The sequence below is a fragment of the Phacochoerus africanus genome, chromosome 6, assembly GCF_016906955.1.
Source record: "Phacochoerus africanus isolate WHEZ1 chromosome 6, ROS_Pafr_v1, whole genome shotgun sequence".
In the NCBI taxonomy this organism is placed as follows: Eukaryota; Metazoa; Chordata; class Mammalia; order Artiodactyla; family Suidae; genus Phacochoerus; species Phacochoerus africanus.
The window spans coordinates 109,523,188-109,667,366 of NC_062549.1; the positions used below are offsets into that span (position 1 = coordinate 109,523,188).

Consider the following 144,179-nt stretch of genomic DNA (forward strand, 5'->3'; position numbering starts at 1 on the left):
AAACTTCTCCTTGTATCTCAGTGGGTCATGTAGCCAATCTTAGGAGAAGGAGATTACGATGTGTGGCCTACAAATTGCAATTCACTCCAGAGTAAGGCATCATCTCTCCCTAAAATCAAAGGGTTTCTACTAGTAGCTGAACACACTGAGGTTCTATTAGCAGAGTGAAGGGGCATGCTGCAGGAAGAATGTGTGATTGGTGATGGACAATTTCTATCATAGGTTGCTTTTTGAAATTTTGTTACAACCCCATCCCTCCACAGTGTTTGGCAGATGTATATAATAAATCTGTGCTGCTCTGATGTTGGCAAGAGAGCAGAGAGATTTTTGGAAGACTACTTAAATAAGCTGAGTGAAAGAAAGACACAGGAGAGAGACGAAGGGGAAAGGGTGGTCATGTTTGATTTTAGTTTATTTAAAAAAAAAATGGCCTGTGAGAAGAGAAAGGACTTGTTGAATTAATATGTCTCTCCTGCCAGAATTTTTTTGTTTGTTTGTTTTGTTTTTTAGGGCTGCACCCTCAGCATACGGAGGTTCCCAAGCTAGGGGTCGAGTTGGAGCTGTAGCTGTGGGCCTACACCACAGCCATGCAGGATCCAAGTCACGTCTGGGACCTACACACAGCTCATGGCCACACCGGATCCTTAACCCTCTGAGCAAGGCCAGGGATCAAACCTGCATCCTCATGGATGCTAGTCAGTTCGTTAACCACTGAGCCGTAATGGGAACTCCATCCTCAGCCAGAAATTTAAAGTGTTGAAGAAGTGAGTCATTTTAAATTACCAAATGCGGAGTTCCCATCCTGGCTCAGCAGTAAGCAACCCAACTAATATCCACGAGGATGTGGGTGCCATCCCTGGCCTCACTCGGTGGGTTAAGGATCCATTGTAGCTGTGAGCTGTGGTGTAGGCTGCAGATGCAGCTTGGATCCTGCGTTGCTGCAGCTTTGATTCGTCAACCTCCCTAGCCCAGGAACTCCCATATGCTGCTGGTACGGGCCTAAAAAGACCAAAAAAAAAAAAAAGAAACCTAAACATAGAAATATCTAAGGCTGTTCAATGAATTACAAAGCCATGCATGGTCTTCAGCGCAAAGTGTGTAGAGACGGTAGGCCGGGTTGGCCATCTCCTTCATTTTAGGTTATCTGCAGAATAAGGGAGGCAGGGAAGTACGGAGTGAAGAACCAATATGGTAGCCATGAGGGGAAAATGCATATTATATTAAAGCCTGAGGCAGAATTCCTTTCGGAGAATTTATTGTTGTTAGCAGACCACTCGCATAGTCCTTCAATTCCTAAACATGAAGTCTCAGATTTTGGTGTAGAGAGCCAAAAATGAAAGACAACGCAATTGTTTTGCAAAATAAAGTAGGGAGAATTCCGAGTTTTGATTGCTGACACAAGAGCAGAGACAAAGGGATCCTGGGAAGTGGGAAAGAAAAGGGGGGAAATGCAAATGAATCAGAGACACTTATGTAACCCTCATAGCCACTGGGGTTTTATAGCCTCTCCCTACACAGCTTTGAAAGGGTAGAGCCAGGGTTGAAAAGCAGGAATTCAGGGACTCAAAAACCTGGTGCTTTTTCTGCCTGCACCCCCCCCACCCCACCCCCACCCCACCCGATCAGGAGGAAGCGGTCAAGTTTGAGCCGAGAGGCAGTCTGTTGGTCATTCACAAACCCTTCCATCTCATCTATAGAAAGACTTTGAGGTGGAGGCCCACCTCGGTCGTGAAGTGTCAGGTGCTCTGACAGGAAGCCCCATGATGACCTTGGGGAACTGGCAGTTTCCTCTGGTTAGTGCTGTGGGTGAGGGTTCCACCTCCTTCCCCAGAACAAGCTAGTAAACAACCTGAGCCCCTCCTCCCATGAGCCCCCCGCCAGGCCTCTTGCAACTGGGACTCTGTTGCTACGGGCAACTGATACTCTGTCTCTATTTCCTGATAAGCAGGGGACTGGATCTGGGACCCTATAGAATAAGTACCGATTTGCATTTGGGTTCTTTTGTGTATTACAACAAAAGAAAGAAAACAAAAACAAAACAATGCGCGTTTTAATTGCACAGCCCCATTCACCTTGGACTTGAGGCTCACAGTTTCTCATACATTCACAATTTGATTGCCGCTCAGATCTCACACTCTTCATGTGGTCCATGAACGCGCTGAGTACTGATACTTTCTGCTTCCGTCAGCTGCAAGGACACTTGTGAGCTCTGCTATATATACCTTGGAAGGCTATGGCCATGATATTAGCTCGATATTCCAATTACTGCAAGTATTGTCATAAGTGAAAATCTCCCTTGATCCTCACAAGAAGCCCACAATTTCTGATGGGTGTGGAAATTTCTCTGAGCACTAAGATGCCACCTTATTGGAGCTGGGTTCAGGTTTGTGTGGTTCAATTCACAGGACCCAGCAGTCACCGGGGTTTTATAGCCACTGGGGTTCTATAGCCTCTCCCTACCCAGCCTTCAAAGGGCAGAGCCAAGGACACTGGCGATGCTCAGAAAATGAGAGCTGCATGAAGCGGCGTTCGAGAAGTAAAGCAAGGAGAGACGTGGAGAAGGGAGAAGTTGGCTGCAGCTTTCTTCAGCTCTTAGAAAAGCCTGATTTGAGCATCCACCAAGGCGGAAGCTGGCCTTAGCCTTGAGTCTTTGTGTCATTCCAAGCTCGCAACCTCCCTGAGGGCACGGAGTTTGAGTGGCTCTATGCAGTAGAGGCCAGTGTGGGGACAGGTGTCAATTCGGTAGGTAAATAGACACATAGGCACCTAGGCGAGTTTACATATACACACCTATGTGTATCTGTCTCTTTAAATATGACCCAGACATAAGACAAAAATTATTTCCTGTAGGAGCCACAGGGAAGGAGAAGAGAGCAGTGTCTGAGACCCAAGTGGGCAGCTTGAGTGCCAGGCTGCCCCCAGTCTCTCTCCTCAACCACCTCGCTCTCTTCCCTGCAAGTCTCTGCCCAACGTGACCTTCCCCCTTTCTTTACATACTTGCCTTTCGAAGCCTTTCGTCATTTCCTCAGCTTCCCCTGCAGGATGACCATGGTCAAGGTTGTTCAACACAGCTCCTTTCTGAGCCCGGCAGAGGCAGAGGGGAAAGGAAGAGACTCATGGAGTGTGGGGCTCACACCTTCCTGGGCTCTGTTGTTAAGGTGGAGGTGGACCGTTGGGGTCAATGGCATTAATTAGTCAATGAGCAAGTATTTACTGAGCTCTGTGTTCTAGGGCCGTGCTGAGTGCTCACTGCTCTCTACGGTATCTGCTCATTGATGGGAAAAAAAGGTGGGAAATTAAAGACCGTTATCCACCAGATCCCTTCATAGGGCTGAAGACAGGGGCTTGGACAGAGCCATGTCCTGGGTTGGGGGTCCTGACCGCCACTAACTAAGCTGTGTGATGACAAGGCTTCACACATGTGCACACACACACACCACACACACACACATGCGCACCCATATGCATGAGCATGCACACATCCACGTGGACTCGGAGGCCCTGGACTGGCAGACTCTGGGTTCTCAGGGTGGAAATTTTCCTATTGCTGAGACTATGCCTGCAGAGGTGGCAGCCCTTGACAGGGACAGTCTGGGGCATAGGAATGCCACTGATCCTCTCCCTTCTGACTGGCCATTTACAGTTCTAGGTTCTTTCGGTCAATAAATGGCCAGAATATGCTTAAGGAAATGAATGAGACACAGAGAAACAAAGAGGGTGTGAAATAAAGAGATTTCACTGTAGGCAACGAAGACATCGCACTGCAATTTAGGCAAGGAGGAGAGAATTTCAAATTAGTCAATCAAAATTCACGTGGAAGACATTTCAGTACAAGTGTTATAAGAGGAGTTCCTGCTGTGGCTCAGTGGTAATGAACCCGACAAGTATGCATGAAGATGTGAGTTCTATCCCGGGCCTCGCTCAGTTGGCTAAGGATCCAGCATTGCTGTGAGCCGTGGTGTAGGTCACAGATGCAACTCAGATCCTGCATTGCTTGTGGCTGTGGTGTAGGCTGGCAGCTCTAGCTCCGATTCAACCCCTAGCCAGGGAACTTCCACAGGCCATAGGTGCGGCCTTAAAAAAAAAAAAAAAAAAAGTGTTAGGTTACTCTTCAAAATATCAAAAAATTGATAGAAAATGCACTGCATTGTAAGATAAGGTATAAGATTGAGGAGACTTTATAAGAAGAGTTCAGCTTATTTAATGTAAGGCTCATCTAGAATGAGCTTAGAATTACTGTGCAAGACTTGTGCAGCCATCCAGAGTCTCAGACCAAACTCTGATTCTGAAATGTCAGTGACTGTAGTCATGGGACTTAGATGGTTTTTACGGTTTCCTTGGTTGATGAGAAAAATATGTAGTTCTGGGGAAATGTACAAATAAACAAGAAGAGAGTAAATAGATAGATGTGGGATCAGTACTTTTGGTAAATTGTGCTCATTCAGGTAAAGTGATTTACTTTCATGGTGCAACTCTCATTATGCGCTGTCTGCTTACCACGTTTAGGAGGTCCGTATGTTTGATTTGTAAGACATATTTACATATTTAAGAGATTCGTTTGTTGGAGTAATATGTCTTCACTGCCAAAAGTTTGAAGTGTTGGAGCACATAGATATTTTAAATTTCTAGGTGTAGAAACATCTAAGGATTTTTGATGAATCACAAAGCCCTACATAATCTTCAAGTTCCCTTCTTTCCTCTTACAGTGGTGAATGGAGGGCTTATTTTCCTAACATTTCAGCAGAACTATCTGTCTGCCTTCTCTCTAGGGGGTCACTTACATCTCTGAGGGCTTCTAGTAGGTGTGACACCAGTTATGATGGACTTCTGTCCCTACAGGAAAAAGAAACGCCACCTCCACCAAAACCCACAGAGACTTTGGGAAACTTCTAGGTGTGGAACGTAGGGCATCTAGGAGCATTGAGCGGACTGACCTGACCGCAATTACACAGGATATCCGACTGAAGACCTCAGAGGAGGCTGTCAGGACCAGACCACTGGTCAGCTCCGTTGAAGACTCCACAGCAACTGCTAGTGGAGCCTGGAGATAAAGTTCCCACCTGAGTGTGAATGAAAGGTTCACTTTACCTGCTGTGTGACCTTGGGCAAGTTTCTTAACATCTCTGTTTCTTCATCTATAAAGCAGAGAAAGTAACACACAGCTCAAAGGCTTATTATCAATGCTGATTTGAAATAATATTTGTAAAATGCATAGTGTAGTTCCCAGAACATAGAAAGAGCTCAAACCATGAGAATTGTCTGTTCCTATTAAGTGAATGGCCTAGGAGAACTGGGAGACTCCCAAGTTATAATCAAGGTATTAGGACGCCGGTTCAGTTCAACAAATACGTACTAATCATGGTTGCATGTTGTAGTCATAGCTCTGGGGATTTATTCATATTTGTTCAGCAAATATTCCGCAGATGCTGGTTAAGGATACTGGTTATGCCCGCTGGGTGCTCACAGCCCTGGACAGTGCTGAAAGATACTTCCAAATTCTTACTCTTTGTCCTTTTTCTTCCGAATGTATTCCGTTATTGAGAGAGATGTTTTAAAAGTAAGTTGATATTGTTAAGTGAAAGAAGCTAATCTGAAAATGTTGTATGCTGTATGATTCCAGTTCTAGAACATTCAAGAAAAGGCAAAACTATGGAGACAGTACAGGGACCAGTGGTTGCCAGGGATTCCAGGGAGGAAAAGAGCATGGAACCCCGGGGAGATTTAGGGCTGTGAAACTATTCCATAGGATAGTGTAATGGTGCAGACACATCATTATACATTTATCAAAACTCACAGAATTTGCAAGACCAAGAGTCAACCCTAATATAAACTACAGGATTTAATTAACATTGCTGTGTTGCTATTGGCTCATCAGTTGCAACTCAGGTACCACATTAGTGCAAGATGTTAATAATAGGGAATACTGTGTGCGAGGGTGGGAGTGCAAGATAAACATAAGCATTCTCTGTACTTTGCACTCAATTTTTCTATAAGCCTAAAATTGCTCTAAAAATTAGACTATTCATTTTTTTTAAGTAAGTGGAATGTTCACAACTCTTTTTATCTCCCAGTCCTACCTACTGGAGATTAGATTCAATTCCACAGCTGGAATGCACATTTCTCCTTCACTTTCCTGGACTGCTCTGTATTTCTTTTAATCCCAGCACCTGCCCCTCGTAATATCTTTCCCACAAGGATGTACACTTGATGAGTACAGGGACCATGGCTTATTCATCCTTATCACATCATGTCAGTCTTCCGTTCAGGACCCAATGGCTTCCCATTCCAATGGCTTTGTGCATATTAACCCATTTGATCCTTAAAACAACCCTAGTTACGATTCCTGTCCCCATCAAATACAAGAAAGTGGAATCCCAGAGGGGTTAAGAAACTTGTCTAATGTAACAAAGCTAGTAATTGGCAGAGCTGGGGTACCAGCCCAGGTAGTCTGACTCCAGAGTTTGCAGAAAAATATACCAGAAAACCCCAGAGTGTTTTGAACTGCAGGTCACACATATTTGGGGGTGATGAAATCATTTCAGAATGCCTTAAATAAGCATATTTTTAATGCAATAATAGAATGGAAGAAAAAAAGTGAAAATACATCGTACACAGGAGTGGTATCGCTTTGTGCAACTTTTTTGCGATTTGGGGGCATTACCTGTGTGTGTATTGGTGCCGGGTAAAATGTACTTAGAAAACTCATTTCCAGAGTTCCCATTGTGGCTCAGAGGTAACAAGCCCTACTAGATCCATGAGGACTCAGATTCGATTCCTGACCTTGCTCAGTGGGTTAGGGATATGGTGTTGCCGTGAGCTGTGGTGTAGGTTGCAGACACGGCTCGGATCCTTTGTTGCTGTGGTGTAGACTGGCAGCTGCAGCCCTGATTCAACTCCTAGCCTGGGAACTTCCATATGTTGCAGGTGCAGCCTTGAAAGAAGGAAAGAAAGAGAGAGAGAGAGAAAGAGAGAAAGAGAGAAAGAGAGAAAGAGAGAAAGAAAGAAAGAAAGAAAGAAAGAAAGAAAGAAAGAAAGAAAGAAAGAAAGAAAGAAAGAAAGAAAGAAAGAAAGAAAGAAAGAAAGAGAGAGAGAGAAAGAAAAGAAGGAAGGAAGGAAGGGAAGGAAAGAGGAGAAAGAAAGAAAGAAGGGGAGAAAGAAAGAAAGAGAGGGAGTGAGGGAGGGAAAGAGGAGAAAGAAAGAAAGAAGGGGAGAAAGAAGGAAAGAGAGAAAGAGAAAGAGTAAAAGAAAGAAGGAAAGAAAGAAAGAGAAAAAGAAAGAAAGAAGGAAAGAAAGAAAGAAAGAAGGAAAGAAAGAAAGAAAGACAGACAGACAGACAGACAGACAGACAGACAAAAAGAAAGAAAGAAAGAAAGAAAAGAAAGAAAGAAAGAAAGAAAGAAAGAAAAACTCATTGCCTTAATCCATAAGGAGACCTGTTACCTCAAGTAACAGGCAGTGCAGAGCTGCTCTGCCAGCCCAGCTGTACCTGGTCCCGCCCTCTAACTCTGATCGCTGGTTGGCCTTGTTCCAGTATTATGTGGGGCTGCAACTCAGCATTTCCTGTCATCATATGTCCAGAGGCAGAAAAACACCATCCCTTCTAGAGAAACCTATACCAGAAGTCCCCAGCAGATTTCCCCTTGACTACGACAGACACCGCCACCTCTCACTGGGCCAGCACTGACTCACATGCCCACTCACTCTAAATCAGATGCACCTCTGCTCAAAGTCTCTTCCAGCAAAGATTAAAGTCGGAATGGGGGTTAAGCCATCTCAGTGTTGGTCCTGCTAGAACTCAGAAGACCAAAATGTTTCAAGTAATTTTCTGTCTCCTTCGAGGTGGAAGCTCAGGGCAGACTCCCCGTCTAGTCATTCACCCATTCATCCAATGGAGAAATGTTTACTGGCTCCTAGTATGTGTCCTGCACTGTGCTAGGCACGGGGGACACAGAGGTGAGCAAAAGAGACACACTCCATGCCTTCTGGAGATGAGTCTAAAAAAGGAAAGAATAGTTGAACAACTAATCTCAGAAATATATGTGTAACTGTAAATCATTTTGTGCTTTTAAGAAGACAAAGGAAGGAGTTTCATTGTGGTTCAGTGGAAACGAATTTGACTAGTAACCATGAGGTTGCGGGTTTGATTCCTGGTCTCGCTCAGAAGGTCAGGGATTCGGCGTTGCTGTAAGATGTGGTGTAGGTCACAGATGTGGCTCAGATCCTGCACTGCTGTGGCTGTGGTGCAGGCCAGTGGCTATAGCTCAGATTTGACTCCTAGCCTGGGAATCTTCATATGCTGTGGGTATGGCCCTAAAAAGAAGAAAAAAAAAAAAAAGACCAAGGAAACACTGTTGTAGCCGGAACATTATTTAAGGTTGTAATTGGAAGGTCTGACTTAATTGGGGAGGAGGGGGTTAAGATTTGGTCAAGCTTATCCAAATATAAAGCAGATACCTTTGTCAAGAAGGCAGATTCGAGAGGTGTGGCTCCAGGAGATTGTTGTGGGAATGGAAAGGGTGGTCTTTGTTGACAACATTCAGATGGCTTTTCCTAATCCTAGCTCTCATTGATTATTCCTGGTGGACGTATGGGTCACTGATCAAGTCGCATCTCACAGGAGGTCAGACACCAAGACTCCAAGGTGGCTTGAAGGACAGATAGTGGAGTTTCTGTGCCCCTGAGGCTGGGAAGAAGAACTGTATAGACCATTATGGACAATGCTATTCGGTTCTTGTTTTTGTTGTGGTTGTTGTTGTTGCCAAAGGACAGGATCGCAGCCTGTGTTTTGGGGCAGGGTTCCCCCGAATACAACAAACCTTGCCACTGTTGATCATTCTGGAATATGTGCCTACTGAGGCAGGGCTGGATTCAAGGGCATTTCCATTGCCGTGAGGTCAGCTGGTCCCTGCAACATGTCAGCAAGTCTAGGGGCAGTCAGAGAAGGGCAGGGAGAGGACCCCTCTGCAAACCCCAAGAGCAGTGATACTTTGTTTTTAAGTTCTTTGTATTGTAATATTCTCTTACCACAAAGCCTTCAGCAAAGTCCTAATAATCCTTTTTATCCTTATCTCAGCTATGGCTGTCCTGACTGGTCAATGTCCAAGTTGGGCGAAATGCACAGGGAGGGGCAATGGTTGTCTTGAGACAAACATGCATACTGTAGAAGGAGAAATTAATGGTTTGGATTCCTACTGCCGACTCTGATGATAAGCAACTACCAGAATTGGTCTGTGGAACATGGAAACACTTCTTAAGCATTTCCCAGAAATACCCGGGAGCAGGAGCCTGGTAATAGCACTTCTGTGATAAAAAGAGATGGAGTTGAGACCACAGGGATGTGGGCATCAAGGGATATATGAAGTTTGGACATTTGGATTACAAACCTATTCCTTCTAGTTGTCACAGCCACCCAGGTGATTTTGTTCTTTTAGGAGTGTGAGGCACAGGAAATGCCCAACCCCAGGCTGCAGGGCAGGTAAGCAGCAGCCTGGGGTCAAATCCATGCACAAAGTTCATTCTCATGTGCCAGGCTGCCTTCCCTAAACAGAACTTACCTGTGGGCTTCTTTCGAGATCTTCCAGAAAAGAAGCCTGCCTCATTTTTTCTACTCCACTGCCACACTCTGGGAGACAGGCAGAGGGACAGAATGGGAGACAGCAAAGACAGGAAGAAAAGGGGGGAAAAAAAACTTTTGGCAGAAACTGAGGGCTCTTATTTTACCCTTTAACTTCCCACTTCCTTATCTACAGTTTACCCAGCTATACCCATTCCCTCCAAATAAAGCTCTTTCCCCCTTTAAAGCCAGTCTTCTGCCAAAGCCCCTCACTCCCTCTTTCTCCCATTCTCTCAGATCTTGTTCCACCTGCCACGCTCTTGTCTTCTACATCATGGCCCTCCTGGTGCCTGCTCCTATGCCCTCTATGCCCATAAATATGTCCTTATCCTTCCCATCTTAACCCACCACTTTAAACTCAAATCTCCCTCTAACTGTGGACCAATTAACTTTTTCCTATCCTCACCCACATTCCTCAAAAGTGTAGATTTATATTTGTTGACTCCACTTCCGTACAACCCAATCATTTCTCAATTCATTCTCAACTAGCTCAGGCCTCCATTTATGTCATCCTAACATCCCGATGAGTGGTTTTTTTTAAAAAACTTTTTAAAGTTTCACATACATATAAGGAGACATACAGTGCAAAGAATGATCATGTAGTGAAGACACCTCTGTAACTGCCCCCAGGTAAGGAAATAGGACATTGCTGGCAGGTCAGAAGCCCTGTGATGGTCTCCTAAGCATCACTTTCTCCTTCTTCCCTAAACAACACCATCCTGACTTCTCATTCCATATTAGTTTTGCTTGTTTTTAACTTTATGTAAATGGAAACTTACGTTGTGTCCTCTTTTGCGTCTGGCTGTTTGGCGCAACCTTATGTTTGTATGATGTAGCCATGCCATGCACGCATGCAGCTGCAGTTTATTCATTCTCACTGCTGTATAGCATTTCATCATAAGAATATGCTGCAACTCAAGCATGCCTCTGTTTACGGACATTCGAAATTATTTCCAGTTTGAGGCTATTTCGAATAAGATTTGACACGAACATTTTGGCACCCATCTCTTCATCTGTTTTTAAAAGAAGGAAGCAGTTTGGTTGGGACCCCCATAAAACAGGTTGAGAAAATTAAGGCACAATTATGTTCAACCAAGTATGTTCAAAATTAAGGCGCAATGATGTTCAACCAATTGGACAAGTTTATAACGAACAACTGCTATCGTCGTACAGAGATGCATAAGACACTAATGCAGCCAAAAGAAGATACGCAGGGAAAAGATGTGCCCTTGTGTGGGAAGTCAGAGAGAATAGGGAACAGAAACAGACTGTGTAATTAAATACGAAATTGCATAGGCCCAGAGTAGAGGCAACTTTTAGAACCTCTGGCCTAAGACTAGACAGTTTAATACCAGGGCTGGATTCCTCACTCCTGCTCATCCATCCTCTGGGACAGGAGAGTCACCTGGGAGCCACGCAAGGGAGAAGAAGGGGGCTGTAGGTCTAGCGGTCATATCTATAGATTCCAGACATATTTCCGCTGTAATGTCCTCTTCCCTGCACCTCTCACACCTCAAACTGAGGCTAAAATCTCTGCGAATGGAGACATTTCAAATGGACTCTGCACTCTCTCTACCCTTTCCACTCTACACAGGCGGTCCCGGGAGGGACAGGGGAGCCAAGGCAGATCCTCAAGGATCAAGTGGGGCTTATGAAATGCCTGACCCTGAAGCTTGGAATCTGGGCAGCTATGGACGCCAGTGAAAATGGGAAGGGCAGAGGAGGCCCTGAAAGGCTGTTTGGGGATGTGGGTAACTGCAACAATTTGTCGTCATTATTGTCACCAACCCTCGCATTTGCATCACACAAGAGTTTACCAAGAGCTTAATGAACAAGCTAGATGGAAGACTGGGTCAAGACCCTACTGCCAGCTCCAGTCTCTCTTCAAGCACCCACGCGGATCCCGCCGGTTCCCCGGGAAATGGAATAGGGAAAAGGGCAACGCAGGGACAGGTGCCCCATGGAGGAGAAGCACAAATCCGACAAGAGACCTAGAAATGGCCCGAGGCTAAAGCAGTTGCAGGGGGAGAGATGGAGGGGTTGGAAAGGTGTGCCGACTCCGAAAACTTTGTCCCTTTCTGGGAGAAGTGCCGGAGCCACCTGGAAGGTGCAGGGGTGCCCACCGGACGAGCACTCCCCTGCTTGCTGCGGAGATAGAGGGTGACTTCGTGGCGACCCCGCGCGTTTGGGGACCTCAGGGCTCGGAAAGTCAAGCTTCCCGGGGCGCCCCAAGGAGGGTGGGAGCGAGGTGGCGCCGCCCCTCCCGGACGCGCGTCGAGCGCCCTCTGTCACCCCGCGCCGCCCTGCCCGGGGCCCAGGGAAGAGCGGGACCGCCCAGGTGCGCCGGGGGTTGGGCCGGAGTCCGGAAGGTGCGCTGCCCCGCCCCGGGCCTGTCCCCTCGTCCTCCCCCCGCGTGAAAGTGAAAGTGTCCAGCCCGCGGAGGTCGCGCACTGGGGGGCGGGGCTGGTGCCGACCTGGGAGCGGGCGCCGGGCACTCCAGGGGCCATGGATGGGCTCGGCCGCCGCCTCCGAGCCAGCCTGCGACTGAAGCGCGGCCGTGGGGGTTAGTGCCGGGCCGGGGCGCGCCGGGGTGAGGGTGCGGGGGCAGCGGGGAGCCCGCGGTGGGGGTTGGGGGGCAGGACAGGAGGTGACGGGGACCCGGGGCCAGGGAGGGGAGGGGGGGCCCGGAGGGCCGCGATCCTGAAGCAGTCGGAAGGGCACGGGGAAGGTGGGGAGGGCAGGGCAGGGATCAGGTGAGCTGGAGAGAGGGTGCAGGTAGAGGTGGAAACCGGCTGGTGGGGACCGGGTGGGAGGTCCGAGGAGAAGCCACGCCAGCGGGGCTGAGGGGAAGGCTGCTGGCAGAGGAAACGGTTGTGGGGCCCCGGGGCCACGTGTCTTCCAGCCAGGAAGCCTGTGGGGCAACCGCAGCGTGCCTGCAGCGCCCCTGCCGCGGCTCCCTCCGGGGAGACCCCGCCTCGGCCCCCAGCCGCCCGGCGCCCCGCCCCGCCTCGCCGCCCCGCGACTCCCCTGGTGGCAGCCGCGACCCTGCCCCCCGGAGAGCCGCCCGCCGCAAAGCTGGTCTTCCCCGACGACGTTACCCTCCACCCCCACCCAAGGGCGGCGAGGATCCCTGGCGAGTGTGGCCGCGGGCAGAGCTGCGACACCTCCTGCTCAGCCGCTTCCTCCGCGTGCGAATCAGACACGTCAAGTTTCCCAATCCCTTGAGTTCCCCATCGTCGAAGCCAGAGCGATGCCTCCCTTCCAGGATTGTGGGGGTTAGAAGTCAATATTCATTTTCTTCTCAGCAAGGACGCCGGGCTTGGGAAGGCAGGGCATTAGGAATTCATTTGTTGTTGTTGTTGTTGTTGTTTTTTCATTCATTCAAACATTTGTTGCTGCTGCCACAACCCTGAGATACTTTGCCCAGAGGTCCCACCTTCTGAGAAGGAAGGAGCAGGTGTCCTTCCCAGAAATCCATCCCTTCTGACATTGGCAGTCAAAAGGTTGCGCGAGACCCCCTGCACCCACTCCTCCCAGAGCTGTGGAGACCTAGAGGGGAGATCCCTGCTACTCCTGCCCCTACCCCTGCCCTGCCCCCCTTCTCCCTGGAAGCCTGGTGTCCAGGCTACCAGTATCAATCTGGTTGTTCCACGTGTAGCAAGGCAGAGAGGTCAGAGACCATGGGTGGGGACAGAGGCCTGGATGTATGCAGTGCCAGGAGCAGGTGCAGAATGGAGCTGGAGGCCTCCCTTCTCTGAATGTCCCTGGCCTGGTCTTCTTTGGTTTTCCTCAACCCTCAGAAGCCTGTGTGAAGGGAAGAAGTCAGTTCTCTCAGCCTAGAGGAGACATTCGATTGTTCCACCCATGTGGTCCCAAAACAGGGCTGATGCTTGTGCCTGGGGGGAGCTTCCTGGACATGGAGGAACTGTAAGACATACAGCCAGGGTTCCCTGTTTCAGGTACCTGTCTGAGGTGCCTGAGGTCTGGTACCCGTCCCGCCAGGAGAGTGTACCTGTTCATCTTCCATACTGTCCTCTCTCTTCCTAGGGAGTTCCCCCTCCCTCCTTTGCTGTTTTGGCCCCAAGGCAATTACGTGGTAGGTGTGTGTGTGTGTGTGTGTGTGTGTGTGTACACATAGGTGCAGATGTAACTCAACCTCGTGGGGAGGAGGGGCAGTGCTGGTGGTCCCGGGTTGAGAGCAGCTGAGCCAGAAGAAGAAGGGCCAGCTTGCCAGATCAAAGTTACAGAAAGTCCCCTCACCTATATTCTAGCTGGTTCTGGGACTTTTCGTCAGAGGGCTGTGGGAGGGGCTTCCTGGTGGAGAAACTAGTGTAACCAGACTCCTGACTTCCCTAGAAAGGGTGGCTCCCTCCTCAACTGAAAACTCAGGATAAAAATTCCTTTCTAGGGCACTGGAGATTAAAGAGATGACCTGTATTAAACGTGCGTTTGATGGGTGTTTTCTCGTCTGTTGATAATTCCCTTTGAAAGAGGAGAAGAAAGCTGTGCTTTTCTGGATTTCTTGAACCTCAGCCCCAACGTCCAGTAACTTCTTTTGTTTGAGTTTGTGAATTTTGCTGTTCTCTTGGCTCTCCTGATAAAGCCGGAAAAAAATGGGCTGAAAATGCAACCCAAAGGATTTAGGGAAAGGAATCATTTCCTGAGGTTCTGGAATAATCAGTGAAAAGATTTTGGCTCTCAGAATTCCCATCGTGGCTTAGTGGTTAACAAACCCGAGCAGTATCCATGAGGACACGGGTTCGATCCCTGGCCCCGCTCGGTGGGTTAAGAATCTGGCGTTGCCCTGAGCTGTGGTGTAGGTTGCAGACACGGCTTGGATCCTAAGTTGCTGTGGCTGTGGTGTAGGCTGGCAGCTGCAGCTCCATATGTTGCGGGTGCAACCCAAAAAAGACAGAAGACAAAAAAAAAAAAAAAGATTGGTTCTCAAGTTCTTTGGCAAACTGGAGGCATCCCACGTTTGTAGGATGTTTGGTGTGTGCTGCATCCAGAAGGCAGGAGCCTGCACTTGAAACTCTCACAATTCCCACCCCAACCGATTCTATCGTAGTCCCCAAATAGTCCCTGAATCGCTCTGTGCCTCAGTTTCCCCATGTGTATCAGGAGATGCTTGTTCCTCAGACCAGTGGCGAGGATTGTACAGCCAGTCTGTGCAGGTTGCCAGGCAGCTCTTGTGACAGATCTGAACATTCCAGGTCACTGTTCTCACCATTACAGCATTCGTAACATCCTTATTTACTGTGATTGGCGTTCTCCCCAGGAGTCATGGCTGGGTCACTGAGTGCTGGCTTTTATGTCCACAGAAGCCAGGTCTGGAGCTGTTAAGAGCAAGCAGCCGCTGGCCCTATTTTGGCACCCCGCTTTCTTCCAGAGGGCTACTAATTCTTTGCAAGAGTGGCAGACACTGGCACCCAATGCTTTTGCTTCCTGGTTCCTCTTAGGGGCAGCCGTCTGGGGAAAGTCCTTCTCTCTTACCACGTGCATTTACACACTCAAGGGTTTAAGTGAGACTCCCAGGCGATTTCTTGCTATTCTTTCCCTCTCCCCCAGCACCACTGGCGCCCCAGGGGTCAGCTGCTGTGCTCTTAGCTTGGCCAGAACTGCTGACCTAAGCAGGAGCGGGCTGGGATGGAGAGGGTGGGATGGAGATCACCCAGATGCTTTCTGCTGCCACCGAGTGACCCTCAGGCTGCTGATGCAACCAGTCCCCTGCTATAGGCTGGGGAGAAAGTCCTGAGTCAGTGCTTCCCATGTGGGAGGAGGGAGTCTTTGCTGGAGCCCTGGAACGGGTCCCAGTGAGACATGTCTGCCTGGGGACATATTGCAGGGGTGAGAGATGTGCCATCGTAGATGTCCTGAGATGGCAGGAGCTCTCCAGCCCAGAGATAGACTTTGCTATTTCATCCCCGAGAGAGGAGGTTCATACTGATATCCAGGAATTCCTCTTGCTAGAACAATTTCTCCACTTAGATAATGAATGAGGCCAAGTCTATTGATTTGAATCAGGGGAGGCAGTGGCATCCTTGCTGTGAGGAGCCATGGGTCCTGTGCTCTTGCTTGCAGCCTTAAAGTTCTGAAAGTCCCAGGGTGCAGCAGGCAACCTGGCTGGGGTTATCTGCCGCTGTTGACCAAGTTAAGAAGCGAAAAGTCGGCAATCAATTATGGAGATAGAAGATCCCTTTCCTGGTGCTATCGAGGTCCAGTGCTCACAGTCTGATGTTATCAGGCATTCGTCATTGTCCTGAGGTTGTAAATAAACCCATTGCACAACCTGCAGCCAGGAATTGACAGCCCGTAGCCCAGAAGCAGCTGGGCTTTTGGAGGTGTTTGCCTATGACCTTTTCTCTCACCACACCCTGGGGCTCTTGGGAGGAGCTGAGGTCTGAGTTGCAGTGCCAGGATGCTGCCTCTGTCAGTGCAGGCGTTCTGCTGCCTTCCTGGGTCCCGTCAGCCTTCTTGCTCAACCACTGGGTGCACAGGATGGAAACTGCTCTCCCCTGTCTGGAAGACCATGCGCGGCTTGAGTTCATAGCGTTGTGGTTGGAGACAGAGACGGCAGCCGCTTTCTCAGGCTTTCTGTAGCCAGTCTGTGTCGGAGGAAAGCGCAGCCCTCCATGCCTTATGCGCCCCAGAAGATGGACAGACAAGCGGTAGCCAGGCTACTCGGGCGCTTCGGACAGTGGCTGCCTCGACACGGAGCAGGTCTGGACTGGATGGCCCACTTCCTTTTTTTCCAGGGTGGCTCTTGCTTCCATGAAAGGCTTCTTTTTCTTCCTTTTATAGCTCGTCCTCCACCTGCTTCCCCATGTGACTGGGCTGGGAGGTTTCCTCTCTTGGTTTTCAGAGCCGGTCATGCCCTCTCTGGGGGTTGGTGTGGTCACAGCCACGTGGCCCTTGGCCTGTTCGGATGTCTTGAGTCCAAGTGCACTCAGAGCATGCCGTTTCAAGTGGACAGAGTCCCTGCTACCCCCGGGCCTCTGGCCTCCCATGGTAGCCTCCCTGGTATGTTGCCTTGGCTTCCGGATTACTGGTTTCTTTCCTCCTCTTGGCTCCTGGTGGTTCCTAATCTCCCAGGCCAGGCTCGGAAAGGGCCCACTTGGTTCTGAGCCCAGGACCTGAGGCAAGGGGCCGGCTCCGGGGACCTCCGCGTTGGCAGGGCGGCCTAGAGGTGCGGAAGTTGCCGGGAGCCTCCCAGCCTGCACTCAGGGCCGGCATCAGTGAGATACCCGTGGGCCCTGGTCTCTCGGTTTCAGGATCTCCCCAGGACCATCTAGGGGAAGGAGTAAAGGAACCAGAAAGGACCCAGGAGCACTGTCTACCTAACTTTGCTGGAGGGCAGCACTTCTTTGAATACCTCCTCGTGGTTTCCCTCAAAAAAAAGCACTCGGGGCCAGATTACGAGCCCACGATCACCTACCAGTTTCCCAAGGTAAGGACTGGAGGAAGAAGCAGTGGGGGATGGAGGACCTGGGAGTTTGAGAGGCAGTGGGGGGAGGGGCCCTCCCTGACTCTCCCCCTCCCCCACCCGCCCTGGGAGGACTTGAGCCGGGAGCTGCCCTGAGCCCACTGCTCCTGGTTCCTTCAGGCCCAGCTTTGTTTTCTGGTATCACCCACAGCATCTCGGTCTGGCCTTTATGGGAGGAACCGACCTGGGCTCCCTCGCTGGGAGACTGGGCTAGTCCTGTGCCCCTCGGGGGACCTCCTCGGCCTTTCAGATTCCATCCTCAGCCACCCTTCTCTGTAGAGAAGCTTACCTTCTTCCAGAGGTCCTCGCAGGGATGCAGGGTAGGCGGGAAGGAGGGGAGGGGCAGGCACAGAGCTGGGGGGCAAGCTCAGCCCCATGGCCACAGCCCAAGCGTCAGGCTCCTTCTTGTCTGGCCCCACAGTGGGTAAAGGGGGGGGGCGAGGGCATCCTTTTCATTCACCCTGACAGTGCGGCCACTGAGCCAGCTGCTTCTCCTGTCTGATGTGGTGTCTCTCTGATGTGGTCCTCCCAGAAGCCGGGCACTCAATCTCTGGGCCTTTGTGTATTCAGCGTGGTCCTGGCCCCCTTCCTGACGATGTAGAGCCTTAGGATCTTGAAGTCCAACCCGGGTTCATGTAGACTTGGCCCAGGAGGGGCTGTTTCAGCCTTGGGGTTGTTCCAGCCAGACCCAGAATGCCGTCTCTGGGCAGGGACGGGCAGAGGCATGCTTCGCATGCTACCCTGGTGGAAACACTGATTCTCAGACTGCTTTAGAGCCTCTCAAGAAGCCCGCCAGCCCCCAAGCCCGCTCCACCTGCTCCAACCTCCACAGTCCATCTGCCTCTTTCCCTTTCCTTCTAGCGGGAGAACTTGCTTCGGGGCCAGCAGGAGGAGGAGGAGCGGCTGCTGGGAGCCATCCCCTTGTTCTGCTTCCCAGATGGCAATGAGTGGGCCCCCCTCACTGAGTATCCCAGGTAATCTCTCGGCCCGGGGTCAGGGGATTCTGGGATTGGAGGAGAGGGACACGTATGAGTCACGTGGCTCCTGCGCCCCCTCAGTTGGAGTGTGTGCTGATGTCTCGCCAGCTTCCTCCCTGATGGGGAGGGACTGGGGTTGGTTCATTTATAAACATTTCACCTGGGGTCCATTGAGGCAAGAGATCTAAGCTAACCAGATTGGCCAGTCCCTTCTGTCTGAAGAAGGGCCAGGTTCGTCACCGGTCCTAGGCATGAAAATCACCGTGTTTTGACTGCCTCTGGCAGAAAATGGACCTAGACGCGTCCTGGGATTTGCCTGAGCTTGAATTTTGGCTTTACCATTTATGCGCTGAATGACCTTGGGTTAGAATTTCCCTTCATGGCTCAGCAGTTAACGAACCCGACTAGGATTTCATGAGGATGCGGGCTTGATCCCTGGCCTCGCTCAATGGGTGAAGGACCTGGCATTGCCCTGAGCTGTGGTGTAGGTCACAGATGCGGCTCAGATCTGGCATTGCTCTGGCTGTGCTGTAGGCCGTCAGCTGCAGCTCTGATTCAACCCCTAGCCTGGGAACTTCCATATGCCGTGAGTGCAGCCCTAAAAAGCAAAAAAACAAAGCAATACAAACAAACAAACAAACAAACAAACAAAACCCACTCCATCAGAGTCTCAGTTCCTTCATCTTTAAAGTGGGGATAGTAATTGAGAAGTACTACTGCAAAGGGTTGTTTTGAGAATTAAATGAGATGATGCAATTAGACTCTGACACCAAGAAGCGCTTTTAAATAAATTCCTGCTGTTACTCTTACTCTCAGGGTTGATCCGCAGCTCCCCTGGGTCCTCCTCAGCCCCACTGACCCTCTGAGGCTGACAGCCTTCTTGTTTTAGAATCTAGTGAGCAGGTGCCAACTAGGCCTTGTCTGCTTTTCCTCAGGGAGACCTTCTCATTTGTTCTGACCAATGTGGATGGGAGCAGGAAGATCGGATACTGCAGACGCCTCTTGGTCTGTGCAGCTCAGAACCACCCCCTCCTCTCTGCAGCCTGCTCTGCTCCACAGCTGGGTTTGCTCAAGCCTCGGCTGCAAAAGCCAAGGCTCCCTGCCGTGCTGGTTGTAGCAAGAGCACAGCCCAGCTCTGCTGCCATGTCAGTGTTCTCCGCAGCCTCATGAGAACCGGGACACAGGCCCCCATCTCACCTCCCTGGGGGACCTTTGAGGCCATGCTTTGGTTTTTCCTGTCCCAGGCTTTCACCTGTTCCTCCATGTGGGAGGCTCCATCCTAACCCGCTCTCTGCCGCCTCTATCCGGGCCTCGTCACCCTCCCCCCCGATTCCCCCCCTCCCCCCCCCCCCCCCCCCCGACCCAGGGCCTCCCAGAGCCTCCCTGGGGATTTGGAAGATGAGGTTCATTCCTTTGGTCTCTCCAAGACGCTTTTACAGTGCTCCCCTCCCACCCAAGCCACTTCTGCATCTCTACACCACTCCTGCTCCCTCTCTGCCCACCCGACGGGGTGGATGGCGGCAGTGCTTGCCCAGGAGCCAATCAGGGCCCCTCAGGGTCTTACGATTTCAGTGCCCATTCATGCCTTCCTGCTGCCTGTCCCATGAATGGGATCTCTGCACAGCCAGGCCTTCCTCCCTCCGGCCCACCATTGGCCATGAATCCCCCCAGCCCCAGCCCCAGCCCCCAGCCCCCATCCCCATGCCCCATCCGCCTCAGCCTGGCTGAGGCCCTGGGGAGGCTGCAGCCCTGAAGGAGCCTCTCCGTCCCCTGTCCCCAGCCCGCCGGCCGCGGCCCTCGCCTCCCGGAGGTGTACTGCATCATCAGCTGCATTGGCTGCTTCGGCTTGTTCTCCAAGGTAGGGGTGGAACGGGATTCCTCGGGGGCCTGTTGGGCCTGTTCAGCTTCCAGGCCTGCCTGGCCGCCTGCCCGGCCTGTGCTCCCTGCGCTCCACCCCCGCAGCCGGGGGTCAGGCGAGGCACCCCGAGGAAAGGGGCAGAGAGGGGCCTGGGCTTGACTCAGCTTTAGGGAAAAGTAGGAACTGACCCTGGAGGACGGTGTCCCCTGCAGGGAGTCCGCTGCTCCTGCTCTAGGCAGGAAAGAAAGCAGCTGGAGTGGATGGGGAAGCGCTCCAGGTGAGCAATTGGGAGTTGCTGTTTCCTTGTTTGTCAAACACATGTAATGATCCCTCACCTTCCTGTGTCATGGGCTGGTGTGAGGCTCAGAGGACATGATATATGCAAAGGGCAGAACGGATCTTCTGCTGGCACTAAGTGGAGCGCCAACCTGAGTTGGGATCAGAAAGGAGTGCTTCAGAATGGAAGGGGCATGGCTTCGTGGCCAGGAAAGGGCGTCAGCCAAGGGCCCAGCCGGGCCCCCTTGGAGGATGAAGGCAGTAAACGCTGGCAGCCTTCGCTTGGGCAGAAGGTTCATCTGTGCAGGGCCTGAGGATGGAGGCCGTGCCTGGTCCAGGGGAGCCTCCAGTGGAAGCTGAAGGGCAGAGTGGCACCCAAGAGGCCCAGCCTTCCAGGCTCCCCCTCTCACCCACACACGAGAACATGGTACCATCACGGTTGATGCGTTTGTCTAGGATGGCTTCCTGCGGAAGCTAGTTCACGTGGATGTTAGAAGGGAGGAATGTGGATCAACAGAGAGAGGATGAAAAGAAGGCCAGGAAAAAGTGGATCTGATGCAGGAGATAAACAGCAGACGGCCTTCTGCCAGGGAGGAAAGAGAACCAGTTGAGGACTGGCGGGACCAGCGTAGGAGCCTCACACACGAGGTCTCTGCCACCCTCCAAGGAGCATCCTTCTGAGTCCCGTCTCCTGTGGTCTCTGCCGCCCAGATCCTGGATGAAGTGGAGAAGAGGCATCAGATCTCCGTGGCCGTCATCTACCCATTCATGCAGGGCCTCCGAGAGGCGGCCTTCCCGGCTCCTGGGAAGACTGTCACCCTCAAGAGCTTCATCCCCGACTCGGGCACGGAGGTGGGTGAGCAAAACGGGCCAGACCCTCCCTCCCTGGCTGGAGGGGGGTGGGGGGCGGGTTTCTGTGGCTCCTTTCATCACAGATGCTTCCATTCGCGCGTGGCTAACATTCAGAAAAACGGAGCCAGGGAGGGACCAGGACGTGGCTGGAATTATTGGCAGAGCCGGACATCAAACCCAAGTCTTCCGTCCCCCCTCCCCCAGCCTGATACTCACAAGGACCTAGTCACTGTTTAAGCCACCAAGACTTTTATTTATAATAAGCAAACCGTGGAAGCTGAGGCTCCTGGTGCTAGAATGGACTTTGCTCCCAGCCCCCAAACCGCCACTTTCCCCCCCTTACCTCCCTTATCTCCCCGTGTCTGTCCCATATCTCTACCTTATGGCCTCCACCTGACTTTTTCTTATCATCCATCCCCACCCCGAGTCCCCACCCACGCCACAATGAGGATGCTGCTGTTTTAAGGCATTAAGCAGACAAAGCAGCAAGTAAAAGATTTTTAAGAATTCCAGTCTAGATAACCTCGGCGTCCCTCTGAACTTGGCTTCCCCATGTGTAAGAATAAGGGGGAGGGTCTTATGTGTGGAAGTCTTGGAAGTCTTGCTGTGTGCGAGCTATACTATTTTCTGCACATAAAGTGCTAAATAAAATGAATACTGTCCCTGACACTACGGAGTCTTGTGGGAGAGACAGATTTAAGTAAGTCAACACACAGGAGTTCCCGCTGTGGCTCGGGGGTTAAGGGGTTAAGGATCCGGCCTTGTCTCTGTGATGGTGTGGATTTGATCCCTGGCCTGGTGCAGTGGGTTAGGGATTTGGCATTGCCGAGTAGGTCGCAACTGTGACTTGGATTTGATCCCTAGCCTGGCAACTTCCGTATGCCGCCGGTGCAGCCAGAAAAGAAAAAAGAAGTAAATACACAAATAAATAGATGCTTAAAAATTGTGTGATTGTGGTGAAAGGAAAACAGGATGCGACATGAGAAAATGATGAGAAACACATCGGCGACCAAGGCAGGTCTTTGAGACATAAATGCGGATAAGAATGGAGGGGCTGAGCAGCCCAGAGGAGGGGAGAACGCAGGCAGGAAAGAGCATGATATGCTTGAGGGACAGAAAGGAATCGAGGAGGCACAGTGAGGTGAGGGCATGGAGAGCCCCCGGTGAGGCTGGCGCGGGAAGCACGGCCTTGTGAGCCAAGCAGGGACATCAGCGTTGTCCTCAGAGCGGAGGGAAACCATTAGCGGGTTTTTAGCAGAGGGAAGGCAGGTTCAGATGGATTCCTTTGTGGGGTGCGGGGTGGAGGGCAGTAGCGACCCCGCTTTCTGGGGTTTGCGTGATTTTTCAGTGACACCCCTCTCTCTCTGGTTTCCCCACAGTTTATCTCACTGACGCGGCCCCTGGACTCCCACCTAGAGCATGTGGATTTCAGTTCTCTATTGCACTGTCTCAGTTTTGAGCAGATCCTTCAGATCTTTGCCTCTGCAGTGCTGGAGAGAAGAATCATCTTCCTGGCAGAAGGTCTCAGGTGGGTCCAGCCATGGAACCGACGGCCATCGCCAAATTCCAGGGAGCACACCGCAGGGTTCTCGAAGGAAATCAGGCTATAGGACCTGTGGGCTTATCTTCTCACCTCCCAGTCTTGATCTGCTCTAAACCTGGAGAGACAGCTCTTGCAGTCCCCCTGTTTCTGCCTCCAAACTTGACTGCTGCCTAAGCCTGAAGGAGGTCCCTGACTTCGCTCTGAGAAGGGTGTCAAGTGTTCCAGTAACAGCCCAGGTGGAGACCAGTGAGCGTGGTTGTGGATAGGCTTCTGCTTTTGAAAGGCTGGGGGAGGGAAGGGGTGGAGGCCAGAGGCATCTGGTCATGGTATGGAGGTCAAGCATCATCCCTAAGGGCAAACATCTCATCTGTCCACTTAGTCACTCATTCAACAAACACGCACTGTGTGTCAACTGTTTACCAGATGCCAGGCCTCAGGAAGATACAAACAAGACATGGGCCTTGACCTTGAGGGGATGTAGAAGTCTGTAGTGATTGAGAGCATAGGTGTTGAAATCAGTAGACCAAGGTGCAAGTCGTTTTCTTTGACCTTCAGCTACATGGTTTTCCTTGGGTGCATTTCTTCCCTTCTTGAAGTCATGATCTCTTTATCTGTAAAAGGGAGGTATTGACTGTACCAGCCTCATAAGGGTGTGGTGAGGATTCAATGAAATAAGGCACATTAGGTAACTAGCACCCTACCAGGCACACACGGGTAAATGCCAGCTGCTCTTCTTAATAATAGGCTCAAACATAGCCCTGTGTATAATCAAAACAAAACACTGTCCTGTCTTGGTCTCTACCTCTTAGGGGCTTCAAGTCTGAGAAAGCCTTGGGCAGATGTGACAGAATGGACAAGGGAGGAGTTCCCATTGTGACTCAGTGGGTTAAGAACTTGACAGTATCATGAGGATGTGGGTTTGATCCCTGGCCTCACTCAGAGGATTAAGGATCTGGTGTTGCTGCAAATTGTGGCGTAGGTCACAGATGCGGCTCCGATCCCACGTGACTGTGGCTGTGGCTGTGGCATAGGCCTCAGCAGCAACTCCGATTTGATCCCAAGCCTGGGAACTTCCGCATGTGGCAGATGTGGCCCTAAAAAGACAAAACAAACAAACAAACAAACAAACAAAAAAAACAAAAAACAAACCCAGAATGGAGATGTGAGAAAACTCATAAAACAGTAGAAAGTTGACCTCTTTGTGTCTGGGGATGGAAAAGACTGATGATATTAGGCTAATAACCCTGGTTTTATCTTTTAGGGAAGAAGAAGAAAAAGGATTAACATTAGGGCCTCAACTGCTAGGCCAGAGGGTCAGGCGAATGTCATGAGTTTTAGAAGAAAGGAAGCTCATACAGGGAACGGGGTTTGTGGGGAGAAATTTCTGCAAAAATCAGTGGTAACCAAAAAGCACCAGCTATAGGCTAATTCTCCAGGGAAGTGGTGTAATCTTTCACTTTGGAAATAGCTCTTCCACCCTTGCCCTGTAGGGAAATTACATGTTTCTGACATGGTTGGAGCTGGGATTTGGGCCTTTTCCCCCTAAGATCAGTGTTTCGGGAGGGCAGGTGACTCCGGGTGTCAGCTGGCCTGGAGGTGGGCAAAGGCTGGCAGGATTCACCCCTCAGGCGTGACCCCACCACTCCCCACTTCCTTCCCACACCGAGAGTTCGAGATCTCTGCAGTTCAGGCAGGAAGGGGACTTCCAGTCAGCCTAAACCTTGGCTAGACTCTCAGAGATTCCATCTTTCTAACTCAGGAAGTGCTAGCTTGATACCAAGAACTGAAACACGGTTTCCGCATCTGTGTTTTTATTGGCCTTGGCTTTGGGGCAATTTGGAGACATGAAGAGCCATGAAAGCTAGTGGAGAATAGAGAAGACAGAGTGTGGGGTTGTGTGCATGTGCTGGGTAGGTTTGGGGGGTGGGGTGGGGGGGGAGTTGGGCAATCATTACACGGGGAAGACTTCATTAGAAAGGGTGGGGGAGCCACCTCGGTGGGACTTTCCGGGTAGGAATTGCTGGTCAGAGGTTCCTGGAATCTAGGAATTTCCCCAGCAAACGCAGGCACCAACCTGGTAACGTTAAATAACCTCAAGTGGCCAGAGGGAGCCGTGAGAGTTAAAGACTGGGGGCGAGGCCAAAGGAGGAAATAAGGCTTGACTTCTCTGCTGCACCCCAATGTTTACATGCTTGTCTCCTTAACTACACTGTGAGGTCTTTAAAAGCAGGCTGGCTCTTAGCTTCCTGGTAGCTCAGTGGTGAGAAGAGAGAAGGGGCCTGATCAGTGAACTGTGGGAGTGGGGGCGTTTCTTCCCTTCTCTCTTTAGAGCAACAGTCTCCCCCCAGTAGTGAGTTGAGACGACTAACTGGGAAAAGAAGGATCAAGTAGCACCCTGCATTTTAAAATTATAGCTGATTTATAATGTTTTGTCAATTTCTGCTGCACAGCAAAGTGGCCCAGTCAGACATATATATATACACTCTTTATCTCATGTTATTGTCCATCACGTTCCTGTCACAAGTGATAGGATCCAGTTCCCCGTGCTATACAGCAGGACCTCATTGCTTATCCACTCTAAATGTCATAGGTTGCATCTACTAACCCTGATGCAATAGTTTGCATCTATATACTCGCTGATGGGAGGAGCCCCAGTCTCTCCTGGTTTCTGGCCCTCCCCTCCCAGCTACAAGCAGTCACAAGCTCTGTGACCAGCATGGCTCCCAGACTTGTTCGTGGGTCGGCACAGGCAGCATCAGCAGCTGCCGGCAGTGGTGGGCTGGGTGGGGGTGCGCGAGGGTGGAGGTGCAGGGAGGCCCCTCTGACTCTCACTCCCTGTGCCCTGTCCCCAGCACCCTGTCTCAGTGCATCCATGCTGCTGCCGCGCTGCTCTACCCCTTCAGCTGGGCCCACACCTACATCCCCGTCGTCCCCGAGAGCCTTCTGGACACTGTCTGCTGCCCCACTCCCTTCATGGTTGGAGTACAAATGCGCTTCCGGGAGAAGGTTATGGAGAGCCCCATGGAAGAGGTATGGTGCGGCCAGAAGAGGGCATGATTTGGAACCAGGCAGACCTGGATCCGGATCCTTGCTCTACTACTAACAGCTGACTGATCAGGGGCAAAGTCTCTTCACCTCTTTAAGCCTGAGTGGCCTCATCTGTAGAAGTGGAACGACGGTGTTCGATTCCTAGGGACCCTCGGGGAAATAATCTGCACAGAGCACCTCGCCTGGTGCCTGACATGTACCTCACACTCCAAAAAAGTGTCTGCTCCCTCTTCCTGAATGACTTCCCTTTGGGCTTAAGGGGCAGCATGTAACTTATTCGGGGGACATCCAACTCTCCCAGGCCAGCTAGTCCCAGGGAGCAGGCCCCGGGTGTCCCATTTTTCTTCTGCACGGATGAGCACAGCTGGTCTATACAACATACACCCCACTGGAATTTATTCACATGGCTTGGAAGGAAACTAACATAGCTTTCCTTCCTGCAAACAATGAGTCTTGAAAATGCAGATTTTTTTTTTAAATTTTTTTGTAGCAAGGGTCATCTTTCTGCTTAGCTCAGAGCTCAGCTGGCTAATGAGGATATAGGTCCAAATCCCCTTTGATTGTCAGCTTATTTCTTGGCACTGTCCCAGTTACACCAGAGGGAGCTCGGTGGTGCAAATGAGCATTAGTAACATCAATCTGTTTCCAGCGTGGGAAGAGCAACTCCGTGCTTTGCTTGAGTTGCCATTAGGATCTTTCTAGAGATAGCATGTGACTATAATCTCAAGCCAGAAGAGCTGCTTAGGTATGTCTGCACTGGCTAACTCTTGACCCCCTCTGTGCGGACGAAGGGTCTACCGGGGGCAGGGGGACAGGCAGGGTCTAGAAATAAGCTACTGAAGGCATGCCACCAGCCCTAGTGGGAGGATTTCCTCCATTTACATAAGAAAGAACTGAGGTCCATGGAAGCCAAGTGACTTCTCTGAGGCTGCACAGGCAAGAGCAAGATCCGGCAAAGGTAGAACCAAAGCCCTTCTTGCACAAAGCGCTGCTGGGAGGTAAAGAAGCAGGCTCCCTTCCTGGCTTCCCCAGACCGCGCAGCCCTCCTTAGAACTGCTGAGTACACATGCCTTTTGCGCCAGCCTTTGCCTGTGACTAACTGGGACAGAGTATCAACCTCATGTTTAGCAATAAGACTTAAAATGTCTCAACCCCAGAAGTTATGAAACTTCCTGATGCTGCAGCTCCAGCTCCTCAGAAGCTGCGGCTCCTCCTCCAGTGGCCTGGCGGGAAGACACCCGAAGGCTAGTCAGACTGCAGCTCCTGGTATCTAAGACTCTTGGCCTATTTTACTGCTCTGCAGCTTCTTTGTGAGGTGGGTAGGGAATGAGGAAGAGAAAGGGCTAGCAGGGGTCCCCTGATGCCTCACGTCAGCTCTCTCGAAGGGACCACCTGACAGACAGCAATATACCCAAGTGCTGGAGAGATTTCTGGAAACAACTTCACGAGAAAATTCTTCACACACTCTTGCCTCCTACCGCCTGAAATGAACAGCCTGCCCTGCAGGGCATCTGAGCCCATGTGTGCAAGTGGTTTCAGGCCTGAACTAGTTCAATTTTTCTCCCCTGACGACGGAAAATAACAGAGCCTGCCCTGTCTCTTGACACACTTTGCAGGTGCTCGCTTTATTTTTATTTGGGAGAAGGGAGCATGGAGGGATCATTCACCCTTCTGTTGAGACCAAGGGTCACAAACTGAAAAGAGGGACCCCACAGGCATTTAAATAGCCAATATTGGCTTTGGGGGATTATGATAAACTGTTGAGCACATGCCTTGCCTAAAGGAGGCAGCTGTGCTCAGTTTCATCTAAAGGTGGACCAGTGTTGGAACTCCTGACTTTTCAGAAGAAGCCCTAAATCCAAATTTTATGTGAAATTTTCCAGTTTAAATCTTGGATTCAAGTACTTAAATATACTGACACTCAAAGAGACAGACCTGTAGGTTGGAATTCAACCAGTGGGATGCCTACTCGTCATCTCTAGTCTAGACTGAAGTCCCCTCAGGCAATGATGGAGCTGGCTCTAGAACTCAGGTCCCCCAAGTTCCAGCCCTGGGCTTGTCCCACTAGCAGCCCCTAGACATAAGATTGCTGCTTTTCCTTTTCTCTTCCTGTTGATCCTGGGCTCATTCTCTTGTTCCTGCTGGAAGGCCCAAAGCTCTGTGGAGTTTTTAAAATGGAAGTCAAGACAATTGTACATAACATTGTTGTAAGCATTAAAAAAATCAAAAAGATGCCCATCCCTGTCCTAAAGCTGACCACAGGGAAGGCAGTTGAAAGGGAGTTGTAGGACATGATGGAAGATAATGAGAAAGAGAATGTATGTATCTATGTATGACTGGGTCACTCTGCTATACAGCGGGGATTAGCACAACATTGTCAACCAACTATAATAAATAAAAATAATAAAGCAAGCAAAAAAACCCAAAACCCAAAAACAAAGCCAAAACAACAACAAAAAAAAACACCAAGAGAGTTGGAGGGAGAAGGATGCAATCCCAAGAACGGCCCAGTGTAGGCTTGGAAACTGGTTCTACTCTTTGTTAGCAGTTATCACCTCAGGCAACTTCATTTCTTTGAGTCTGATTCCTCACCTGCCAAACAGGCACAGGACTTGCCTCTACAGGAGTGTTGGGAAGATTAAATGAGATAAAATGTGCAAAGCACTTGTGGTGTGTGCCGTGTACTAAATGTTCCATGTCTAGAAGCCATGACTGTGATCAAGGGTTTATTAAGGGAGTGATTGGCTCTGATATACCCATATTGTATCCCTTCTTCCTAGCTCTCTCCCCTACTCCTCACTTCCTACACCTTCATACCCTTTTCCCCGGAAAGGAGAAAGGAGAGAGAGTAAGGAAAGGAGAGTATCAGACAGGAAATGAGAATTGAAGATGCTGATTTTGTTGCTACTTGGGTTGAAAGGTACGGCCATAGGCAAAAATGGAGAAAGAGGAAGAGATAAAGCTATGCTGTGTCTATTTCAGGTCCTGTTGGTGGATCTTTGTGAAGGAACCTTCTTAATGTCAGTAAGTGTCTGTGTTCAGATGCCCCGCAGGCCCACCGCCAATTCAGTTGCTCTAGTCTTTACGATGCTCCACTTGCTTTGGCAAACTTTAAGTACTTTTGTTGACTGAGAACCCAGGTTAATAAGATCTCTTTTCTCCCATGACAAAGACAGATGACTTTACAAGGCAATTGCTGTTAGTACCTTTGGAGCATGGATATAAACCAAGTATCACAGGGATAGAGAGACTTGCTCATGTTCAGAGTCAAACTGATGACCAAGAAACAACTTGTTTCTCTTCTATGTGGCCAATTATTGGGGGGTGGAGTGGTTATAGAATTCATGCCTTCCTCACACTCGCTGCAATACTTCACTCCATGCTTGCTCCCTGACTGCTTGACCTCTGAGCTTTGTCCTCTCCTAGGTTGGTGATGAAAAGCACATCCTACCACCCAAGCTTCAGGATGACATCTTAGACTCTCTTGGCCAGAAGATCAAGGAGTTACAGAGTAAGTCCTAAGCCCCCCTTATTTTGGCATGATTCCCTTATTCTGACAATTCCCTTCCAGAATAAAATAAACTCACTCAGCTGTCCTGGGCTAGTTCCAGAGGCCTTGTTCTAGGGCACATATGCATATGAGATTTTATGCTTCCTAAGCAGTGGTGAACCCGCAGCTCGTCCCCCACTTTAAACAGTAATTATGAACCCTACTCCACCCCTTCCCTGAGAGCTTTCGGCTTGCAATGGTCTCTACATGTCCCCTGCAGCTTCAGAACAAATCAACGAGCATGTTTCAGGACCTTTTGTGCAGTTCTTTGTCAAGACTGTGGGCCACTATGCTTCCTACATCAAGCGGGAGGCAAATGGGCAAGGCCACTTCCAAGAACGGGCCTTCTACAAGGCTCTGCCCTCCAAGGCCAACCGTCGATTTGTGAAGAAGTTTGTGAAGACACAGCTCTTTTCCCTTTTCATCCAGGAAGCTGAGAAGAGCAAGAACCCACCTGCAGGTATACAGTTACAGCGCCCTTTCAATCTCAGCCTGGAGGGGTCACTGCCTCCAAGTTGGGTGTGGCCCTACAATGACCAGGAGGGGAGGAAAGAGCATCTCTCTTGGGAGGCCCACACCATAGCTGCAGTCTTATCAAGTGGGCTTGGAAAGAGATAACCTGAGGCCCGAGAGAATGCCTCCTGGGCTGACATTTTGCAGAAGTGGCTCTATTCATCAACCAGCAGGAGGCCCTATGTTCTTTGTTTTAGTCTGGAGCTCATTCCTACTAATTATTGTTTTAGGCCCCTTTTTGGGTCCTATCAAATACCAGGATCTCCAAAGGCAGGTATGTGGGTGCAGGGGGCAGCAAGGGCAGCAGACAGACCATGTTTCTGACCCTCGCTCCCAAGCTCATCTTAGTCTGCCTGGCCAGATGAGATGCCTCTGACACCTGTGTCTGAACCCACAGGCTATTTCCAGCAGAAAATACTTGAATACGAGGAACAGAAGAAACAGAAGAAATCAAAGGAAAAGACTGTGAAATAAGAGCTGTGGAGAAGAGGAGTGACTAGACCTCCAGGCCAGTTGTGGACTTTGGGCCCTGCCATGATGGTAGGCTCAGTGAAGCTCTCAGCCCCCAGAATTCACAGCCTTCTTCCAAGTCCTGGTAACCAGGTCTTGCTTCAAGTGGGTGTCTTGAGTTCAGGATGCCTGGAATCAACTTTCTTAGGACTCTGGAAGGCTCTGACCTCTGTGCTCACAGAGCTGGGTGCAAAGCTGCCTTTTCTGCAGAGGTGACAGAGGGCAGGAAACAGCAGTAGAGGTGCTACAGTCTTAGAAGTTGCTGTAACCGCCCTCTTCCAGGAACCACTATTACAAGATCCTCCACAGAGAAAGCTCAGTTTCTCCACATTAAAAAAAAAAAGACGTCTATGGACATGTGAGGATAAGAATAAAGATGAAAATCTTTTCGTTCTTTAAATGTGTTATCTCTAGCTTCCGCTAGGGAGAGAGGACCAGACAAACAAGGCAATAGATGTGAGAATAAACTGGACTAGAAGTGGAAGACCTGGTAATAGTGCCCAGAACTCTGGGGCTGTGTGCGGAGTGGCAGAACTGTAGAGGTCAGCAGACCTTCTCATCAGAAGGATAAGGGATACCGGTAAAAGCAGCAACAGCACTGGGGACATGGCAGCAGCTCTTGGTTCTAGTCAGGTGTGCTTTCCAGAATCCTGGGAGAAAAGTGAAACATATGCAGTCTAAGGTAACTTGAGGGTAAGCATTTCGGTTGACAGAAGCCAGTGAAGAACACTTCCAGAAATAGGTCTGTCTGTCTATCATTTCCAGTTTGGAGCTTTCTCCATTAGACATCCTGCTTCCTACTTCACTATCCTGAGAAGCCCAGTTCAGCTCTTTAGCTCAAGGTAGAGGGATCCCCACATTGACATGTTTTCCTTTGGAGAGAAGAGAGTCATAATCTGAAACAGCCGAAGGAATTTAGTGTCACCTGGTCCATATTCCCTCTATACCTCTACTGGCAGCTTCTGTTTAAACACTGTGAAGGGATGGGAAACTTATAGAAGCATCTTATCTTTTACAAATTCCATCTTTTTAATGGGTGTATACGAATATGGTCCTCAGAGGCCCCTGAATTCTGTACAAAGAACACAAATGTTGTTAGAGGGTGGGACTGGGGACTGGGGCTAGCAAATTGAAGTTAAAGCCAACATCATTTTATTTGAGGGGTACAGAGACCTACTGCAGGTGGCAGATGTTCCATCATCCGCATGCCACCCCTAACTATGCTACTACTCTTCACAGCTTCGAAGTTACTGCACCTTTTAAAGTCATTTATGGCAGCGATTCCTAAGCCTAGTTGTGCCTCACTTGGTTACAAGAACTAGAATCCTAGGGAGCTTATGAACATATGAGGCCCCATATCATACCTACTGAATCATCTCTAGAGACAGGACATGGAAACCTGTATTTTTTAAACTTCTTCAGATGATTCTGACACCTAATGAGATATAAAATCCTAAGGAGATTCAGGACCAACTGCAGTTTACTATAAATGTACCCTTAATCTGATGCTGATGGTGTCTGGAGTTGAAGGAACCACACACCAAAAACCTGAACGTCTTCCCTTTATGCTGAGAAAGATTCTAGCATCTCAAGTTGTAGTTTCAGCCCACCATAGATAGCTTCCACCACAGCTCCGACGGTGCGGGAGAGAACACCTGACCACAATTCAGAAGTTCTGGATTCTAGCTCCCGTTCGGAAAAGGAGCAATTGTTGTGACATTGCTGTGCCATCTAGCCTCTCCAGATGTCAATGTCCGCTGTAGGTAATTAACATCTGCTATGTCTACCTAACAAGACAGTGATGCAAAACTCTGCTAAACAAGTTAATTATTCTTCCTTCTTTTTCCTCTGTACTAACCTACAAAATTTGATCTGCTCTAGCGTTTTCCTATGTGCACCTCTCTACCCCAGATGCCTGAGGAGTTGTTAGGGAGCAAAGGTAGTGAGAAATTTCCCTTTCCTGCTACATTCTAGCAAAGAAACAGAAGGTTTCACTGTCACTGCTAACCATGATTACATGGAACTGATGGAACTATTAAAAGTGCAGGAAAGAGTTCTGGCTATTAGGCAAGGCAGCACCGCTGTTTATCCATGATTATGGAAACAAGGTGTAAATAAAACTCAATAATAAAGACACCTCGTTTTAGTCAATAGTTGAAATCTTCTTGTCTGCCTCTTCATTCAAGCAACGGAACTATCTATATACCAAGGAAACAGATCTGGTTTATAGATACTGAGGACACTTGGTTTTCATCTCAAACTGTTGTACAGATACTGAGCAGCCAGAAAAGGAGAGTGCAGATTGTCAATAATAGCCCAGAGAGGCCTGAGCCTCTTACTGAAAATCTGGGGAAGGGTTTGAGATTCCTAAAACACTTGTAATCTCAACGGTGACAACTACAACCAAAAAAACCTACTGAGAGGGAAAAGGAGCATAGAGCACTCCTGTGTTTTAAGTTAAACAGTTTCATACAAAATAGAAAGGTCACAGGACACATAATAACTCAACTGACTGAATTTCCTTATTTATTAAAGAACAGAAATAAATTTTGTTAAAAAATGTTAAAAATGACATTAAAACTTAGTTTACCTTTCCACTGAACAAAACTGAGAAAAAGACTGGCTTTCAGATCATATATTTATTTAAAAAAATAAAATGGATCGACAAAGTTACCACATTATTATGCATGCTAACAGGATTTCCCAAGCCCATGAGATACCATTTCTTGAGCAATAAAAAAAAAAAAAAAAAAAAGACTTCCTCAACAGTGTAAAGATAGGAAACTTCTCAATCCAAATTCAAGATCTTTATCACTCGTGCCACCCCACAAGCTAGTGGGATAAATCTGTGCCACAAGCTGAATGCCTTAGTAAAGAAAGCTTGAGAAGACATGAAACAAGGATGTCACTAAAAGATGATGATTTGTTAAAATTATAAAGCAACCATTTTTGGCCCACAAATATTCTACAGTAGAAATCTCCACCACTGGGGATCTGCTCCCCACGACAATTTTACTCTGAATTCAGGATAATGACAAACACATGGCATTTTTTTCCTGCATGCTTTCTTGGGCCAAATGCTGTATGACGACACGCACAATATACAAGATGGAACTTGAAATTCCCATTCTTACACAGCATAGTTAAGGAGTGTTACCAATAACAAAGAATAAAAGTTATACAACATTGATTATTATAAATTATATTTATTCTTAACCGCCCCTTTCTTAGTATGTTCAGATTCTTTCCTGCAGAAAACATGAGTTTCCTATATAATAACATCAACTGCATCACTAATGATGATTAGAATGAGCTGTAGAGACCTTGATTCTGAAGACATGTATGTGCAGGTGAGATGCAATCTGATTGCAAACACTGACACAGTAGCGAATCAAATCAAAGAAAGAGAAGACCTGGAAAAAAAAGAGACTATTAGGTTTTTCAGGACCTGCTTAGGCTATCCCTATGCTTCCTAAAGGCCAAGGAGTGGCTTCTGACTTTCTTCAAAGTCATTTCCATTCCACACAATAACTCAATCTCCTCACGATTTTTCCTTTACATCAAGGAACAACAAACTGGCTTTGTCACAACTGCTCGACTCTGCCATGGTAGCAAAAAAGCAGACATAGACAAAACATAAATGAATGGCCATGAATGTGTTCCAATAAAACTTTATTTACAAAAACTGGCCACTAGCCCACAGGGTGTATTTTGTCAACTCCTGCAAAGTCAGAAACACAGAATTTATGAGCCATGATGTAGACAGGACTAATAAGAATAATGCAAAAAAAAAAAAAAGACTCAAAGATGAAGCCACAAGGAACTCTCATGAAGTCCCATAAATGTGGTCTTCTGGTATTTCAAATTATTACACTTATCCATCTCTCAGGACTGGCCCAATGAAATAAGAAAACAAGTAGCCTCCAAATCATGAAACAGAATATAGTACAAAACTTACCAGAGCAATCCAAAGAACAATATATTCATCAATAAAGCTGTTAAAATATTGGTCCAGAAACAAAAGTGCTGGACCTATGAATGCTGTGTCATGCAAATGCATTTCACTTTTAGTCATATGTGCCACCTACGAATAGAAGAAAATCAGTGATGGAGGCATTTTCATATCAGAGCAGTTGTGAGCTACATAGTAAATCAATATTGTGATCAAATATCAAGCTTCAAGAGCTTCTTTAGCAATACCTGTTGAATTTCCAAAACTAAAATTACAACACAAAGTGGGTATGAGAGCTACCCATCAAAATGATATACCATGTCAACTAAGTCCCCCTACATACACTTTCCACAAGAGCCTTAAATTGATGTACAGATTGAGAGTGAAGAAGGCAAACTAAATAACCAAATGAATTATTGGTTAATTATTAATTAATAAACAAATTATAATTTGATCCATATTATTACATTATAATTTAATGAATAATTATAACAAATAAATATATAAATTATTAATCTATTTTTGTGGATAGAAAGAAGAGTTGTAGAAGTTCAAGTAGTTTCTGGTAATCTCAAACTGTAGCTTCACATAAGAGTAAAAACAGCTCCCAACTGATGTCAAGATATTTGACCGGAGGAGGGCAAACTCTAGGACTGCCTAGGAAGCTATGAAATGAAAACTATGGCCATAAAAATAAAATATGATAAAAGTGAAAAGCAAAACAAACCAAAACCTTGGTGCTTACCACAAGCTTATTGGTGATTTTGGCAGATACAAAACCAAATGTCAATATATAAAGACAGGGGTGCTTTTCAAAAAGCTGAACTGCTGATTTCTTGTAGATCATTGCAGCTAATGTAATTACTGATCCAATATGGAGAAAAGGAGAAAGGACGCTTGTTCCCTGTACAAAGTAAAGAGAAATGAGGAGTTAGTGGTACTCTATACCCATCAGATACTGTATGGATCTGATTGCTGTAAGAGAGAGAAATTTCAGCTTCTAAGAACCTCATGGTATCTGACAAGGCCATAGTTTTACAACTGAACACAAGAACACCTAAGGAAAAGCAGGAGCATGGATTGGGCGGGGATAAACTGGGGATTTGACTTAAGAGACCAGATTCATTTCACAAAGCAGGTCACACTTTTAAAAAAATTTTATGTATATAAAAGTGTGTGTGTGCGAGTGTGCGCGCGCGCGCAGGCACAAAAATATGCAAATATAAGCATGTAAATGTATACACATGTAAATAAAACATAAGTTTCAGAGACTACTTTTTTCTTTAAGTGGAAACTCTCAATTAACAAGTGATTTTAATTAACAATTCAAATGAAAAAGCAACTACAAAACTACCTCCTAGCACAGACAATCACTGGAAATCTTAAGACGTACTTACTGCTATGGTTGATCCATTTTTTCCAACACCACCTGTGAAGATTACACGGAAGTAATTTGTACAGGAAAATATGGTCCCTGCTACAGTACAAAGTGCAGGAAAAATTTTCATTTGAATATTCAGCACTGGAATCTTTAATGGGTAGAGAGAGAGAACAATTAATATCTACACAAATTAATAAGAAAACAAAAAATATGTGATTCATATTCTGATACAGTCACTCCTTGTAGTTTAAGTTAAATTAATGGGAGTCTCCCTATTCCTTCCATTATATGCAATACAACAAGTCTTCAAGAGATGAGGTACTATATGAAAATTAATCTAACTTCTGACACCAACTTTGTTAAAAAGCCAACTGATCCAATTTTATGAATTTGTGTCATAACTAAGTAAAGCTCACCTAATGCATCCCACAAGTATGGCCACAGTGAACAAGGCTATCTTCTGGCCTTGTCATAAAAAAGTGTACTTGCTTTTTACTTTGTGCATTTTTGGACTCTACCTCTAAATCTGTATTTTGTTACTAAGTTTATGGGAGAGAAAGCATGAAACATTAAAGCACTAGAATATTTGCAACAAGATTAACAAATCTGCAAACTAGCAAATGAAAGACAGAAGTTCTACTCAGAAGAGTTCCCAACTCCAAACTGTTGGGATATAGGCAGCTAGTAAAAGTAGGGAGCAGTAGAGAGCAACTGAGAAGGCATTCGTATTTAAGGAGCTTCTGGAAATCTCAAATGGTAAAAACACCTCCAATGTTGCTGTCAAGAGATTCTGATAGGAGGAGAGCAAACTCAGAGGCAGGTGGGGGGTGTGAAGCATATGAAGCACACCCAAGCAGATACCGCTCTATAACCGAGTATCCAAAATTGTAACATATAAGCTTACTTCCAAAAGAAGTAAATAATAACTTTTTATAGTATACTGAAAATATGAATTGATTTACCTAAAGTAAGGGGGTGCTAAGTGGATTAAGATCACGTATCTAATCCTTTTCTTTTTTTTTAGGGCTATGCATGTGGCATTTGGAAGTTCCCAGGCTAAGGGGGGAATTGGAGCTGAAGCTCCCAGCCTATACCACAGCCATGGCAACGCCCAGATCCAAGTCACATCTGCAACCTACACTGCAGCTTGCGGCAATGCCAGATCCTTGACCCACTGAAGGAGGCCAGGGATCAAACCCACATCTTCACGGAGACCACATCGGGTTCTTAACCTCCTGAGCCACAATGGGAACTCCTCATGTATCTAATCTACAAGCACAATATCCATCATTTGAAATGAAATACACTTATTCTAAATCTAAAAAATAACTTAAGGAGTTCCCACTATGGCACAGCAGATTAAGAATCTGACTTCAGTGGCTTGGGTCACTAAGGAGGTGCAAGTTCGATCCCCAGCCTGACACAGTGGGTTAAAGGATCCAGCATGGCTGCAACTGCAGTGCAGGCTGCGGCTGTGGCTTGGATTCAGTCCCCAGCCTGGGAACTTTCATATGCTGTGGGTGTCGCCGTTAAAAAAAAAAAATCATTTAAGATTTTCTTCCTTTTGCACCTCTCTTTTTTAGCCTTTTTAAAGTTGCCAATTTTGTCCAATATGGATTGAAAAGAAAGCAACAGTAAAATGATATAGTCTATTAATAAAAACAAATGCCTCCAAGAATAAGATTCCAAAAGCCCATAATAGTTTAATAGGCAATGAATTCTTTCAATAAAGACATTTCAATTAGGGCAGTGTATGATTTTTAGGGCTGTCATCTGCCTATGCTTTTTAGGTCAAACAAGCAATGTGAAATTTCCTATTTTTTGTCTGTATAAAACTAATAAAATTGATATAAAATTAATGTTTAGATACTCTATTTCTTTGAAACTCTCAAGAACTGAGTTTATATAACTCTGTGACCTCTTGGAAAACTGTAGTCTTAAATAAAAAAAGGGAAAGCAACTTATTCAAATTTCAAGTTGTACTATGGCAGTGTTGAATTTTCTAGAATGAAATAGGTCCACTTAAAAATTAAACCCAGAACTTTATGGAGCATCTTAAATGGTCTCCTTCCTTCCCTAACTGATCTCTAAATTCTAGAACCCAAATCCAAAGCTTGTTTTTCATAATGGAGAAAATCGACGCCATGGTTGCTCTGAACTCCAAGAGAATTTTTTTAGTTCAGGAAACGAAGGATATTACAATCTAAATCTGATGCACCTGGTTGAAATTTAATACTCTGGCTAGCTTCCTTTTCCCTCTAGAGACAAAGGACCTGTCTTGGCAAAGGAGGAAATACTACACTCCCTCAGATTTTGAAAGAAGCAAAGTGTTAATCTATCACAGGGGCCTGCCTATTTTAGGGCCAGGGAACTAAGTAAGTGCCAACTCTGGTACAGTAGGAATCTGTGCCACAACTGAACTGAACAATGTCACACCTGTATTTAAAATCTGGTGAAAATGCTTTAGGCTCATGGAAACTGTTGTTCTTTGAAAAAAGAAAGAATAAACAACAACATTAGAAAAGCCAGTCAAATTACTAAATGGCTTGGATCACGAACTAAGGAAGCTACAGACTCAGGAGCAAAGAGTCATAAACACTTCTAGGGCCCTCTTCACTTGATAGCTATATACCCCAAACCAAAAGCTCCCGAGTGCAGGGTTATGTCTGAATTGATTTTATGTCCTCTCTAGACCATGGATATTGCAGGTGCTCCACATAAACTTGTCAAATGAAGGTTAAGACGTTCTCTGTTTCTATCACTCTACAGAGAATGACCTTTTTTTTTTTTTTTCTTGAGATACTATGAAGACATATCTTGCCTCCACATGAAGAAGGAAAAAGGAAGTTAGCTATAAGAAAATCTGACACAACATACGGGGAAAGCTGAAGTCAGAGGAATCCCAAGTTTCACCAGGTGGTCCCTTAAAAATCAGCATCAACTGAACACCTATAAAAAGTACTACAAGTGTTGCCATTTTCATCTCACACTCAAGATCAAGGAAGATGTGCACATTCTGTTTTTCCCAATCTTTCTCTTTCTATCCTCATCCTCCTGCAAATTATCTGAGATGATCAAAGTGCCTTCTACTCCACAGAAACAGCCAGAAAGCTGTACTGAAAACACCTTTATGTCAAGCAGACTCAGTGTCCGTAGCCTTTGGGACTGGAAAGAGTAAGAACTCCCTCGGGTCATGGTGTCTGCTCTACAGGTAGGGTAAAACCCTCTGGATTCATGCCATACAATTATGCAGTCAGATAATATCAATCTAAGGTGGTTCATTTTTGAGATAAACAAATTCTCAGATTTATCAGATTAAAATGGACACAGGTTTTGGTTCAATTGTTTAGATTAATGCACAGTATCATTTTCTACACTGTTAAGACTAGTTTTCCTATGAGCATAATAAAAAGTTCTTACAGGCTTTGTAAGTTTCAGCAGGAATAAAAAGTATAATTTTGAGATCAGATACTTCCTTCCAAATAATGCAGGAATGCCTACTTGTAATGTCTGAATTACTTGAGTATAATGGCACTCCTTAAGTCTTTCAGTTTAAGAGCGAGATAAAAATTATACCTACGGAGTTCCCATTGTGGCTCAGAGGTAACAAACCAAACTAGCATCCATGAGGATGCAGGTTCAATCCCTAGCCCCGCTCAGTGGGTTAAGGATCCAGTGTTGCCCAGAGCTTCCACGTAGGTCAGAGATGCGGCTTGGATCTGGTGTTGCAGTGGCTGTGGTGTAGGCTGGCAGCTGCAGCTCCAATTAGACCCCTAGCCTGGGAACTTCCATATGCCACAAGTGTGGCCTTAAAAAGATAAAAATAAATAAATGAACATGTCTCTTGATCTAACACACCTTTAATCAACTACTACTTTTAAAAGAATCAAATGTCGTGATAAAAGTAACCATGAGGGGATTACATGTGAATCCCTTCCAAAGTGATTATGCTTTTTTTTAAGAGTGATATTATATACGATAGAAGATAGTTCCAAGACATCCCCAAAAGGATATATTCTTTTGGGGAAGCAATACACACACAAAAAAATGTCTTGTTGCTTGCAATGTGTAAACCATGCACTAACTGTTATGCATGAAAATAATTTCTTACTTTAAAAAGATGGGGAGGGAGTTCCCGTCGTGGCACAGTGGAAACAAATTCGACTAAGAACCATGAGGTTGCACGTTCAATCCCTGGCCTCGCTCAGTGGGTTAAGAATCCAGCATTGCTGTGAGCTGTGGTATAGGTTGTAGACGCAGCTCAGATTTGGTGTTGCTGTGGCTGTGGCCGGCAGCGTAGCTCCATTTCGACCCCTGGCCTGGGAACCTCCACGTGCCACTAGTGCGGCCCTAAAAAGCAAAAATAAATAAATAAATAGATAAATAAAAATAAAAAATTAAAAAATGGGGGGAAAAACCCCACCATGAACCACACACACACCCACCCCCAAACCAACCAAAAACTATAACCTTTAGGTAAAAAACCATCTCTTTGAAGGAAAAAAGAAAATAAGCAAGGCAATGAGAGGAGTTTCTCTTATGGTGCAGAGGGTTAAGGATCCAGCGTTATCACTGGAGTGCCTTGGGTCACTGCTGTGGTGGCAGGTTTGATCCTTGGCCCAGGAACCTCACTTACCTTTGCAAAATAGTTGATTTTTTAAAATCAGCTTTATGAAGACATCTGCACTATTTTTGTTTTTACCATAAAGTTGCTTTCTTAAATATCAGTAAAAGGATTTGGAAGGTAATTTTTTTTTTTTTTTGGCCACGCCCGCAGCACTTGTAAGTTCCCAGGCCACAGCTGCAGCACTGCCAGATCTGTAACCCACTGCGCTGAGCCAGGGATTGAACCCACAATGCCTGCAGAGACAATGTGGGATCTTGAACTCACTGCACCATAGTGAGAACTCCAGCAATTTCCGTTTTATGTTCTCAATCTCAAAAGAGGTAAAAATTTCACACCTGGGCCCTAAATAAATATCTTCTCTCCATTCTGGCATACAAATAAATTGGAGCACTGCATGTAGTAGTCTTTCCTGAACCAATACAATGCGACTCAAAACAGCATATTCAGCATGAGTGCATAGGGCCGGGTTAAAAAAAAAAGAAATGCAATGGTCTGAAGTCAGTTATAGGAATCTGTACTGGAAACTGGTCAAAGAACACAGACTATTCCTCTAAGCCTCCAAATATTACCAGAGAAGTCAAGTCCTTTCCTATAGTTTAATGATGGTTAAGAGTGGAACCAGTGATGCTAATAATAAAACAGGGGCCTGGGAATCTGTTTCCCTGCTGCAACCTAACCTCGCTAATCCTGGCACTGGATTGCTGGGTCTGGAACCTCCTTTTCAGTCTTGGATCTGAGAATTTCTCAGATTACTTTTCTAAACATATAATAAAAAAGTGATTATATTATCTTAATTATCGGTAAAGACAGAACAAAATTCTTTATATTTTTAAAAGAAAAAAAATTACATCTGTGATGTATGTGTGCAGATTATGTGTATAAATCCTAATAAAAAAGTGACAAGTTTACCTGAAGCAAAAAAGCCAGACACCATCTAAAAAAATAAGGGTTTGTGTATAACCTACATGAATACATAACTACACTGACAACAATGCTTTATGTATTCCTATATTGATAAGGATAGTTAGGTAAACACACCTGATGCTGACTTGTTTGGGGATGATCAAACGAGAAATTCCACTTTTTTTTCTTTGTTATTGATGTGCTGAAACATTACAGGTAATTTATATATGTGTGAGATATATAAAATAATTTTGGGGGGGAAGAGATTTTGGTATGAAACATGAAGCCTATGAAAATAATAATTAATATAGTTAAGTGATACAAAAAATTTAAGTGGGAGGTAGGCTTTAGACTTTATAATCTAGTTTCAGGAAAAGAAAATCTTTTCTTTCCTCCACAGCCAAATTGTTTAAAACCATTAACTATTTAGTAGTTTTATAATTATTTTAAAAATGTTAATTATTTAACCTACAGGGGAGCGAAAGTAGTAATACTTTTTAGTGAAATCTGAGATGTACAGAGATACATAGATACCTATCTATGCATCTCAGACTGCACTAGAGATTGTTTTGGCTTTTGAGACTAATGTGCAGGAAAAAATGATTTTGATAATATTATGTACATGCATAAACAGTTTTGGAATTTTCCTGGTTGACTATGGATTATTTCTATTCCTTTATTTCCTCCCTCCTCACAACCCTACGCACCAAAAAAGGCATTAAACAATTTCTGGTAATAAATACTTAGGGAGGAGTGTTAATTACACTTCCTCAAGTATCTGATTCACCAATATAAAGCGAATTAGGTAAGGGCAAAGTTTTGCTCAGTAAATTTCCATTATACCTTAGAATGAATCTGATTTTTAAAAACTGTGTTCGTTAAGCAGTAATAAACATTCCAACTGTAAGAACAGCAACAGCTTTTATTGAGGGCTTATGATTTGATAGGCACTATTCTGAATGCTTTACACATATTCATTTAATCCACAAAATCACCTTCTAAGACAGGTATTATTTTCCTCATTTTACTGAGGAGAAAACTAAGCCAGAGAGGGTTGGATAACAGATGAAGTTCACATAGAAGGCAGTGAGGCCAGGCCCAAACTCAGGCAGTCTGGTTCCTGAGCCTGTGGTTCTTGGCCCCTGTATTATACATACTATATTCCCTCTTTCAGAAAAGAACTTATATTTGTAGGGTGACTATATTTCAGGTCAGGTTGAAAACCAAGGTCCTGGCTTGTTAAAACAATACTATGACATTGATTTCAAGAAGCATTTATTCTGTTCTGGGGCCAGAGTTAATGTACTATCAAAATTTGTTATTCAGCTTTAAGCATATGAGAGAGAAAACTAGTAGAACCATGTAGTTCAGAAAGAGAATAAAAAATCTGATTTAATCTTGTCATTGGTTAACTTGATACACTACCCACTGGTTCTTCAACTGTAAAAAAAAGGATGACAAATGATAATTCTGATAGCCTTCAAAAAGAGCCCCGAAATGGACCTACTACTGAATACCACGTTAACCCCAAGTAGCAAAATTCACTGTGCCCTAAAGGGATGTTTGTGTCCTACCATTGCTGTGACTTTTCATTTTCAGAAAGAGTAAAATAATTTTACACATCACCCTTTAATTAGATTATCCTATATTAGAAAAACACAAGCTGAAGACAACATGCATCACATGGGTTATACAATGTGAAGAGTTACCATAGATTGCCAAAAAGGTGGTCCTCCAATCACTGCCAGCAAATGCATGATTATTATGAAGATTTGCACTTCAGTCACATCAATTCTGATTAGGTACAAAAAGCCAAAAAAAGCAGAATTACTCAAAACAATTTCAAGTTAATTACTTGCAAGCTTAGCAGCATTCCTCTATCATGCACAATAGAAAAAAATCTCAAATACTGAGGAAAGGGGAAAAGGAGGTGTCAAAAATTTGTTATGAGCAAAATCAAATAAAATCCAGAGCCTTTTATAATTTAATTTGAATTTCACAGAGCAATAAAAACCCCTCCTTTCTAAAGGAAATTTCTGATTTAATTGAAATTGGGCTGAAACTATAGCTTAACCTTTCTCACCAAAAAAAAAAAAAGAAAAGTGTGTGGGTGTATTAAATTGTGAGTGCCAGAGGACTGCACTGTGCACTGAGATCTTGAAATAAGTGCTTTGTAGTATCAAATGGCAGAAATGGTAAGCTTTTCCTAAAGTAACATATATCACCGATAACTTGCAAAACTTACTGCCCTTTAGATATATTCATTTAACGCCTTCCACAGCATGGGTGTGGAAAAAAAAAAATCCACCCAATTCTCAATCAAATTCTTCTGCTTATCAGGTCTACTACCCTAAGACATCTGTAAAGAAGATACTGAAAGCAGCCAAGAATTAGCTTTGAGGTTGCTAAAAATCTTAAGAGTCAAGAAAAGACAAACCTGGTACAAAAAAGGGCAGTAGAAATTAGAAGTCTGAGAGTCTGAAAAAAGAATATGGGCAAAAAGACTGAGGAGCAAAGCATAAAGGGGTGTTCTTTTCCCTCTGCAAGATAGCACTTTATAAAATTTTGAGATTGTCATTCTCAGATTACTGGATCTGAAATGCCTTGTAACTGTGATGATTTAGCCTACACATGTGCCTGCACAAAGTGTCTGTACAGGGTAATTCATTACATCACTTATAGTAACAGAATTTTTAAAATATCCCTCAATGAGGGAGTAGTTCTAGAAATTACGGTACTTCCATACAATGGACAATTGGGTAGCTTTATAAAGGAGTTGGGCAGCTCTCTACGTGCTATGGAAAAATATCAAAGTTATATTAGGTGAAAAAGATGTTGCAGAATGTGTATATGCCACTTTTTGTGTAAAAAAAAAGAAAAATAATACTCCACTTTAATATTTGCCAATAATTACATAACAAATTTCTGGAAGGATACATTACAAACTAAGAACGGTGGGTACCTACTGGAGAGGACAGCGTGGGAACTGAAGAGCTGGGAGATGAGGATGAGGAGACTGTTCACTGCATACCTTTTTCATAATGTTAGTATTTAAACAAGGTGAGTAACTTATCTATTATGAAGGTAAACTGAAAAAAAAAATCAGTCTAAGAAAATTGATAGCAACAATAGCAAAGGGGTTCTACTCCCAGAGCAGAATAAAGCCCCCATTTCTAAAACTGATACTTCAAGCAGACAATCTATAATGTGAGCTTAAGCTATGTAAGCTCTCATGCTCGTTAAGTAACTAGATTGAAACTAGTCTCTCACAACTAAAAAACTGATCTTTGCTCAAGAATGTTTTTAAAACAGAAGCGCATTAAGCTACAAACATACAGTGATGTAGTTATTTTGATATAACACATTTATTGGAAAAAAAGATGGACTGAATCAGGCTAAAAAGAATCTATAGAGCTGACCTGGTGAGTGGTGTTGCCAATAAGGGGAATTACTCAGTAGCAGACTCAGGAGACTAAGCAGGTGTCAAAGATGTTCGACTCTGTCTTGGGTGGAGGAGGGCAGACATCTTACAACATTTTGCTGGATATATGAAGTAGCCTTCTGGGAGGGGAAGGGCCAGAAGTATAGAATTACAAAATAAAAATGGAGGGAACCTCATGCAATTAATCTTTGTACCTTGGATGAATGTAAAAGAGAATAGGAAATACGAAAAATCTTTACAGAGCCCCAAATTGGGACTCCTCGGGAAAGTTTTATGGATTAGCCTGTTTGGAAATTTTGGGAGACAGAATTTTCTAAACCATTCAGATATTACCATTGTATTTAGATCAACAGTGCCTTCATGTTAAGAGGGATAGTCAGGGAAAACTTACTTACCAGTTTTAATTAGTTAAGAATATTTTTTCTTGTGTGATTATCTGATTTGGAGGAACATTCTGTACTCCAGAATAAAGCCCTCCTACTCTGAGTCATGAGAACTGTCTATCCCCACTCCTGGACATGTGGCTCTAATGGCGACTGTCAATGAAAAAGGGTGCAGTGCGAGGCCATCCACACAGGCGGAAACTAAGCAAGCTAAGAGGGAGAGGTGGGAGAAATGATTAACAGCGAGCAAGAGTTCATGATTCTGTTCAGCAGAGAAGTGGTTATGGGACAGTCCATTTTTCCACCCTTCCTCTAAGAAGTCTCTGAGGATGGGCTGAATTTACTCTAACATATGAGGAGGGGGCTCATCTTACTCTTTTTTGGCTATGCAGGAAAGACATACTTGTCTGGAGGCAGAACACTATATAAAGGCAGGAATTTGGCATTCTGTGGTCCCTTGCTCATCCTTATTATCTTCAAAATAATAACATGGGTGACAATATTTTCAACTGTTGGAACTACTTCTCAAAAACAAAAGCAAACAAACAAACAAAAAATCAATGTCCGCAACTATACCAAAAATAAGCCCTTCAAGGAACAAGAGCTATGTGGTCAAAAACCACCTGAGACACCAGAGTGATTTTTTTAAAAAGACACGGGAAAGCAAATTTCATATCTTTATCATTAGACTTCCACATCCTAAAGGTTTCAGGGGAGAAACCAGATGATGATAAACAATTTTCTGTAACCATGAAACTATTGAAATATCTTGACTGTTGTTGCTTAAATAATTTCTTCTTTCTACTTTATTTTAGTATAGATTGCCAAAGGACAAAAAGAACGTCCCCGATTGCTGTGGATAATCCACAAGTACTCTGGTCAGAACACACTTAAATTACTACAGCAAGCCAGCAACAAACAACATTCTGATGGCTCTCACAGAAGAAAAATGGAAAAAAGCAAACCAGTGGTGGAAATTAAGCTCTCCCATGTTTCTGATGGGGAGGCTGTAAGTGCGGCAGTCCACAGTCAAAATAACCTCCAACACTCATAACTAACTCCTTGGGCCCATCACTAACTTACAACATCCTGTCTATTGATTGAGAGGTAAAGATACAAAGGTGTCCTAAATAAATATGAGCAATTTTAACTTCTGAACAAGAAACAGAATCTTCCTAGTTGGAGGGAGAGGCCTAGGGAGCTTCATAACCAGGGAAGGGCAACTCAGAAAGCTCCCTGATCAGGATGTTACTACATAAGAAGTACAGCTTTTAAAAGTGAAAAAGGGTGTAAAAACTCCAAACCATCTAAGCTAGCTAACTATAAAGAAAATTTCCATTTCAAATGTTTCATTTTTATTTCTTAGTGTTCAGAGAGATTCCTAACAAATGCATTTGGTCTGAATTCCAACAAGAATCAGTATTAACTGAGGGATGAGAAGGGATTTATTTAACTGACATCCTGTGGGAGTTGATAAGCATGTTAATCGTGATTTCCTAGCATTTTTCATGTGTCTTTTCCTTCTAATATCAGAAATAAGACAATTTAATTTAGTTTTCTTCTATATAGGACACATGCATTTCAAAGATACACATGAAGTTAATTTGTAAATATATATATATAGTAAATATAAATATATATATATATATAAATATATATACATTTGGCCGTGCCTGCGGCACGCACAAGTTCCTGGGCCAGGGAACAAAACTGAGCCACAGCAGTGACAAGGCCAGACCTTAACCAATATGCCCCCAGGGAACGCCAATAAACACAGTTTTTTTGGTTAAAATTAGTGAACATAATTAGTAAACATAATTTTGTTGTACTTTAAGGGGTTGGCTACTACATTGGTTATCACAAAATATATGCTAGACCTCAATTCATAATGTCATAGTAATTCTGATTTGTACAGTCTGACTTGAAAGTTATTTAAAAAGCAGCATTTTGTTTACAAAGTCATTGAAGGTGGCTAGAATCCTAGTCAAGGACTGGACTGCTTTAACTACAGAGTCACAATTATTTGTAAATAGATCTGATGTTCTAGGGAACTTATATATAATCATATACTTTACCAGAAGTACCATGGGTGGGTGAAGTATTGGCAGACTGGAATGAGGTCTGACCTAGAAATTCAACATACTACCTTCCAATATTTTACTTTCTATCCTTGATAAGGGGCAAACTGGGGATGACAAGCTTAATGTTAAATAACATTAGCCATGCAGCTAAGTGATAACTATTGAGTATTTTAAAGTCAAGGGTTACATACAGAGAAAGTCTAAGCATCTATTTTTTGAGATAAGCTTAATTATTTAAAACAGTATTATCTACCGCGAGTGACTATATGGATCTTTAGATTATCTGAGAAGACTGAAACAAAACAATCACCCATCCAGTGATTCTGAGTAAGAGAAAAGTAGGCAAAGGCTAGAAAAAAATAAGTCCTCTAAGAGGAAGTCAAGTTTAGGTCCCAAATTTAAGGGGCATCCTGTCCTCCCACCTTTGGAAAAAGAAGAATTAGAAGAGTCCTCTCACCTCATTCAGTGATAACCTTGGAGCTAAATAAAGGGCTCATGTCTTCCCCTCAAACTAGCACAATCAATTTTGGAAGAAATCTGGAAGTTATTAGAAGTTACTAACAGGTGTTAAACATAATAACAATAATAAATACTTATATGACAAGCACTGCAGCTAGCACATAACATGCTTTACTCTTTTAATCTTCACAACTATTTTAGGCGGTAGGAAATATCACTACTGCATAGATGAAGAAACTTAGACAGGGTAAGTGACTTTTCTAAGCAGAGAGAAATGATAAGTGGCAGAGCCTTGAAAGAAATTAGAATGTTGTTCCTACTCAGTGCTAACATTTAGTAGGCTAAAATTTTTAGCCTACTAATCAACTAAGACAGACATTTGTCATGTTTTTTTTAATTTGTTATCACTAAGATGTCCATACATTTCAAGATGAAGTTTCTTATATTCGAACAGTTTTTCCTAAAGTGGCAGCATACAATAGGCAATAAATAGCTAATACAGAAAGTTTAGATGCTAATAAATTAAAAAATACTTTGGGAAGAAATGAGAAAAAACAACTCTTTCTGAAGTTTGTATTTTCCTCTGAGCTTTGTAAAGAAAAAAGAAAGCACATCTGACAATTTCATTTCAATGATCAAATCAGTTAAAGCAACACATATTTTAAAAGCAAAGGAAAAATCTCTGCAAGTTAGCAACTGATAAAAGTGAAGACACTATATCTGGAGGAAAAAAAATGTATTTCCAAAAACATTTTCATTGTGTTAAAATTAAAGTACATCAGTTCTAGAAAAATTTTAATAGGAAGGGCTCTGTAAATAGAGGGTACTTTGTTAACACAGACAGAAAAGATGAAGGTTAATGAAATAGTCAATATCCTATTAATTTCATCAAGAACATTGGTGGGTAAAAAACCTTTGGTTAGTATAATTAATATTAATAATAAATGAACTATCGAATTTTATAAATGCAGTGAGCATAAAGCTTCAGGTCTTTGGTGAAAGTACCAGCAACAGATTAAGGATATAAGAGTGCTAAAGAATGCCATCCTGGACTATGCACATTATTCTATTCTAGGAGGAAATCACACAAATAATGATGCCAATACATTATAGAGTCAATTGAAAATGGCTTTAGTTTTGCTCCTAAAACATGCCTATAGTACTTCTAAGTATACACTATATTCCAAGTTTATTTGAAAAAAAAATGATGTAGGATATCCCTCACTGTTGATTTGTCCCCAAAGCCATCACTGCAACCACTAAGTAACTGCATTGACAAGGATGCAAGATACCTTTCGGAAAGAAAGCTGCTATCAGAGACTATTTCCCTCATGTTACTGAAGCATTTGGGGGGTACGGGTAGCTTTGCAGTGCTGGAATGATGGGTCAGGTGTTCATGCGAACAGTTCCCCAACACCCCCGAACTGAAAAATAAAGAGAATCTATTTTTCTTGTAAATAAACATTTTCATACTAAAGTGTGAGGGATTCTGGACTATTCTACTGGGAAACCATTTCCTAATAAATCTTTCTGAACTTTTAAAAGTCATAAGGTCAAAATTATAATTCTAATGAGAGAAAAAAGATATATTACTCTCAGCATTAAGGAAATAGGTATTTACTAAAGCAAAATGGAAAAAGGAGGGTATTCAAAGAATGGCTATAGTGACATGAAATGCCAAGAATACTTAGTTTTAAAAGCACAACTGAGAGAGGAAAACAGCACACAAAACAAACAGAAGTGAGAATAGCTTCTAGCACTAAATTTTTTAAAAAAATCAAGATCATTTCGTAGAAGCACAAGAACTAGTACCAGGTTTCTAAAAAATATTACCAGAATTAACAGAATCTTTCCTACCTTACTATAAAGAATCCTTTCAACTTACCTACCTAAGGAAAACTCTGCTGCTTTATTGTTTTCAAAATATAAATACCAAGAAAACCTCCTTTTAATGGTGGAAAGGTATTTGTATTAAAAATATTATACAGCAAAAAGGATACTGGGTATAGTAGGTAAATGGGAGAGAGGGCTGTTTTTTTAACATTAAATCACCAGTAATAATACTGTATTTCAAAAAATTTTGTTTAATAGGGTGGATTTTTATTGCCCTATTATACATTAAAATTATTCATTGTCTAATAACCTGTTTCTCTGTGAAATATCACCAGAAAGACTTTTGAATTTTTGTTTTTTAATTACTCTGTGCATGACAAAGGTGCTGTCTTTATTGAGTTCACGCCACTGTTTATTGGACAGCATGAATATTCTAGCGGTTACCGTGAAGTTCCAGAACCAAGGTCCCAGGGTTCCTGTGAGAAGCTGGCATATTATAATTATGATCTGGGACTCTGTAACATCGAATCTATGCATAAGGAAACAAACATTTCAAAATAACTTTACTCAGCTTTTGCTAAAGAGCCCTACTAAATCAGGTAGCAAAAAACATATTTAAAATGTAGCATTTTCCTTATAAAGACATTTAAAGATTCAACAACACAATGTATACAGTTCTATTACTATCCTTATGCATACAGGTATATTTCTTAACCAAATCAAAGTAATACAAAAGTTTAAAAACGGAAACTGTTATACGCGGAACAAATGACTTAATAATAGGCAGTTGAAACAACTAGAACCCAAAACACAGTCAATTCTCAATTACCTAGGAACAGTGACTGCTGCTTGTGATTACACTGTCTGTGACATAGGTCCCCTTCAGTGCCAGAACCTATCCAGACCTCCTTGTGGATAGGAACGCTTCCCTCAAGCCCTGGTGCATAATTATCTATGTGTCTGAAAAATCACTAATCATCTCACACCCCTTCCCTGCCCCACATCTCATCACACTCCTACCTCTGCTGTCTCAGAAAAATGACTACATAGATGCGAAAAGGGCGAGTGAGAAAGTGAAAGTGTGACTTCTTTCAATATGACTAGAGTAAAAATCAAATTGGCCATCTCCTTATCCTGATAATCTCTAGTCCAGAATCCTAATTCTTTTTCCTTTCTCTTTCCTTAATTCCCCACCAGCATTATAACTCTGCTACATGGGATTAGTTTATTAGTGGTAAAAATAAGTAAAATATCCAATTCAACCACTAAATAAGTTTCAAAACACAGATGGTGACAAAAAAAAGAATAGCAGTATAAAATAGGCTTAGAGTTCCCGTCATGGCTCATTGGTTGACGAGCCCGACTGGTGCTCATGGGGACGCAGGTTCGATCTTCAGCCTTGCTCAGTGGGTTAAGGGTCTGGTATTGCCGTGAGATGTGGTGTAGGTCGCAGACAGGGCTCGGATTCCCTGTTGCTGTGGCTGTGGTGTAGGCTGGAGGCTATCGCTTCAATTCGAGCCCTAGCTTGGGAACCTCCATATGCTGCATGTGGGGTCCTAAAAAGACAAAAGACAAAAAAAAAAAAAAAAAGCCTCAAGTAAAAACTACACAATGAGGAGTTCCTGTTATAGCTCAGAGAGTTAAGGACCCGACGTCTCTGTGAGGATGCGGGTTCGATCCCTGGTGTCCTCAGTAGGTTAAGTATCCGGTGTTGCGGCAAGGTGCAGCATAGGTCACAGGAGTGGCTCAGATCTGGTGTTGATGTGGCTGTGCTACAGGCCTCAGCTGCAGCTCCAATTAGGCCTCTAGCCCGGGAACTTCCATAAACCACAGGAACAGCCTTAAAAAGAAAAAACAAATGAACAACAAAAAAAAACCACGACAAAAACAAAACTACACAATGAAAATTAAAAACTGAAGAATGGTAATGAGCTAGAAAGAATGGTAATGATTTATGATTTTACCTGATGATCTGTGAGACCAAACTACAATCTAGGTTCTACATTTATTAATTTGATAAAATTTAAATGGGCAGAGTCCAAATGAATGAATCACTGCTGAAGAAAAAAAAAATTAGGGAAACTAGAAACTAAAAGGAAAATCTCTAGTATTTAATAATTCATGTGATAAATCTTATTAAACATTTAAAGACAGGAAGATCCTATACGGGCACTGAATAAGAAATTTCCTAATTCTTTTTTTTTTTTTTAAGTGAAGTATAGTTGATTTACAATATTGTGTTAGTTTCTGGTGTACAGCAAAGTGATGCCGTTGAATATAGCTCCCTGTGCTATACAGTAGGACCCTGCTGTTTATCTTTTATATATGTAGGAAATCTCCTAATTCCTAATCCACATAAAAGTGGATTATATTTAACAGACAACAGTCTTTAAATACTTATTCTTTAGAGATTATTTGGATAAAAGGATGAACTAGATTTGTCAGTTGACTACATAGCTCATTAACTTTTTCACTGAACTACAGAAAAAGTCAGAAGTTATTTACTTACATAGGAATAAATGTTGGTGGCAGGGTTTTTAGCTAGTGTAAATGTGAAACCCTAGATGCATGAATAGAAAAATGTCACAAAGTGAAGATAAATACTCTGCCTGCTGTAATGATAAACAATAAGCACACTAGAAATCTGTACAAGTAGTAGACTCACAGAAGGAATCTTAGCTATCATGTAACCCAAAACTCTTATTTTACAAGTTGGGAAATACGGCCCACAGAAGTTGTGGGCCTTGCCCATGCTGATATACAGATATGATAATTTGCAGATAATACCTGAGGCAAGACATAATGGCCTGAGTTCAATCTGTTATAATGTCTTTCTTTTTTTCTCTCCTGAAAAGATAACAGTATTTTTTTTCGAAATGGTAATTTAAGAGTTCTACCTGTCAGTGTGTAAGATTGTTTTCCAGGCCCATGTTTTGCATATATTAAAGACTGTTCAGGGTTTCTAGCATTTAATTTAGAAAAATGATTCTATACATACATCTATCTACAAGTTACATATTTAAAATATCTAGATATAGAGGAGTTTAGGCCTTAAGGAAGGCAAACTCTTCCATTTAATAGAATTCAAAACATTTAAAAGAATATTTCACAAGTGTCTGCAAATGAGCTTCAACTCATAGTTCTTCTCTTCTTCCACTAACCCAATCCCTCTAAGCCCATATTCCTCCTCAGTTTTTCACATCCAGACTAGCAAAAACTCTAAAGGTCTAAGCTGGGTCTGGAAGGGTCCCGATGAGCAGCACTCCTTCCCATCAGATCTCTACTTGCTCAGTCCAGAAGCACTGTCAGGAGAGAGGTCTGTCCAGATGTGACAGGCACTGATATTCTCTGTGCAAGACATCTTTGAGCGAAGTGCTGGAAGATACAGCACTCACGGGTTCGTGGGAGATGCACCCAAATCACACTGGTTTTCTCGTAATACTTGACTGTGAATGAAAATTATTTAATTTGTGGATGGATTAAATTACTATGGCTATTTTTGTTCAAGATACCATGAGCAGGTTTAAAAACTAAGAACAGTGACATTAGGAGACTAATGAAAATAAATAAAATTCCTTATCTGTAAACTTACTACTTTATAAGGTTATTGAACATAGAACAACCTGGATTTATTTTATATATACCTCATGATTTTTTTTTCTCTTGTGTATAAATATGAAAATAAAACAATTAAAATAAAAATATTTTAAATAAAATGTCTAAAGTACTTAAGGCTGCTTTCACTTTCCCCTAAGGAGGAAGAAAAAGCAAGTGATTTTTAAAAATTCCTTTTCTCAAATTATATTTGAGAACTGGCCTTTCCTAATCAAGTAAAATAAAATTTGGACTTTCTCTTCCACATGTATGAACTTGACTTCAATATTTAAGCTATTATAATCTGCCTATTATATCTGCTCTAGAAAAAATATGTGAACTCTAAAATGGTATTTCTAAGACTACTTTAGGAATAACTATATTATTCCCTATGCTTCTATTACCTTGGTATTTTGATAAATATCTCTTCAAATGTAAAGCACCTGCCATGTATCTGTTAGTGTAGCCTGCTTTTAATCTTAAAAATAAGTTCAGTCTTGCTTTAATGTAAACGCAAGATTTCAGAAAACTGCAATTTTCCCAAACAAAACCAATCTCTTAATACAAATATTTAATTTAAAGTGAGATATTAAATTCAAACTGGCCTCAATATTTCTAGTTTCTTTCTCACACCAGTATAAGGAAGCACTACATTCTCAGGGGCAGAGTGTCCTCCTATCTGGTCCCTCCTGCTTGATACTCCTCTGGGTCCTGCGTTCTCAGCAGTCTAAGCTCCAAAAATCATCCCCCATGCCCCTTTCCCCAGATATCTTCAATCTCTTTTCTAAGTCAGTTTCTTCTGTATGCTCCAAACTTTCCCATTAAAAACACAAAACCCTCCTTCCTCTGAGTCCATGTTCTCTCCTCTGATGCCTCGCTTCTTCCCATCACAGCCATACATTTTGTAAGTAACCTGCACTCATTGTGCGCTTGTTTATTCCATTCACTTCCATCCCCTATAGTCTGGCTTCTACATCATTACTACTCCGATGGCCTCGCACTGCCAAATTCAATGTACAATTTTCTGTCCTCATTTGGAGTCTTGGCAGCATTTAGCATTGTTCTCTTTAGAAATTCATCCTCATTCTGGAATGCCTCCTCCTCCTCTGGCTGTTCAATAACTTTCACGAGCTTCTTTCTAGACTTGCTCTTTTTTTTATGTTTTCTGCTACTCTCATTCTATATGCATGTCTAAAAGCCCTCCCATACATGTTCTAGATAAAACTGTCCTTCAAACAGGTCCCTCTCCCTGCAGGGCCTTTCTCCATCTTTCATCCAACAACCCAAATCAGGGAAATGGGAGTCATTCTAGTCTCTGCTCTTTCATTTACTCTCCATATCCACATAAAGACTATGTCCTGTACTTGTGACCTCTTAAGTCTCTCTCCAACCTATGCCTTTCTCTCCAGTAGCACCATCACTGTGCTTGTTCAGATTTCATCGTTCCTCATGTGAATTCTGCTTATGCCACCTAAGGGCTCTCCTTACTTCTGTCACAGCCCACTCCAATTCACCCTCCAAAATGTTGCCAGATTGATCTTTCCAGAAGGTACTTTTGTCATTTCCCTGCTTTAGTCATGCAAAGGATCCCCAGAGATTCAGGATAAAAGCCCACAGTTCTTGGCAGGACATAGATTTTCTGGATCTTCTCCAGCCTTATCTTCTGCCACACCCCTAGAGGCATCTTATGATCTAACAATATACGAAGTGCTTGCAGTTTTCCAAGTACATATTTCATCAAAGGAAAACACAAGGGAAATTTTAAGACTGCAAATAGAAAGCTGTGATATCGAATCACTCTTAAAAACACTGTCTATTTAACTTCCCCTGCTTCCATGGTTCATTTTCTTTCCTTCCTTCAGTTCCCACACTATACGGTTGGTGCTGCTTTACTTGAAAGCGAAAGAAAATAAATCAAGTCTAGATGACAAGTAAGCCATCAAAATAAGGACCTGAAAGTTAACTATGAGATAATAACCAATGAAACATAGATTATGTGAAATCTGGATACTATAAATTCTGCTATCTTTGAAAACATTAAGATCCTAACAATTAAAACTGAATTAGAGCAAACCAAGTGGTCTTAAATTCTATTACATTTTGTGGTTTTACCGAATACAGAAAAAGACTATGAAAACATTACTGACATAATATAAAGGCTATGAAAACAATACTGAGACAAAAAAATCTACATATATTTTTGATAACTGCTTTTTTTTTTTTTGTCTTTTTGCTATCTCTTTGGGCCACTCCCACGGCATATGGAGGTTCCCAGGCTAGGGGTCTAATCGGAGCTGTAGCCACCGGCCTACACCAGAGCCACAGCAACGTGGGATCCGAGCCGTGTCTGCGACCTACACCACAGCTCACGGCAACGCTGGATCGTTAACCCACTGAGCAAGGGCAGGGACCGAACCCGCAACCTCATGGTTCCTAGCTGGATTCGCTAACCACTGTGCCACGACGGGAACTCCTGATAACTGCTTTTTTATAATATCAGACATCTTCAATATTTTCTGAGCATAGATCATTTTATAAACTGTTGGTGAATGCACAGGCATACAGCTTTCAATTGGACACTCATGTTCACTACTGTCACTTAAAATAAGGCAATCATCTCAAGATATGCCTTAAACACATTCTCTAAATCTCTTTATTTTGAAATTATTCTGAGACACGTCTTTTCGTTAATATCTAAAACTTTAACAATTATTCACTTACTGTCTTAAGAACATCTTAAATTCTATTTAAATATGGGTTTAACAAAAATCACCTGACATGAACTTGTAGTGAACAGCTAAATTTCTATTCATTCTGGTGAAAACTAAATTTATTAGTGATCTAAAATTTAAAAATCCATTAATGCTTCATCTTAATTAGAGACTAGGTTAAGATGTTCTCCTATTATTTGCCATCAGATTTTTATTTTGAAATTTCATGAAGTATTCAGAATCTTTTCTCAAGTTCTTTTCCTCTTAATACTACACCATGGGAGTTCCCGTCGTGACTCAGTGGTTAATGAATCTGACTAGGAACCATGAGGTTGCAGGTTCGATCCCTGGCCTTGCTCAGTGGGTTAAGGATCTGGCGTTGCAGTGAGCTGTGGTGTAGGTCACAGACGTGGCTCGGATCCTGCATTGCTGTGGCTTTGGTGTAGGCCGGCAGCTACAGCTCCGATTGGAACCCTAGCCTGGGAACCTCCATATGCTTCGGGTGCGGCCCTAGAAAAGACAGAAAGACAAAAAAAAAAAACAAAACCCAAAACAAAAACACTACACCATGAAAAAAAATCAAAGACTAATTTGATCAGTGTAAATAGGATCTGCGATACTTAATTAAACAGCAGTTGGTGAATTCCATCCTTAACCTTGTTCCAAAACTGGTTTACTCATTAATATTTATGGAAAAGTACTGGTCACCAGGTAGGAACTTTTCCTTTGGAGTTTAAAAAGTTTCTATTTTATTTTTTAAAATTTGGGCATTTTGTTGCAGTAATAAAAATCTACATGGTGTGCTCATATCCAATGAATTATCAAGAGCTTAGGTATTTACAGATTCAGAAATAAAATAATGTGAGAAGAAGAAAATCTAATTAAACTGTGATTATTTTAGAGATGAGAGTTGCTTCTTTGCTTTCAGAAACTATCCTATGTCAAAATAAAACAGAGACTTAAGGTGAATAATAGTGGGGACAAAGAAAAATGAATTTGTCTGAGAAAATACACTGGATGTGAGTGAAGGGGATAGTTTTACATGTTACTTTAAAATACTGGTTGAGAGGTTCTAATACTTCCTTTCAAGAAGTGTGACAGAAGGACACATGATAGAGACCATTACATAAAACTAAAATAATGAAGGTTTTAAACATCTTTTATTTAGTCATGATTTGATCAACTTCCAATAGTTAAATACCTAGAAGCAACATTCCTCAAATTTGAAAGAGAAAAGAAAATCACCGTGAAATGCTACTTACATTCCAAATCGCAATGTTCCAGAAACATAGGTTTGCCAGTGTGCACAATAGAACATGAATGTCCCAGCAAAGCAACAAAAAAACATCCAATCAGGGTTTGTCCCCAGTTGCACTGCAATACATGTTCCAAGAACCACAAAAACTGCAAAAAGAAAGATCACAATGCAGACTGAAAAATAACAGTTAAAATAACAAATAACAGATATTAACTGAGCTGGAAATGATTTTAGATGAAGCAAAAAGAAGATATGCCATCAATGTACGAACTTCTCCCAGTTACCTATGCCAACAGCAAAGTAGGACACAGTTTCTCTTTACATCATCATTTACCTTGAAATTTCAATCTCTTCTTTCACTACACCACTTACTAGAAAAGTAAAAGCAACTAAAATACTTGAGCTTTTTTTGGACTACAGGCATACCTCATTTTATTGCACTTCACAGACACTGTGCTTCTAGATATTGTGCTTTTTACCAATTAAAAGTTTGTGGCAACTCTGCATTGAGCAAGCCTATCAGTGCCATTTTTTCCCCCACAGCATTTGTTCACTTTGTATCTCAGTGTCACATTTTGGTAATTTTTGAAATATTTTACACTTTTTTTCATTATTATTATATTTGCCATGGTGATGTCTCTGATCAGTGATGACTGATGTTACTACCGCAAAAAGATTACGACCTGCTGAAGGCTCAGATGATAGTGTTTTTTAGCAATAAAGTGGGGTTTTTTTGGCTGCTCATATGACCAGGGACTGAACCCGTACCACAGGAGTAACCTGAGACACAGCAGTGAAAACGCCAGATCTTTAACCTGCTGAGCCACCCGGGAATTCCAATAAAGTTTTTTTTTGAAGTATGTACATTGTTTTTTGAGACACAATTAAGAGACTAAAGTTGAGTGTAGATGTAGCTTTTATATATACCGGGAAACCAAAAAATGTGTCTTGCTTCATTTCAATGTTCGATTTGTTGCGGTGGTCTGGAACCAAACTTACAATATTTTTGAGGTATAACTGTATTCTCCCAACTCAGGGATAGAGTACTAATGAGTAGTAAAAAATTACAAGGTAGGAGTTCTCTTGTGACAGTGGATTAAGGATCTGGCATTGTCGCTGCAGTGGCCTGGGTTGCTGCTGCAGCATGGATTCCCTGGCGTGGGGAACTTCCACGTGCCATGGGTACAGCCAAAAAAGAAAAAAAAAGTTACAAGGTAGAAAGAAAAAAAGAAGAAAAACAAAGGGATCTATTGGCTTTAGACAGAAAGCTATCCTTTGTTTTTTTTTGCTATTTCTTGGGCCGCTCCCACGGCATATGGAGGTTCCCAGGCTAGGGGTCGAATCGGAGCTGTAGCCACCGCCCTACGCCAGAGACACAGCAACGCAGGATCCGAGCCGCATCTGCAACCTACACCACAGCTCACGGCAACGCCGGATCGTTAACCCACTGAGCAAGGGCAGGGACGGAACCCACAACCTCATGGTTCCTAGTCAGATTCGTTAACCACTGCGCCACGACGGGAACCTTTTTTTTTTTTTTTGTCTTTTTTAGAAAGCTATCTTTTCTTATTTAGCAGATTTCATTTTGGGTAATACACATTTTAAAAAGGACTCCCTATAAAAGTTAGCAACTCAAACTACAGCACAAAAATTACCATCTCTTAAGATAAAAAAGAGGGCATGTTATTCTGTTGTCACCCAATTAAATATAAAAGTCTTTCGAGACACCCGACTATCCTTTATTCAGTGGAAGTTTTGAGTTTTTCTTGAGTCTTAGAAGTTATAAGAGCTTAGCTGTTCCTTCCCCTCTACTAAGCAAGCTGCTGTCAGGATACACTGAAACAATTTTAACATACACCTACCTCTGTGAATCTGAGTTCACAAGGTTAAAACCAAAAGGGGTTTTGTTTGTTTCTTTTAAAATATTGTAAATGCTATGCCAAATGACAAGAAACCAACCGAAGAACTAAATAAAAATAATTGTGTGGGTTTGAGGGGGGAGCAGGGTGTGTGGTGGCAGGGTGGGAAGTCAAGAGCAGGGGAGTTCCTGAAAGGAAGCCTAATTAGAAACTGTCATTTAATTTCTACTTTTCTTTTTTCTCTCTAAAAAAGCACTGAAATATTATTTTTAAATGGTGCAAATACATATCATATATAATCTAATTACAATAACTCATCTATTGCTAGCACCTTAATGTATTGTTTGCTAGTCTTTTTATCCGAGCCCATTATCACCATTATACTCCAAGTCTACCACATAGTTTTAAATGTCTACATAATATCCATTTCAACATAAAGACTATGAATTTCTTAGTCTTCCACTACTGAATTCTCATCTTTAATTTATTTTTAATAACAATTATGCCCTAAGATTTTTAAAACCAACAGGTGCCAAAACAATAATATTTAGGGTTAAAAATAACAAGTATTAATTATTTTCTAAATTTCCCACTACCACCAAACAATGAATAAATATTAACCAGATTCACATTTTTTCAAAAATACCAAAAGTTAATACAAAATTACTTATTCTGAGAACTATATTAACACCATGAACTTCTTATTTATTCTAACAGTTTATCATATTCCTTTTATCACTATTAACCATTAATTTAAAAAAAATCAACAATACCTGTTGATAGTGAATCACAACCATGATCAAAAAGTTCCCCCAAAGGAGAACTACTATTGGTTCTTCTTGCCTGTTTCCCATCTATAGCATCCAAAGACTGGTAAATGAAAAGGCCACATGCACAAGCAATATATGCCCACAGAGGTGCCTGTGAAATAAAATAAGAAAAGCAAGAGTAATAAGACATATTCCTATTATGTTTTTACTTGCAGGTATTTTGTCTTCATTCTCCAGAGAAGTACTACTGGTTGGAAGCCATGGAAGAGAATATCCAAGTGCTACATAATGAAAAACTTTTGGGAACCATCAGAATTATAAGAGAATTAAATTCCCTGCTTTGTAGGAGTATTCAAGCAGATGCTAGATAACTAGTTCACGAGGATACGACAAAATCCCACGAGAGATTAGACGAGTAACTTCCATTAGATTCCTCCTAACATTTAGATTCTAAGAATCAACTAATAAACAACCTAGCATAGTTTTTCCCAAATTTCATTTTTCAAGATGTTTATAGGTATTACATGAAAAGAAAATATCCATGCTAAACACATGGGAAACACTGGGTTAAACAATGTCAAACAGACTTCTCTACTGCAGGACTTCTTCCAGCCCTTCAGATTGCTAATGCAGTTTGTGACAATTCAAAGGTGATAAAACATGTTGCTATTTTCCAAATTTATTTGAGCATGTAACTAATTTTTAAACACACCTCTTCAATGTTCCAAGACAACAACATGAGGGAAATAACGATTTACTAGCTAGAGCCCTTACATTACTTTTCAAATATTTATGGTCACTTTTTCAAGAACTGGTTCCTCTTTTCCCAGACAGAAATTGAACCACTAATACTGAATTTCAATGTTATGCTTTAAAAAAGGAGAGCCTTTTTTTGATTTGTTCTCTGTAAGAATGTAAAAAGAGTGTTTTGTATCACTTTTTACTATTTCTCCATGCTCAGGCCGTAAAAAAATTTTTATAACCACAGAATATTTTGTCAAATATTGGTTATCAAGTTATACTGGGGATACTAAATTCTCTGAGCTGCAAATAAAAACCACTCAGATCTTCAAACAATATTCAGTATAATCTGTGCTGCAAAGAGGTATCTCTCTGAAAGCAATCTATTTAGATTTTAGTCATTAAAAAGTAAAGCTCTTCTTATAAATGTTTTCTTGGTGTCTCATATTTAAAAATACTGAGGCTGCGAAAAGGACCATTGTATACACCTCCCCGGAGCTCGAGTTGCAAACCCAGAAAGCAGTAACTGTGGTTACATGCCAGCACACTGGACTAAGTCATTCATCTTGTGTGACTAAGAGCCCTACCTTCTAGACTTTGGGTCTATTGCTTCTAGTAGCCATTACCCATCTGTTTATTTTACTCTAAATTCACTAAAATTAAACTAAAAATTCAGTTTCTCACTTGCTAGGTATACTTCAAATACTCAATAGTTCCAAGTGTCTATGGCCTCCAGGTCAGACTACAGAGATGCAGAACGCTGTGCTATCATCACAGAAATTTCTATAATTTCTACTGAACAGTACTGCTTTTGGAGACTAGAAAACAAGGAACATCTTGAGGGGTCTTAACTTAGGATTTTAATGGGGAAAAGTGTTACTCTGGAACAAAGACACCTCAGCTATTAGTAGACATGTAATCTTAGAACACAGCGTGATGATAATTATACACATAAGAGAGAGAAAAGCCTCCTTGTCTTTGGATTTTTCTTTTGTCCTGTGAAGCTGTAGAACACTAAACTAATGTTTATATATTTTTTCCTTGTTTCCATTATTTCACAACTCTCAGAGGTGTCTTAGGAAAAAAGAGTGTTCTTTTTCAGGAGGAGCAAGTATGGTCTCAGTTGGGTTAAGAGCATAATACACCAAATGTATCCATCAAGGAAACCATCACACCCTGACAGGTGGGTGGGGAAGAAGTGGTATTAGCAAATAGTCTTTTCACAAACTGGCAATTAACCAATTTGCAAAATTTTAAAAAGATGTTCTTATTATGAGTCAACTCAGGTTGATTAAGAAACAAAAGGTTTCACTGAGCTACTGAAACAGAACTGAGAGACTGAAGATTTATATACACAGAAATATATATATACACATGCTGGTGCAATAGTGATTCTCCCTCCAACTCCAGAATTCAACAATAAATTATACGTATGAGGGGAAGAATTGGAAGTAGGGGTGGGAAGGAAAGTCAGATTAAAAAAGGGAAGATTTTACTTTTGTTTTATGCCTGTTTGAACTTTTCTAACTATGTAATTTCCCCTTTCTATTTTAATGTCAATAGAAGTTAACCAGACATGGGCAATGTGCCATTTTAATTATCTTTCCATTTTTCTACATTAAAAATTCTAAGAGTTCCCATTGTGACTCTGGTTAAGGACCCAATGTTGTCTCTGTGAGGATGCAGATTCAATCCTTGGCCTCACTCAGTGGGTTAGGCATCTGGCATTGCTGCAAGGTGCAGCATGGGTCATAGCTGTGGCTTGGATCCGGGGTTGCTGTGGCTGTGGTGTAGGCCTCAGCCGCAGTTCCAGTTCAACCCCTAGCCTGGGAACTGACACGTGCTGAAGGTGCTGCTATAAAAAGAAAAAAGATATATCTGGGAGTTCCCACTGTGGCTCAGCAATAAAAACCTGACTACGATCCATGAGGATGTGGGTTTGATCCCTGGCCTCATTCGGTGAGTTAGGGATCCGGCATTGCTGTGAGCTATGGTGTAGGTCGCAGATGCAGCTCAGATCTTGCACTGCTGTGGCTCTGGTGTAGGCTGGCGGCTATGGCTCCGATTCACCCCCTAGCCTGGGAACCTCCATATGCCGCGGGAGCGGCCCAAGAAATGGCAAAAAGACCAAAAAATAAAAAAATAAATGGTGTATGATTATTGTTTCATCAGTCAAATATCCTATTCTTCCCCATAACCCTTTTCTCATTCCCAGTTTCTTCTAATAATACATTATTTATGAAACACCAATTCCTCTAGGAACTTATCGCATTTCTTTTATTTTTTTTTCTTTATCAGTATTTTGCAGAGAGTTCCATAAACTTATCACCTAAGGAAATTCTTATTCACTATAGTTCTAATTCTTTTGGTATAGTTTAATGCCTTATACCAATGGGTGAGCATTAAATTTCATGTCTACAGGTATTAAGAACTTTCCATATATTTTTTTATATTACTGACTTTTTTGAACACATTAGAGTTTCAGCTACCAATCTTTCCAGTATAAAAGAATGTCACTGGAGTTCCCATTGTGGCTCAGTGGTAACGAACCCAATTAATATCTGTGAGGACACAAGTTCGATCTCTGGCCTCGATCAGTAGGTTAAGGATCCGGCATTGCCATGAGCTGTGGTGTAGGTCACAGATGCGGCTCAAATCTGGCGTTGCTGTGGCTGTGGTGTAGCCCAGCAGCTGCAGCTCCAGTTAGACCCCTAGCCTGGGAACTTCCATATGCTGTGAGTGCGGCCCTAAAAAAAAAAAAAGAAAAAGAAAGAAAAGAATGTCACTATTGTAATGTTTTCTCCCATTTGCCTTTTTTGTTAGAAAAAACAGACTTTCTAGTAGATAAGAAAAGAAAATCTGTCGATATTTTTCAAACTCCTAAGGTAGAAAGGTGGACTTCTTTATCTTAAAAAAAATAAGATTTAAAAGGATAAACTGTGACATAAAGAATTTACATAACTTACTGAAGATGAGAAAGATAATAACAGCATACCGTGGAAGACAGCCATGACCCATTTTAATGCGTTCTGATCTCAGCCAAACAGGGATTTCCACCATACCGTTACAAATGCACACAGCACAGCCCTTGTTGGACACTGCTTTCCCTTACAGAGCACCAAATGGTAGCTCAGTCATATTTCACCTTGATTCTTCCCAGTAGCAACTCTGAAAAGTTCTCTGTGATTAGCGTAGTTCCTATTCTGGAAGTTTTCCCAAAGATTTAACTACTTTTAGGGAATAATTTCCAATAATTCCAAATCACTTAAGAACGAAAGCTGAGGAAAAGTATCCTAAGGAACACGGTGCCTGGTATACTGTGGGCATGCAGTAAACAACTATTAGTAGCCAAGCTACCTTGCAACCTGCTCTCATTCCCTGATCCCCATCCTGGACCTAATTTAGCATTCAGAAGGCTTCAACTAAAACCAACCCACTTCCCTGGTTTTTTCTTCTGCACCTCTAAGGATGTGTGTGATCTGGACCAGAGTCCTCTGAAAGTACATGTCAGGTCTTCAGGTAAGCCACAAGTAAAAGAGCTGAAGGACATGTGACAAAGAATCCCAGGACATATTTAAATAATTGTACAGGTGTTTATTTATTTATTTATTTTTAGTTTCCTGAGAGATGTAAAGCAAAACAGTTAAAAAAATGAGAGGAAACCAGAAATATATCCATACAACCTATATAAACCGTATTCATAGAATAAAAGAGGAATTAAAGGTATTCAAGGGTAGGGAGAAAAGAAGCACCTGGAAAAAGACAAAAAACAAAAACAGATTATGTTCGCAGGTACTTGTGACCCTCAATAGCTATTTACTTCAAGAGCTGTAGGTGGAAACAAATGAACTAATAAAAACAGGAAGGGATAAAGGATTGAATGGTATAATTTTATCTCAAAAAAACCGAATCACTTGAAAAGACTATGCTTTCAAAAAATTATTTCAAGACGAGGAATGTTGTAGCCTTTATGATTCATACGGTTCAGTCACTTTTAACTGTTTTAGTTGAGGATCACCTTCTATCTTCTTGGGTTACCTATGGCCGATCATTCTGATTAAGCAGAGACCGGAGCCACAGCAGTGACAATGCCATATCCCTAACCCAATGAGCCACCAGGGAACTACAACAAGGAAATTTTACAACCAAATAAACATCAATTTACATATTCAGATAAAGGGCTCTAGTTTCAGTTTTGGTTTTAAGTAATGAGCAGAGGAGGTGAAAAAGGGAACTGCAGTGGAGAGACATATTTGAGAAGGCCCAGGGACAGAGTCTTTGTATACCATGCTTCCTTTTATTTATTTATTTTTTCTTTTCTTTTTCTTTTTACTGTTGCACTTGCAGCATATGGAAGTTACTGGGCCAGGGGTCGAATCAGAGCTGCAGCTTCGGCCTATGCCACAGCCACAGCAACACCAGACCCAAGGCACATCTGTGACCTATGCTGCAGCTTGTGGCAACATCACATCCTTAACCCACTGAGCAAGGCCAGGGATTGAAGCTGCATCCTCACAGAGACAACATCAGGTCCTTAACCCACTGAGCCACAACGGGAACTCCTTACATGGTTCCCTTTTTAATGGCAGTCATAGCAAGGTACAAAGTAGAAGACACATTATATTGTCTCTTTCTTACACTTCTTTCACCTTGTTAGAATAGTAAAGATATACCTGAGGCTAGGCTATCGGCCACATATGTTTACAGGAAGAGAAAAAGAACACTCAACAACTTTCAGTGGACTGGAGTGGGTGAGTGAAAAGACTGATTTATGGCTGTGCTATCTTACTGCCAGAGACTTTCCTCTCTGATCATTTTAAGCTTGTTAAAATTCTATTAGCCATTTTTAAACAATAGGATAAAACTCTTTTGAAAAGAATTGAGATTTGCCCATTTTAAAGAAATATTTTACATGTCGATACCAACTAACATTAATTTACCTACTGGGATCAGACTTCACACTTTGATGAACCAGAGTTCTGGTTTCTCATAAGCACAGCATATAAAGTAGTTTGTTGTTACGAGATTTAACAGCTTTTACCTTTAGCTAAAACGACCTAAAAATCCCAAATACAGTGTTTCTGCTATGTAATACATGATGTTTATATCTGTTATTAAAGAAATTCCTCTTACCTGCTCTGTAGCTGTAGGGCAGTAGAAGACTAATAAAACAGTTGTACAGATGTTTATTGACAATCCAATGATCGTGATGAGATTTGGGGCAATCCAGGAGGGAACTCTTCCAACTAGCCATTCCCAATACCCTTGCATTAAGGGCTCAAGCAGGGACCGTCCAGCACTCTGATATCTGTGTTCCTCTAGTCGCTTAAGTTGGTGTCTTGACAGTGGTGGTGTAGGCAACTGAAACAATTTATTTAATACACACCCTGGAGTACTCATGTGCCCGAAGCCCAGAGGGGACTCCGGGTGAGAATCTCCACATCGTTTCCTTGCTGACCGATGCCCACTCATGGATCTCGGCTTTCTTTTATTCGGAAAGAATAATTTATCTTCCTTTAGAGCTTTTTGTGGATGGTCTGTACCTGGGGGGGAAAAAAAAAGATACATGTGTCAGCCTCTATTTACATCAATGTCAGTACTTTTAAAAAACAAAAAATCAAACTGGTAATAGAGTAATCCGTATTAAACAGGGATCAGAAAACCAGGGATCTGGTTTTAGTTCTAATCCTTACTGACAGTAGAGGTCAAAAGAAGTCATCTCATCTCACCTTTAAGTGAAAAATGTTAAGAAATGTTAACAATAATATGCTTCTGGTTACCTCAGAGTTTGTCTGACTTCAAAGCTCATGTTCTTTTTTTTCTATCTCCTAACACTTTCATAGTATAAACTGAACAAATCATTTCATCATTTCACACATATAGAAACTGAGGCCCAAAGGCAGCCAGCACATTAGTCTCAATATCTAAGGAATGAAGTGAATAGAATGAATCAAACTCGATTTTTATTTAATGCTAATAGCTAATAGTTACTGAGCAGTTACTACATACTAACACTTTCAGCAAGTTTTGTATATTAACTCATTTAATTCTCACAAAAACCACTGAAGGTAAGGACTACTAATTATGCCCGTTTTTATAGAAAATGAAACTAAGGCACAGAGAGGCTAATTAACTTGTTGAAGTTCATATAGCTGGTTAGTGATGTTCAAATAAACACACAGATTCAGTTTAAATTAAAAAATAAAACCTATTAGTAGAAAGGGATATAGATGATATTCCAGGAGGGAAAAAACAACAATGAAAACAATTCACTTTAAGAGGACCGTATTTATGTGTTAGCAGAGTGACCTGATGAACTGAGGTAGCAAGAAGAAAATTATAAGTGCATTAAATGATGCATGTTCATAAAGAGCCCCGAAGTATTTGCACTTGAATTACAGAAGATTAGAAATAACAATCATTGTAAGTTATTAACCAATTAAGAAAACATCAACGGTTTGAGAACCCTTCAAAGTTAGTATGGTGCCTCAAAACCTGGAAGTGGTAAAGGCCTAGGGTAGGGTGGTAAAAATGTAAATATGACAGTCAACTCTGTAAGTAATTTCTACTTAGAAGGAAGAATCAAGAATAAGTACTTAGGAATTAGACATGAAGGGTCTAATGCAGAAGAAAAAAGAAATCAACAGTCAGAAACTAGTGGTATTACTCTCAAAAGGAGAGTTTGGAAGGAAAATCAGTTTGTTTTTTTTCCCCACTTCTTGGGGATGTGGGATGAGAGGGGATCTCAGGAGAAGAGTAGGAAAGACACAACTTTTAAGTGGAGATGTTTTAGACAAACTCAAAAGACTGGAGTTTGGGTAAGGGATCAAAATTTAAAATTTTTAACTCAGAAGCTAAAGTTTAGTTAATGACTAGAAAATAAAAAATTTCTCTAAGAGATCAAGCATGAAAAGAAAAAGAAAAGAATAAAGAACTTTGTGGGAACTCATGGTTAGTGAGAAGAGAAGCCAAAAAGGATGAAAGCAAGCAAGCAAGCAGGAAAGGAAGAAAGGAAGAATCTTAATAAAACTAAAAAGGCAGTGTCATTGAACCAAGGCAGGAGTACTTTGATCTTCTGGCAGAAAGCTATCCAGAATGCAATATGAAATTATCCAAAATGCTGCACTGTGGGAATACAGAAAGTGATACAGCATCTAGAACATCTCAACAATGGACTTAGTATTAAAACATTCTCAGGACTGGTCTCTAATCCCATATAGAACAAATTCCGAAATTTCAATATCAGTAATGATCTAAAGTGCCATTCAAGATTTCAGTCGTAAAAAAAAAAAAAAAAAAAAGAGTTCCCGTCGTGGCGCAGTGGTTAACGAATCTGACTAGGAACCATGAGGTTGCGGGTTCGGTCCCTGCCCTTGCTCAGTGGGTTAACGATCCGGCGTTGCCGTGAGCTGTGGTGTAGGTTGCAGACGCGGCTCGGATCCCGCGTTGCTGTGGCTCTGGCGTAGGCCGGTGGCTACAGCTCCGACTCAACCCCTAGCCTGGGAACCTCCATATGCCGAGGGAGCGGCCCAAGAAATAGCAACAACAACAACAAAAAGACAAAAAAAAAAAATTTCAGTCGTGTTATCTCAATAATTGGTTTATAAAATAATTACTCTAGTCTTTATCTGACTTAAATTTTCAAAAACCACAAGAGTCTTTAGTGCTGCAATTTAAGTGACCGAAGTGCTCTGAAATAAAAAATACTGAAATAATTTTCAAATGAAGGCAAAGTTAATATCCTTTTTCAAAGACTTCTTCCACATATTGGACTGTATCATAAAACAATTAATTAAAATCATTTTAAAGCAATATTTATATAATGTCAAAACAACTGATTACAAAATCATTTTAGATGAAATTGTCACCAAGCTGGGTCCCAGTGCTCACCACCTACAAAATCAATACTGAGAAATGTTGGCAGAAAGCAAAGTTACCTTAAACCAGAATGCTGGCAATCTGGGGAGGCGGTTTTCGGGGGACACTGACAGGCTGATAACCACCAAAATATTATACTGTAACAGCTGAATTTTTAAAAGTCAAATTGAATGATGCATTTTCATATTTGGTGAGCTATAATCAATCAGCTCTTATGGAGTTCAACTTAAAATGGGAATAAAAAGTTTATCCAACTCAATGTATATTTTACTATTGTAGCATTACATTCTCCTATGGTTTAAAAAAAAAAGTGACATATTGAGGATGCTGGCCTGCCTCTGGCACTAAACAGCTACAAGCAACTGATCTGCTGGTTTTAAGTTTGGGCATTTGGCAGGACTATATGATACTTTCCTTCTAAGTGTTTTCCACCTCTGACCTAATTTTTTTTCTATTTCTCTTTTAGAAAAATCTACATTTTCACAAACCTTTCTAGATGTAGTCATTACATAATTCATACATGAAAAGAGTATTTCAATTTGGCAACAATGTCTCTATGAAGCTTATAAGCAAACAGATTGCATATAAAAATTCAGATACATGTAGCCCCTGACATAGAGATAGCTACTTCAGTTTCAACACATGCAAGTAGCCAGAGAAGTTGCTGTCACTGCCACAGACCCATCTCCATGCTTCCTTCCTCTCATCATACCTGAGAGCAGGAGGTTACTGCCCTGAACATTATCTCAAGAAAAAAACCAAAGTTTCTCAATTTTAGCAGTGAAAAGCAAGCACGTCAAGGGAACAGGACAGAGTAGGTTGCTACAACAGAAGAGCAGACTCTATGGAGAGAAAGGGGGAAAGGATGTGAGATGGGAATATGGAAAGGAAGTCACACATGACAAATTATTTTGGCTACTTGAGATCTATATCTAGAGTCAAGCCTGGGCCCAAAAGGTTGAGGAGAAAATGTCATTTTCTATCTACACCACAGGGAACTAAAAAATTAATGCAAGAAATTATTGCTAGTTAGCCTAGAAACCTAGTTACCAGTCATAAATTTTTATGAGAAAATGGATTCCAAGTTCCAAATTCATTCAGTCAATATATGTGTGGCAAACAAGACAGACGTGGTCCCAGCTCCCATGTCTGATGGGAAAATAATTAAAAACAGATAAGCAAGCAAATACCAGTATGCACTGTGATGGGCACTATGAAGAAAATAAGGTGCGGAACCAGAAAATAGTTGAGGGTGCACATTTTATTTATTTTTTTCTTTTTTCTTTTTCCTCTTTATGGCTCGAGGCATATAGAAATTCCCAGGCCAGGGATTGAATCGGAGCTGCAGCTGCTGGCCTACACCAGATCTGAGCCACGTCTGTGACCTACACCATAGCTCACAGCAACACCAGATCCTTAACCCACTGAGTGGGGTCAGGTATTGAACCTGCATCCTCATGGACACTAGTCATGGATACTGAGCCACAGTGGGAACTCCAAGGGTGCACATTTTATTTTTTATTTTTTTAAGGTTTTTATTTTTTCCATCATAGTTGATTTACAGTGTTCTGTCAATGAGGGTGCACATTTTAGATAAGGTGGTTGAAGACTATGAAGAAGCATTTATACTGACTTCAGAGGAAGAGAAAGAGCCAGCCCTTTCCAAGAACAAGAGGAAGAACAGTCCAAGAAAAGAGAACAAGCCCTGAGGCATTCAGGTCCCTCAGGGATCATTTTACAGGAGTAAATCAGATGAAAGGCTGATAAAATAAAGTTTGAAAAGCCAGACAATGCAGATGTTTATAGACCTCAGCAAGGAGCTGAGATTTTATTCTGATGTTATTGAAAGACATCAATGAGCTTATAAAAAAACCTATAATTTTGCAGCAAGCCTATTTTGTTAACTAATAGTAAAAGTGAATTTTTATTTTATTTATTTATTTTTATTGTCTTTTTAGGGCCTCATCTGCGGCATATGGAGGTTTCCAGGCTAAGGGTTGAATCAGAACTATAGCTGCCAGCCTACACCACAGCCAGAGCAATGCCAGATCTGAGCCATGTCTGTGACCTACACCACAGCTTATGGCAACGCTGGATCCTTAACCCAACGAGTAAGGCCAGGGATCGAACCTACATCCTCATGGATGTTGGTCAGATTCATTTCCACTGAGCCAAGATAGGAACTCCGTAAAAGTGAATTTTTAAATAGTTAAAAATTCTTATCACCTCAAATTGAGTTTCTGATACTGATCACTATCCTAGAGCTACTGTGACCTTCCCACTTGTAATCAGCAAATTTCCCTCCTCTGCTATTACCTGCTGGAATGTGATACTCCTTTCATAGCACCTATTACATTTTAAACTTTTTTTGTTAGCTGCAGTTTTTTTGGTCTTTTCCCCACACTGGTATGTAAGAGCTAGGAAGGCAGTGGTCACGCTAGTCTTAATATTCTTTTCCCAGAATCTCATACCATACCTTACACTAGGTAGGCAATGTACTTATTTATGGAACAATGAACAAATGTGACATATCTAGTATTTAATGAGCACCTACTTGTTCTAGACCCTGGGAAACAGAAATACAAAATATGCCACCCAGGCCCTCAAGCTCAAAGTGGTGGCAGGGAGTCTTACAAACCGCTAAGTTAAACATACTGTGAACCAATTGTGGGAGTCCAGAGGAGGGGGCACAATATGGCCTAACAAAATTCTTCTTTGTGCAGGCATGAATATTTATGTATTCATTATATTGGACTATATGAAAAGTCCAATAAGGAACAAAAATAAAATCAGAGATAGTTAATGAATACCTTTACTAAAATTATACACAAATTGTGGACCTTAAATCTACGATGCAGAACATCTGTGCTTACAAAAGCTGAGGATAATAGCATGCTGCCCACATTATTTCTATGTTCAGCACTGGGGAACATGTGACAAGTATCACATTAAAAAAGGGATCTCCAACTGCTCAGCAGAGCATAAGGTAGGCTTACACAATATCCAACCTGTAGAGTTAAAATTCCAGAATTCCCATCCCCCTCCAGGTCTCAGGATGCCAAGTTTTGAGCTATGTTGATTCAGCAGTATGTTTATAGTCCTTTCACAGGAATTGGTGACTACACAGCTCTTTCCACTTCTAAGACACAACTAAAAGAAAATACAAATGGCCAACACTATTTGGGAGACTGAGAAAATTACTGAAAAGTTAAAAAAACAAAAAAAACCCTAATAAGATCACAGTATTACATTCAGCATTATTTAACAAGTGACACATAGAACAAGTTAGCAAAAACAAAAGCCTTTTCAGCAGTCTTGGGAGCTAAAACGGTACTGTGTAACACAATTTAGATCTACTGTTTTGCTGAAGTGAAATTGTTAATTCCTTTAAAAAAAGGAAACAATGTCTTCCAGGAAAAAAAAAAAAAAAAAAAAAAGCCAAAGCCTAGCGTTTTGTGGATTATCTTCCTATTCCCTTAGAAGAGTCAGCACAGTACGAACCTCAACAAGAAACAGTAGTTGCACTTTCAGGCAGCTTAAAGAACAAATCTACTGCTGCCTAGAAAACAAATTGACTATGCAATGAAATGTAACTGAGGTTATAAAATAAGTTTAAAGTTAAATATCAAACATTTAATAGCGTTTATAACGTAAATTTTAAGAGAGATTGAGTGTAGGAGAGGAAGAGAATGGATTTATGAAACCACAGCTATAAATATTCAATAATAACCTATTAACTGGGCAGCAAATAAAGACACCTCTGTCAGAACAGGCTAATTAATACAAGAGACAGGTTTATCTAACTTATTTCTTCTTTCTTCTTCTTTTTTTTTTCCCCTATCATTTCTTAAATGAAAGCATTGTAAAGACAAGTTGTACAAGGGCCTTCTGACTATTTTTTGCTCAGCACAAAACAAAATGTTTTCAGAACTTCAATCTCTGGAATTCGACGTGAATGCCAATGGTTCTAAAGTACCTATGCTCTAGATGCCCTTCTCACAGTCTTACCTGTGTTGTTAGTCAATTCGACACCTCCACTGAACACATTCCTCCTAGTTCGAGAGTAGTAACCGAATCTTTTTCTTTGTCCACATGCCTGACACTAATATCTGTTTAAAGATAACTATGAATTTGCCTACTATAGTAACATGGGATTCATCAATGAACTAAGAAACTTAAGGCAAATTTATATACTAGTATCAATGATGCAAAACATCAAAAAAGACACAAAAATACCAAGCACCCAACTGGAAAAAACAAGTTGAACACAGCTAAATGTAAAGATCCCATTCATTGCATGTTCTTGGGAACACCGGCAAAGAATAACACACCATCCCGTCCTTTCTCCTTCCAAGAACACTGCTGAAATAAACCCTCGCTGGCAACCTCAGAACCTGTCAATATATGCTGAAATTTCTAGAAAAGTTGCTGACCAAGAAGTATGGCCCAGCCAAGAAACACCAGCACCAGATTTCAAAAGGAAGGCAAACCCAGCACAGGATGCAACACGGTTTGCGTACTTGGCAGCACCTGAGCAAGAGGGTGTGGACCCGCTAGGCAAGGTCGGTTCCGCGCAGGCAGCACCCGCAGCCTTCCGCCCGCCCAGCTCTGGCCGCCGAGGTTCTCCCCACCCCGACTCCCACCACAGCAGTCCCCTGGCTCTCGCGCTGGCAATTCGCCACCGCAATCTCTCCATCCGGGGCTAGAGGAACAGCCGCCCCTCGCATTCCCCCACAAGCCCGCGCGCGACGCTATCGCGCGCGAGGTAGGGCAGCGTTCGCCCAGCGCGAGTGCATACACGGCTATATTCCAATGCCCCACCCCAGAGCGTGCAGCCCTCTCTCCACTCCTCTTGAGAGTGGTGCCCCCCAACAAGTCCTTCATACCCTGGCCGTTTTCCCAAGACCGAGCCCCGTGGCCTTACCCCGGCCCCCCAAAGCACGCCCCTAAAAATAAGACCTCCGACTCCAGCCGACTGGGTGACTCTGATCCGCGGCAGCACGTTCACGACACTTTCGCGATAGCCGTAAAGGGATACAGGATCGGAAGAGGCGGCTGCGCGAGCGCGCACCTCCCGGTGGTGAGCGCGCTCCGGGACCGGCTTCGCTGCTCGGGAGCGCGCCCCGGGAGTTTTCCCTCGTCTCGGTCCTGCCGGCAGGCGCTGGACCCGGCTGCCGGTATTGGCAAGGTCATCCAAGCAAGGTAGGCCGAAAAAGGGATGAGGACCGGCCCTAGCCCCCACTAAGGGGTGTGTATCAGAGAATGGAATCGGGTGGATCAGGGACACGGACCCTGCCGGAGCTCCTCAGTCCCATGGCGGGAGTGCGAGTCGCGTGCGGGCTCGCCCTGCCTCTAGGGACTATGTTTTGCGACGCGCGGGAGAGGGACTAGGTGGTGGCCGGAGCCGCGGGTGGGCTCAGGGGAACCCCGTGGAGGGTGGTGGGAGTGGCTGCAAGCGGCGCTCAGGTGTCTGCGTCTCACCTTTCTTCCTCGGTTCTTGGTCTCTTCTTCCACTACCGTCCGAATCCCGCCTGCTTGTCTCAAGGCCGGCCAAGCTCCGCCTCCCACATCTTTTCCTGGCAGCGGGCAAAGCGTAGCTGAGCTTTCTGTCCCTGAGCTTTTCGCCTCCGGTTAAAGGCAGCGGTGGGTGTAAATGATTCCTTGATTTTGTTTTAAGCGTTTATCGAGAACCTTCGCTCCAGTCCCACAAAGTCTTCTGTTGAGGATGCATTCCCATTGTCAATCCAGGGCTCAGATTTCTTGATGGGAGGGTGGGGAGGAAGGTTCGAAATTGAAATCTGTGGTGACCTTGTGTATACGCGAAGCTCAAGTCTACTACGCCCAGTTCTATCGAGGGGCGTGCAATACGGAAAGGTAAATGGCTAGTCCTTTGTATCCGCACAATCGTGCTTCTGATAGGATACTTTTGCAAAACACCGCATTTTTCCAGTTCTCTCAAATTTAAATGTAGGAATTAATACCCACGAGCAGCTCTAATTTGCGTTACAACACCAGATTCTCATTTCTCTCTCCCTGTAATATTTGACCAACTTGTTTAAAATTACTTGGTTTTCTAGATTATTTAATTTTTAACCATTACAAGAATATTGCATTTATTAGAAGACCAAATTGGAGTTTAGAAAAATAACCATTTTCTGTTATGCTTTGCTTTGGGCCTGATGATTCTGTGTAGCTCCAAAAGAAGCTTAGGGCTTTCTTAATTTGTAATATCCAGAATTTACTTTCTTATGTTTCTAAGCAGTCACCCTTAGAGGAGACAGCATGAGGAATTCATCTTTTTTTTACCGATGGCATTGAAATATTTGTGAAATTTAAAAATTGTAACTGTAGTTCTGATTCATGGGTTATCCAGGAAATCTGAGAAGACAGGTGAGAGATGAAAGAACATTTTGTTAAACACTCTCAGTGCTGTGAAGGTTATTCCTGCATATTTTTGAAGTATCAAAGGTTTCTTAAATTATTAACCACTAAAATTCTAATTTTGCTTGGTTAGCAGCTACCTAGCCATGCTTTCAGCTTACCATTGTGGTGATACATAGGCCATAGTGTCTTCCTCACCTAGTCAGTGCATTTAAATTTCTCAGTAGTCATTAGCAAACTGGTAAACCAGTGTAAACCCTGTTTCCCCTCTAAATTATCAGTTTAGATTACTGGAACCCTGAAAGCCTATAACGAGACAGGAATCCAAGATGATTCATTTGTTTCAAGAGTTATGTTGTCATTCCCCATCCCTGTGGCTAATTGTAGTTGTATAGAATTGATAAATCACCTATCATTACATTGTATGCTTTACTCTCTTCTACTCTAGGGAATAGCTACTTTACAAAGAAGATTACTGTAACCCAGAGAAAAATCATACAGCGGGGACACCATAGAGCTAGGATTTGCACTTAGGTAAATCTGATCTTAGAGCTGTGTTCTTTCCATTGCATCACAGGGACTAGTCAGTACTTTCTTGGACTTAATAATATATTTTATTTTAAATCAATTGTAATTTTAATTTAAATAGCCACATATGGCCATTGGTAACTATATTGGACAGTGCAGCCTTTGCCAATGATGTTATTCCCTTTTTTCAAAGGAGAAACTGGCTCAGAGAAATTAATGAAGCCTAAGTTCACAAAATTTTATAAAAAAATTTTTTTGAGCAAAAAAAAAAAAAGTTTGGGAATGTTAATTTGTCAGTGAATATAGAATGGATGGGGGAGAAGGAGAAAAACAGGCCAAGAGAACTGAGAATCTGACTTGAGTGTTTATGCAGGTAACTAGGAGGAAGCATGGTTGCAAATGACTGGAGGTAGAATTGCCATCACTTAGTGACAACGTGTGAAGGATTGGAAGAGAGAATTTAAGGTTACCGTGAGGCCTTAGAATCTGGATAGCTGGAAAAATGGCAATATGTACAGATCTTCCTCCATTTATAATAAGGCTCCATCCTAATAAACCCATCGTAAACTGAAAATTGCCCAAGTCGAAAACCCATTTAATACATCTAGCCTACGGGAACATGGTGGTTTAGCTGAGCCTACCTTAAACGGGCTCAAAACACTTACATCAGTCTATAGGTGGGTAAAATCATCTAACACAAAGCCTGTTTTATAATAAAGTGCTGAATATCTCATGTAATTTATTGAATACTGTACTGAAAGTGAAAGACACAATGGTTGTATGGCTACAGAATGGTGGTGAGTGTATTGGTTGTTTACCCTTGTGATTGTGTGGCTGACTGGGAGCTGCTGCTGCCCAGCTGTCACAGGAGTATGTACCACATATCACTAGCCTGGGAAAAGATCAAAATTCGAAGTATGGTTTCTATTGAATGCTTGTTGCTTCTGTACCTTCATAAAGCGGAAAAGAATCTAAGTTGAACTATCGTTAAGTCAGGGATCACCTGTACTGTTTGGTGAAATAGAAAAATCATGAACCTTTTTGAGGCCTAAGATTTGATTTGAGCTATTTGTCCTTTCAAAAAATATTTATTGAATAATTATTATGGGCAAGGCCCTTTTCTCTGCCTGGGTGGAAAAATAGAATCCCTCATCAAGGATTTTATTTGCTTCAGACACCCTCCCAAATTTTGATCCTAAAGAAGATAATGAGCTGTAAGAGATGTGCAAACTAAATGTCTCAGAGGAGGGGCTGTTTATCTGCAGATGCAAAGGGAATAGGAAAGGTTGTGTGTGGAAGATGGTATTTCAGCTTGACTTTGAAGAATAGGAAGGATTTGGACGTGCAAAAACAAAGGAGGAGATTATGCTTCCAGCAATGGGGTGGACAAAATGTTTTGAAAATCCCTTTTGCCAAACTACCCAAGTGCTGAATAAATTATATTAGCTTTTTAAATGCATAGCGGTTCATGTAGAAAAGAAAGGGAAATTCCCAGGGCTAAAAAGTCAAGAGAGCCGAAACCAGAGCAGGAAACTTGCTGCCTGTCTCTTTTGGGGCCTTTGTCTGAGAGCAGAAATAAAGTACCATTAAGGGTAAATGATAGGCTCCCCCTGCCCCCCACCCAAGGTAGAGAGATGGGATTCATACTCCTTTCACCTCCCATATATATAACTCCAGGAGACACCATTCATGGAAAATAGTTTGTGTAGATGATTCTTGTGTGTCAAGGGATGATTCTTCATAAAAAAATGAAATGTAGATATTTCCACTCGTGGCCCTGGAGAACCACCTTCCCCTAAATCAGCCAGAATCCTCAGAAATCTATGCACTCAATGAAAAGGAGCTAGAAAACAAAAAAAGTAACTCCTCGCTAGCAAAGGAGGATCACAAAGAAATTTGTTCATTTTCATCGCAGCCCCAGGTAGAGGAATAAAGATACGACATAAGAACTTGAAACTTCAGGATCTGTCGTCACTCAGATTTACGGTTCAAATTTTCTTACCTGCATGGGCTAAAAAACCCCTGGAAGTCAAGAAATTAAAATTGGCCGAGGTTGGTAATGTGCCACAGTGCCTGGCAGAAATAAATAAAGACCCTCTCTGGAATATTTCACCCTCAATCTAAGCCTTTTAGAATATTCCTCATTAAGATCACTCAAGCACAAGCTCATAGTCAAAAACCAAAAAACACACGTGCAAGGATTGACAGAACCAACAAATAAGGAACTAGACTCCTACTAAAGGTTTTAGATTCGAATTTATCATAAACAAAATAACATTTAAAGAGATAAAAGGAGAAACGTGAAAGATTTTAGGGGTTATTCAAAATTTATGGAAATTAAGAGTTACTGTCCCAGAAACTTTTGCTGGGGAAAGCCCTATAGGAACCTGGCTTGGAATTGTCACTAAGTAGAGGAGTAAACTTAATGGAATGTTAAGGGCTGCCAAGGAAAAAAAGAACAGAAAAGAGGAGGTTATGATCATTCAGACAGGAAATTTCTCAAATCAAGTTATAATGGTGACTTTGGGGGTAAAGGAAAAGAAACTTATTTGGCAAGAGTAAATGTACGTATTTAGCAGCAGTCAGATGATCAGGGTAAGTGACAAGTACGAGTCAAAAATGGCTGAGATTTCATTATTTGGAAGGACAATCTAAAATGAGGAAGCTGAGCACATTGGCAGATCACGGAGATGAGAGTTGGAAGTTTTTACAGTGCTTATGGGAAATAGGGGATTTCAGTCCATCAAACTATGAGAAGATACGCCTCCAAACATGAAATTGTTTTCACATGTGTAGGAATAATTTCTTATAATTTGAAAATATTTCTATGCTTACTTTTTTAAAGTTAAATGCATCAAGAGGCCTTAATGTTTTCTGATTCATGTTATTGATTCTTTATTACTTACCAACATTGTCAGTGTGGAATTTAAGGGAGAAAGTGGTGATGAGTGGTGGGTGTGCATTTAAGCCCTCTCAAGTTTAGCGAGGAAGACAAAGGCAAACAAGCAAGCAAGAAACAGTTAAGTGTGATGACTGTCCTGGTCAGGGAAGTACGGGTGCTGTTGGAAACAAAGCAGGGACACATTGCTGAAGCTACAAGAGTTGAGACTTGAAAATGTGTAGGAGATAACTGGTGGTAATGGGGCAGGAAGAGTTGACAGCTGTGTAGTCTAGCCATCCAGCCTAAACATTGTGCACGAAGGTCCTCAGGTACCAAGAGGACAAGATGCATTTGACGGTCTGGAAGAAGTTTGCCGTGGCGTATAGCATGGTGATGTTGGGATGGAACTGCCTGAGTTGGAACCCTGTCTCTATTGCAGCCCTAAGAGCCGTGTGCGGCCTTGGGCAAGTCTCTTAACCCCTATCCTTCTGTTGTGAGGAGTAAATGAGATCTGATAAGGTGCTGACACAGAGTAAACACTGTGTTTGCTTGTGTAATGATGATGAAGGTGGTAGTAGCTAGAGCAAGGAACTGGGAGCAGACCTAAAAGTAGTGGCCAGAGATGAATATAGAAAGGTAGGTAGGTCAGATGATAAAAGGACCTTGCAGACCACGCCAAGAAGGAAGGACATTTTTAAGGGAGCACAGGAGGCACTGAAAGTTTCTTTGGAGGAATACAATGGTCAGAGTTCACAGTTGGGTCTAGATTGGTTTTGGTCCAGACGAGGAGAGGACCATTTAGGAAATTATAATAATAATCTGGTCAAGAAATGATGGTGGTTTAGGTTAGGGTAGTGGCAGTAAAGATGGAAAGAAGGGGGTAGATTTAGGAAATTTAGGAGGTGGAATAAATAGTCCTTAGTACTTGATTATGTGTGGAAAGATGGGAGAGAAAGTTTCTGGGTACAGCAAGTGCATAAATCTTGGTTCCATCTATTGAGAAATTGAAGAAGAGCAGGTGTCAGGAGATGGTGTGGGGGCTGATCAGAAGTGAAACAGCTGAGGATGGTAAGTACAAGCTTGTGGGACGGGATGGCTAAAGTAAAAGAGATGAAATACTTGTGAATAATCTTTTCTAATTTGTTTTTTTCTGCTTCAGAAGACCTGTTTGAGATGTGGTGGTTTCAGCAAGGCCTCAGTTTCCTTCCTTCAGCTCTCCTAATTTGGACAGCTGCTGCTTTCATATTTTCATATATTACTGCTATAACACTTCACCATGTTGACCCTGTCTTGCCTTATATCAGGTCAGTGAAATGTATTCTTCTAAAGGAGAATGTTTGTCTCATTCATATTTTAACATTGAACCCAACATTTAATTTTAACTTTATAAAATTCAGATTTTATGTTTGATATTACAGCAATAAAGGAACATAAAAAGGAAGTTGTATTTGGCCCTTTTCATGTGACAGAGAAATGTGGCGACAGAGAGCTAAGGTTCAGTTTAGTGAATCGTGACACCATAGTGCCTTGTCTTCCAAGTAAGCATTCAAGGTCTCAGAAAATAAAATTGGAGGGTGTTCCCATCATGGTGCAGCGGAAACGAATCTGACAAGTATCCGTGAGGATACACGTTCGATCCCTGGCCTTGCTCAGTAGGTCAGCGATATGGCATTGCCGTGGTGTAGGTTGCAGACTCAACTCGTATCCCCCGTTGCTGTGGCTGTGGTGTAGGCCAGCAGCTACAGCTCCGATTCGACCCCTAGCCTGGGAACCTCTATATGCCGCGGGTGTGGTTCTAAAAAAAAAGAAAAAAAATTGGAATTATTCTTCCCTTAAAATTCAAAATACCAGAACAACAGCTAACATATTAAAAGATAGTGGTAATGACAAACATTTATTGATCTCTTACTGCATAACAAGGAAATGTTCTAAGCATTCTTCAGGTCTTAAATGGTTGAATCCTTACAACTGTCCTTTGAGGTAGGAATTATTTACCCACTTAGGAAATGAGGTCCAGGGAGGTTAGATTATTTGTCCAAGGGCACATGACTCAGTAATTGATGGAACCAAGATTCAGTTTGATTCTTGAGGCTGTGCTCTTACTTTTTATGACACATTCAGTATCCTGTATCATTAAGTATCATTAAGTGTCATGTTAAATTTAATGATAATACTTTTGAAATTTCAAAAGACTCATGATATGAGTAGTCAATTATGATGCTATGTTCATAACCCTCTTTTGTTTCTAATTATAAAGGCGATATGTGCTTATTATAACAAATTTTAAGTGGTACTAATGTGATTATGAAAATAAAAAGTGAAAGTCTCTTCCACCTTCTGTCTAGTTTCTGCCCCTCCAGAGGTTTGGTTGATGGTTTCGTTGATTTCTTTCCAGAATTTGTTTTGTTTTGTTGTTTGTTGTAGTTGTTTCATTTATTTGTTTACCTTCTGGAAAATAGCCTTTCCAACACAAAAAATAGTAAATTTTTAAAGGATGATAAACCAGAAGGCTAAATTTATCTTTTTTAAATGTCAAGAAGAGATTAGAGGCAGGAGGGATCAATTAAGAGTTTAGAATTAACATATTCACACTACCATATATAAAATAGATAATCAACATGGACTTACTGTATAGTACAGAGAACTCTATGGGAAAAGAATCAGAAAAAAAAATGGATGTATGTATATGCATAACTGAATCACTTTGCTGTACACCTGAAACTAACACAACATTGTAAAGCAATTCTATTCCAATGTAAAATAAAAATTAAAATAAAAAAAGAAGAGATCAGGGCATTACCGTCTGCATTTGTTGTTCCCACTATGGTATGGCACAAAGGACAACAAACAACAAATTGAGCCCACTTTAGGAAGGTTTACAAAGCCCAAAGATATTTTAGAATTAAGTGTTCCAGTTCTAGGAATAATTTTGGCAAGTAGTCACCACTGTTCACCACTCTGCTAGAGGAACATGTAGCCTAAGGAGCCAGTTCATTCTTTAGAAACTCCAAGAAAACATACATATTCCTGAGGGTCCTTCAGCATTTTTATTTCCCCTTAGCGAACTTGTCTCCTTTCATTTTAAAGAGGTTTTAATAATTTAAGAGGCCACTAAGTTCTTTTTCAGTTTCAGTTCTCTGATGGTACTGCATGTGATTTTCAGAAAGATAGAATCCAAAACACTTCCTTTTCTGTCTCTGTCCTTCTGCCTTTTTTTTTTTTTTTTTTGCTAATGAACTTAGTATTAATACCCAGGGATCTTTCTCCAACATTCTAATGTGTTTAAACTCAGTGGTACTTATTTTTACTTTTCCTAGGCTCATTTACTTTGTCTGAAAATGATTAAATTAGCTTACGTACTCTGCAAAGTTTCTTTCAGTTCATAGATTCTGTCTAAAAGGTTTAATTGTTATAGCCCCAAAGGACATAACCAAATGTACATTTCACTTCAGAGACAATTCACAACTCAAAAACTATTCAAAGATAATTCCACTGCAAGTGTGCTTCAGGTGTTCTCTTAGTTTAAGTAGTGACTGTTCAAGTAGGGTGCATGAGACTAGCCCCACTAGGGTACAAGAAGAAATTATTACAACTTCTGTGTATGTTTTTTATTTCAAAATATTTAGACTTATATTTAGTACATGTGTAATAATATAATAACTAACATATTGATGATCACAATTTTCTTTGATGATGTGTGATCAAAATACTGTGATGACCACTGGGTTGAAGTGCTCCGAGGGGTCAGGTGTGGCTGTTTTCACTTGTAGGCCACTTTGTCATTCTGATCCCGAGAGTTCAGAGTGTAGCCAGCCGTCTTGGAAGTGCATGCTGTTTTTTATTTATGGGGTAATCCAGAACAGGAGCATCATTTGGAATATGACTATTACAACTTTTTTTTTCTGATTGTAAGAATAATACATATGCAATATTCTTGAGAACTTGAAAGGTAGAAGGAACAACAGTAGCAAAAAACCATAACCTCTTCTCCCTGAAGAGAGTATTAAGAGTAACAGAGGAGTTCCCGTCGTGGCGCAGTGGTTAACCAATCTGACTAGGAACCATGAGGTTGAGGCTTCGGTCCCTGCCCTTGCTCAGTGGGTTATCGATCCGGCGTTGCCGTGAGCTGTGGTGTGGTTGCAGACGCGGCTCGGATCCAGCGTTGCTGTGGCTCTGGCGTAGGGCGGTGGCTACAGCTCCAATTCGACCCCTAGCTTGGGAACCTCCATATGCCGCAAGAGCGGCCCAAGAAATAGCAAAAAGACAAAAAAAAAAAAGAGTAACAGAATCTTTTGTATCTGAAGGTACATTTTAGAGTGGGAGGCAGCAATCTTTGGAATTCACAGTTGATACTGTTCCTAAATCTAATCCAAATGTTCACCGTATCTTATTGATTCTTTAACAGATAGGACTTTCCATTTCTTTTTTATTCCCATCACCTTGTCTTAGTTGAGATCCTTCTTATCTCTTTCCTATAGTACTTCCATTTAAGGGTACAGACTTTGTCTTCTTAATCTTTACAGAAGTTTGAGGGAAGGGATAGGAACTAACATTTAACGGGTGTCTCCCGTCCCTGCTGCTGTACTTAGATACCTCACATGCACGACCAGTTTCATTTCCTCATGCAGATCTGTTGAGGCTGGGAGGGGCCTGGTAGCCCCATTTTGCAGATTCCACAGTTAGTACCTGGGGGGCTATTAATTGGAATCTGTGCATTTTACCCTGCGCTGAAAGACAGGTGTGTAGCAAACATGTTGCAGTTGAGTGTGATCGGTGGTTTTCCTAGAAATCCGGGCTGAGTTGTGAGTCGGCTTTCTGCTAGAGGAGATGGCTAAGGCTGTAGAGAGGAAGGGACTCAAAGCTGGGCTTGAGCGGAAGCTCCAGGAGAGCAAGGGCTTTGTCTCTTTTTACTTACCACTGTATTCCTGTCCCTAAAATGCTGACACATGGTGGGTGCTTGATAAATATCAAGGAAATGATTAGATGCTAGTTGAATAATAGGTGGAGAACAGCAGATGCCAAAAGACAGAGTCATGAAAGGCCCTGTGGTGTTTAGGGAATGTTCAGGTGAGATAGATGAACATAGCACCTGACATAAGTTAATAACACAGCCTTAACATGACAAGGATAGCTTTTTTATCCGTTTATATTGATTTCTGTTATATGAAAAAAAAATAACTTTAAGTGATAGGAGAAAAAAGTGATTGAGTCGAATATTGCAAGCTCAAATTGTCATGTTCTCATTATAAAATTATGGAAGAGTTGACCTCATAGATTTATGAAAAGATAAAGGACTTTGAGTAACCCTTGTTTTGTATCCCTTAGAAGAAATACATGTGTATATCTAATGTAAAATCCACATACCTTTTTTTTTTCTTACAGTGACACTGGTACAGTAGCTCCAGAAAAATGCTTGTTTGGGGCAATGCTGAATATCGCCGCAGTTTTATGTAAGTACTCAGAGTGGTTTTAACAATCAAAGTGAAGAGCTGATTGTCCCTTTCATCTTTTAACATTTATTGTGTTACATGCTTTATTTTCTAGTCAGAATTGAAGGAATGTTATCACTAAATTATCGATTACAGGTATGTTTCTTTTAAAAGAAAGATAATTTCTAGAAATGCTAAGTTACGGAACTAAATCTTAAAAAAATTTCTATAGGCCTGTTTGAATAGCTCATCCAAATAGAAGTTGTAAAGTATAACCACATATTTTGTGAGACCTTAAATGGATTTATTAAGCAACCAGGAGAGGACCAAGAGCTATAAACACATGGACCACAATTCACACCTATGAAATTCCTTTATAAGAAACAATTTTTTTAAATTTATTTATTTATTTGCCCCCTCCCCCCACCTTGCAGCATATAGAAGTTCCTGGGCCAGGGATCAAATCCAAGCCTCAGCTGCAGCAATGCCACATCCATAACCTACTGCGCCACAGTGAGAACTCCAAGATGAACAATTTAGAAGTTTGAGAACAGCTGTGGATTCCTGTTTTGATTTTTGAGTGATATTCTAATACCAAAGGAATGGAGTTCTACTACAGTATTTTACATTCCATTTCATTATTTATTTTTTGAACCTTAAATAATGGTTTACAAAAATATACTTTTTCCATCGATTTTGATTGTTTTAAATACTTATATTTTTTCATATAACGTTTATTATTTGCTCAGGTCAAACACTGAAGTAAAAAATGATTCAGTGTACAAAAATTTCATCTTATGACAAAAGTTTTCAAAAATGTGTCTACAAAATCTCTGTTGCATTTTCTATACTTTTGATTCTTTGGCAGTATTTTTGCAGTATAAAGTTTGATTTGGCCCTTTCTTAACCAGAGAGAAGAGTCAGGTGGGGTTTTTTGTTTTTTGGTGTTTTTTTTTTCCTGTGTATATGACTGCTCTGTCTGAGTCAAGTTGTAGTAATTTTAAATAAAATGAAATGAGAGCGAGGTAAATAATCTTTTGGTGTTTTTTGCCTATGTCCATTTTATCCACATTCTAGAATTAATTACTTTAGGCTTTAGTACTAATCATATAGAATATTTGTATTTTATACATACTTGTATAATACTTACTGGAGATTTTCAGAAAACATCAAACTTACCTTTAAATTTTTCCAAAATATTTTTATTATGTGGTCTTCTAGAGGCAAATGACTTAGTCATACAGAGATAGTAATTTCACAGTGCAACCTTAAAAATTCTTAAAAATCTACAGCTATTTTTGTTGTTGTTGTCGTTTTTTTCTTCTTAGATTATCTTTAAAAGGAAAATATGTTTCTGGATAGCAGTGACCTTTGTGAAGTCTTTATTGGCAACTTTATTCCTTAGATATTTATTACTTTGCTGTTTTTCCAATTATCTCTTCCCAGGCGTTGCAACCATTTATGTTCGTTATAAGCAAGTTCATGCTCTGAATCCTGAAGAGAATTGTATCATCAGATTAAACAAGGCTGGCCTTGTACTTGGATTACTGAGTTGTTTAGGACTTTCTGTTGTGGCAAACTTCCAGGTTTGTGTTCTAGCCCAGCATAGGTATTTTCCTAAAGTACATAAAAATATGTTTTAAAATCGAAAACCTGAAACATTCAGTTACATGTAGTTATTGTTTCTTTGCCTTAACAAAAAGGAATCCACTGTCTTTAAATTATTTGACCCACTTAGAAATCAGAAAAATTAATTCTCAGTAATTTCCTGAACAAATATAAATTATTCTGATTTTTTTTTTTTTTTTTTGGCTGCACCTGTGGCATGTGGGAGTTCCTGGGCCAAGGTTTGAACTGGGCCACAGCAGCAACCTGAGCCAAGCATTGACATCACTGGATCCTAAACCTGCTGCACCACAAGGGAACTCTTTTCAGGAACTCTTAATGTTAAAGTAGCTAGTCAGCCTTCAGCAAATGTTTGCAAACTCCACTTTCCTTTCTATTGGTGTTCTTTCAAAGGAATCTTTAGTGATATCAGCTGTATCCGGGACATTTGGTCCTTTTTGATTAATCCCTGCAGTTGTTAAAGTTTCAATTTGGACATTTGATAACCTCTTTAGTCACCTAATAACCATCGAGACGTACACACATACACACTCATCATACAAATACACACATAGAGAATATTCCATCTCTCTTATTCAGAGTTCTCCATTCCCATCATGCTTCTGATTGGTTTTGCTTATTTTTCAGCTTTTTTTAAAAAAAATAATGGTTAATACCAGTAAACTTTCTAAGTACGATTCAAGTGAATTTGAGAGTAATGCTTGCTGCTGTCACAAAGTCCAAAGTTTTAGTGTCTTAACGTACTTGGAGTTTATTTCTTCAATACATGCATCCAGTACGGGTTTTTTTGGTTGATAGATGGCTCTCCTGCCATGGAGATTTAACGCCCAGACACTATCCATCTTTGGGCCCTGCCCTTCCCTAAGACCCTATTGTCTTCTGCGTTTTGCTGCCTGAGACAGTCAAAGAGAACATGCAGAAATCACTCCTGCTTCATAAAGACTTTGACCTGGCAGTGACTCCCATCATTCCATTGACATTCATTTGCTAAATGCAAGAGGAGCTCGGAAATGTGATCTTGCTCAACATCATTTAGAAGGGACACAGAAATTTTGATGGACAGCTCGCTAGCTGTCTGCCATGAATAGGGTGTTAAAAATACAAGTGCTCGGGGGCTGGGGAGGGTAGTGTATGGATAGTGATTCTTTGCTCCAGTTATCCCTTGATCAATTTAACAGTATCTCTCATGGTAAAAATGGATCCCAAAGTGATCCCACATGTAACATACTACTTCTATTAGTAACTGACATTTGTTTATATGTATATAATGCAGTACATTCCAATTGCACCCATGCAAGCTGATACACCCATGCAAGCTGCCTTTCTACCTTTACCTCATTACCTACTAGTGCAGTTTATATTTATATGCATTCTCTGCTTTGTTTTCAGCTTTCATTCTAATCACCTTCATCACAAGGGTCTCATTGACTCTGTAATTTTGAATCATACTTTTTTCTCTTGAGAACATCTGTTTTCATGCAGCTTTGGACCTACTGAATGTTCTCTGCCTCTTTTCCCATGGCTTCATTGCTAGACCCTATTTATAAGCAGAACCTGTAGCATTACTCAAATATCAAACAGTTCTCCCTCCTTTTAATGTAAATTTTACTGCTTATTTAAGGTGAGCGCATTGCCTCTTTCTCCTCTCCCCATTTCTCTCGCAGAGACAAACTAGTTGACGCATAGAGGAAAAACTGTACCCAAAACCAGTTCTATAGATGGTTTACTTACTGAGCTTGACTTGGAAGAAAGGCAAACATTTTGTTTTAAAGTAGGGACTTGCTAGTTTTATCTTTTAAATATTTCTTGAAACCCTTTGCTTCTCCCCATTTTCATCTCTACTTTTCTCTCAACCATTTCCTTTTCAACCAGTTTAGATTTTGTCACCTCTCATCTGGATTACTGCTGTAACCTCCTTAATAGTTCCTCTGCATCCACTGTTACATCCCTTTAATTCAGTGCTGCGGCCAAAGTAACCATTTGGAGATGTATGTACACCTCATCCTGTTTCCTTTAACCCTTGCTTAACGCTTACAAATCCAAGGTTGCATGAGAAGAGATTGTAATCAAGAGAGAAAAAATAATTTGTTAAACTACCAAACTACTTAGTTAATTCTAAAGTCTTCTATGATCTGGCTCCTGCATCTTCCCTCTACTAATATCTCTGTTGTACACAACACAGGTCTATCTGTGTTCCTTTTTCACATTTTCTTAACTCTGTTTCATATAGTTTCTTCTGTTGCACATTCTACAGCCCCAAGCCTAAGCAGACTATACTTCCTCAGAGAAATCTTTTTTGGCAATAGATTTCCTCCTATATATTTCAAGTTTTTTTTTTTTTTTTCCTTTCTTTGTATTCTCCAAGCCTCTGGAAACTAATTCTTTGTAGCACTTCTTATAGTCTAGTTTTATATCTATGTTTATAACATATTTTAATTGTTTGGTTGATATATTTCTCCATGAATTATAGCGCAGTGGTTTTGTTAACTATTGTATATCCAGCACCTAACATAGTAGTCAGCACAAACATGCTCTTCTACTAAGTATTTAGGAACTTAACTGAGAGAGACTAAAGGGGCAAAGCAGGATGGATAAAAAATTCTCATGCGATTACTGTGGTTATCCGCATTTAAAGAGACCTAGTAATTGTAATATGGCATTTGAAAACTGAAAAAATACACATTTAATTTCTTCGAAAACAAGTATGTATAAACATATGCAGCAAAACAAATACTCATTGCCTAGGAATTTTATCCTTCCTAGTGTTGACCAAAATAAAAACACCCAGTGTGAGAGATTCAAGTTGCAGCTTTATCTGGGGACTTAGGCCCAGGAGGCAGCCTCTGAGATAGCGCTGAGGAACTGCTCTGCAGAGGTAAGGGAGAGGCCAGCATATATGTGCTTTTGGAGAAAGGGTATGTGCAGACACACATCTCTAGAGGATTGCTGCTAGCCACAAGGCACAGGTATCTTAAGAGCTAATGATTTTAGTGCTTTACTAAAGAAGGGAAGATGCCAGAAATTGAGTTCATAAAATTATCTCCTGAAAATATCTGTCTGAAGGCCTGTTCTGCCAGTTTTCCCAGAGCACAGAGTGCCTCCTTCCTGATGTTCACTCTGAACCGCTTTCGGGGCGTGTTGAAGGTCAGCGAGTACAGTGGCTAATGACTCAATGCATGTAGAGCCAGATGGCCAGTCACATTGTTTAGCCGGCCCTAGGAAATGTATCCCCAAGAAAACTTGGAAGGGATAATCAAGCAGAAATCTATATTAATTTTCTAGGGCTGTCCTAACAAAATAACACAATTTAGGTGGCTTAAAATAACAGAAATTTATTCTCTCAAAGTTCAAGAGGCCAGAAATCTGAAATCCAGCTGTTGGTAGGGTTGGTTCCCATTTGGGGGGATCAGGAGAGAATCTCTCCCACACTGCTAGTATCTGTGGTGTTTCATGGCTTGTGGCAGCAAAACTCTATAGTTATGCTTCTGCTGTCATGTGGCATTCTCCCTTCCTAGAAAATTTGCCCTCAAGGAGACTTTGGAAGGGATAAGGATAAGTAAGCAGAAGATGAGTTCTTAATTTTCATTAATTGCTTTTAGTTAAAGATTACAGACCACTTAATACATAATTTATAAGTTCTGTAGCAGACATTTGCCTCTGATCACACATATCTGATTTCTCTTGTTTGTCTTGGTCAAAAAGTATTTTTCTTTGTGTTTTTAAAGAGGATATAATCATGACTTTTGCACATGTCAGAGATTTTATTTATTACTGAGAGAAAAATGGATACTACAAACAAATTCAGAACAGAAGTCAAAGTACCACTCATTTATAGTCAGATAAGGAATGCTCAAATGAATTGAGAAATAGATGCAAAACTGGTCATTTTACAGAATGATCATCAGTTGCATTCAATAGGACACTATGCATTTCTATTCATATGGATTTTTTGCATTACTACGTATTTTCAGTAAGTTAACTTCTGGCCTCTAAACATAACCTCTGTTATTATATAAGTTTTCTCTGCAAAATAGCCTAATCAAAACCAAGTAAGATTCACATTTTTAAAGAACCATTCCCAAAGACTCTAGCATTCCATTGAAAGAATAATCTCTTGCCTATTTCAAGATCTTTTGCTATTTCCTTAGTCTCTAAAATGACAAAATTGAATTGATTAAATGTAAGTACTATGTGTCATTTTTTATTATAAAAAAATAGTAAATGCTCTCCATTCTTTTCAACTACAGGATTTTGTTGATGGAACTGTGTAGTGATCACATGTGGGCCTTGATCAGGCTACTTATTTAGCTTCATTAGTATGTGAGAACAATTTTAGGGAGAAAAATTCATCCATATCCCTGCTTTTAGCCCTAAAATAGTTGCATATTTGCAGGATTTATCCATATATACATATAAATTCACATGAACCAAAAAGATATTACCACTTGATATTATGTTTTATAGGTGCTGAATTTTTTTTTTCTTTGTTAACCAAAATGACACACTGATTTTTTCTTTCCATTCCCAATGCTCATAACGTATTGCCAGCTAAAACACCCCAAACCATATTAAAGTAGCCCTTTCCTTTCTACAAAAGGAAACTTCTTACACCTTCATCTAAAAAAAGTATACTCTGTGTTTGTGAATGAGTGCAGTTGATTGTAGAAGGAGGGAACCAACTCCTAACTTAACCTCTCTTTTCCTATTACCTTAATCATACCTTCTTTACCGAGTGCTGTTTAGTACCTTCTCAACCAAAGGACATACAGACAGCATCAGTTCAGAAGAAGAGAGTAGTTCAACCAAAGGCCTTTGATGGTAGAATTTTTAGAGAGCTACTGTTAGCACTTTCAAACCGGGGGCATAGATAATAAAAAGTAACATGTAAGTTATACCATTGAGAGTAAGGTACAGGAAAACAAGTTACCATTCATGGTAATCTCTGATTGTATAATTGATCAAAACCAGTCAAACTAGAGCCAAGGGGGAATGTTTTAATTTCTTGAGCCTTTCAATTGCATTTAGATTCTAACTAGATTTAAGTTGAAACTCCCTATCCCCTGCCTTCCCAGCCATCCTAGTTCTCTTTACCTTGTTCTGTTTTTTTCTATAACCCATATTACCATCTAACATACTATGGAACTTACTTATTTCTAAAGTTTATATTTATTGTGTGTGTTCCTTCACCTGAATGTAAACTCTGAGGGCCGAATTTTTGTCTGTTTTGTTTAATATATCTGAGTGCTTTGAAGAGTAGCTTGACACATAAGAGGCTACTTAACATTTAATAATTATTAAATGAGTAAGTGAATAATCTCTCATGTTATCACTCGTGGCATATGAAGTAATTAGGATTACTGTCCTGCACAGGTTTATGCTGAGTACTAAGAGAGAAAACTACCTCAGGAAGTAATTAGAATCTGCAGAGTTTTTCCACTCAGTGAATGTCCTATTGAAATCGCTGGGCTTGTGCTTTTAAATATTGTGCTGGCAGTGCATTTGAGATTTATTTACTTGTTTCTTCCTTCCACCTCTCAGAAAACAACCTTTTTTGCTGTACATGTGTGTGGAGCTATACTCACCTTTGGCATGGGCTCATTATATATGTTTGTTCAGACTATCCTTTCCTACCAAATGCAGCCCAAGATTCATGGCAAACAAGTCTTCTGGATCAGACTACTGTTGGTTATCTGGTGTGGAGTAAGTGCATTGATCAGTATCCTTTGCTGTAAAATGTGGCTGTACTTAAAAGGGAATCAAATAAAATGTAAGTCAACACTGTTGGCATGTCATAAGCAGGCCTTTTGTGGGAGGGGTTCTGGGGTTAGTAACCCTAAATTGAATTTGAAACGTGAAATTTAGATTTTACATGGGGCCTAGTAACTGCGCTTGGAACAAAAGTAATGTTTAGCCTGATCATACTCACTTCAAAGATGTGAAGGATGAGTTAAAGCCCTCCCTGAGAATAACGGTAGAACTGCTGATTTATTGAGCAAAGAGGGATGGACTATGCAAACCATTTCATAGTAATCTTCTGGTGACATTTTAAATTTTACTACTGCCGTATAACATGAATTCTTTAAGAAAATAAGTTTGGACTCTGGAAACAAAGGTTTATGTCATCCTTTTAGATCTTTAAAGTGATTTTTGTTTGAATCTAACTTCAACTTACAAGTCTTCTCTGAGATTGTTCCTTGACTTACTGTTTCTATAGTGCTGACTTGCTCATCACTTTTGTACAGTAGCAGTTTTGGCACTGATATAGTGCAGAAACTCCATTGGAACCCGGAGGACAAAGTAAGAACTGAGAGTCTATAAAACTTAATAGGGTATTAAAGATGATTTTTTGTGGTTGATTCTGATTTTTTTTTGTCTTTTTGCCTTTTTTTTCTAGGGCCACTTCCATGGCATATGGAAATTCCCAGGCTGGGGGTCTAATTGGAACTGTAGCCACCAGCCTACGCCAGAGCCACAGCCACAGCAACATGGGATCCGAGCCGCATCTGCAACCTACACCACAGTTCACGGCAATGCCGGATCCTTAACCCACTGAGCAAAGCCAGGGATCGAACCTGCAACCTCGTGGTTCCTAGTTGGATTCGTTAACCACTGAGCCACAATGGGAACTCCTGATTCTGATGTATTTTTCATTTTACTACTAACCATGAAACTTTTTCAGTGGAATAATCAGTAATGTATTAGGATTATTTTCTGTAAATGATAGAGTTTATGCAGACCCATCCATAATCTCCTGTCACTTTATGATCTGTGGACGTTTTTCAAGACCTGAAGGGAATTACGGTGGCAGAGAGTTTTCTCAGAAATTGACTCCTCTAAATATAGTATACTCAACTGAAATCTGTCATTAGTAGAATACTTGTTTTCTGAATTGAAAAGAATTCTCCCACTTTTTGTTATCTGAAAGTTTATTATTATGGACTCTGCATTTGAACTCCAATATTATGGAGATGTGAGTGGAGATACTGTCTTTGATCCTGGGCAAAAGAGAGGTGAAACATGTTCTTGAGTAATAAAATGAATTAATCTGTTTTCACAAACCACTCAGGTGATACTTTATTTTTATTTATTTTTAAAGTATCAGCCTAGATTGGCCATGTTTGTGAGAATGATTGAATGAAATAATTTACATGGATCTCCCAATTATATTCCATATATTATTTAATGCTCAAAAATAGCACTAAGTTTACCATGAGTGTTGTTTACTTAAACTTTTTAAAGTGGCATTTAATGACTAATGGCTTTGGGAAAGGCAATAACTTCTTGATTGTGAGTAGAAGTTCTCCTTAGTTATTCAAATGAAAATTTTATTTGCTGTAGATAAAACTATAAAAGATCATTTAGGAGGACTTTTCTAATGTCTGCCTTTAATTCTGGAGCTATATTAAATAAATCAGGGGTTGCTATTCAGAATGCAGATTGGTTTATAAATATTATAGATTTTTTTATTTGAGAGAAATTATAGATCATTTGAATGAAATTTCACAGAACTATTCCTTTTTTTGTTGTCACTTAAGGGTTATGCGCTTCATATGATCACTGCTGCAGCAGAATGGTCTATGTCATTTTCCTTCTTTGGTTTTTTCCTGACTTATATCCGTGATTTTCAGGTAAGAAAATGTAGAATTAAATTTATACAGTCAAATCTTCTGGTGGAATAAGAAAGCTTTCTATAGGCAAGTCTCTCACCTTTTTGAAAATAAACTTCATAAACAGTGATGTCAGAAGAAGAACTTCTCAGGTGAATTGTTCTGTATTTGAAGAAATAATGTTTTGCCAGCAAGATCCACCCTTGAAAATAGAGCTGTAAAACAATTAACTTTGCAGAAATTCAGAGAATTTTTATCAATTTTGCCTACATTTATGTAGGCCATCCTCAACATTTGATTCTGCATAGAAACCAAAGAAAATCAAGGAACTTCTGAGTTAAGAAGCTTGTTTTTACCAATTCTCTTGGAACTACAGATGATATCTTTGGCAGTACAATAGCTGTCTCTCTCTTGTTACTCATTAGAACTGATTTACATTCCTCATCCCAAAAGATATTCCTCAGAACATATTGAACATATGATCTGTCTTTAAGGAGCAAACTTCTATATGTAATTTTCTTTTCTGTTCCAGAAAATTTCTTTACGGGTGGAAGCCAATTTACATGGATTAACGCTCTATGATACTGCTCCTTGCCCTGTTAACAATGAACGAACAAGGCTACTTTCCAGAGATATATGATAAAGGACAAAATATACCTGTGGTGATCATGATTCTCAGGGATTGGGAAAATAATCATGAAAGTTAACTTATTTTGCTCTGAAATTTTCAACCACTTAATCAAGGCTGACAGTAACATCTAAGAATCTGATAATCAAGAGACATGAAATAAGCCATTTGATATTATTTTAAAGGATATCTTCAAGAGGACCATGTAAAAACATTAATGCCTGTACTTTTTCTATCCCAGAAAATAAAACCAAAGGACTACAACATTGTAGGTTTTTTCTATTTTTTTTTTTAAGAGAAACAACCAGAAGTGTACCAAGCAGTCTGCAAAACCCAGCCTTTTTTTTTTTTTTTTTTTTTTATCATTTCAGAGCATGTTTTCCTGGGGGCACTTATGTGAGAGGGATTTTTTACAACCACAAATAATCAACAGTGCTCAGGAGCTTCTTTAGAATAGAATTGGGTTTTGAAGTAATAGTTTTATCACATTAATACATTTCTTATAGTCTTTATAAAACGTATTTCTTCTGGAATCCAGCCTGAAAGGGAAACAGAACCTGAACTCATGTGAGCACTTTCATTGCTTAAGCTTTGCACAAGAGATCTTATAGATAATGATTTGATTCCTGCCCCAAGGCCAGATACTATGGTAACTGGTCCATCACACGTGCTTTGCAATAGTTTCATGAAGCTTAGTCTCTGGTATGAGATTTTAATTACTAATGAATGAGAAAAGTAGCTATAGTTAAATTTACTTCAATTATGTTTTGCATGAACAATGGTTAGTGTTCCTACACAAGGCTGAGAAGTTTGTAACACCAGATATGATTAACATCAAATAAAAGACACCCCAAACTGCAGTTGAGAGCTTCTTAAGATTTTCATTTATAGCAAATTACAATTACTTGAAAAAGTAATCTTGAACAGGCTAATGTTGAGCCTTTTTTAATGGGATGTGATCTTTGTAGACCCTCCATTCCAAAGGACAAAATCAGCAATCCAGAAAAACTGGGTACAGAATAATTGTGATACATGCATCCACCAAATAATTTTCTTTCTCTCTGGTCATTCAAGTGATGGAGGGCTTCTACTTGGATGCCTGTCTGTACAGATAAAGAATGGTTTACAGATTGCCAAATAAAATTCAAAAGAAGAAAATGCTCATCTGGAAGGTACCCAGTGATAAACTGGTTTGCAAAAGAATCTCTGAAGAAGATCAATAAAATTTATCTTTTTGGAACCAGTGGTTCCATGGCCAGAATAAAAGATGATAAGAACAAGCTTAAAGTGTAAGAGGGAGTAATTTATGGGAAAATGATTTTATGGTGGAACAATAGATCTGAAGACTTATGGACTCATAAGACAGAAAATGGAATAAAAGCTGTCAAGCAACAGTGAACATGGGAGACATTTTAATAAACATCGAGATCTGACATCACTAGGAAAAAAATTGTGATAAAAGCAGAAAACATTTTTGTCATGCCTCTGAAAATCATGGTGCAACCACATCTGGGAAAGAACGTCCAGTCCTGATTGCTGTACCTTGAGGAAGCTGTAATTCAAGTTGTGAAGGACCACAGTTTGGTAAGAAGGAAACTAATAGAATCAAAGTACGTAAAATTATAAATTATGTGTGGGGAAGATGGCACAGGGAAGAACAGGGACTTGATGTATATCCATATGAGAATATTCAGCTTAGAGATACACTAACAACCATTAAAGAAATTATTTTAAAACAAAACGTATTACTTGGTGAGTATTTAATTCTATTACTTAATTTTTACCTTTAGAAATAACATGGGCTGAAAACATTAAGTTCAAACATGGATTATAAATAAAGAGAAATTTTCGAATGTGCCTTCATCCCTCATCTTAAGGTTGAAATAATGGAAGACAACCATATCCTACGTCAAAATATGCCTTGCCAGCACTGTCAGATACAGTAGCTTGGATAAATGGATAATGTAGTTAGATGCATCCAATTTTGTTTTGCATATTTAGCTTTAGGAATAGGAGGTTTTAAGCTGACAAAGTTAGCAGATACTATTTCCTCTTTGTCCTTGGGTACACAACAAGACTACATTTCCCAGCCCCACTTTCAACTGAGTATAGGCATAAGACTGAATTTTAGCTGGTAAAGTGTAAATGAAATGGAATGGATGTGTTTGCAATTTTCATATTAAGGTTTTAAAAAAACAAGAATCCTTTTTTCCCAATTTTTTCTCCTTTAGTGGTTGTATATTGATGACAGCAATCACATGTAAGGAACCTGAACTAGTCCACTTGTAATCAGATTTTAGAATACCAGCTAGAGATCTGATATAATTTAAGAACTCTGTTTTTATTTATCCTAGGTACTAAATTACAGTGTACATTTCTAGAATAGTGTCATATATTGTAAATGCTCAGTGGATTTATGAAAGAAAGACTTGTCTTACCTCTTAGGCAATGTTCTGTACAGGCTCACCGTGAAATGAAGTTGAGTAAATGTTGGATTACTACCCTTGCAAATCCATGATGTCTGTTTTGCCTTTATTCAGCCAGCCAAAGTGCTGGTTTTAGAAACAATGTCCTCATTTATTAGGAAAATGAGATTGCAGAACAGAACTAAAACAAAGGAACGCTCTTTCTGAGGTTATGGGTAATAGTGTAAACAGTTGTGTCCTCCAAAAGGCATCATCATAGTTTGAAATAGAGTTTACCTGAGAGTTCACCTACTCAGAAGGCCCAAGTAGAGCACAAAGAGAATGCCACAGAAACTATAAAATATGCAGTTAAGATGTAGTGCAGAGAGATAGTCCCCGTTTAGGAAGCTGGCAGCGCAGCTGAAAAGCACAGAGATTCCACTGGAATCTCACCAATGACCAGATTGCAGTCCCCGCTGAAAGGAAATTCTGTTCACTTAAAATGTTTGAAGCCAGCAGTAAAGTGAATCAAACTAAAGTAGTAACAAAACTTACCTCCACCTCTGCTACAAATCACATTAACTCAGCTTCCCACTCTAAAAACCTGACCAAAAACTTGCATGCCTTTTTTTATGCCTACTGTTCTTTTATGGAAAATATGCAGCATATAGTAAGAAGTTATAAAGGCATGCAAAGGAGCAGAAAATTTGATGTAGATGGGAAATAGTCAATAAAAACAAACTCAGAAATTGCCCAGATGTTGCAGTTATCAGTGGTAGATAACTATGATAAAAATGTTGAAGGAGCTAGTAAAAAGAGTGGAAAACATTCATGAAAGATGGGGAATTTCAGCAAATACATGTAAATTTTGAAAAACAAAAAAAAATTCTGGAATACAGTAGGTTTTACACAGAAGGATTGGTAAACTTGAAGATGGCAATTAAAAGTATAAAAACTGGAAAAGAAAAAACGAAAACAAAAGAATTGAGTATCTGAATTTTGAAGACAGAATTATGTAATCTTAATCTTATCAAGTTTCAGAAGAAGAGGATAGAATGATACAGAAAAAAATGTTTGAAAGCTATTGATGGAGCTCCTGTCATGGCTCAGTGGAAACAAATCTGACCAGCATCCATGAGGACACAGGCTCTATCCCTGGCCGCACTCAGTGGGTTAAAGATCTGGTGGTGTTGTGAGCTGTGGTGTGGGTTGCAGACACGGCTCAGATCTGGCATGGCTGTAGCTGTGGTGTAGGCCAGCGGCAACAGCTATGATTGGACCCCTAGCCTGGGAACCTCCATATGCTGTAGGGGTGGCCCTAAGGGGGGAGAAAAAAAAGATATTGACTGGTAACATTTGCAAAATTGATAGAAATTAACAGAAAATCAGCAAAATCAAAAGTGAGGTTTGGAAATTACCAAATTGATAAACTTTTAGCAAGACTAATAGACTGTTGAATAGTATTCCCCCAAAGGCTGTGTCCACCCAGAACTTCAGAATGTGACCTTATGTCATTAGTTACGATGAGATCATAATAGATTAGGATGAGCCCTAACCATTCAGTGGCTGGTGTCTTTATAAGAAGACTGTATAGAAACAGAAGAAGGCCAAATGAAGACAGACTGAGAATAGAGTAATGCAGCCTCAAACCGAAGAATGCTGAAGATTGCCAGTAACCAGAAACTAGGAGGAGGCCAGGCAGGATCTTTCACTACAACCTCTAGAGGGATTTCTATCCTCCAGAAATATGAGAGAAGGAATTTCTGTTGTTTCAAGCCACCCAGTTTATTCTAACTTGTCATGACATCCTAAGAAGTTTTTTCATTTTATTTATTTTTAATTACTATTATTTTTTGGCTGCAACTGCAGCATGTTGAAATTCCTGGGCCAGGAGCAAATCCATACCCAGCAATGCCCTGAGACGCTACACTGACGATGCTGTATTCCTAACTTGCTGCACTACAAAACAACTCCCTAAGAAGCTTCTGTTTAAAAAATGAATAAGTTAAAAAGAGAAAGCACATTATTGACATTAGGGATATCACTATATAGCTATTAACATTAAAATAGGAAGAGCCTATTATGCACAACTTTATGTGGGTAAATTGAACAACTTATGAAATAGACAAATGCCTTTTGAACCAAACTTGTCGAAAGTGATACAAGTAGAAAAAGAAAATCTAAAAAATAGCTCTGCATTTATTAAGTATTTATTAAGTATTGCATTTATAATTCATGTCTTTCCCAAAAGAAATGCCAGGCCTTGATTATTTCACTGTCGAATTCTATCAGATATTTAAGTTATAAATAATACTAAGTCCACAAATTCTTTCAAGAAATGGAGAACTTTTCAACTTGTTTTACCAGGCCAATGTACAGTAAAACAATTCACAAACGTGAGAAAAGTCTAAAAAGGAATTGGTATTAGTTCTTCTTTAAAATATGAATGGATCTTCTTCATGATTCAGTCTTGGTAGGTTTTGTCTATTTCATATAGGTTATCTAATTTGTTGGCATGTAACTATTCACAGTACTCAATAACCCTTTTTGTTTCTATACAAATCAGTAGTAATGTCTTCATTTCATTTCTGATTTTAGTAATCTTAACCCCCCCCCCCTTTATTTCTTAGTCCATTAGGCTAAAGATATGTCAATTTTGTTTTGGTCTTTTCAAAAACTTTTTTGTTCTGGAGTTCCCATCATGGCTCAGCGGAAACAAATCCGACTAGGAACTATGAGGTTGGGGGTTCAGTCCCTGGCCTCGTTCAGTGGGTTACAGATCCGGCATTGCCGTGAGCTGTGGTGTAGGTCACAGACGTGGCTCAGATCCCGTGTTTCTGTGGCTGTGGCCTAGGCCGTTGGCTACAGCTCTGATTAGACCCCTAGCCCGGGAACCTCCATATACTGCGGGTGTGGCCCTAAAAGGACAAAAGACCAGAAAAAAAAGAAATTGTTTTATTGTTTTGTTTTCTTGATTTTCTGTACTGTTTTTCTGTTTCATTAACCTACTTCATTAATCTGTGTCCAAATTGTGGAAACCCTAGCAAACTAATGCAGGAATGTTTTTCCATTATACTTCATGTAAAATTTTGGTGATTTTGTTTTTCTGTCAAAACAATTTACATATAACATTGAGGTTCTTTATTGGGCTAACGTTTTTAAAAATTTTTTTTTTGTCTTTTGTCTTTTTGTTGTTGTTGCAATTTCTTGGGCCGCTCCCGCGGCATATGGAGGTTCCAGGCTAGGGGTTGAATCGGAGCTGTAGCCACCGGCCTACGCCAGAGCCGCAGCAACGTGGGATCCGAGCCGCGTCTGCAACCTACACCACAGCTCACGGCAACGCCGAATCGTTAACCCACTGAGCAAGGGCAGGGACTGAACCCGCAACCTCATGGTTCCTAGTTGGATTCGTTAACCACTGCGCCACGACGGGAACTCCCGTTTTTAAAAATATTAAAACACAAATGTACAAACTGAGAACTACAAAGGAGAATAATTGAAAAAGCAAAAAGTAAATTGCAAAATTAAATTGAAAAAGTAGTGAGACTACTTTACATAAATTTATAGAAATAAATTTGAAAAAGCAAAAAGTAAATTGCAAAAGTAAATTGAAAAAGTAAAGTAGTGAGACTACTTTAAATAAATTTATAGAAATAAATTTGATGTTTTCAACAACATGGCAGTTCTCATAAAATATATAAATTACCAAAATTGATATATTTGCAATAGAAAATTTAAACCAACCAATATCTGTGGAATAGAGTACACTTTTATGAAGTCAGCATTCCCTTTATACCGAAGAAAAAGACACTTCAAGCAAACTATAGACCAGTATCCCTTATGAACACTGATACAGAAATCCTCAAAAAAATACTGGGAAACAGAATTTGGCAGCATATTTAAAGGATTAGACACCATGACCAAGTGGAATTTGCTCCTGCAAAGAAAGGCTGGTTCAACATGGAAATCAGTGTAATATGCCACATCAACAGAATGAAAAGGAAAAAGCCCACATGAATATCTCATTTGATAGAGGAAAAGTACTTGACAAAATTTAACACACTTTCCTGAAAAGCACTCAAAAAAAAAAAAAAAAACCAGTAGGAGGAAGCTACTCTAACATAATAAAAACCATTTACAGAAAAACTCAGTGAACAGCATACTCAATGGTGAACGACTATGAGTATTTCTTCTAAGATCAGGAACAAGACAAGAATATCCTCTTTAGATCTATTCAAGATAGTACTCGAAGTGCTAGCCAGAGAATTAGGCAAGGTAAAAAAAGTAAAAGGCATCCAAATTGGAAAGGAGAAAGTGAAATTATCACTTTGCATATAGAAAACCATAAATATTCCACAAAAACCTCAGAACTAATTAATTCAGCTAAGGAACACAATTCAAATCAACAAGTAAAAATCAATTGCCCTTCTCTTCACTAACCATGAACAGTTTGGAAAGAACACTACAAAAGCAATTCTATTTGAAATTGCATTAAAATACTTAGTAATTAACATAGCCAAAAAGATGAAAGACTTGCAATGAAAACTACAAGGTCTTGTTGAAAGAAATTAAAAGAAACATCAGTAAGTGGAAACATCCTATATTCATGGCTTGGAAGACTTACTATGCTGAATTGCTGATACCACCCAAAGTAACGTGCATATTCAGTGTAATTCCTATCCCCAGTGACTTTTTTTGTTTTCCAGAAATAGGAAAAGCTGTTCTAAAATTTACATGAAATCTTGAGGGACCCTAAATAGCCAAAACAATTCTGAAAAACAAGAACAAAGAGATTTCAAAACTTAACACAAAGATGCAATAATCCAAAATAGTGTTGTATTGACATAAAGACAGACTTATAAACTAATAGAAGAGAGCCCAGAAATAGATTCTTATATATGTGGTCAAATAGTTTTTTACAGGGTGCTGAGACCAATGGGGAAATGTCAGTCTTTTAAGTGCATGGTGCTGGGAAAACTGGATATCCCTATGTAAAAGAAAGAAGTTGGACCCTACCTAACACCATATCCAAAAATTACAATGCATCCAGAATCTAAATGTAAGACCTAAAATATAACATTTTTAGAGGAAAATAAAACCTTTATAAGCATTGGATTTGGCATTGACTTCTGGGATGTGACACCAAAGACACAGGTATCAAAAGTAAAAATAGACAAGTTGAACTTCTTAAAAATTTTTTAAAAAATTAATGCATTTTTTAAATTAATGCATTGTGGCTCAGTGGTAATGAACCCAACTAGTATCCAAGAATACGTGGGTTTGCTCCCTGGCCTTGCTCAGTAGGTTGAGGATCCAGCATTGCCATGAGTTAAGGTGCAGACACAGTTCAGATCTTGCATTGCTGTGGCTGTGGTGTAGGTGGGCAGCTACAGCTCAGATTTGACGCATAGCCTGGGAACTTGCACGTGCCATGGGTGCAGCCCTAAAAAGACAAAAAATTAAATAAGTAAATAAATAAATAAATAAAAATGCATTAGAAGACATACTACCAATAAAGTAAAAAGGCAACCCATGTAATATCTGATAAGAGGTTAATAGCCAGAATGTATGAGAACTCAACCACAAAAACCAATAACCCAACTCAAAAATGGATAAAGGTCCTGAATAGACATTTCTCAAAAGAAGATATATGATATATTCAATAAATAATGAGAACATGCTCAACATCACTAATTATTAGGGAAATGTAAATCATAACAAAAGTGAGATACCACCTCACACCTATTAGGATGGGTACTAAAAAAAAAAAAGACAAAAAGTGCTCATAAGTTTGTGGAAAAGATGGTACCCATGCTTCAGCATGATGCATTATTTAATCTTCCTTTTTTATTTTTATTTTTTGCTTAATATTGCATTGTATAAATATGCCACTTTGTTTATCCATTTATCAGTTTGTGGAAATAATATATTTCCACTTTGGGGCTATTGTAAATAATACTGCTATGAATATATGTTTCCACTTTGGGGCTGTTGTTAATAATGCTTCTACAACTTTTTTCAAAGTAACTCCATTTTACAATCCTACTAATAAATTATGATATTAGTTTTTCCACATCTCCCCCAACAATTATATTATTTGCTTTTTTTTTTTAAAGTCATCCTAGTGAAGTGATAGCCCATTTGCTTTTCCCTAATAAGTAGTAATGTATTATATCTTTTCATTAGCTTATTAGACATTAGTATATTTTTTTTGGAGAAATATCTATTTGAATTCTTTGGCTATTTATTGACTGAGTTCTTTTTATTGTTGAGAAGTCAAAATCCTTCATATATTCTAGATAAAAGTTCTTTATCAGATAAAAGATTTTACAATATTTTCACCATTTGATGGATTACTTTTAATTTTCTTGATGTTCTTCAACACACAAAAGTTTTTAATTTTTATGAAGTCCATTTTACCTGCTTTTTTCTTTCGCCACTTGTGCTTTTGGTGTCATTTCTAAGGAATCATTGCCTTACCCAATTATGGAGATTGATTTCTAAATTTTGTTCCAAGAATTTTATATTTTTAGCTCTTAAATTTTGTTTTATCAAGCAAAATTGGTAATTGTTTTGTATATGGTATGAAGTACAGGTCCAAATTCATTTCTTGGCATGTTGACTATCCTGTTGTCTGAGCACTATTTGTTGAAAAGACAACTCTTTCACCATTGAGAAGTCATGGCTTCCCTGTCAAAAATAAGTCTACATAGATGTATGGGTTTATTTCTCTACTCATTGTATTTCCATTGAGTGAGATGAATGGATGGATGGATGGATAGATAGATAGATAGATAGATAGATAGACAGACAGACAGACAGACAGACGGACGGACGGACAGATAATCCTTATAGCAGTACCATACTGTCTTGAGTACTGTAGCTTTGTAGTTTTAAGCTTTACAATGGAGAAAGGTGAGTCTTCGAACTGTGTTCTTTATTTTAAAGGTTGATTTGACTGTTTTGGCTCTCTTACATTTCCTCATGAATGTTAGAGTCATATTGTGAATTTCCTAACAAGCCAGTTGGGATTTTGACAAGGACTGTGTTGAATCTGTGTATCAATTTCAAGAGTGCTGCCGTGTTAACCTATGAACATAACATACTTCTCCATTTATTTAGGTTTTGTTTAGTTCCTTTCAGCAAGGTTTTTGTAGTTTTTTGTGTACACATCTTATACCTGTTTTGTTAAATTTATTCTTCAGTATTTGTGATGCATTTGTATATGGAATTGGTTTCCTAATTTCATGTTATATTATTTATTGCTAATATATAGAAATAGAATTGTTTTTATAAATTGATCCTGTAAACTTGCTGAACTTAATTATTACTTCTGATAGTTTTGTGCATTCCGTAAGATATTTTAAATAGAAATACAGTATATTTACAGTACCATGTCACTTTCAGGTATACAGCAGAATAATTCAGTTACGTGTGTATTTTTCAGATTATTTTCTATTATAGGTTATTGCGAGATATTGAATATAGTTCCCTGTGTTAATCATTAAATCCTTGGTGCATATCTATTTTATGTATAGTAGTTGGTTTCTGTTAATCCTATACTCCAGATTAATCCCTGCCCTCTTCTCTTTCCCTCTGGTAAACATAAGTTTATTTTCTGTGTTGGTACGCCTGTTTCATTTTGTATATAGTTTCATTTGTAATATTTTTTAGATTCCACATATAAGTGATATCATGTATTTGTCTTTGTTTTTTTTTCACTTAGTATGGCGTACCCTGTGTCCATCCATGTTGCTACAGATAGCAATATTTTATTCTTTTTTTATGATTAATATCCCATTAGATACATATATACCATATTTTCTTAAGCTGGTCATCTATTGATGACCACTTGGGTTGTTTCTGTGTCTTGGTTATTGTAAATCATTCTGCTGTGAACACTGTGGTGCATGTATCTTTTTCAGTTAGATATTTTTGTCTTTTCCATGTGTACCCAGGAGTGGGAGTGCTGGGTCAAATAGCACCTCTGTTTCTAGATTTTTATGGAACCTCCATAATGTTTTCCATGGTGGCACAACAACTTACATTCCCATCAACGGTGTAGGAGGTTTCCCATTTCTCCACACCCTCCCCAGCATGTGTTATTTATAGATATTTTGATTATAGTGATTTGGATCAGTGTGAGATGATACTTCATTGGGGTTTTTATGTATTTCTCTAGTAATTATTGATGTTGAACAGTTGTTTATGTACCTGTTGGCCATTTGTATTTCTTCTTTGGAAAATTTCTATTTGATTCTTCTGCCCATTTTTAGATTGGGTTGTTTGTTTTTTAATATTGAGTTATATGACCTGTTTATATATTTTGGATATTAAGCCATTGTTGGTCTCATTGTTTGCAGCTAGTTTCTCCCATTCTTTCGGGTTTTGTTGTTGTTGTTAATGATTTCCTTTGCTGTGCAGAAGCTTTTAAGTTTGATTAGATCCCATTTGTTTATTTTTGCTTTTATATCTTTTGCCTTGGGAAACTGGTCTTAGAAAATATTACCAGGATTTATGTCAGAGAAATGTTCTGCCTGTGTTCTTTTCTAGTTTTATGAAGTCACATCTTATATTTAAGTCTTTAAAACATTTTGTTTATTTTTGTATGTGGTGTGAGAGAGTGTTCTAATTACATTGATTTACATGTAGCAACAACATCACTAGTTGAAGAGACTGTTTTTTCTCAATTGTATATGATTGCCTTCTTTGTTATAGATTAATTGACCATAGATGTGTCAGTTTTTTTCTGGACTCTGTTCTGTTTCATTGATCATATGTCTGCTTGTGCCCCTACCATGCTGTTTTGATTACTGTAGCTTTGTGATATAGACTGAAGTCTGGAAGGGTTATGCCTCCAGCTTTGTTTTTTACCTCATGATTGCTTAATTAATTCTGGTCTTTTGTGGTCCCATATAAATTATGATTATTTGTTCTATGGTGCAGCCACTGTGGGAGACAGTAGGTATGTTTTTCCATGAACTAAAAAAAACCTAACATATGACCCAGCCATTCTCCCCATAGGTATATGTCAAAAACCCCCCAAATCATTCATTTGAGTCCTTCTGTATTCATAGCAGCATTACTTACAGTTGCCAATATGTGAAAACAACCTAATTGTCTATCAAAAGATGAATGAATAAAGAAGATGTGTGTGTGTGTGTGTGTGTGTGTGTGTGTGTGTGTATAATATAATAGTTATATAGGAGTTACTGTTGTGGCACAGCAGAAACAACTCCAACTAGGAACCATGAGGTTGCAGGTACAATCCCTGGCCTCGCTCAGTGGGTTAAGGATCCAGCATTGCTGTGAGCTGTGGTATAGGTTGCAGACGTGGGTCAGATGTGGCACTGCTGTGGCTGTGTTAAGGGCAGCAGCTCCAGCGCCAATTACACCCTTAGCCTGGGAACCTCCATATGCTGCGAGTGCAGCCCTAAAAGGACAAAAATATGTATACACACACACATAGTAGTTATTTAAATATATAAATACATTATAAACAAATGGTAATATATAAAATATAATAATATATACACGCATCTTTATATATATATTTAGGAATACTACTTACCCATTACAAAGAATGAAATTTTACTGTTTGCAGCAACAACAGTGGAATTAAGAGGGCATTCTAAGTGAAATAAGTCAGATACAATAGATAAATATTGTGTGATATTACTTATTTGTGGAATCTAAAAAAATTGCAGCAAACTAATGCATATAAAAAAATAAGCAGACTCACAGATATAGAGAGCAAACTAGTGGTTACCACTGGGGAAGTGGTAACACAGAGGTAGGGAAGTGGGATATACAAACTATTGAGTGTAAGATAGGTTTAAGGATGTATTACAACTTGGGGACCATAGGTGATATTTTGTAAAAACTGTAAATGAAAGTAATCTTTACAAGTTATATTTTAAAAAGATTATTTGTTCATGTTCTGTGAATACTGTCATGGGCATTTCGATAAGGATTGCTTTAAATCTGTAGATTGCTTTGGGTAGGATGACCGGGTAGTATGACCATTTTCACTTATAGGGCAATGACAGCCACAGAGTGAAGAGGAGGCTTCAACCCTCATCCAGCACATTCTTTGAACATCCCAACATCACTCCTACTCCCCTATCAAGGGGATAACAGCCAGTAGACTTTGAGGAAAGACTTGTCTAGCACCCATACCAAAACCAACCTTGACACCAAAAATATTGGATTCACAGTTAACACAGGGACACTCCCACATAAAAACTCCATAAAGACCACAGTAGATGACTGTTTTTTCCTGAATTCATAGAGACAAAGAAATTAATGTAAAATTAAAATGCGGAGGAGCTATTTTCAAAAGTGACCTGTGAGTTCCCATTGTGGTGCAGTGGTTAGCGAATCTGACTAGCATCCATGAGGATGCAGGTTTGATCCCTGGCCTTGCTTAGTGGGTTAAGGATCTGGTGTTGCTGTGGCTGTGGTGTAGGCCAGCAGCCACAGCTCCAATTAGACTGCTAGCCTAGGAACTTCCACATGCCATGGGTACAGCCCTAAAAAAAAAAAAAACAAACAAACAAGAACAAACAAAAAGTGACCTGGAAGATAGAAGAATCAAAATCACACATTCAGAGTAGTATCCAGAAAGGCAAGTGAAAAAAAAAAAAGAAGAAGAAAGAAAGCAACATACAAGATCTATGGGATAATACAAAGCATGCCAAACTCCACAAAATAGAGGTTTCAGAAGGAGAAGAGAGAAAAGGGGATAAAAGATGTATTTGAAGAAATTATGGCTGAAAACTTCCCAAATCTAAAGAGGAAAACAGATACCAAGGTTTAGGAAACACAGCAAGTCCCAAACAAAATGAACCCAATTAGAACCACACCAAAGTATACTATATAATTAAAATGGCAGAATATAAAGATAAAGACAGATCCTGTTGTGGCTCAGCAGTTCATGAACCCAGCTAGCATCCATGAGGATGTGGGTTTGATCCCTGGCCTCACTCAGTGGGTTAAGGATCTGGCATGGCTGTGAGCTGTAGTGTAAGTTGCAGATGTGACTCAGATTCTGCATTGCTGTGGCTTTCCTGTAGCCCCAATTCTACCCCTAGCCTGGGAACCTCCATGTGCTGTGGGTGTGGCCCCAAAAGACAAAATAAATAAATAAATATTTCTAAACACAACAAAATAACAGAGTCAGTTACGAGGGAACTCCCATATTGTCAGGTGATTTCTCTGCAGAAACTGCAAGTTGGAAGGGAGTGGTATGATATATTTAAAGCCCTGAAAGGGAAAAATCTATAACCTAGGATATTCTATGCAGCAGGATTATAATTTAGAAGGAGAGAGAAAGAATTTCTCAGACAAGCAAAACCTAAGATAATTTAGCCAAAAAGTAAATAAAGGAGTTCCTGTCATGGCACAGTGGAAACGAATCCAACTAGGAACCATGAGGTTGCAGGTTCAATTCATGGCCTCGCTCAGTGGGTTAAGGATCTGGTGTTGCCATGTGCTGTGGTGTAGGTCACAGATGTGGCTCAGATCTGGTGTGGCTGTGGCTTAGATTAGACCCCTAGCCTGGGAACCTCCACATGCCACGGGTGTGGCCCTAAAAAAGACAATAAAAAAAGTAAATAAAATAAAATAATTTAGCAATACTAAACCTGACCTAAAAGAAACATTAAAAGATCTTTGCTAAATAGAAAAGAAGCAAAAATTGGCATTTCTGTTGTGGCTGAGCAGGTTAAGTACCTGACATAGTGTCTGTGAACATGTGGGTTTGATCCCTGGCCTCCCTCAGTGGATTAAGGATCTGGCATTGCTGTGGCTGTGGCATAGGCCTTCACCTGCAGGACCCCTAGCCCGGGAACTTCCATATACTACAGATGCAGCCCTTAAAAAAAGACAACAGAAGTAAAAGTCTATGTGAATGGGAAAATTAGAATAGGAAAGGGAATTATATCAAAGGATTGAAGATTCATTTATTTTTATTTTTATTTTTTTGTCTTTTTGCCATTTCTTGGGCTGCTCCCGCAGCACATGGAGGTTCCCGGGCTAGGGGTTAAATCATATCTGTAGCTGCCAGACTATGCCAAAGCCACAGCAACGCGGGATCCAAGCCATGCTGCAACCTACACCACAGCTCACAGCAACACCAGATCCTTAAGCCACTGAGCAAGGCCAGGGATCGAACCCGCAACCTCATGGTTCCTAGTGGGATTTGTTAGCCACTGAGCCATGATGGGAACTCCTGAAGATTCATTTTGGAAGGCAGTACATGGGGTATAAAAACATAAAATTTGTAGAAGTAATTATAACTATAATGAGTAGCAAGCAGATGAGCTTAAAGATGTAAAATAGGATGTCAAAAATCACAAGATATAGGTGAGTGGAGTACAAAAATGTAGATTTTTTAGAATGTATTTGAACTTGTATGACTATTACTTTAAGGCAAATAGATATAGCTGTGGACCAACATACTTGAAATCTAGTGTAACTACAAAACAAAAGCACAAGAGATTCACAAAAAAAAGAAAGGACCTCAAGCAAAAGAAAATTATCAAATCACAAAAGAAAAAAAAAATGAACAAGAAGCACTAAAAAAAAAAAAAACCTGAAAAACCAAGTTTAAAATGGCAATAAATACATACCTATCAGTAATTACTTTAAATGTGAATGGACTAAATGTTCAAAAGACATACATACAGTGGTATTTTAAAAAAAGAACTCACAATAAGCTGCCTACAAGAGTTGCTCTTCAGAGCAAAAGAAACACACAGATTGAAAGTGAGGATGGGAAAAGTTATTTCATGCAATGGACACAACAAGAAAGCAGGAGTAACAATGCTCATTTAAGACAAAATAGATGTTAAAGGCTATAAAAAAAAAAAAGAAGGACATTATATAAAGATAAAGGAATCAATACAAGAGGATATTACCCTCATTAAACATATCTATTCAACAAGGGAGCACTTAAATTATAAAACAGATGCTAACAGATATAAAAGGAGAAATTGACAGGAATACAATAATAGTAGAAGACTATAACACCTCACTGACCTCATTGGACAGACCATTCAGATAGAAAGTAAATATGTCAACAGAGGTTCTAAATGACACAATAGACCAGTTTGACATAATTGGTATCTACAGGACATTACATATTCCTCTTCCCCTACAAATAAAACCCCAGAATTAACATTCTTTTTAAGCACAAAAGGAATATTCTCTAGGATAGATTACATACTAGGTTACAAAACAAGCCTCGGCAAATTTAACAGGATAGATATTATTTCAAGCATCTTTTCTGACTATAATGGTTTGAAACAGAAATCAGCCACAGAAGGAAAAACGGGAAAAAAGAAACACATGGAGACTAAGTGACATGATGCTAAAAAACCAATGAGTCAATAATGAAATCAAAGGAGAAATCTGAAAATACCTCTTTACGAAAAGAAAAAAATGGAAAAACAACTGTGAAAGATCTACGTGATGCAGCAGAAGCTGTTTTAAGAGAGAAGTTCATAGCAATAGAGGCAGTCCTCAAGAAATTAGAAAAATCTCATAAACAACCAAACCTACCACCTAAAAGAATTAGAAAAATAAGAACAAATGAAACTTGAATACAGCATAAGGAAAGAAATAATAAAAATCAGAGAGGGAATGATAAGATAGGGATAAGTAAAATAGTAGAAAAGATCAATAAGACCAAGAGCTGATTTTTTGAAAGGATAAACAAAACTGACAAACCTCTGGCCAGTCTCGCCAAGAAGAAAAGAGAAGGACCCAAATAAACAAGGAATGGAAAAGATGAAACAAGAACTGATTCCTTAAGTTTTTAAATGCAAAGTCATATAATCTATGTGCCCGGAGAGTTTTGCTTCTTCCTATCCAACTTTGATGCCTTTTTTTTTTCTCCTCTTTTTGTTGCCTCATTGCCCCAGGAACATCCTGTGGTACAATGTAGAATAGAAGTAGCAGTAGTGGCTATCCCTAAAAATACAATCTTTTAAATTTCTTTAAGGTTGTTACATGTCCCCACTTTCATCTCTAGCTTATTTGAATCTTTCTTTTTTTTCTTAGTCAGTCTAGGTAAAATTTTGTCAGTTTTCTCATTTCAAAGAATTGACTTTTGGTTTAATTGATTCTCTTTTGTCTTTCTGTTTTCTGTATCATTTGTCTCTGTTATAATTTTTATTATTTCCTTCTTCCATTGGCTTTGAGATACTCTGCTCCTCTTTTTACTAGTACTTTTAAAGTGAAAAATTAGATTGTTGATTTGACATCTTTATTCTCAATATAGATGTTTCCAGATACAAATTTCCCATGAAACAATATTTACACTTTATTACATAAATTTTCATGTGTTTCTTTTCATTTTTACATATCAAACCATTTTCTCATCTCCATAGTGGTTTCTTGTTAATCCTATTTGTTGTGGAAGAATATGTTTAATTCCCACACATTTCTGAATTTTCCCATTTTCCATATTTTTGATGTCTAGGTTCATTTCCATTGTGTTTGGAGATGTTTTGCGTGATTTAAATCTTAAAATTTATTGGAGTTCCCACTGCGGTGCAGTGGGTAAATGATCTAGGTTGTTTCTGTGGATGGTCCAGTTCAATTCTTAGCCTAAGTGTGTTAAGGAACCAGCATTGCTGAAGCTGGTATATAAGTTGTATCTGGCTCAAATTCAGTCCCTGGCCTGGGAACTTCCGTATGCCATAGATATGGCCAAAAGAGAAAAAGTACATATATTTGGAATTGGTCTACTCTAAAATGGTAGAGTAAAATGCTCTACTCATTATAATGTTTCATGTGCAGTTGAGAAAAATGTGTACCGATATTGGATAGTAGTTATTGTATGTGTCTGTTAAGTCTAGTTGGTTATAATATTCTTCAAGTCTTCCATTTCCTCATTGATTTTCTGTCTAGTATTCTATCCATATTTGGAAGTGGTGTACTGAAATGAAACTATGTCTTCCTTCAATTCTGTCAATATTTTTCCATGTATCTTAGAACTCCATTGTTTGCTACATAAAGTTTTATATTTTTTCTTGGTGAATTAGCCTCGTATTAATATATAATGTACTTCTATCTCTTGTAATAGTTTTGTTTTTTATTTTTTTGTCTTTTCAGGGCCACACCTGTAGCATATAGAGGTTCCCAGGCTAGGGGTCTAATCGGAGCTACAGCTGCTGGCCTAAGCCAGGCAATGCCAGATCTGAGCCACGTCTGTGACCTACAGCACAGCTCATGGCAATGCCAGATCCTTAACCCACTGAGTGAGGCCAGGGATCAAACCCACAACCTCGTGGTTCCTAGCCAGATTCATTTCTGGTGTACCACAATGGGAACTTGTTATAGTTTTTATTATAAAGTCTATTCTGATATTAATGTAGACACTCAGTTCTCTTTTGGCCGTTATTTGCATGGAATTTTTTTTAAAAAATTCTTCCACTTTCTGGGGAGTTCCCATCATGGCACAGTGGTTAACGAGTCTGACTAGGAACCATGAGGTTGCGGGTTCAATCCCTGGCCTTGCTCAATGGGTTAAGGATCCGGTGTTGCCATGAGCTGTGGTGGAGGTTGCAGACACAGCTCAGATACCGCATTGCTGTGGCTCTGGCGTAGGCCGGTGGCTACAGCTCCGATTCAACCCCTAGCCTGGGAACCTCCATATGCCGCGGAAGCGGCCCAAAGAAATAGCAAAAAGACAAAAAAAAAAAAAAACCTTCCACTTTCAACATATTTATGAGTATAAAGTCTGTTGAAAGCAGCATATAGTTGGATCATTGTTTTGGATCTGTCAAACTATCTTTTATGATTCAAATTTACTTAAATTTAAAATGATTATTGGGGGTAGTTCCTGTCATGGCTCAGTGGAAATGAATCTGACTAGTATCCATGAGGATGCAGGTTCCATCCTGGCTTTGCTCAGTGGGTTAAGGATCGGCATTGCCATGAGCCGTCACGTAGGTTGCAGATTCGGCTCAGATCTGGCATTGCTGTGGCTGTGGCATAAGCCATCAGCTACATCTCCAGTTCTACCCCTAGCCTGGAAACCTCTATCTGCTGTGGATGCAGTCCTAAAAAGACAATCAGTCTATAAATCAATAAGGTGATTATTGATAATGAAGCACTTCTGTAATTATACAATTTTTATATCATTTATTCAGTTTTTCTTCCTCTTTCCAATGATGTCTTCTTTTATCTTTGATTGATTTTGTGTGTGTCTGGTATAAATTTTTGATTGCCTCTTCATTTCCTTTTATGTATATTTTTAAGTTACTTTTCTAGTTGTTACTCTGTGGATTACAGATAACATGTCAAATGTTTAAAAATCTGGTTTGAAGTGTCACCAACTAGCTTCATAGTATACATTAATGTTGCACCTATTCAGCTTTAAACCCTCCTTTATATTATTGCCACAAATTCCATCTTTTAACGTGGACTTTATAATTAATGTTTCATGCATTTTTCTTTGAAATCACATAGGGTATTAAAAGGATTTTCTAACTAGAAAAGCAACAATATTACCTTTTAAATTTACCAATGTTAATTACTTTTATTAATGATCTTTATTTCTTTGAAAGTCTTTTGAGTTATCACACATGGTACTTTCATTTCAACCTGAAAGACTGCCTTTATTTTTTTGTTGTTGTTTTGTTTTATTTTGGTAGGACAAGGCTGCTATTGACAAAGTACCTTAGGTTTTATTTATGTGAGAATATCTTAAGTTTTCCTTTATCTGTGAAGGATAATGTTGCTGGTTATACATTTCTTGATTGAAAGATTTTTATTTTCAGTTGTTACTACTACTTTTTTACCTGCTTTTTTTCTGGCAAGATATTGGCCGTTGATTTTTTTTTTGTTTTTTTTTTGTTGTTGTTGTTGTTGTTTTTTGCTTTTTAAGGCCACACCTGTGCCATATGGAGGTTCCCAGGCTAAGGGTCTAAATGGAGCTACAGCTGCCAGCCTACACCATAGCCACAGCAACACAGGATCCAAGCTGCATCTGCGACCTACACCACAGCTCACGGCAACTCTGGATCCTTTACCTAGGAGCAAGGCCGGGGATCAAACCCACAACCTCATGGCTCCTAGATTCATTTCCCTGTTGATCTCATTAAGGATCCCTTACGTGATGAGTTGCTACTCCCTATCTTCCTGCCTTTTTTTTTTTTTTTTTGGTGGCCCCACCTACGGCATATGGAAATTCCCAGGCTAGGGTCGAATTGGACCTGTAGCTGCCTGCCACAGCCACAGCCACATCAATGAAGGAGCCAAGTCACATCTGCAGTCTATTCCACAGCTCATGGCAACACTGTATCCTTAACCCACTGAGCAAGACCAGGGGTTGAACCTGCATCCTCATGGATACTAGTTGGATTCGTTTCCACTGTGCCACAATAGGAACTTCCCACATCTTCCTGCTTTTAAGATACTTTCTTTGACTTTGTTTTTCAACAATTTCATTAAATGTGTCTTGGTGTGGATCTTTTTAAATTTATCTTGTTTGGAATTTGCTGAGTTTCTTGGATATGTAGATTCATACCTTTTTTCATAATTGGTAAGTTTTATCTTTATTCCTCCACATTTTTCATCTGTTCCCTTTTCCCTCTCTTCTTCAGAGACATCCATAATACGTATGTTTGTACACCTGATGGTCCCTTAGGTCCTTAGTCTCTATTCATTTTTCTTTGTTTGCTTTTATTTCTGCTCCTCCAAATGGGTAATTTCAATTGTTTAATATTCAAATCCTCAGATTCTGTCTTCTCCCTGTTTGAATCAACTGTTGAACTCCTCTGGAGAGTTTTTCATTTTAGCTATTAAATTTTTTAGCTCCAGAATTTCTATTTGGTTCCTTTTTATAATTTATATCCCTTCCTTGATACTCCCATAGATTGTTCTCCTGATTTCCGTTAGTTGTCCATTATCCATTATTTTATTCAGCTCTTGCAGCATGTTTATTTAATTTAAAGTCTTTGTGTTAAGTTTAATGTCTAGACTTCCTTCTAGGATTATGTCCATTTCTTTCTTTTTCCTTTGAAGAAACCTTATTGTCTTTTTTTTTTTGAATAGTCTATAAAATTTTTTTGTTGAGAACAAGTCATATGGAATATTGTAATATGGTAACTCTGGAAACCAGATTCTCCCCCTGATCATGGTGTTTTATTGGTTGATGAGAACCAAAATTATTAGTTTTTAGTGGATTTTCCAACTGTTTCTAAAAAGACTGTATTCCTTGTCATGTGTGGTCACTGATATCTGTTTCCCTGTCTACATGATCAGCCAGCGACCTGAAAGAGATTTCCTTAAATACTGGACCCAAAGGGAAAATAAAAGAAAATTGTTTCATCCCTTAAATTCTTTAGACACATGGAAATCACTTCTGACTAAAGAGTTTGTAGTGATCACCATCTGTGATGTTTCTTCAGTGAACTGCCAAAGGAAGATATACAAACCTGGAGTTCTCTTGTGGTGCAGTGGGTTAGGGATCTGGCACTGTCATTGCATCTGCTTGAGTCATTGCTGTGGTGTGGGTTTGATACCTGGCCAAGGAACTTCCACACGCCATGGGCATGGTCAAAGGAAAAATATACAAACTTGATTTTTGGAGGATAAAGTCCTTACTGACTCCCTGGAGTTAAGCCAAACTAGGATATGTACCACTATCCTCTTGGCTGGCTGCTGCTGAGCTGGGACTGGGGGATCACTACTATGTCAAGCATAGAATTTACCAATATTTACCAGCCTATTTTTTCTACTGGCATTCTATTGGTCATTTTCAACTAGGCTCCAGAGTTTCAAGATAATTGATTTTGACAATTTTTGTCATTTCTGTTATTGTTTTGCTGGATAGATGGATTCCTGGAGCTTTTTTCCACATATTTACCATGATATGATCCTTTGTTTTCTACATCTCTATTTATTTATCTTTCTCTGTTTCTCTGTTATTGATTTCTCTTAACAGAAAGTACCCGCGTTAAATAGATATTTCCTTGTTTCCTGAGGTAGGCTTGTATTGCTATAAACTTTCTTCTTAGAACTGCTTTTTCTGCATCCCATAGGTTTTGGAGTGTCATATCTTTGTTGTCATTTGCTTCTAGGTATTTTTGAATTTTCTCTTTGATTTCTTCAGTGATCCATTGGTTGTTTAATCTCCATGTGTTTGTGTTTTTTCCAATTTTTTCTTGTTGATTTCCAGTGGTATAGCATTGTGGTTGGAAAAGATGCTTGATATTGATTTCAGTTTTCTTAAAATTACCGAGGCTTGATTTGTAGCCCAGGATGTGATCAATCTTAGAGAATGTTCCATGTGTGCTTGAGAAGAATGTGTATTCTATTGCTTTTGGATGGAATGTCCTATAAATATCTATTAAGTCAATCTGGTCTAATGCTTCATTCAGGGCCTGTGTTTCCTTATTGATTTTCTGTCTGGATGATCTGTCCATTGCTGTAAGTGGGGTGTTAAAGTCCCCCACTATTATGTGTTATTGTCGATTTCTCCTTTTAAGGTTGTTAGCAGTTGCCTTATATGTTGTGGTGATCCTGTGTTGGGTACATAGATATTTAAAGTTGTTACATCTTCTTCTTGGATTGATCCTTTGATCATTAGGTAGTGACTTTCCTTGTCTCTTAAAATATGCTTCATTTTAAGGTCTATTTTGTCTGATATGAGTATTGCTACTCCAGCTTTCTTTGAATTTCCGTTTGCATGGAATATTTTCTTCCATCCTCTCACTTTCAATTTGTATGTGTCCCTAGAAGTGAAGTGGGTCTCTTGAAGACAACATATATGTGGGTCTTGTTTTGTATTCATTCAGTCAGTCTATGTCTTTTGGTTGGGTCATTTAGTCCATTAACATTTAAGGTAATTATTGATATGTATGTTCTTATTGCCATTTTATTAACTGTTTTGGATTTGTTTTTGTTGCTCTTTTTTCTTCCTTTCTTCTCTTGTTCTCTCCTCTTATGGTTTGATGACTGTCTTTAGTGTTGTGTTTGAGTTGATTTTTCTTATTTGTTTGTGTTTCAATTGAGATTTTTTTGTTTGCAGTTGCCCTGAATTTTGATATAGGAGTCTATATATATATATACAAGATTGGTTTAAGTTGTTGTTCTCTTAATTTCAAGTGTGTCTCCAGTGTCCTGCATTTGTACCCTCCTCACGATTTCTGATTTTGGTAGCATAATTGTGCATGGATGATTTCATATCTTTACTGTATATATGCCTTTACAGGTGAGCCTTGTCATTTGTGGTATTTTGTTTCTAGTCATGACCTTTCTTTTCTGCCTAGAGAAGTTCCTTTTGTTGTAAAGCTGGTTTAGTGTTGCTGAATTCTCTGAGCTTTTGCTTATCTGTAAAGCTTTTGATTTCTCCTTCAAATCTGAATGAGAGCCTTGCTGGATAAAGTAATCTTGGTTGGAGGTTTTTTCCTTTAATCACGTTATGTAAATCATGCCACTCCCTTCTGGCCTGCAGTTTCTGCTGAAAAATCTGCCAATAGCCTTATCAGGGTTCCCTTGTATATTATTTGTTTCTTTTCTCTATCTGCTTTCAATATTTTCTCTTTGTCTTTAATTTTGGTCATTTTGATTAGTATGTGTCTCAGGGTGTTCCTCCTTGGGTTTATTTTATGTGGTACTCATTGTGCTTCCTGGATTTGAGTGAGTGGTTCCTTTCCCATGTTAGGGAAGTTTTTGGCTATTATCTCTTGGAATATTTTCTCTGTCCCTTTCTGTCTCTCTGCTCCTGGCACCCCTATAATATGGACGTTGATGCATTTAACGTTGTCCCAGAGTTCTCTGAGATGCTCTTCATTTGTTTTCAATCTTTTTTATCTTTTCTGTTCCGCATCCATGATTTCCACTAGTCTGTCCTCCACCTTGCTTATTCAACCTTCTGCTTCCTGTATTCTGCTGTTGGCAGCTTCTAATGAATTTTTTATTTCAGTTATTGTATTGTGCATCTCTTCTTGCTTAAGTTTTATATCTTGTATTTCTTTGCTCAGTGTTTCCTGTAAATTATCCACCTTTGATTCCAGTTTATTTCCAATGTCTTGCAACATCTTCAGCATCAACAGGCTACAGTCTTTTTCCTGGAGGCTGAGAATCTCCTCACTTAGCTGTTTTTCTGTTGTTTTTTTTTTCCTTTCTCCTTTATCTGAGTTATAGTTCTCCTTCTTTTCATTTTTGTAGGTTTTTGGTGTGGTGACCTTTTTGCAGACAATAGAGTTGTAGCCTCTCTTACTTCTGGTATCTGCCCCCCTTGTGGCTGAAGTTGGTATGGGGGCTTGCTGTAGGCTTCCTGGTGGGAGGGACTGGTGCCTTCCCACTGGTAGGTGGGGCTTATTCCTATCCCTCTGGTGTGTGGGGCTTTGTCTCTGGGTAAGATTAGAGTTGGCTGTGTGCCTGGGGTGTCTTTAGGCAGCCTGTTTACTGATGGGTGGGGCTATGATCCCACCTGGATTATTGTTTGGCCTGGGGCTTATCACCTCTGATGAGTGGGGCCAGATTTTCCCACAATGGCCACCTCCAGATAAAGGCATGCTGATGAATATTCCCAAGAGCTTTGCCTTTGATGCCCTTCTTCCACAGCAAGCCACAGTCACCCCCTGTTTTCCCAGGAGATCCTTCAAGAACTGCAGTCAGGTCCAACCCAGATTCCTATGAGACCTTGCTTTGCCCTGGGACCCGGTGCACATGAAAGTCTGTGCACCTTTCAAGAATGGTATCTCCATTTCCCCCAGTCCCATGGAGCTACTGTGCACAAGCAAGCCCCACTGACCTTCAATGCCAGAAGCTCCAGGGGCTCTTTATCCCAGTGCCAGATCCGTACATGTGGGAGTTTGATGTGGGGCTCAGAACTCTCACTCCTGTAGGTGTCTGTGATACAGTTACTTTCCAGTCTGTTGGGCTTCCCACCCAGGAGGTGTGGGGTTGTTTACACCATGTAATCACTCCTCCTACCTCGTGATGAGACCTCCTCTTTGTCTTCTGGAGTAGGATATCTTTTTGAAAGTTTCCAGTCCATTTGGTTTAAGGTTGCTCAACGTTTGGTTGTAATTTTTTTCTTTAAATAGATATTTCTTAGTCTACAGTTTAATTACATATATTTTTTAGTTTTTCTGTTATTTTCTTACCAATCACATTGTAGATCATAAATGAACATTTAACTTGAATAGTTTTGATTCATATTAGTACCAACGTAATTTCGATTGTAAACAAACATTTTGCTTCAGTATAGTTACATTATCTCCCCATGCATTTGTGCTACTATTTTCATATATGTTACATTTATAAGGGCATTCTTTTTTTTTTTTTTAGGACCTCACCCATTGTTTATGGAAGTTCCCAGGCTAGGGGTTGAATCGGAGCCACAGCAACATGAGTTCCAAGTCACGTCTGTGACCTATGCTGTAGCTCATAGCAATGCTGGATCTTTAACCAACTGAGTGGGGCCAGGGGTCACACCTGCGTCCTCATGGATACTAGTTGGGTTTGTCACCACTGAGCCACAATGGAAACTCTCACCTTCATTTTTTAGGGATAGTTTTCATGGACATAGTGTTCTTGGTTGACAGTCTTTTTCTTTTAGCACTTGAATATGTCTTTTGATTGCCTTCTAGCCCTCATGGTATCTGATAAGAAGTCAGCAGCATTTAATCTAAGAGGATTCATTATATGTCATATTTCCTACTGCTTTCAAGCTTTTTGTGGGTGGAAGTCTTGCTTCTTGACATTTTGACTTCGATGTGTCTAGCTGTGAATCTCTTTTAGTTTATCTTACTTGAAGTTCATTGAGCTTCTTGATATGCAGATTGTTTCCCTTTATATTGAGGAAGTATTTCCTTTTGGGGCAATTTATTTCTGCCCATTTCTCTTCTGTGTGTGACTCCTTTAATGCATATTGTTGATGTGCTTGATGGTGTTTCAAAGATCTCTGGGGCTTTATTTGTCTTCATTATTATTTTTAATTTTTCAGCTTGAGTAATCTCAATTAACCTGTTTTCAGCTGCACTAATTTTTTTTCTTGCTAGTTGTAATCAGTCATTGAGCCTCTCTATTGGTTTTTTCATTTGTTAGTTAACTTCTCTCTTTATAACTTATATTTGGTCTTTTTAAAAAAATAACTTAGGAGTTCCCGTCATGGCGCAGTGGTTAACGAATCCAACTAGGAACCATGAGATTGCGGGTTCAGTCCCTGCCCTTGCTCAGGGGGTTAACGATCCGGCGTTGCCGTGAGCTGTGGTGTAGGTTGCAGACGCGGCTCGGATCCTGCGTTGCTGTGGCTCTGGCGTAGGCCGGTGGCTACAGCTCCGATTCAACCCCTAGCCTGGGAACCTCCATATGCCGCGGAAGCGGCCCAAAGAAATAGCAAAAAGACAAAAAAATATAAAAAAAGTAACTTATCTTTATTGATACTTTTATATGGTGAAATATTATTCTCACCTTTTTCTTTAATTTTTTAGCATGGTTTTCTTTCGCTTATTGCCTGTATTTATAGTAGGTATTTTAAAATCTTTGTCTTGTAAGTCCAACATCTGTGTTTCCTTGGGTACAGTTTCCATTAACTGCTGTATTGTTTTGTATGGGTCATGCTTTCCATGCTTTATAATTTTTTGTTGGAAACTGGTTATTTTATGTAATACATGAAAATTGAAAATCAGCCCCACTCCTTCCCACTCCCATTTCCCAAAGATTGTTGTTGTTTTCTTATTTACATTCTTCAATTAATTCTATAAAGTCTATATCCTTTGTTGAGTAAAGCTAATAAAGTGTTTAACATCATGGTCAGCTAGTGTAACTCCTTAAACTAGTGTAACTCCTATCCTTTAACAAGAGGCTCTGTATGTATTTTACAGTATGTCTTCAATGCTTTGACAGCTTACATATCTTTCTTAGCATCTCCTTCCTGCTTTATGCAGTAATTCATTGTTGCATAGGTGAAAGATTAAAGTCTTTTCATATGGTCCTAAGCATACTCATATCCTTGTACACATGTTCTGTCTCCTAGCTATCTAATAATAGTAGCCTTTCATAGTCATCTGTGGACATTTGTCTTCTGGGTTTTCCTGTAATTACTTTGGGCCATTTTTCCCCCTTAGTAGTTTTGCTGCCACAGGTAGTTGCAATGTTAAATAATTGACATTGATTTTTTTTAAACCAACAACCGAGAGTTTCCTTAATTCATGGACTCTGAGTCAGTTTAAAACCTTGTGAATGAGTTTTTTCCATGAAGCTGCCAAGTAGGTCAAAAAGTGATAGTTCTCCAGTGATGGGTTTTTGGGGATCCCAAATATATTATCCATTAATTAGCTGCTACACTGCTTATAGTTACCTTTGTTCTTAAGCCTCTAGATTTCAGGACTACCACTGATTTGTGAAGAAGTAGATGGGAATAAAGCATCATCAGAGCTCACAGTTCTTATGAGCTTCAGGGTTTTTTTCTTGAAGAAATTCTCTCCAGTTTTTTGTAGGCTTTGATTAATTTCCAGACTTGTGAAAAAGTTAATGTTGACCATTTTCCCCATGTTTCTCTCTCTCCCTCTATCTCTCTTTTTCTATTGTGGAAGAGTTGATTCTCAGAAGTTCTTACTTTACCATTCCAGAGATGTTCTCCAAGACACCTTTTAGGAAAAATATGTTTAGTGTTTTAAAAAGTGAGGTAAGAATATTCTGCCAAAACAAGATTCTTGCCAGACCCACAATCATGTAAGCCTATTATCTAAATAAATCTCTTTCTCAGGAGTCTACATTTTGGAGAGCAGAAAGTGAGGAAATAAGACCTGCTTTATCAAAACTTAACTTATAAATATAATATACTTCAGGAGTTCCTGCTATGGCTCAGTGCATTAAAAACCTGATAGTCTCTCTGAGGATGTCATTACAATCCCTGGCCTTACTCGGTGGATTAAGGATCCAGCATTGCCACAAGCTGCTGTGTAGGTTGTAGATGCAGCTCGGATCCTGTGTTGCCATGGCTGTGGCACAGACCTGTAATTGTAGTGCCGATTTGACCCCTAGCCTGAGAACTTCCATATGCCTCAAGCACAGCCATGAAAGGAAAAACTAAATAATACACTTCACACATATCTGGTCAGTTTATTTTTAGCATAGGTGCCAAAAAATAAGAAAAGCATAGTTGTTTCATTAAGTGGTGCTAAAACAACTGAATAGTCAAACAGAAATGAAAGACTGACAATTACTTAATGTCTTATACAAAATATTTATTTTAAATTCATTAGAGATCTATATAAGAATGCTAAAAATAAAAATTATAAATTAGTATTATGAATAATATTAGCAACTGTGGGAAAGCAAAAAATTTTTTTAGCTTAAGGACTTTTTATTTTATTTTTTAACTGCCTTACAATATTATGTAAGTTACAGGTGTATAATACAGTGATTAACAAGTTTTAAAGGTTATATTTCATTTATAGTTATTATAAAATATTGTCTATATTCCCTGCGTTGTACAATATATCCTTGTAGCTTATTTAATACCCAATAGTTTTTAATCTCTTACTGCCCTACCCCTATGTTGCTCCTCCCCTTTCCTCTCCCTACTCTTAACCACTAGTTCTCTATATAAATGATTTGAGTGTGTTTGTATTTCTCTGACTTACGCTGCTTAGCCTAATGTCCCCCAAGTCCTACCATGTTGCTGCAAATGGCAAAATTTTATTCTCTTCTATAGCTCTGTAGTATTCTGATATATATATAGAGATATAGATATATAGCTATAGATTCTACATCTTCTTTACTCATTCATCTGTTGATGGACATTTAAGGTGCTTCTATATCTTGGCTATTATAATTAATGATGCTGTGAACATCAGGGTGCATGTACCTTTTTGAATTAGTGTTTTTTAAATTTTTTTCAGATATATACCTAGGAGTGGAATGGCTAATTCATATGGTCATTCTATTTTAAGTATTTTGAGAAACCCCCATACCATTTTCCAAGTGGCTGTACCAGTTTACATTCCCATGAACAGTGTACAAGGATTCCTTTTTCTCCACATCCTCACCAACATTTATTGTTTGTGTTCTTTGGTGATAGCCATTGTGACTGGTATAAGGTGATAGCTTATTATAGTTTCACATGATTAGCAATGTTGAACATCCTTTCATGTGCTTTTTGGCCATCTGAATTTTCTGCCAATGTTTTAATCAGATCTTTAATCTCTTATTGGCCATATCATTTGCAAATATTTTCTCCCATTCAGCAGGTTGTCTTTTTTGTTTCTTGATGGTTGCCTTTGCTGTGTAAAACATTATAAGTTTAATTAGGTCTCATTTGTTTATTTTTGCTTCTATTTACTTTGCTTTAGGAGATGGATTCAAAAAAATACTGTTGCGATTCATGTCATGGAGTGTTCTGCCTATATTTTCTTCTAGGAGTTTTAGAGTATCTGATCTTACATTTAGGCCTTTAATCAATTTTGAATTTATTTTTGCATATGGTGTTAGAGAATGTTCTAATTTCATTCTTTCACATGTATCTGTCCAATTTTCCCACCACTACTTATGGTAGAGACTTTCTTTCTCTTTTGTATATTCTTGCTTCCTTTGTCATAGATTAATTGACCATAAGTGTGTGGGTTTATTTCTGGGCTCTCTATTCTATTCCATTGATCAGTGTGTCTGTTTTTGTGCTAGTACCATACCGTTTTTACTACTGTAGCTTTGTAACATAGTCTAAAGTCGGGAGCATGATTCCTGAGCTTTGTTTTTCTTTCTCAAGATTGCTTTGGCTATTCTTTTGTGTTTTTATTAGTTCTAGTCCTGTGAAAAATAGCATTGGTATTTTCATATGGATTGTATTCTATCTGTGAATTGGCTTGAGTAGTATGGTCATTTTAACAAGATTAATTCTTCCAACCTAAGAACACTATATATCTTTCCATTAGTTTGTGTAATCTGCAGTTTCTTTCATCAGCATCTTTTAGTTTTCTGAGTACAGATCTTTTGCATCCTTAGGTAGTTTATTTCTAGGTATTTTATTCTTTTTGATGCAGTGATAAGTGAGAATCTTTCCTTTATTTCTCTTTCTGATAGTTCCTTGTTAGTGTATATAAATGAACTGTCCATTAATTTTGTATCCTTCAACTTTACCAAATTCATTGATGACTTTTAGTAGTTTTATAGTGGCATCTTTAGGATTTTCTATGTTGCCTACAGACAGTGACATTTTTAGTTCTACCTTTCCAATTTGGGTTCCTTTTATTCCTTTTATTTCTCTGATTGCTGTAGCTAGATCTTCCAAAATTATATTGAATAAAAGTTTGAGAGTGGGCATCCTTGTCCTGTTTTTGATCTTAGAGGAAATGCTTTTAAGCTTTTCACTGTTGAGTATGATGTTAGCTGTGGGTTTTTCATATACTGCCTTTATTTTGTTGAGGTATGTTTCTTCTATACCCACTTTGATGAAAGTTTTTATCATGAATGAATGTTGGATTTTTCTATTTTTTCTGTTTTGTCTTCTGATATCTGTGCTTTTGGTGTCATATCCTGGAAATCATTGCCAAAGCAAGTGCCCTGAAGTACTTTTCCTGTGTTTTCCTCAAAGGATTTTATGTTTTAGATCTTTCATTTAAGTCATGGATCCATTTTGAGCTAATTTTTATATATAGTGATAGGTAAGGGTTCAACTTCATTTGTTTGCGTTGTGAATACTCAGTGTCTCAGTACTATTTGAAAATGTTTTCTGGAAGTTCCCATCATGGCTCAGGGGAAATGAATCCGACTAGTATCCATGAGGATGCTGCTTGGATCCCTGGCCTTGCTCAATGGGTCAGGGATCTAGCATGGCCATGAGCTGTGGTGTAAGTTGCAGATATGGCTTGGATCCCTCATTGCTATGGCTGTGGCATAGGCTGTCAGTTGTAGCTCTGATTTGACCCCTAGCCTGGGAACTTCCATATGCCACGAGTGTGGCCCTAAAAAGGAAAAAAAAAAAAAAGATTAAATGGTCTTGGTACCCTTGTTGAAAATCACTTGACTATATATGAGGGTATATTTCTGGACTCTCTTTTCTATTCTGTTGGTCTATACCTTGCTCTTATGCCAATACAACACTGTTTTGATTATTGTAGCTTTGCAGTAAATTTTGAAATCAAGTATATAATATTTTTCTATTGATATTTCATTTTCAGCAATATTTTTAAAATTTCATTGTACAAGTCTTTCATCTCCTTGGCTAATTATTCCTAAGTATTTTAATGTTTATGATACCATTTCAAATTAAATAGATTTTGTAATTTCCTTTTCAGATTTTTCATTGTTAGTATGTAGAAATGCAACTGATTTTTGGGTATTGGTTTGTATCTTGCTCCTTTGCTGAATTAATTTACTAATTCTAAGAATTTTGTAGTATTTTTAGGACCTTCTATATATTAGATTATATCATATGTAGAAATAATATTACTTTCTCCTTTCCAATCTAGATGCTTTATTTCTTTTTCTTGCTTAATTGCTCTGACTAGAACTTCCAGTACTCTGATAAATAGAAGTGGAAAAAGTGGGTATCCTTGCTATGTTTTGATCTTAGATGAGAAGGTTTTATTCTTTCAGCACTTAGTATGGTATTTGTTGTGAATATATTATTTATAGCTTTTATTACATTAAAGTAGTTTTCTTCTATCCCTAGCTTTTTGAGTGTTTTCATCATAAATGTGTATATTCGATCCTGTCAGATTATTTTTATGCATCAGTGAGAAGATCATATGGTTTTCCCCTTTATTCTGTTAATATGGTGTATTACATTGATTGGTAGTCATATGTTGAACCATCCTTGCATTCCAGGAATAAATTTAATATACTTGTGCCGTATAATATTCTTTTTAATATGTAGCACATTCAGTTTGCTAGTTTTGTTGAGAATTTTTGCATCAGTGTTTACAAGGGGCATTGATGAATAGTTTTACAGTGCTTTTGTCCAGCTTTGGTGTCAGGGTAATCCTGGCATTGTAGAGTTAGGGAGTGTTCTCTCTTCACTTGGAAAAATTTTTGGAAAAATTTTGCTGTGATTATTGTTAATTCTTTAAATGATTGGTAGATATCACCAATGAAGCCATTAAGTCTAGAGTTTGTCTTGATTGCAAAATTTTTGTTTACTGACAGTCTCCTTACTAGTTATCAGTGTGTTCAGATTTTCTATTTATTCATGACTCAACTTGGATAGTTTTATGTTTCTAGAAATTTGCCCATTTCACCTAGGTTATCTTATTTGTTGCCGTGCATTCTATTATGAGTATTTCTAGTTCTGTAGAATCGGTAGAATGTACCCACTTTCATTTCTGATTTTAGTAATTTGAATCTTTTTTCAGTCCATCTACTGAAACATTTGTCCCATTTTTTGTTATTTTCAAAGAACCGATTTTTGTTTTATCTCTATTTTATTTCTATTTTCTCTATCTCTAATCTGTATTATTTTTTCCTACTAGCTCTGAGTTTCATTTGTTCTTTTTCTAGTTCCTTTAGTTGTAAAATTAGAATGTTGTCTTTAGACGTTTTTATTAATATAGTTGTTTATAGCTATAAAATGTCCTCTTAGAACTGTTTTTACTACATCACATAAATTTGAGTAGGTTGTATTTTTTTATTTTCATCCATCTCTAATTATTTCTAATTACCCTTCTAATTATGTCTTTTATACATTTTTAAATAGAGTGTGTTGTTAAATTTTCACAAATTTGTGAATCAGCCAAAACAATTTATGGCCTAATACATGGTCTACACTTGCTTGAAATGTCCCATATACACTTGAGAAGAATGTGTATTCCATTGTTGCATAGTGTGTGTTGTTTATATCTGTTAGATCTAGTTGTTTTGTTATATTGCTCAAGTCTCTCTCTCTACACACACACACACTTTTTTCTGTCTGGATTTTCTAACATGAACAGTAAGATATTGAAATCTCCAAATGTTATTGTACATTTATCTATTTTACCTTCAGTTGTATCTGGTTTTGCTTATATATTTTGATAGTCTGTTATTAGGTCTATAACTATTTATAGTTAGTTTTTCTTATTGCTGCATTAAACCTTTTATTAATATGTAATATATTTCTTTACCTCCTGACACCTCTTTTATTTTAAAGTCTATTTGTCTGATATTGTATGTCCACTACAACTCCTTTAATTACTATTTTCATGAGATATCCTTTTCTATCCTTTCACTTTTAATTGATTTGTCTTTTTTAATCTATCTTCCAATCTCTGTCTTTTTATTGGAAAGTTTTATTGATTTATACTTAATTACTGTTAAGGAGATACTTATTTCTGTCATTTTAATATTTGTTTTCTGTAGCCTTTATGGCTTTATTATCAATCATTTCCTGCATTACTGTTTAGTTTTAGTGTTTAGTTGATTTTTTTTTAATAGTGAAACAGCGAAATTCCTTTCTAATTTCCATTTGTGGATATTCTTTAGCTATTTTCTTTATCATTACCATGGGGTGTACATTTAACATCCTAAAGTTATAACATCCTAATTTGAATTTATACCAGCTTAACTTTAATAACATACAGAATTCTGCTTCTTTAACAGCTTTGTCCGTACATCTTTTAGTTATTAATGTCACAGAATTACATCTTTAGACATTGTGTAACCAAACAAAATAATTTTAACTCCAGTAGTCTCTTTAATTCTGTAAAAAAATTAAACACAAAATTAACATAATTAAAGAGTCTACTGAAGTTAGAAATTAAATCCAATAAAAATAGCTTTTAGACCAATAATTTTTAACAAATTAATTTCTTAATCATATTAAGCATAAAATGTGAAGTTATACATCATTTTTATAATAATACTAATTTTTAGAATTACCCTGTTTACTTACTGAGATCTTTATCTTAATGTGGCTTTAAATTACTGTCTATTTCATCCTTCAGGATTCTCTTTAGTACCTCTCATAGGTCAAGTCTAATTGTATTTAGCACCTTAAGCTTTTTTGTTGTTGTTGTTATTCAGGAGTTTATTAATTTCTTCCTTACTTTTGAAAGAGTTTTGCCAGATTTAGAATTCTTGTTTGGCAGGGAATTTTATTTTTTTCTTCTAGCACTTTGGCTCTATCAGGCCGTAGTCTCCAAAGGCTTTTTTTGTTTGTTTTATCTTTTCTAGGGCCACACCCATGGCATGTGGAGGTTCTCAGGCTAGGGGTCTAATTGGAGCTGTAGCTGCCAGCTTATGCCACAGCCACAGCAATGCAGGATCCGAGCCGTATCTGTGACCTACGGCACAGCTCACAGGAACACCAGATCCTTAACCCAATGAGCGAGGCCAGGGATTGAACCTGCAACCTCATGGTTCCTAGTCAGATTCATTAACCAGTGAGCCACGACAGGAACTCCTTAGTCTCCAAAGGTTTTGATGAGAGATCTTCTGTAATCTTATTGAAGATCTCTCATATGTAAAGTTGCATTTTTTCATACTGTTTCCTGAATTTGCTATGTCTGAATTTTGACAATTTTATTATATTTTATCTCAGTGTCAATGTCTTAAAGATCATTCTACTTGGAATTTAAGTTTCTTGGATGTTTATATTCATGAGTGTCTTAAAACTTGGAAAAATTTCAGCTATCATTTCTTCAAATTTCCCTTTATCTTTACTCTTCTGGAACTCTCAAAATGCATGTGTTGGTCTTTCTGATGGTGTTGCACAAGTTCCTTTGGTTTTCTTCACTTTTCTTCAGCCTTTTTTCTTCGTCATACTTGGTCATTTCCTTTATTTCATCTTCAGGTTCACCTGTTTTTTCTTCTGATTGATTCAATCAATTGTTAAATTCCACTGAGGTTTTGGGGTTTTTTTAAAATTCTTGTTATTATATTTTTCAGCTCTTGATTTGCTTTTTTTTTAGGTGTTTTCTCTTTATTGATTTTTTATGTTGTTCTTATGTCATTTCTTGGCTTTTGTCACATATTTTAATTCTTCTAGCATTTTTATGATAATTGCTTTTAAATTTTTGTCTAGTAGATCTACCATCATGGGTTTGTTTTGTTTGTTTTTGGCCACACCCATGGCATGTGGAAGTTTCCAGGCCAGGGATTGAACCCATGCCACAACACTGACCCAGACTGCTGCAGTGAGAACGCTGGATCCTTAATCTTCTTCTGTGCCACAGAAGAACTCTATATCAGGCCTTTTTCAGGGACAGTTTCTATTATTGGTCTTTGGTTTTGTTTTGCCTTTGAATGGACCATACTTTCCTGCTTCTTTGTATGATGTGTGCCTTTTTTTGGTCATTGTTGAAAAGCAGACATTTGATCTAATAATATGGTGACTCTGGAAATCAAAACCTCCCCCTTCCCAACAGTTGAGGGTTTTGTTTTGTCTTGTTGTGTTTTGTTTTATTGTTTTTTGTTTTTTGGGGTTTTTTTTTCTTTTTTTTTAGGGCCACACCCACAGCACATGGAAGTTCCCAGACTAGGGGTTGAATTGGAGGTATAGCTGCTGGCCTATGCCACAGCCACAGCAATGCAGGATCGGAGCCACCTCTGCAATCTACATCACAGCTCACAGCAATGCTGGATTCTTAACCCACTGAGCAAGGCCAGGGATCGAACCCACAAATTCATGGTTACTAGTCAGATTCATTTCCACTGTTCCACAATGGGAACTCCTCCTACAGTTTTTTTACTTTTGTTTTATTTTAGTTTTCATTGTTTGTAGGCTACCTCTGCTGAGGATCAGACTGAGTTACAATACTGAGGTCTTTTCTGAGACTGTGCCTTCCCTTAGTCATGCACAGTGCCTTTCTAATTTCCTCCACATATGTGGTTGCCTTGAATGTGTCAACCACATTCATATGTGGTTGTAGTTTTCAATATACAGCTCCAAAACGGGGAAATAGAAAAAGAAATGGATGGTCATGTTCTATTCCTTTAAGCGTCTTTTACTTAAATTCAGCCAGAGGAGGAGGGGTTTACAGCAAGGAAGGAGTTGCAACAATGACTGCCAACTTTTTCTTCACAGTTCTTTGATCAGAAACAGCAATCAGTTGCATTTAGGACTTTGGCTAAGATAAAGTATAGAAGAAGCAATGAGTGGTCAGAGTACAGATGCTCAGTGTTTGGAAGACAGGGTTCTTTTTGGTCAGGTTGGATCCTGCAAGCTTTGTGCAAGTTCCTCCAGAAAAGCTTTTTCAACTGCCTGCTGTGGGCTAACGATTGAGTGATGGGGAGATTCAACTGTGTTTAAAAAAATGAAGTTGATTAATATTAACTGATATTTACCATCCAGGACTTCTTGGAAATTGAAGAGTCTTCAGTGGACTTCAGAGTACCAAAATAGTTAAATCAGACATATTCTGCCAAGCAGTTGTCTAGGTGAGGACTCAGAAATCTCATGTTTCTACCCTGTCATCTTACTAGAACTCTGTATTTCCTTCATGTTGAAAGATAATTTTGCACAGTACAGAATATCAGGTTGATGAGGTTTTCTTCCCAATACTTTGAATGGTTCATTCCACACTCTCCTTGCTTATATGTTTCTGAGGAGAAGTAAGTTTTAGGGTTTTTCCTGTGATTTCTTTTTTCTACACTTTGACCATGATATACCTAGATGTAGGGGTTTTTTTGGGGTGGGGGGGCAACATTAATTCTGTTTCTTGTTTTCTTTCTTTCTTCTTTTTTCTGGCTATGCCTCCAGCATGTGGAAGTTCCTAGGCCAGGAATCAATCCTATGACCTGAGCCACTGCAGTGACATTGCCAGATCCTTAACCTGCTGCACCACAGGGAGATTCCACATGTTTTCTGTTCTTAGTGGACCTATAATTTGCTGTCTGATATTAATTTGGGAAAACCCTCATCCCTTTCGTATCTAAGTCTGGTTTGATGCTGTTTCTTCATATGTATTTTTTTTCTTTTAGTATGCTTTGTGACTTTTTTGTTGAAACGCAGACATAATGTACTAGGTAAACGAAACTGTGGAGTTCCCATTGTGGCTTAGCAGGTTACAAACCCGACTAATATCCATGAGGATATGGATTCAATCCTTGGCCTCACTCAGTGTGTTAAGGATCCAGTATTGCCGTGAGCTGTGGTGTAGGTCACAGATGTGGGTTGGATCCTATGTTTCTGTGGCTGAGGTTTCAGCTGGCAGCTGTGGGAACTTCCATAGGCTGCAGGTGCTGCCCTAAAAAGGCAAAAAGGAAGGGAGGGAAGGCAGAAGGAAAGGGAAAGAAGAAAGGAAGAAAAGAAAGAAGACCCAGGAAGGAAGGAAGAAAAGACAGGAGAAAAGAAAACCTAGGAAAGGAAGGAAGAAAAAGAAAACCCCAAAGGGCTTTTAGTAATGTGATGGTATGATTTAATAATGTGATAGTCCCATAATTACATTTTAGTCTTTCAGTAAGCTTGTTCCACTAAGCTGTGGACTTTAAAAGTACTTCTCACTTGTTTCCCAATTAAGTGGGACAGGGAGTTGGATATTTCACTTCCCACATACTGGTTTGTGTATTAGGCAGAGTTCGTCAGAGAAACAGAAACAATAAGAGATACAAGTATTCACATGTGCCTGTGCATGCTCTCACACACACACACACACACACACACACACTTATATATAGTAAATTACTATAAAGGTTTGACTCATGTGATATGATGAGAAGTCCCACAGTCTTCCCTCTGCATGCTATATATTCAGGAATTCCAGTGGTGTGTTTCCAGTTCTAGTTCAAAGACCTGAGAATAAGAACACTGTAAGTTTCAGTCCTAAGGCAAGAAGAGGTTGATGTCCCAGCTCTTACAGTCAGCAGAGATAGAGCAGATTCTCTCTCCATATTTTTGTTCTTTTCACCGAAGGATCAGATGATGTCCACTCACACTGGGGATGGCAATCTTCTTTACTCAGACTACTGATTCAAATGCTAATCTCAACCAGAAACACCCTCACAGAAAATTCCAGGAAGAAAAAATTACCCAAATATCTGGGTGTCCTGGTATATAGTCAAGTTGACATATAAAATTAACCATAACAGTTAGGTTCTGAAAAAACCCTAGTAGGTTAGGTTCTGGTAGGATGGTTTTTCTTGAAGACAGATCTTAAGAAGAATAAAGTTCTTAGAAGTTCCCTTGTGGTGCAGCAGGCTAAGGATCTGGTGTTGTTTCAGCTGTGGTGCAGGCCACAACCATGGCATGGGTTCAGTCCCTGGCTTGGGAACTGCCACGTGCCATAGGTGTGACCCAAAAGCTAAATTTAAAAAGAAAATAAAAAAAAATAGAGTTCTTTAGCATGTTTCAAAATGGTTACTTCTACCCAACTCCTGCTGGAAGCACAAGAGGATTTTTCTCTAGTACTCACTCTTTGAACCTAATAGAGCTCCTAGAGGTAAATTGTCAAAGGCGTGGGAGGCAACCTTAAGACTGCCCCTCCTCACCCAGAATTTTTAACTCTCAGAGTTGTCCAGCAACTAGACAGTTAAAGTTTAGGCTTTTCTATTGCAGTATGGTTCCCACAGGGATTTCTGCTCTGGTAAGTTGCAATTCTCTGTATCTGTGTGTCTCTCCAATTTTGGAGGTGGTGGTTTGCCCTGTGACCTCACTTCTCTGACTGATCTGAAAAGAGTTGTTTAATTTTTAGTTTCAGCTTTTTACTGGACTAAAGTATTCCAATCTACATACATATCAGACTGAAACTTAACTGACCTTTTAATTCTAGCTATCCTTCTGAATGCAAAGTGATGTGTCATTTTTTTTTTCTTTCTCAAGTTCACATAGGACATTCTCCAGGATATACTATATGCCAAACCATGAAAGAGTTCTCAGTAGATTTTAAAAACCAGATGTCATTCAAATTATTTTCTCCAGCCAAAATGGAACAAAGTTAGAAATGAATAACAGAAGGAATGTTGGAAAACCCACAAATTAAGTTAGAAATTAAAGAACACAATCTTAAAACAACAAATTGGCAAAAAAAAAGAAATCATGAAAGAAATTAGAAGATATTTAGCATTAGGCTTAAACATGAGACACGACACCATAAATCTCCTAGAAGAGAACATAGGCAAAACATTCTCTGACATAAACTATGCAAATGCTTTAGTATGTCAGTCTCTCAAGGCAATGGGAATAAAAATTAAAACAAACAAATGAGATCTAGTCAAACTTACAAGCTTTTGCACAACAAAGGAAACCATTTAAAAAATAAGGACAACCTATGATATGGGAGAAAATACTTGCAGATGATGCAAACAAGGGCTTATCTCCAAAATACACAAACGCATGCAACTCGAAAAAAAAATCAAAAAATGGGCAGAAGACCTAAATTGACATTTCTCCAAAGAAGACATACGGATAGCCAGTAGGCACAAGAAAAAAATGCTCAACATCACTAATTATTAGAGAAATGGAAACCAAAACTGCATTGAGGTACCACTGTATACTGGTCAGAATGGCCATGATTAATAATTGTACAAATAACAAATGCTAGAGAGGGTGTGGAGAAAAGTGGACCCTCCTACACTATTGGTAGGAATGTAAATTTGTACAACAATTATGGAAAACAGTATGGAGGGTCCTCAGAAATCTAAATGTAGAACTACCATATGATCTAGCAGTTTCCCTCCTGGGTGTATATATCTGAACAAAACTATAATTCGCAAAGATACGTGTGGGCATTTTCGTTGTGGCTCAGTGGAAACAAACTCAGCTAGTATCCAAGAAGATGCAGGTTTGATCCCTGGACTCGCTCAGTGGATTAAGGATTCGGCATTGCCAAGAGCTGTGGTGTAGGTCACAGGTGTGGCTCCAATCATGCGTTGCTGTAGCTGTGGTATGGGCTGGCAGCTGTAGTTCCAATTCAACCCCTAGTCTAGGCACTTCCATATGCTGTACCTGCAGCCCTAAATAGCCAAAAAAAAAAAAAATGTGTGCCACTATGCACATGGAAACAACCTAAATGTCCATCAACAGATACATGGATTAAGAAGATGTGGTACATATATACAATGGAATACTACTCTGCCATACAAAGAATGAAACAATGCCATTTGTAGCAACATGGATGCTGTTAGATATTATCATACTAAGTGAAGTAAGTTAGAAATAGGACAAATACCATATGATATTACTTATATATGGAATCAAAAATAAATAAACCTACAAAACAAAAACAAACTCACGTACATGAAGAACACTTGTAGTTGCCAGGGGTGGGGGGTGAGAGTAGGATGTACTGGAAGTTTGGAGTTAATAGATGCATATATTACATTCAGAATGGATAGACAATAAGATCCTACTGTATAGCACAGGGAGCTATATCCAATCTCCTAGGATAGACTGATGAAAAATAATATTAAAAATAATATATATATATATATATATATATGACTGAGTCACTTTGCTATATAGCAGAAATTGGCACAGCATTGTAAATCAAGTATATTAAATTTTTTTTAAAAAGAAAATACTTGGAGGTAGATGAAAATGGAAATGCAACATACAGAAACTTATGAGATGCAGCAAAAGCAGTGCTTAGAGGGAAATTTGTAGTGATAAGTGCATATAATTACTAGGAAGAGAGATCTCAAATTTATAACCTAACTTTACACCAAACAAGAAAAAGATAAAATTAAAACCAAAGCTAAACTGAAGGAAGGAAATAATCAACAGAGTGGGAATAAACAAAATAGAACTGGGTTTTGATGATCATTGTACAGCTATAAATGTAATAAATTCATTGAGTAATAAAAAATAAAACAATAGAAAACCAATAGAGAAAAATCAGTTGAACAAAAGTTGGTTCTTCGAAAATATCAATAAACATTACAAAGCAAGACTGACAAAGATTAAAATAGAGAAGACACAGTTATTAAAATTAGAAATGGAAGTGGGGACTTCACTAGTGACCTTACAGAGATAAGAAGTCAGAATAAAAGATTAGACATCTAGAACCAATAGAAAAATTACTTGAAACATACAATGACCTAAACTGATTCTTGAAGAAATAGAAAATCTGAACAAACTGGTAAGGAGACCGAATTCATAATTAAAACCTTCTTAAGAAAGAAAAGTCCTAGACTTAATGGCTTCACCAGTTAATCCTACTACACACTTAAAGAATTAACACCAGTCATCCTCTAACTGCAAAAATAGAAGAGGAAAAACTTCTAATTTATTCTACAAGGTGAGAATTACTCTGGTACCAGAGCCAGGTAATATCACAAGAAAATAAAATTTCATATCCCTTATAAATACACATTTTTAAATCCTCAAAAATATTAGCAAATTGAGGTATCACCTCACACTTGTCAGAATGGCCATCAACAAGAGTCTCCAAGTAATAAAAGCTGAAAAGGGTATAAGGAAAAGGAGAACTTTTAAACTACTGGTGGGAATGTAAATTGGTGCCAGCTCCCACTGTGGAAAACAGTATGGAGGGTCCTCAGAAAACTAAATGTAGAATTACCACATGATCCAGCAATCTCACTCCTGGGCATATATCCAGAAAAGATGAAAACTATAGTTCAAAAAGATATATGCACTCCAATGTTCATGGCAGCACTATTTATAATAGCCAAGGCATGGAAGCAACCTAAGCATCCAACAACAGAAGAATGGATAAAGAAGATGTGGTATATGCATACAATGGAATATTACTCAGTCATAAAGAAGAGAATGAAATAATTCCATTTGCAGCAACATGGATGGATCTAGAGATTATCATACTGAGTCAAGTAAGTCAGAGAGAAAGATATATATTATATGATATCACTTACATGTGTAATCTAAAAAATAGTACAATGAATTTATTTACAAAAGAGAAGCATACAGACATAGAAAACAAACATGGTTACCAAAGGGGAAAGGAGGGGGAAGGGCTAAATTATGAATATGGGATTAACAGATACACACCACTATACATATAGCTAAACAACAAGGATTTACTATATAGCACAGGGAACTATATTCAATATCTTATAATAATCTATAGTGGAAAAGAATTTGAAAATACATATATATTATATATATGTGTGTGTATATATATATGTAAACAGAATCACTTTGCTGTACACTTGTAACTAAAACAACATTGTAAATCAGCTATACTTCAATTTTAAAAATTAGCAAATAGGACTTCCTGTTCTGGCTCAGCAGGTTAAGAACCTGACTAGTATCCATGAGGGTGCATGTTCGATTCCTGGCCTCACTGTGTGGGTTAAGGATCCAATGCTGCTGGCTGCAGCATAGGTCACAGATGAAGCTTGGATCTGGATGTTGCTGTGGCTGTGGCATAGGCTGGGAACTGCAGCTCCAATTCAACCCCTAGCCTGGGAACTTCCATATGCTTCAGGTGCAGCCCTAAAAAGAAAAAAAAATTAGCAAATAAAATGCCACAGCATTTTAAGAGAATTATTCACGATGAGCAAGTGGGGTTTAGTTCAAGAATGCAAATGTGTTTCAACATAAGAAAACCAGTCAATGTAATATTTCACATTAATAGAGTAAAAGGGAAAAATATATTTGACCATCTCAATTGATGCAGAAAAGACATTTGACAATATCCAACAATCTTTCACGACAAAAACTCTCAGTAAAGTAAGAATGGAGATAAAAATTTATCAAAATAATAGATGTTTATGAGAAACTCACAGCTAATATTATACTAAATGGTAAATGACTGAAAGCCTTCCCTCTGAGATCAGTAAGACAACTATGCCCACATTCAAATTCTAGCCAGAGGTATTTGACGAGAAAAATAAAAGGCATCCAAATTGGAATGGAAGAGGTAAAAGTATCTTTGTTGGCAGGTAACACGATCCTATACATAGAAAATCTTAAAGAATCTACAAAAAACCTACTAGAGCTAATAAACGAATTCAGCAAGTTTACGGGGTAAAAGGTCAACACACAAAGATCGGTTGTATTTCTGTACACCAGCAATGAATCCAAAAAGAATTTCTGCTGTACACCTGAAACAACATTGTAATTCAGATATACCCTAATAATTTTTTTTAAAAAGAAAGCAATCTCATTTATAAGAGCATGTAAAAGAATTAAATGTTTAAGGATAAATCTAACCAAAGAGATGAAGATTTGTAAACCTAAAAACTATGAAACATTGCTGAAAGAAATTAAAGATCTAATGGAAAGATTTCTCATATTCATAAATAGGAAGATTTAACATCATTGAGATACCAATACTACCCAAACTAATCTGCAGATCAAATTCAATCCTTATCAAATTCTGAACAGCTATTTTTGCAGAAACAGAAAACCCAGTATTCAAATTCATATGGAATTATAAGGGTCACCAAATAAGACAATGTTTAAAAAAAAGATTGAAGTTGTAAGTCTCATACTTCCTGAATTTGAACTTATTACAAAGCCAGAGTAATTAAAATAATAAAGTACTGGCAAAAGGACAGATATTACACCAATGGGATAGAATAGAGAGGCCAGAAATTAACTTTCACATATTGAGCAATTGATTTTCAACAAGGGTGTCAAGATTACTCAATAGAAAATGGACAGTCTCTTCAACGAATGGTGCCTGGAAAACTGGATATCCACATGCTGAAGAATGAAGCTGAACTCCTACATCATATACTAAAATTAACTCAAAATGGATCAGGATCTAAACTTAAGAGTGACAACTATAAAACTGTTTGAATAAAATATTGGTAAATATGACATTTAACAAGACACCAAAAGTACAGGCAATGAAAGAAAAAATAAGTAAATTGGACTTCATCAAAACTGAGAACTTCTGTGCTTGGAGGATCCTACCAAGAAACTGTGTTGTAGATTTTAAAATTTCATATTTCCCTGCTGCCTCAACATCCTAGCAAATAGGCTGTGAACACCCTACGCAGGAGACCAGATGAACCAGTGTTGCTCTCCTTCGGCTGTGACCTAGTGACATTCAAACACACCAGTAAAATCCCCTGGCACATTTTGCTTGAGTACTCCACCTTGACCTCCAACAAAGGCAGTTAACTCACAATTCATTCCCTTTCTTTTTTCTTTCTTTCTGTCTGTCTGTCTTATCTCTGTCTCTGTCTCACTGTCTCTCTCTCCCCCATCCTTCCTGATTCTCCACCTGCTTATTGAGTCTGAACCCTTGGTGCTCCTCCCCTGTGACCTCTCAGCCTGCAGTGAGTTTGTCTCTCTAGGACCTCTGAGTATAAAAAAAGCCTGTTTTCATGAGCTTCTGCTCTCTCCCCTCTTGTGGTGACACCTGACCAATCATCACCTAAAAAAAAAAAAAAATAGGAAAGAAAAAAAAAAGAATAATTAATATAGTGAACAGGATGGCCTAATTACTGGCAGTGAGAAGCAAGTTCAGAGATGCCCCTTGACTACTCTTAGCTTTCTAATTAGCTATCCCAGTAAGGCTACACCATCTGGGAAGGTTCGATGTAGTCTTAGTGTCTCTCTGTGTTACTTTGCGCCACAACCTCATATTGCCTTGTTTGGGTACCCCTGAAGCTTCCCACCATACATTGTGTACCTCCCCCTGGAACACCTTGGGATTTTACTCTAGCCAGCTCTCACTTGTCAAGAGAGGGAGAAAGATTCTCTTAGTGCTTTCCAATTAATGGCTAACTGACACAGTCTACCATGGTGCTTGCTAAGGATTGATGCCACCCCTTCACTGCTGTATACTTTGCTGCCATTGCTTTTCATCTCTTTACCCCATGGGATATGGAAGGCCCTATCTCTGAAGACTGGTGACTCGGGATCATAGGGCTAGGATGGGAACAGGAGCATTTGATTCTGGCACCTCCCAACATGCCAGAGGAGGTTACTAATTACTCTAGGAACATTAAACCTCTTTAAATATGCCTAGGCTTTCTTAATGCTGCTGCATATCAGCATGCCAAGATGTTCCTGCTCCACTCCCAAGGTCTAAGAGTTCTCCCCAAGGAAGACTCGCTACCACGGCTCTTCTAGATACAGACTCCAACCCAAGTGAAGTCAATTAGGACACCCTAGAAAAGGAGACTGTTGAGGGGATAATGGGAAGGAAGCAATCAAGGTTTTTCTTTTCACAACCCAGCAGGTCAAGAGCATGGGAAAATGTAAGAAACTAAAAACTGAAATTTGTAATTTTATGAGACTAGAAATTCAAACTGTCTCAAAGATTTTTGTTCAGAGAGGTGAGTAGAAGGGAGCTAGTTGGTTACTGAGTGCGTTTAATGAGCTCAGAGCACCTGCCTTGCACAGCAGACATGAGGCCATATCATTGTTAAAGATACTAAAATGCATAGTTCACTAAGAGATTCTTTGGCCCTTGGAGCTCAATTCTTACATGATATTTTGGCAAGAAGGCACTCAGAGAATAGAGGGCATCCCCAGATCTAGGGAATATACGATAAAGAGGCCAACACTTTTGAGGAAGCTATAGAAGATTCAGATGAGGAACCCCAAACTTCTACCACTCTTTAGTATTCCAAATTCTTGCCATTGTTGATGTGGATTTTCATGGCTCACCCCTTCTTTGCAATTATTGCTGCTAAGGCAGATACCCAAATGAAAACTATGGTAGAGGCCAGCAGGCTCCACTGCAAAACTGACATTGTTCAATAGGTCTATCATTTTTTCAGACAAAGAAGATCCTGAATGCATTTCTAATTGGAGCAGTCCTCCAACCCCACTTTGACACAGAGTCCATGGAATAATTCTTACAGGGCACCCCCCTCCGAGCTAACAGGTGGAGTTGTTAACCTTATTGGCAATTCCTACACCATATGAGAGACCATGAGTGGAATCGATGCTCTCCATAAGGGCTCTGCCCACTCTGACTCACAAGGTCTGACCTGTTAAGCCTCACCTCCTGGAGCACAGGGACCCAGCCACAACCTAAACCAATTAGCATACCTCTTCTCTGACTCACTGACTCCCCCTTCTGCCTCTGAACAATTGGACACTCCCTGTTCATTGGCAATTAAATAGGGTGAGCCTCATGAGGAAATTACTAGACAAGTCACCTCGAAATTGCAACAGCTAAAAGACATTGCATTGAAAGAATCTTATCCCTTGCCACAGATCTGGTGGCTAGGGGAATCAGTGACCCAGCCAAAATGTGTCCAGCCAATACCCAGACCTTGGCAATTGCTGCGAACTCTTCAATAGGGTTTTGGCCATTCCTGGGCCTTGTCCCACCACCCCAGGCAAATGCCCAAGTATGACTCTCCTGATTAATTAGAACTCCAAAATTAAACATTATTTTCTAGCTTTACCAGAAATGGAAGCTCAAGTTACCATCATTCTGGGCAACTTATCCAAATATAAAGGAGGTGCCTCTTTTTAAACTACTGGGTGATGTGAGTAAAACCATTCATGGCAAATAGATTCCACTAGATGTCACTATTGGAACCTTTTTTTTCTTTCATTGAACTTTTTAAAAGATTTTTATTTTTTCTATTATAGTTGATTTAAAATGTTCTGTCAATTTCTGCTGTACACCAAAGTGATATAGTCATACATATACATTCTTTTTCTAATGGGTCTCAAAATCTGTGACAGATTTTTAGTCAAGCTGTTTCCTTTAAAAAGTGCTGATTTTAAAACTAATAACTTAAAACTGCCATGCACAAAACAAATGGTCCACAAAACATTCTCTTTCCTTCTGAATATTTTATGGTGCATCATTATCATTAACCAATATTTTACTATTAAACTTACGTGACCAATTGAGACAAACAGTTCTGAGACAGTTCTTCCATTGATTAAGCCTGGGGGGCAAGTGTTGGGGATAATATTCATGTAGACTTCTGAGCTTTCTGAGCAGACTTGGTGACCTTACCAGCTCTAGCTGCCTTCTTGTCCACTGCTTTGATGACACGTACAGAAACCATTTGTCTCGTCACAAACAGCAAAACAACCCAGAGGAAGATAGTCAGAGAAGCTCTCAACACACATGGGCTTGCCAGAAACTGTATCAGTGATGACAGCATCACCAGATTTCAAGAATTTGGGGCCATCTTACAGATTTTTCTCAGAATGATAATCAATCTTCTTCATTTCAGCAAACTTGCAAGCAGTGTGAGCTGTGTGACAGTCCAGCACAGGTGGTGTATCTAGCCTGGATGTTTCAAGATAATCATCTTAGCCGTAAAGCCAGCTGCTTCCATTGTGGGTCATTTTCGCTGTCACCAGCCGCACTTCCATGAGGAATGTCTTTGACAAGTTCTTTTTTTTTTGTATTTTGTCTTTTTTAGGGCTGCACCCAGGGAATATGGAGGTTCCCAGGATAGGGGTCCATTTGGAGCTGTTGCTGTCTACACCAGAGCCACAGCAACGCCAGATCCAAGCCACCTCTGTGACCTACACCACAGCTCATGGCAACGCTGGATCCTTAACCCACTGAGCAAAGCCAGGGATCTAACCCACAACCACATGGTTCCTAGTCAGATTTGCTTCTGCTGCGCCATGACGGGAACTCCTGTCAGACATGTTCTTGACATTGAAGCCCACATTGTCCCCAGGAAGGGTTTCACTCAAAGCTTCATGGTACATTTCAACAAACTTTACTTTACTTGTAACATTGACTGGAGCAGAAGTGACCACCATGCCAGATTTGAGAACACCAGTCTTCACCCGACCCACAGGGATAGTGCTAGTATTACCAATTTTGTAGGCATCCTGGAGGACAGATGTAAGGGCTTGTCAGTTGGATGTGTTGATGGCAGGATGCGATCAAGTTCTTCAAGCAGTGTAGTTCCATTGGCATTACCATCTTTTTTTTTTTTTTTAATGGCTGCACTCATGGTATATGGAAGTTCCCTGGCCAGGGATTGAATCCAAGTTGCATTAGTTGCCTGGATCCTTTAACCCACTGTGCCAGCCTGGGGATCAAACCTGCTCCTCTGCAGCAACCTGAGCCACTGCAGTCAGATTCTTAACCCACTGCACCACAGCAGGAATTCCAGCATTGCCATCTTTACAGGTGACCTTCCATCCCTAGAACCAAGGCATGTTAGCACTTGGCTCCAGTATGTTGTCACCATTCCATCCAGAAATTGGCGCAAATGCTACTGTGTTGGGGTTGTAGCCAGTTTTCTTAATGTAGGTGCTGACTTCCTTAACAATTTCGTCATATCTCTTCTGGGTATAGGGTGGTTCAGTGGAATCCATTGTGTTAACTCCAACAATTAGTTGTTTCACACCTACAGTTTAAGCCAGAAGGGTATATCCATGGGTCTGCCCATTGTTGGAAATCCTGGCTTCAAGTTCACCAACACCAGCAGCAACAATCAGGACAGCACAGTCAGCCTGGGTTGTGTGTTTAATTATGTTTTTAATGAAGTCCTGGGGCATCAGTATGGCTTCCCTCATGCTCAGCACCTTGCCCATGGACCTGGAGTCAGTGGTGGTGCCCCATTGCCTCATCCTCTGGTGAAATGGGAGTCCTTGTGACCATATATCTGACATGGGAAGGAAGCTGGTGTTCACGGATGGCCGCACCACCAATGTATGCAATGCTGTCCACTGGAGAGCCACAGCCTGTCATCCTCGGTCTCAAATATCTCTCTGAATAGGGATGTCCTTGAGCTGGCCCAGCTTTCACTATGTGATGCCCTTTGCTAGGCAGGTTCCCCATGTCAGGATCTTTGTTGCTTCATGGGTGGTTGCAAGTGACCTTGTGGTCTGGCCAGGCCAATGGCAGAGAAATGGTTCCCAGAACTCCTGAGGCTGGCAGCCAGAAGCCTACATTTACCACTTTTATGAACACCTCTACTTCCTGTCTCCACTCATATCACATCAACTACCATACCACGCTGGCCCCATACCAAGACCTCTAACTCATATGAACAGGCCACTGAAGTTTCAGCCATAACCCGAGCCTTTTAAAACCACTGGGCCTGCCACTCAGTCCCTCTAGATATGGGATCCTGCCTTAATGTCTGCCTTTCTATGACCTGAATGTAACAAACTTTGTGTTCCTGAGTCTCTCCTGTGCTCCCTCTTGGGGCAAATCTCTACTCATCATCACCTAAAAGAACATAGAACCGGAAACTATTTTAAGACTACAACAGAGGAAGACCCTGAACTGACCTCTTCCTGTAGGCACAACAAATTTACAGCTACATATGGAATAATTTTCCTAATAACTAGATGAACAGCATATCCACCACAAAAGATAAAATAGATGCATCAAAGTAGGTAGGAGAGGCAGACCATGGCATGGTATTACACAGTTGGGGAAGAATTCCCAAAATATAGAACATTCCCTAGAAGAGTGAAGGGATTGTATCATACCGCAGACATGAATCCTGACTCTTGTGTTTGGCACCAGAAAGACAAACCCCTAAAACATCTGGCTTTGAAAATTAGCAGGGATTAAGTCTAGGACTTATAGACCTATAGGGAGTGGAGAGCTTGATCTTAAAGGGCTCATGTGCAGACCTACTCATCTGGAGATCTAGTGCAAAAGCCACAGTTTAGGAGTTCCTGTTGTGGTGCAGCAGAAATGAATCCAACTAGGAACCATGAGGTTGCAGGTTCAATCCCTGGCCTCACTCAGTGGGTTAAGGATCCGGCATTGCTGTGAGCTGTGGTGCAGGTCACAGATGTGGCTCAGATCTGATGTTGCTGTGGCTGTGGCATAGGCCAGAAGTTGCAGCTCTGCTTTGACCCCTAGCCTGGGAACCTCCATTTGCCATGGGTACAGCCCTAAAAATCAAAATAAATAAATAAGTAAATAAAAATAAAATGTGGATAAAAGAGTAACAATGTAAAGCTTTTGGAATGTGTTCAAATATAAGTTGCTATCAAATTTTTTAAAAATGATCTATGCATAAGATGTTATTTTTGAAAATTTTGGTAACCACAAAGAAGAAACTTCCAGTAAATACAAAAAAGAAAATGAAAATGAAATCTAAACATAACACCAAAGAGAGCCATCAAACAACAAGGGACAAGAGAAAGAGAAGAAAAGAGCATAGAGGAAATATGAAAACAGCCAGAAAGCAATTAAGCAATAAGTATATACCTATAAATAATTATCTTAAATGCCAAAGGAATAAATTTGCTAATCAAAAGACATGTGGTGGCTGAATGGATAAAAAAAAATTGAGGCCCATCTATATTCTGCCTAAAGAGACTCACCTCAGAAGTAACAACACACACACTGTGATAGGATGGAAAAAGATATTCCAGGCAAATGGAAATGGAAAAAAAAAAGCTGTGATGCTTGTATCAGACAAAATAGACTTAAAACAAAGACCATAATAAATGACAAAGACGTGCACTAAGTAAATGATATAGAGGTCAGTAAAACAAAAGGTTAATATTTGTAAATATATATGCACCCAACATAGAAGCAGCATAATATATAAAGCAAATATTAATGGACCAAAAAGAAGAAACTGAAAGCAATACAATAGTGGGGAATTTTTAACACCCCCCCAACAGTAATGGATAGATCATATGGATAAAAAAAATCTGTAAGCAAATATTGGCCTTAAACAATACATTAGAACAAATGAAGTTAACAGACGTACATAATTCCATCCAAAAGTAGTAGAATACACATTCTTCTCTAGAGCACATAGAACATTCTTCAGTATAGATAATATGTTGGGCCACAAAACAAATCTCAATAAATTCAAGAAAACTGAAATCATACCAAATATCTTCTCTGACCCTAATGGTATAAAAATAGAAATCAATTACAATAAGAAATATGGAAAAACACAAAAACATGGAGATTAAATTACATGCTACTGAAAAAACAATATCAAAAAAATCAAATAAACCTTAATACAAATGAAAACAGAAATACTACATACCAAAACAAAAGTGGTTCTAAGAGAGATATTCATAGCAATACAGGCTTGCCTCAAGATACAAGAAAGATCTCAAATAAATGATCTAATTTTACACCTTAAAGGAGCTAGAAAAAGAAAAAATGAATCTCAGAGTTAGTAGAAGGAAGGAAATAATAAAGATGAAAGCAGAAATAAATGAAATGGAGACTTTAAAAGCAGTGGAAAAGGTTAACAAAACTAAGAGCTGGTTCTTTGTAAAGATAAACAAAATCGATGTATCTTTGGATAGACTAAGCAACTCCCCCCCCACCAAGAAAAAACAGAAAAGAAACCTCAAATAAAATCTGAAGTGAAAGAGGATAAATTACAACAGATAACACAGAAATAAAAAGTAGCACAAGAGACTACAACAAACAATTATACACCAACAAATTGACAACCTGGAACAAATGGATAAGTTCCTAGAAACATAAAATCTTCCAAAACCGAATCATAAAAAATAAAAACCTGATAGACTGATTACTTGTAAGGAGATCAAATCAGTAATTAAAAGTCTACCCCAAAACAAAAGTCCAAGACCAGATGGCTTCATTGATGAATTCTTCTAAGTATCAAAAATATCCTTCTTAAATTCTTCCAAAAAATTGATGAGAAAGGAGAGATTCCAAATATTTACCTGATGCCAAAACCAGACAAGTATACTATAAAAAAGAAAATTACAGCAATATCTTTGATGAACATATATGCAAAAATCCTCCACTAAATATTAGGAAACTGAATTCAAAAATACATTAAAAGGACCATAAACCATGTTCAAATGGGATTTATCCCAAGGACGCAGGATGGTTTAACATCCACAAATCAAACAACCTGATACACCACATTAACAA

General features: G+C 39.9%; 3 protein-coding genes and 1 pseudogene across 14 annotated transcripts; 2 read left to right on the forward strand and 2 right to left on the reverse strand.

Moving 5' to 3' along the window:
* Positions 1–11,949: 11,949 nt before the first annotated feature.
* Positions 11,950–32,383, forward strand: DENND2D (DENN domain containing 2D). 4 transcript variants are annotated; one of them, XM_047785049.1, is made up of 12 exons: positions 11,950–12,176; positions 16,885–17,060; positions 17,958–18,070; positions 19,009–19,078; positions 19,854–19,931; positions 20,919–21,059; positions 22,439–22,587; positions 25,455–25,632; positions 28,633–28,674; positions 29,077–29,161; positions 29,421–29,660; positions 30,111–32,383. In XM_047785049.1, the coding sequence occupies exons 1-12, from the start codon at positions 12,119–12,121 to the stop codon at positions 30,185–30,187; spliced, it is 1,407 nt and encodes a 468-aa protein (XP_047641005.1). In that variant the 5' UTR covers positions 11,950–12,118; the 3' UTR covers positions 30,188–32,383. The 4 variants fall into 4 exon arrangements, with proteins under 4 accessions (XP_047641005.1, XP_047641004.1, XP_047641002.1 ...); XM_047785048.1 differs by lacking the exon at positions 11,950–12,176 and adding an exon at positions 14,547–16,333; XM_047785046.1 differs by lacking the exon at positions 11,950–12,176 and adding an exon at positions 16,341–16,633.
* Positions 32,384–32,940: 557 nt separating this feature from the next.
* Positions 32,941–73,908, reverse strand: CEPT1 (choline/ethanolamine phosphotransferase 1). Of its 5 annotated transcripts, none has more exons than XM_047785052.1 (9): positions 73,577–73,908; positions 65,351–65,760; positions 59,480–59,627; positions 56,852–56,993; positions 42,796–42,880; positions 35,573–35,704; positions 34,921–35,079; positions 34,182–34,307; positions 32,941–33,636 (listed from the first exon to the last, which is right to left on the reverse strand). In XM_047785052.1, the coding sequence occupies exons 2-9, from the start codon at positions 65,687–65,689 to the stop codon at positions 33,517–33,519; spliced, it is 1,251 nt and encodes a 416-aa protein (XP_047641008.1). In that variant the 5' UTR covers positions 65,690–65,760; positions 73,577–73,908; the 3' UTR covers positions 32,941–33,516. The 5 variants fall into 5 exon arrangements, with proteins under 5 accessions (XP_047641008.1, XP_047641006.1, XP_047641007.1 ...); XM_047785050.1 differs by lacking the exon at positions 73,577–73,908 and adding an exon at positions 73,020–73,116; XM_047785051.1 differs by lacking the exons at positions 42,796–42,880; positions 73,577–73,908 and adding exons at positions 49,729–49,813; positions 73,020–73,116.
* On the forward strand, positions 73,118–94,916 carry DRAM2 (DNA damage regulated autophagy modulator 2). 5 transcript variants are annotated; one of them, XM_047785058.1, is made up of 9 exons: positions 73,119–73,297; positions 73,641–73,738; positions 79,045–79,189; positions 83,268–83,335; positions 84,761–84,900; positions 90,479–90,656; positions 91,155–91,237; positions 92,476–92,568; positions 93,080–94,916. In XM_047785058.1, exons 3-9 carry the CDS (start codon positions 79,059–79,061, stop codon positions 93,185–93,187), a joined length of 801 nt encoding a protein of 266 aa, XP_047641014.1. In that variant the 5' UTR covers positions 73,119–73,297; positions 73,641–73,738; positions 79,045–79,058; the 3' UTR covers positions 93,188–94,916. The 5 variants fall into 5 exon arrangements, with proteins under 5 accessions (XP_047641016.1, XP_047641014.1, XP_047641013.1 ...); XM_047785057.1 differs by lacking the exon at positions 73,641–73,738 and adding an exon at positions 74,925–75,010; XM_047785060.1 differs by lacking the exon at positions 73,641–73,738 and having other exon boundaries at positions 73,118–73,297; positions 90,581–90,656.
* A 32,265-nt stretch (positions 94,917–127,181) lies between these two features.
* Positions 127,182–140,872, reverse strand: LOC125128737 (elongation factor 1-alpha 1-like; annotated as a pseudogene).
* Positions 140,873–144,179: the final 3,307 nt, after the last annotated feature.

Excerpts from the sequence above, each read along its gene's own strand:
- DENND2D (XM_047785046.1), top strand. The coding sequence starts at position 16,345 with ATGGCCCACTTCCTTTTTTTCCAGGGTGGCTCTTGCTTCCATGAAAGG. Across the intron at positions 25,633-28,632 it reads TGGAGAGCCCCATGGAAGAG|GTCCTGTTGGTGGATCTTTG; the intron begins GTATGGTGCGGC and ends TGTCTATTTCAG. Across the intron at positions 29,162-29,420 it reads GAAGATCAAGGAGTTACAGA|CTTCAGAACAAATCAACGAG; the intron begins GTAAGTCCTAAG and ends TGTCCCCTGCAG.
- CEPT1 (XM_047785052.1), bottom strand. The coding sequence starts at position 65,689 with ATGAGTGGGCATCGGTCAGCAAGGAAACGATGTGGAGATTCTCACCCG. Across the intron at positions 42,881-56,851 it reads GGAACATTGCGATTTGGAAT|AATTGATGTGACTGAAGTGC; the intron begins GTAAGTAGCATT and ends GTACCTAATCAG. Across the intron at positions 35,080-35,572 it reads AAAATGGATCAACCATAGCA|GGAACAAGCGTCCTTTCTCC; the intron begins GTAAGTACGTCT and ends TACTTTGTACAG.
- DRAM2 (XM_047785058.1), top strand. The coding sequence starts at position 79,059 with ATGTGGTGGTTTCAGCAAGGCCTCAGTTTCCTTCCTTCAGCTCTCCTA. Across the intron at positions 84,901-90,478 it reads CTGTTGTGGCAAACTTCCAG|AAAACAACCTTTTTTGCTGT; the intron begins GTTTGTGTTCTA and ends TCCACCTCTCAG. Across the intron at positions 91,238-92,475 it reads ATTGGAACCCGGAGGACAAA|GGTTATGCGCTTCATATGAT; the intron begins GTAAGAACTGAG and ends TTGTCACTTAAG.